The following is a 142,804-nucleotide window of genomic DNA, read 5'->3' on the forward strand; positions in this document are numbered from 1 at the left end:
GGAAAGTGCGCTGCTGCAGCAGGATCCAGGCGAGGTTAAAAACGTGTGGCAATGACTGACGGACTATGACTGAGGGCTGCTGGGTGGGGGGGTGGGGTGTGCGGGACAGGGGAGTGGTCAGCGCTGTTTTGGGGGGGGGGGGGGGGGGGGACTCATTCGGGCTTGTTGCTGGGCCCCTCCTCGGGGGCGGGCTCAGGCGGGAGGGGGGGGGGTCATTCGGGCTTGTTGCTGGGCCCCTCCTCGGGGGCGGGCTCAGGCGGGAGGGGGGGGGGGTCATTCGGGCTTGTTGCTGGGCCCCTCCTCGGGGGCGGGCTCAGGCGGGAGGGGGGGGGGGGGGTCTTTCGGGCTTGTTGCTGGGCCCCTCCTCGGGGGCGGGCTCGGGCGGGAGGGTGTCATCGGGAGGTGTTCCCGTGCTCTCGGAGCTGGTGTTGCTGTCGCTGGTCCCCTCCTCCATCACGCTGTCGCCGCCCTCCGGCACGCTCTCCTTGTCCTCGCCGCCGCCCGCTGCCTCCTCGCTCGCCCGCTGGCTCTCCGGCCGCGGCTCATCTGTGCGGGAGCCAATGAGAGCGCAGGGTTTAAACCGGGGCCCACCGACTCCGCCCACTAAACCAAACATCGTTTCTCTCCAACTTGCTGCTGCCGGTTAACCACAAGCAATCAGTCCTGGCAGCGGCAGTCCCTACAGATCTACCATCCTGCAGGTTTTCACTCCAACCCGAACAAACCACACCTCATTCAACAGCTAGAGATCTCCTTCAGCTGCTAATTAATAGTATCAGGTGTGCCAAATTAAGGTTGAAGTGAAAACCTACAGAACCGTAGATTTGCAGAAACAGATCTCCCAAAACCAACATGAAAGAATTCTGGGGATTCTGGAGAGGCATTTAGGTAGGTATCAATAAAACTAAATAAACAACCACGTATCACAATACTGAAATCTATTCCCTTAAAACCCTTAGAGATCTGTGCCGGGGTTTTTTTTCACTCATTAAACCGTAGCAGGAGTCTGAACACCATGGTCTGCAAAGCCTTTTCTGGAAGGGAATCAAATGTGCAGTTTGCATGTCTGCAAGCGCTCTGTGCCACAGAAGCCAAAGAGGACAGAAATGGAGATGAGGGCGCTGGTGGGTAACCTACAGTGAGAGTAAAAGCATCCTTCATCACATGAGGAAGAGTATGAGAGCCCTGCGTACCCACTGCCTGGAGCAGCCAATCACAGGGGAGACTTTCACAAAGAGTAATTTGTGTATGGAGCCTACCCATCTCCATGGCAGCGGGCTCCTCCTCTTCCTCCCCGTCCTTCCTCTTCTTCTTCTTGGGCCGGCCGTCGGCGGGCTCCTCGGCCGGCTTCTCGCTGGCGGCGGGCGGCTGCTCCTCCTCGGGGGCGGCGGCGGCCCTCTCCGCCTGCTCCGCCACCTCCCTCTCCCGCTCCTCGGCCCGCCGCCGGGCCGCCTCCTCCGCCGCCGCGATCTCCGCCGCGATCTTCTCCATGTCCACCTCCACCTTCAGCGCGCAGAGCTGGGGAAACGCGCGGGGTCAGGGGTCATCGCACAGGGGTCAGGGGTCAGTCGCGCTCGTGCTCCTGTGCACTAACAACACGCCTCACACTGTGTGGGAAACACGCCTCACACTGTGTGGGAAACACGCCTCCGATCCCCTCAGCCCTCACATCTCAGACTCAAACTGAACGCTTAACTGGCAGTTTTGACAGCAGGTTGTTATGCAGCTTGTCAAACCCACGGCCAAAGGGCTGCAGCAGCTCAGGGAACATCCTCGTCACGCGTGAATGCACCTGTCAGCTCTGGGGTTGCGTAACTTCTGCACTCGATCACCAGCCGCCGGGATGTGTGAGAAAACGACTCTCGGGAGAAACAGAAATGGGTTTGGCCCGTCTTGTTTTTCTATAAACTGAAAAAAAGCCCAGCAAGCTTCGGATGGTAACAGCCCATTATTTAAACATTTAATCATAAACCTTTTCACACTGCGATTCCCGAAACCTCTAAAGACTCGCAGCTTGTAGCTGCCGGTGGGCAGAGAGAACCGGTTTGAGCCGGTTGGGGCCGCCGGGAGGAGAGCCGGTTAGCCGCTGCACACGCACCCGTTTCAGCTCGTTGTTGAAGCATTCCGTGGCCTCCAGGAACTTCCTCTTCTTGTCCTGGTGGCGATCCTCAATCTGCAGGAGCTCCGCCTCCAGCTTCCTCTGCGGGTCAGAAGGAACCAATCACGTCTCACAGGGCTCTGCAGCGGAGACTGCCGGCCTCGGCGCGTGTGGGGGTGGGGGGGGGGTCTGCGGGGGGCAGATCGGGCCATGGTGTGGGGGTGGGCGGGGTGCCGTACCTGGTGGACCATGAGGGACTGCACCTGGCGCTTGAGCACCTGCATGCGGGCGGTGGTGACCACGGAGCGCACGTCCGGCACCACGTTCTCGCTCAGGATGTCGCTGATCAGCCGGTGGTTGCGCTGGAAACGGGCGGCGGCCGTGTGCTTCAGGGAGAAGCCGTCGTCGTAATCTGGGGGGGGGGACAGAGAGACATGACACACGTGACCCCCCCCTCGGCAGAAATAATCTTTTGGAGGTGACAGGGCGGGGTGGTAGAGAGCGGGGCAGAGCGGGGCGGGGCGGTGGGGCAGTGGGGGCGGGGCAGAGCGGGGCGGTGGGGGTGGGGCAGGGCGGGGCAATGGGGGCGGGGCAGAGCGGGGCGGTGGGGGTGGGGCAGGGCAGTGGGGGCGGTGGGGGAGGCAGGGCGGGGCGGTGGGGGCGGGGCAGGGCGGGGCGGTGGGGGCGGGACAGAGCGGGGCGGGACAGGGCAGTGGGGGCAGGGTGGGGCAGTGGGGGGGGCAGGGCGGGGCGGTGGGGTTAGGGGCAGGGTGGGGCAGTGGGGGCGGGGCAGAGCGGGGTGGTGGGCGGGGCGGTGGGGCAGTGGGGGCGGGGTGGGGGGCGCGGCCGTACCGTCGGGGTCCTCGGCGGGCTGGATGCTCATGTACGGCTCGCCCTTGTCGAGGCGAGACTGGCGCTGCCGGCTCTCCTCCTCCAGCGCGGCCTCCGCGCGGCTCTTGGCGTTGACGTAGGCCAGGTAGGCCGGCGAGTTGTGGTAGGCCTTCATGGACTCATTATACTCGATCTGCGGAGAAGGGCGAGGCGGGGCCGTCAGAAACCCCGCCCTTCACACGCTCACGGGGGCTGCAGCACCCCCAAACGACACGCATTCCAGCTCAGCTCAAGCCCAAAAACGTTTATATACGCATCACGCATATAAACATTCATGCTTCACACCATTTCTATTATTAGCGTATTTTATTGCTATGAAGCAATTCAAAGGACAAATAATTTGCATTTGAACAATTACAATCTTCCTGTTTTTTTACTCCCGATTCCCAGGCAACCCCAGGAGTTAACAGGCTGCCATAAGACAAGCCGGTAGTCTGTAGCAGTGATTAGCCTGCAGCCTCTCCACTGTCTCTCACTGGGCTGCAGGCAGCTGGAACAGGTGTTTTATAGAGGCCTGCACTGACGGCTCGATTGGCACCGCGGACCGCCTCTCACACCCCACCCCTCAGCCGACTGCAGGACGCCTGCTTCACCTGCTTCACCTGCATAATGGAGCAATACTGCTCTTACCTCTAACTCTTTAGCCCCTTTTTTTGTAACCACAAAAATATATATATACAAATAATTATTTTTAATTTTTATTAATGGTCTCCCAATTTGGGGTGTCCAGTTGAATTCACAGGCCGGTCTCCACGCCGACGGCCCAGTGATTCGCCCACGGTGCCACCGGCCGTCTCTCCCTCGCACTGCAGCCCACCGGCCACTAGGGGGCCACTGGGCGGTCAAGCTCAGCTGGGAGGCATCCAATCACCCACGGGATGACCCAGCCCACTGAAAACCCTCCCCCAATTGCTGAGTGACAACGGCCAATCACGCTTCCCGTTGGGGCTGCCAATCACAGTCACAGATTCGATAACAGAACGTGGGAGGAGTCACGACACTGAAAACCTGCTTTTGCCAAGACACGTCACTCAAAACTCCAGAAACTGTGTTCACAGACAGAACTGGAAGCCAACGTATGCGATGAATGGTGCTAACCATGCTGACAACTCATTTGACTGATTTACTTTTAATTTTTAACTATAAAAATGTAACTCTGGTGTATCGACCGTGATAGTCAGTTAATTTCCTACATTTCAGACCAGCCTGAAACGGAGGTGCTGCTGGTCTCTCACTTGGACAGATTCTTCAGCGTCATCTCGCACCACAACAGACGAGAGAAGGACTAAACTCGTCGAGTATGAGCTCTGAGCTCTGAGGCTGCACTCGCCACCTGAATTAAGAGCTTCTCTGCCCGTCTTTAACTTGAATTGTGGACCGCAGTCGAGGCGCAGGCCAATTCCAGCGTCACGTTTCACTGCTGCGCTGATCATAGTGCATTTCTCAGGCATTTAAGTTGTCAGTGGTCAGGGGCATCTGAACGATGACAAAATATGAACATGACAGAACATGAGAATAGCACAGGAGCAGGTAAACACACCCACAGGTACACAAGAACAGAGGACCACTAACAATACTGTGACCAGATCTGAAAGCCAGTATTGTGTACACAGTCTCAGGGATTGTAGGGAATTTAGTGCGTGGATCTCCAGAGTATTCCCAAAGATAGTTTTGCAGAGCCAGATGTGCCGCCTGCCCGTTCCTGAGCAGGCCTCGAGCCCGTGAAGCTCCAACGAAGCCAAAGCAAAGCCGAATTTCATCTGGGATGTCCCCCTTATGGCACCGTTGAGAGAGAGGGCGGGGGCGAGAAGTGGCGTTGGGACACTTCCGCACCCCGCCCCCGAGGTCCCCTCACACACCCCGCCCACCCCACACACCAGGTCAAACCAAAACAGCCACGCCCTGTAGACCAACCTTCTCTGCTTCGTATTCATTCAAGTAGTCCTGTTTCTCCTCATCAGTGAGGTCTCTCCACATGCCACCGATTATCTTCCCAATTTCCCATAGCTTCAGATCTGGATTGGAGGCCTTTACTTGGTCCCAAACCTGATGATGAGAACCAGACACGGGGAGGGTTGGGGGCAAGGAGGGGGGGGGGGGGGGTCAATACTGTAAACCTGAGCAGAGAGGTCACAGACCAGAGGAGGCCATATGGTTTAACCTTGCTCTTTACAAACTCCACAGCGAAACACACAGAACCCGCGAGGTCAAAGGTCAGAAGGCTGGCGAGGGGGCGGTCGCTGGCTGGAGCGCGGGCGGGGGGGGGGGGGGGGGGGGGGGGGGGCTTACCTTCCTGCTGTAGCGCATGTACGGCATCAAAGGCTTGTCTGGGGGCTTCGGTGGTTTTGGAATTGTGATCCCTGATGAATTCTGGGTGGAAAATAAAACGTACAAAACACACACCAATAAGTGCAGGGCCCGTGCCAACGCCTGGCACAGAGATGAAGAATGCCACCCTACAGCGCAACAGAAACACAAACCGACACACAGAACACGAGGTGATCATGGGATACGCAGCCGGGTGAAGAGAATCCGCATCTGCACTGGAAACTTCCACAAACGTTTCCGCGTTCAGCAGTCATTGCAGGAGAAGAAATAAAAAAAGCAATTTGGCTGAATACAAGGATGGATGTCTTTCAGAGCAGGAAGATGGCGCCTGCTTGAATCGGGGCAGTCAGTGAAACACACAGGACACGGAGCACCGTGATTGGGCGGCAGTTACGACAAGCAAACGCCACTGGAGCAAACGGGCAGCCTCCAGGCAGAAGCCATGCCAACGGGTGCCAGGCGCCATAGCAACACGACATCACAGTTCTCTGGGCTGTTGGCAGTTATGGGGCAGACGAATGAGGGCAGGCAGGTACACAGAGAGGGGCCAGCCGGGGGGGGGGAAGGGAGACTGGGGTATAGGCAGAGGCAGAGGTATAGGTGGCGGGCATTTTGGATTTGCCATGAAGTGACCGGAAAAGAAGACATGTCCATGAAATGATCGACCGCCATTAAGCGAAAGGACATCAATTTCAAGCTGCTGACTTTTGTTTTTGTGTGTATCTAATATATATACACATATATAAATATGTGTATATAAATATGTATACATATGTGTGTGTATATATGTATGTATGCAAAGAACCTGAAGTGTATTGCAAGTGTGTAGACTTTAAATGGAATGGAGAACAAAAGGCCTAGTGTGAGCTGGAATCCAGATCAGAGAGAGAGAGACAGAGAGAGAGAGAGAGAGAAGAGGGTAGGAACAAAAGAGAGAGAGAGAGAGAGAGAGAGAGAGACAGAGAGAAGAGGGTAGGAACAAAAGGGAGAGAGAGAGAGAGACAAAGAGAGAGAAGAGGGTAGGAACAAAAGGGAGAGAGAGAGAGAGAGAGGGAGGGGGGGAGAGGGAGAGAGAGAGAGAGACTGCTCATCCATTCAATACAGAAAACTTGTCACAGAGCTTCAGAGCAGAAGCTCTCGGCCCTTCCCTGTCTAGCCTGGCGTTCTGGTTTTTGGGGTTTTTGTTTGTTTTGTTTTTGCGATTCTGCTGCGGCCCATTGCGCCTCACCGCGGTCGGTTCTGAGACCCTGCTCCGCTCTGGATTGTAAATGTTCCTACCGTTACCCTGCTGTTGCTGCCTGGGTTTCCTCCGAGCCTGTAGTTGTTGTAGGCCAGATGGCTGTAAGGGTTGTATCCCACAAACCCTGGGGTGTTGGGCATTTGCTGATGGAAACAAATGAGACAAAAACACGAATGAGAAATGACACAAAGAAAGAGGGGAGGACAAAAAAAAGAAATAATGAATGGAAGGAGAAGACCCAAAGTCATGCAGAAGCAGTACCCCCCAAAGCGGGAATGAGCTTTCATTGGCATTACTGACACTCCCTGTGTGTAATGGCTATCAAATGAGGGGGGTGGGTTTGTTCTATTATTATAACCATATTCATGGTCATTTTATTTGGGGGGGGGGGGGGGTCCTAGGCCTTCCAACACCTTAACCCTTGGAGTCAGGTGAATACAGATAAATACATGCCTTTTCCAAATGAGCACAGCGGCATAATAATTAAAGGCCACTGTGCCCAACTCATTCTTTCATTCAGTGGCGCAAACATTCGTTGGGTATGGCAGAAACGGTACATACTCCATTATCTTTAGCAGATAATAGGCCCCTGTCTCGGTCTCTGGAATACTTACTGTAGTGGGGGCTGGGGTGGGGGGAGGGGCATAAGATGGCCTTTCTGCATGGGGGGAGAAAAGGGGAGAAATTCATGTCAGGTTTTCTTTTTTTTTGGTTTGTTTTCTTTTCTTTCTTTTTTTGTAATGAGAAACTTCACATTCAAATGATTTGGTGCCATATGGGTTAGGTTTTATTTCATGACCAGAGTCATGTTGTATGAATGAAATTAGTCATTACTAAGTGTTATAAGATTTAAAAAATTAAAATGGCTGGCTGAGATGGGCCAAGTTCCTACTTGCACAAGAGACATTTATATGGAGGGAGAGATGGAGTCATACTGCCATAAATTGCCACGAAGAACCACCTTACAGATTGGTTGTTGCTACCTTGATACCACATGAATTGAAATTTCCTTACTTGACATCTTGGCTGACGGATGGAAGATATCAAGCTATTCCGGTCATTGATTCTGTAATAAATACATCTTTTTTAGAATGGGGGGGAAAAGCAGCGTGGTGTGTTTCACAGACTTTATTTACACTTTATTTCATCTTCTCGATCTAGACAGATGCGCCAATGATGCCAAATTATGATCCCTTATGCAGCATACAAATATATATGTCAACACTTCAAATAACCAATCGAGTCTGCTTAACAGACAACACAAAAACGCATTTTTCACAGCCACAAAACACACAGACAGCCACGGTACAACTAGCAAGCGACGTCGGTCACAGGACTCGTAATCCAAAAGTCACATTTGCTAGCCAACTTGCTAATGTTGCTAATCACAAAAACAACAGATCGACTAGCGCTAGCCAGATAGCCATACAACCAATCAGGCCCAACTTACAATGAAACACTTAGCTAAAATGTTTTCTGCTCCACTCGGTCTGGTGTATAGCCGGTCTTATAGCCTATGTATTATTATGAATGGCAAGCCAAAGTTCGTTAGTTAGTTAACTATGCTTGCTTGGAAGCAAACAATTAGCGAACCTAGAAAGCTAACGTAGCTAACTTATCTTGCAGAGAAACGACAGCACGAACTATCGCCAGCTGGCTAAACATACGAGCACTATGGTTCTAGTGGTAATACTAAAATGATAAAAATAGAGGAAATACGTAGCCTGCTCGATGATTAAGTGTAGCCAACTATAGCAACATTAGCCAGGCAGCTAGCTAAATAATGACTGATGCACTGCAGCGAACATAGCAAGCTAGGTTAAAATAGCAAGCGAGGAAATGAATCAATGGCTGCAACATGTCGCTAGCTAATAAATGGCTAAGCTAGCAAGCTAGATAACGATGAAATTCAATTTACCGAAACAAAATCGGTGTTCATGAGTAGCGTAATAGCACAATTAAAGCACAAGTATTCTACCACTTATCTAAATTTATACATCGGTCATCAAACCGTTTAATCGAACAAAAAAAGACCGACTCACCCCCGCACCACAAGCGTCTCCTTTGTTCACTCAAAGCCGCTTCCCTTCCTTCTGTTTTTGCACTCAGTCCATTTCACTGATCAGATTCGCCACGGCGGAGTATAGAGGCACGACGAACCGTTTAAACATTAAAATAAATAGAAAAGCATTAAGCAATACAGTGATTATGTACATATGATATATGTTCAGATTATGATTGCTAATGCAGTTATTAATATTCCACAAGGAGATTGTTGGTCAGATGAATCTGCTGTTGTAAAAGAAGTCAATGGCACATCCGGATAGGGTCTAACCCATTTTTTACAGTCTCTGGTCTAACCGCCAGAGTTGGTTTTATTTTATTTTTCAGTAGAAGACTACAGCCGTAGCCTACTCCATAGTCTTAATGTAGTGTGCGTTTATGTTTTTATGTAGATAATAGAAAATAGCGAGCAGCGTTGTAAAAATAGCCTTCTCATAGCGAATGAATTCTAATGTATCTCACGTTTGGCACCATAATCCAGTACGATAGCGATTTAGGCTACGTAATGTTTTTATTTTAATGTAAAAAAAGTTCACTTTCATATGGTATAAGTAAAGTATATTGATCTTATGTTAATTAATACACATTCTGCCATTGTGTACTTTATTTTTGTATTTATTTGGTAACTTGTATTTATTTTTGTTTTGTCTTTTTGTTCACTCCCACTGCTTTTTAATTAGACCTTGTAAACATGTCTGCATAAGAAATTGTCCTATGTAAATGCATCAATGTATGATTGCGAAGTAGCATTAATACTGTGCTTAACAAAGGTAATTTATCCCTTCTGAACGGTAATGTACGCATAGTGCCAGACAGTAATCTGAAGTTACCAGAAAACACGTGAAGCCACAGATATCCATAACAGTGAATCAGATTTCCCTCATGACATGTGGTGATGATGTCATGGCATTAGCAGAAGGTATGTCCTGGGAAGTTTGGTGAATTCTGAACTCTGAAGTGAGGTTTGAATCAGTGATATGGCAGAGATTGAGCGAGGCATTTTAATGGGTTTTAGTTAATTTCATCCATCTTTGGACAGAATGAGGGAAATTAAGTTATGATAGCGATGAGATCACAGTATAGTGTGTTATGGCAGAGAATCAAAACCCTGGCTGGGGGTGGGAGTATTGGTATATAGGCAGAGACTCAGCTACCCTATGAATGGGGACTCTTCTTTGATTGGTCAATTTTAGATGCTGTGACCTCTCCCCTCCTTCTGTCAATGATGAGGCAGGTCAGCCATTCTCCCACACCTGAATCTTTCGCCAGGGCATCCTGTAGCATTTCTGTTTTCTTTCAGTGTTCTCTTTGGAGATTCTGCTCTCTTGAGCACCTCTTGGCTCCAAGTAGACTGGCTGCCATCTCAATGAAAACAAGTCTGCAGTTGGTCATAGAGGAAATTATTCACTCTGGTACTGCTGAAGTGGTAATGAGTAGATGTGGTTTCATCTCTGCAGTCCTTTCCTGTGATGAAATATGGGTCCTGTCACCCAATATGCACACAAGGAAAATAAAATGGGAATATAATGAATGATGCATTACCCAAAAAAGACAAATGCAAATATTGTTAGTTTAATTCTGGACCTCGGTATCAAGTTAGTTTGACTAAAATGTCTATCCTTTACAGTAGAAAATGGCTAGAATATGACCCAAACTTCAGTAAAGGTACAATACTTTGACCAGTGTTGAAAGGTAATGTCAACTGTGCAAAACAATGAAGCCACAGAATTGACATTAAATTTGTGTCATTAGGAGTCTGATACTCCCCATTGTACCAGTTTAAAATCTGATCACCTAAAACTCATAGGCTACCTGATAGTTAAGTTTGCAGTCCCCAGTGACAACATACTAACGAACGAGAACCTTAAATGACTGCTCTTTCAATCATTGGATTCAATTTTATTTTAATATTTATTTGAACCTGATCAAAATAGGTTGCATATACATACATTTCGGAGTCTTAAAATAATTCCACTATATATTTAACAGGTTTTATAAAGATCATCTTCTCATACATCTGCTGTTGAGACGTCCATAAAAAAATACTTCATAGTATCAACTGCAAGCAGGACTTCAGAAGACATGAGCACAGTGATAATAAAAATGTCAGAAGAACCCAGGTTTGCATATAGCATATAAAACTTAGAGCACATACACATTGACCATCCCCGAGGTAAACAGCAGGAAGACTTGTGCAAAGTTAAGACAACCTCTTTCCCAGGTAAAGAGGTGAAGATGGGAGGTTTCATATGTGCTCCAACACCAGTGTACCACGACAAAAACATCATTAAAGGCACCTATACGTCGCAAGTAAATACTAGAATTTATAGAAAGAACATAAAGCAGTCAACCTTCATTCGTCTGTTTAAACCTCCTCCCCAAACAACTGCCTTAAAATACAAAGAGTCAATCTCCTTAGAGCAACAACAAATAAACAAAAGTACATTAAACATGTTAAATAAATCACTATTCCGGTAACGGTTCCCTTCATAAAAATGTATAAATATACAAGCTTCTTTAAAATCTAGATTTGTATGCTACTGGGGATAGCAGCTGTGCTTTTTCCAGAGATGAACGAAGTGGCGTTGGCGTAAGCTCGCGGCTTTCGAGCCCGCGGGGTTCCGCCGCCGTCCGGATTGCCTGCTTTTCACGTGTTCATGGGTAGGGTTCCGTCCGGTGCTTAGGAGGACCGCAGAGGCCCCCAATGCGTCCCGTCAGCGCGATCCCTGCCCCTCCTCCAGGGGGAGCAGTTCCTCCACGCTCCCACCTCACACCCGTCTTGGAAAAGGAAAATGATGACACGTGTGATATAATAAAAAGCAATGTTTTTGGCTATGATACACAGGCATCCCAGTTCGAGTCCAGGTTCCGGGTTCCAGTCCCTGCCGGGGCCGCCTCAGCACCACAGGTCCAGATTTTCGGTGTTGGCGAATCCTGGCTGTTCCCGGATTTTCCAGTAGGTTCCGTTGGTGACCCAAACCTCTCTGCCACTCTCATCCAGCGTTTTCCTGACCGGGAGAAAAGGAGCGATGTATTATTATTAGTCACAGCAAGATCAAGCCTGGCCAGGAGACAGACTTATAAAGAATGCAGACGAGAGAGAAGTCTAAGTAACAATGAAAGTGTTGCAGAAAGGCCTTCCCTTGGCTTTCTGCACATTCAGCACTGCTCAGAAGCCCGGCATTAGGGTTAGGACCATGTGACCCCCGCACTCACGTGAAGAAACGAGGGATGTGCTTCTCTCCTCTCTTCTCCATGGCCCTCCGTCGCTCCCTCTGCTTCTCCTCCACCTCGTCCTTCTTTTTGTCCGCCTCGTTCACTTTTCCCTCCTCCAGGAGCCTGAAGAGCAGAGGGATTTGCACGCGCTCAGTTTGGCACTACACAGCCGCGAGGAGCAGCAGGAGCAACACTGCAGTCTGAACCCAACCCATCTGAAGGTGCCTGCTGGATCTGTTCTTACCCAGTAGGACTGCAAAGCTTAAACATAAAGTGGAGATTTGCAGCGAAGGTGAGGTAACTGCATTTATGTTGGCATCACGTCTGTCTGGAAATCCACAACTTCAGCCCTGTGTACAGGTGAGGACCGCCACCCCAGCAGCGAGCTCCTCCCTGAGCCTCTCTCTCTCTCTCTCTCTCTCTCTCTCTCTCTCTCTCTCTCTCTCTCTCTCTCTCTCTCTCTCTCTCTCTCTCTCTCTCTCTCTCTCTCTCTCTCTCTCTCTCTCTCTCTCTCTCTCTCTCTCTCTCTCTCTCTCTCTCTCTCTCTCTCTCTCTCTCTCTCTCTCTCTCTCTCTCTCTCTCTCTCTCTCTCTCTCTCTCTCTCTCTCTCTCTCTCTCTCTCTCTCTCTCTCTCTCTCTCTCTCTCTCTCTCTCTCTCTCTCTCTCTCTCTCTCTCTCTCTCTCTCTCTCTCTCTCTCTCTCTCTCTCTCTCTCTCTCTCTCTCTCTCTCTCTCTCTAGCGGAGGGACCTGGGGCTCATCCCTGAGCCTCTCTCTCTCTCTAGCGGAGGGACCTGGGGCTCATCCCTGAGCCTCTGCCTCCCTCTCTCTCTCTCTCTCTCTCTCTCTCTCTCTAGCGGAGGGACCTGGGGCTCATCCCTGAGCCTCTCTCTCTCTCTAGCGGAGGGACCTGGTGCTCATCCCTGAGCCTCTCTCTCTCTCTAGCGGAGGGACCTGGTGCTCATCCCTGAGCCTCTCTCTCTCTCTAGCGGAGGGACCTGGTGCTCATCCCTGAGCCTCTCTCTCTCTCTCTCTAGCGGAGGGACCTGGGGCTCATCTCTGAGCCTCTCTCTCTCTAGCGGAGGGACCTGGTGCTCATCCCTGAGCCTCTCTCTCTCTCTCTCTCTCTAGCGGAGGGACCTGGGGCTCATCCCTGAGCCTCTCTCTCTCTCTCTCTCTCCCTAGCGGAGGGACCTGGGGCTCATCCCTGAGCCTCTCTCTCTCTCTCTAGCGGAGGGACCCTGGGCTCACCTCTGGTCTGGACGCAGCCGCGTGTCGGTGGGGGGAAGCAGGGGCACCAGGTCGGGCAGCAGCTCGTTCATCTCCATAGCCATGCGCGAGAAGTTGAAGTAGAGGTAAGAGTTTTCTGGCTGAGGGTCTGCAGAAAGAAAAAATAAATAAATAAGCAAAACCCTTCAGTGAGGCGGAGAGCACTGTAGCACCTGCAGCACTCAATACCACATGCAGTGGGGATGGAAGGGCTGTCTGACTGTGGGACTACATTAAAGGCTTTGTGGTGTGAGGTCAATACATGGTTAGAATACTCTTAACTGAACATTGAAACACTGATGACGTAACAATCAATGCTGGTAACTGGAGTTCTAGAACACAAACTTTGTGTTGAAAAAAACATTCCAAAAAAAAAAAAGAAAACAAAAAACTGCCCTTCAAAGGGTTAAACTCAACCACCAAACACTGACCCAGGATCAGTTAAAGCCGTTCAGAGCTGCTGAATTAATGATAGCTGGTCCTGGATCAGTTGGGTACCTGACGTTTCTGTAACCTTGGGCTGCACTTGCAATAAAAGCAGGCCTGTGGTCATGTTCTTTTGGTTTTCAGGGGGCGATACACCACAGTGCTAATTATCTGATAACGATTAGCACCACCATGTGGTGTATTGCCTTAATTTTTCTCTTTAATCTTACCTGATGTGGTAGTATGCATTCAAACTTGAGACCTTCCACATTTTCAAAACCACATCACTTGATCACATGCTGTATGACCTTGCTGCTGATTGGCTGTCTTATCAACATCAAGCAAGTCACAACGGTAACATTTTTCCCTGGAAGCATTTCATGCGGCGTCTGATCTTTCCCACCACATCAGGTAGAATTAAAGAGAAGACGATGAGCGTTACCGCCCAGCCCTAAAGTGGGGAATTAAGAGTCACCAAAGGACCAGTCCCGAGATTCAGAAGTTTGGGCCGTGTTTTCTGATTGGCTGGACCGTTGCGGGCCCGTCCCATGGACCCGTCCCGCTGTGACCTGGGGGGCGGGGTACTCACTGGGCTTCCAGATGCACTGAGGCACGGGCAGCGTTTCGCAGAAGATGCCCTCGCTCCAGGACCCGCCGAATCTGTGGACCACCTCACCGGCCTCGTTCAGGACCTGGCCCTGCACCTCGTTCCTCGTGCCGTCTGAGCCCCAGTAGCGCGACTGCGGGGGGGGGGGGGGGGCAAACATACATCAGTTCACATGTAAGAGGCCTCTACAGTCCGCAAGCACAGGCCACAACCATCCAGTACAGTTGGCACTTGGCATCACGCAACTCAACGCCACTGTACCAGAAGAAAGAAGACAGACCACTGATGTATGACATACAATACTCACAATACGAATGGTTCTGGCTACTTAAATAAAAAATGTTTCTGGTACTACAAACACTGCAAGAACGTGGTCCCTTACACCGTTACTTTCCTGCCCAGCCTTGAGCTGGTGATGGGCGGGCTCACCTTGATGAAGGTCATCTTGCAGGTGCAGACCGAGCTGTTGAGGTTGCGGATGACCACCTCGCCGTAGTGCTCCAGCCAGCGCTGCTGGCTCAGGACGTTGTGGATGCAGGTCACCACCTTGTTCCACTCGTAATGGTCCCCGTACCTGCAGGGGAGGAGGCGCAGGTCAGAGATGGCGCAGGTGAACGGACTGTTAATCAACCGTCCAATGAAAACTTCCGTTTCTGCATTTGGACCAGGAGAACCAGTGCTCACCGTGGAAGGGTCACGTTGACCATGCCAGTGGAGATCACCTCTAAAGACTTTCCCCAAAACTTGTTCTTCCATCGCTGGTCTGTTGGGGAGAGCATACATTGTTAGAGTTCGCATTTTTCTACCCTAAATGAGGCATTCAATGCATATCCAAACACAGGCTGTACAGAGAACAGAAAGCCATGTAACTACAATAGGAGACAGGACTGCTATTGGCTGCTATATTAAAGTGCATCAGTTAGATGAGAGTTTAGGGGTTTTCAGTGTAAAGCATGCACACGGAGCCCTACCTTGCCAGAAGGCGAAGTTCTCCGACTCAGCGTGGCAGGCAGAGATGGGCGGATGGTGGCACACCTGGAGACCGAAATGAGTGCAAATGTGATGCTAACGCTAACTGCAGCATGTGATGCTAACGCTAACTGCAGCATGTGATGCTAACGCTAACTGCAGCATGTGATGCTAATGCTAACTGCAGCATGTGATGCTAATGCTAACGGCAGCATTACACCTCACTCAGAGCATGAACCTGCAACTGACCCAAAGAACTCCGGCTGAAAAGCCAGCATGTCCCGGAGCCTTCAGGACAGCGTTTGCCTAGTGCAGCTGTGACCCGCGGACGGCGGTCTTGCCTGCTCGCTGACGTAGCGGAAGCCTCGGTCTTCGCGGATGCACTCAAAGGTCTCTCCCAGGACCGGGTTGAAGGGCTTGTAGCGGCTGCGGTACTGAGCCCAGGCGTAACCGGAGATGGAAAAGGCGGCGATGTACACCTGCACAACGGGAAGGCCAGGAACCCAGTCATTATCTCAGTCATTATCCAGCACTTTAACCCCCTGAAGGACATGCAGTCAGTGTTCTAGAACTCCACTGCTTTCAGTTACCGGTAGTGATTGTGACATCATCAGCATTAGAATGTTCTGTTAAGGACATTCCAATCACACTGTGATCCCACACATCAAAGGGTTGAAAGGAACTACAGGTTTGAGTGTGCCATGCAATGACCGTGCCATTTTACTGGATCACTGGTTTCATTATCAGTCAGATATTCTCACACATTGAGATTCCCTCTCCAATCCCGCCCCAGTTTAAACAGCACTAAATGTCAATATTTAAATCTAGACTGCTTTCAGTCCATTTTTGTGAATCCACACACATGCAGATACACGCACACACACACACAGACACACACAACCATGAGATGGTAGGGGTTGTTGGTGCGTGCACACACACACGGTACCATGCGCTGGTAGGGGTCGTTGGTGCACACACACACGCACGCACGCGCGCACACACACACAGTACCATGCGCTGGTAGGGTTCGTTGGTGCACACACACATGCACACACACACGCACACACACACACACACACGCACGCGCACACACACACACACACGCGCACACGCACACACGCGCACACACACACGCACGCGCACACACGCACGCACGCGCACACACGCACGCACGCGCACACACACGCACGCACGCACACACACGCACACACGCGCGCACACACGCACGCACACACGCACGCACACACACACGCACGCACACACACACGCACGCACACGCACACACACGCACACACACGCACACACACGCACACACACGCACGCACACACACGCACACACACGCACACACACGCACACGCACACACACGCACACACACGCACACGCACACACACGCACACACACGCACACACACACGCACACACACGCACACGCACACACACACGCACAGTACCATGCGCTCGTAGGGGTCGTCGGTGCACACACACGCACGCACGCACGCGCACACACACACACACACACACGCACAGTACCATGCGCTCGTAGGGGTCGTCGGTGTGGTTGGCGGTGTCCAGCAGCTCGGGGTACTCCAGCTCCTCACACACGCGCTGCAGCAGGCTCACGGGCTCGTTGATTGCCGCGGGCATGGACACACGCGACAGGTCCTTCCCGATGTTGTTGTACAGGATGGTCATGAGGCCGATGTGGCTGTTGTCGGGGCAGTGGGCGGGCAGGGTGGTGCGCCGCCCCGTGTCCTTGGGCGCGAGCCTGGGCACATCCGAGGAGCTGGAGACGCTGGCGCGGTAGTTATGCGTGGATGCCACTGGGGGGACACGGGCAGCGTTTAGCAGGGGGCATCAAATATAGGAAAATGGGCACAAACAACACCGTCGACTGGCCATGTCAGTATTTTAGGGAAATTCACGACTTTGGCCACTTAAGCTATACTGCTGCCCTAGAGGTAGAAATAGCTTTGAGAAGAAAAGAGTCTAGGATACAGAAAACAACCGTAAAGACCCTTGTATTCGCCCCCTACGGGGTCCTTGCGGCACACCGAAAGTGGGGGCGGAGCTCACCTTGGCCTTCGTCGGGATCAGAGTTGCTGGTGGTGATGTCACTCATGCCAGACTCGTCCGAAACCTCCGTCTCTGTGGAGTTCTCCAAGCCGACGACATCGCTGGCGTCAAAGTACTCCGCCATGGATTCGGCCACGGACGACCTGCGAGGGTCGCGGCCATCCGTGGACAGCATAGACTGGAAGGAGGGATGAGGGCAGAGGAGCAGAATGGAGATGGAGAGAAAGAGGAGAGGGAAAGAGAAAACACAATTATGGACAGAACACTCTAATGCTGATGTCACAATCATTAATGGTAACTGAAAGAGTTCTAGAACACAGATTTAGAACTAAAAAAGAAAAAAAAGAAGCATTTCCAAAAAAAGCTGTACACTGTAAAAAGCTGGTCCAGACATTAAACTGTAGAAGAGAGAAGGAGGAAAGTCAGGGGGAATCTGTATGCCACAGATTTATCCAAGGAGTTCATTGAGAGGGCTACGCTAATGTTTCCTTCAGACCAGCTACAGCTTGCTCATGTGTCTGTCCAATGCTATTCCTCTGTAAATTAAACTATACTCTATTTACCCCTGGAGTCTAAATAATCATATTCATACATAAATTAATTTAATAGGGAGGTACCTTACCCATCAGCCCTTGTAAAGAGGTACGGTACAGGTGATGACTCACCTGATCCTGGTTGACCGTGCAGAAGGAGTCGTCGGTGGAGTCGGAGGACAGGGAGAGCGAGTGGACCTTGGTGAGACGGGATTGCATTTCCAGCTGTGGAAACGCACACACTGTTAGAGCTCTGCGCTGCTAACTAACGCCCAAGAACGTGAATCCAGCCACCATTTTAAACTGGGCCCTGAGGGAACAGCATGACCCCGTCTGTCAACCCACTGTTCTCCCCTCATTTCCACACTTTCCTCAAGGTCATCTGTACTTATGTGAGAATTATAAAAGAAAAACCTGCTCTTCGACTTTTACGGAACCCAGCAGTTTTTAAGGAGAATGACCACTAGAGGGAGCACACAAGTCAAATCAAACAGCGTCCGGCTTATTGCAATTACATGGTTATGTTTAAATGTATCCGATTTACTAAATATTGCTCATTATAACTGATGCTTAAGCTGGTGTAGATTTGGTGTGATGAGCTGAATAAAAGTGATGGGAAGACTTTATTTAGGTGAGAAGTCATGTAGATTCCAACAACGTGCACCATTCTATAAAACTATAGCATTTTCTCTCATCTATGGCATCAATTAATTATTATTATTTAAAATCCTATAACTTGTCAAAAACCACAATTCAGCTTGCTCTCTGGAACGTGCTCTGTGGTAATCCAATTTGCCAAGGACACGAGATGAAATTTAAATATGACTTGGTCGAGTCGGACGTTCTGGTGAATTCGTCCTTGGGCTGGGTCAGTGGTTCCGAACCTTTTCGGTTGGGCCAAACATTGCTTTCCTGTTACTTTGTTAAAAGCTGTGAACTCGGTCAATCCCCCCCAAACAGCCACCCCACCCCTCACGGGTTCCTGGGACCCCAGTTCAGCCGGCTTAACCTGTCCTACCTGAGTCTTCATGTCAAAGAACCAAAGGAAAACAAAATATCTGTACGTAAGAAATTCTTACTCTCACGCTACCCAGTGACGAGTGACACGAGGTTCAGTTATTCATGGACATCGAATCTTTCAGACCAATTCCCCCATTTAAAAAAAATAAGTAAAAGAAAACCGGTACTATTTTATGACAGATTTTCATACTGAATAAGTGATGCATTTCATATTCCAATAAATCCTAAGAAGTGTAGAAGCAGTAGTTTACAGTAGTATCTGAGCATTTATGAAATGCTACAGCAAAGCCCAATCTAAACGCCTACGCTTGTGTAGGCCTCTGAGGGGTGGGGAAGCGGAGGGTTTGACGGGCGGGGGGGGCTGAAGGGTCAGGGAGATTGATGGGGGGGTTGGTGTGAGGGGCGGGGTTCGCGGGTCTCACCTCAGACAGCTGTGTGCACAGGTTGGCCAGCTGGCGGGAGGTGCAGTGGCGGAGGTCAGGGGTCGCCCAGGCGTCTCGTAGCCGCTCCCGCTCCTGGGTCAGAGCCTCGTGCACGGACTTCAGAGACGCGTACACTGCGGAGAGAGAGAGCCGCCATCACAACCAGGCAGGGGCACTGACACGCTCCAAACGCTCAGGCATCGCACGCTGAACACGCTCCAAACGCTCAGGCATCGCACGCTGAACACGCTCCAAACGCTCAGGCATCGCACGGTGAACACGCTCCAAACGCTCAGGCATCGCACGGTGAACACGCTCCAAACGCTCAGGCATCGCACGGTGAACACGCTCCAAACGCTCAGGCATCGCACGGTGAACACGCTCCAAACGCTCAGGCATCGCACGGTGAACACGCTCCAAACGCTCAGGCATCACACAGTGAACACGCTCCAAGCGCTCAGGCATCGCACGGTGAACACGCTCCAAGCGCTCAGGCATCGCACGGTGAACACGCTCCAAACACTCCAAACGCTCAGGCATCGCGCGGTGAACACGCTCCAAACACTCCAAACGCTCAGGCATCGCGCGGTGAACACGCTCCAAACGCTCAGGCATTGCACGCTGAACACGCTCCAAACGCTCAGGCATCGCACGGTGAACACGCTCCAAACGCTCAGGCATCGCACGGTGAACACGCTCCAAACACTCCAAACGCTCAGGCATCGCGCGGTGAACACGCTCCAAACGCTCAGGCATTGCACGCTGAACACGCTCCAAACGCTCAGGCATCGCACGCTGAACACGCTCCAAACGCTCCAAACGCTCAGGCATCGCGCGGTGAACACGCTCCAAACGCTCAGGCATCGCACGCTGAACACGCTCCAAACGCTCAGGCATCGCACGCTGAACACGCTCCAAACGCTCAGGCATCGCACGCTGAACACGCTCCAAACGCTCCAAACGCTCAGGCATCGCACGCTGAACACGCTCCAAACGCTCAGGCATCGCACGCTGAACACGCTCCAAACGCTCAGGCATCGCACGCTGAACACGCTCCAAACGCTCAGGCATCGCACGCTGAACACGCTCCAAACGCTCAGGCATCGCACGCTGAACACGCTCCAAACGCTCAGGCATCGCACGGTGAACACGCTCCAAACGCTCAGGCATCGCACAGTGAACACGCTCCAAACGCTCAGGCATCGCACGCTGAACACGCTCCAAACGCTCCAAGCGCTCAGGCATCGCACAGTGAACACGCTCCAAACGCTCAGGCATCGCACGGTGAACACGCTCCAAACGCTCAGGCATCGCACAGTGAACACGCTCCAAACGCTCAGGCATCGCACGCTGAACACGCTCCAAACGCTCAGGCATCGCACGGTGAACACGCTCCAAACGCTCAGGCATCGCACGGTGACAACGCTCCAAACGCTCAGGCATCGCACGCTGAACACGCTCCAAACGCTCAGGCATCGCACGCTGAACACGCTCCAAACGCTCTGTACCGCTCTGGTTCCACCACCACAAAGAGCCCTGTACCAGGGCAGCTAACCCTAACCCTGTACCAGGGCAGCTAACCCGGACACTCACCCTTCTCAGACATGTAGCAGACGGCCTGCTGGACCTTCTTGCCCTCGGGGGACACGATGCCGGGCGTGGCCAGCTGGGAGTACACGTAGTCGGGGATGGACTGGACCGACGCCCCCAGGTGGGGCGAGGCACTCAGGTTGTTGCTATTCAACTGCAGACAGAGAGGGGGGGGTTAAAATGTCAAGGTTTCACAGAAGGGTTATTCACAGGTTTATTCTACACCTCAGGAAGAAGGCCAGCTACTCTGCCCTCGGCCGTGCAGCCAAACCGACTGGCATTCCTGTTCCAGTTCCAGCTCAGAGAACCTGCACCTGCTCCAGTAACCTCTGCCCCCCACCCTACCACTGGCCCCAGCAATATCAACAATGCAATGTGACCGACAGTCTCAAATTCAGCTGCTGCTCACATGCTCTACATGTCTATGGCTGACACGGTCACCTCCACGGCAACTTGAATGGAAGACTTAATAAATGTATCAAAAATTACTTTTTTAATATGCAGTTCATAATATCCATTAACTGTAGACCTTGAAAACCTTTAAATAATATTTATCAGTGATTTTACCATGAATAATTTTTATACTAACATTAGAAAGAAGAAACTAAATTGATCAAAGTCTCATTTGGACTGAAAGCGTATTTTCCAGGGTGTTCAGACGGGACTTTCTGATGGAAGTTTGGAGGTGTGTAAGAGGTGCCACTCACCATACCAAGAGCCTCCACTCGGGACAGGGTACGAGAATGGCCCCAGATCGACCTCCTCTTGGGCTTCTCGAGCGTGAGATTCTGAGAGAGAGAGAGAGAGCGAGAGGGAGAGGGAGAGAGAGAGAATAGGGCTTGCTAACTGTGCCACTCTGTAGTCGACAACTTAGCCTAAACGTGTGTGTTCCCAGCAGAGTACAAAAGAGGAGGACTGAGCATGTGCTCGGTAGTCTGTGAAGCGGCAGGCGGGTGTGTCCCAGGACAGCCCCCCCCCCCCCACCTGCATGCTGATCCGGTGCTCCAGGTCCCCGTTGGTCAAGGGCTGCCCGGTCTCCAGGAACTGCAGCCTCTGGATCAGCTGGTGCAGCTCAGCCAGCTCGCCCTGGCAACGAAGCAGCTCTGGGGGGGGGGGGGGGGGGGGGGGGGCGAGAGCCAGGCGAGGGGTGAGGGCCAGGCACAAGGCACTTTTTCAGGGGAGACCCTCCATGAACTACAGAAACACGGGCTTGAATACAATCAACACATATCCTTTCCCCCTCTCCCCCCCACCCTCCCGCTTAACAAACAGTGTGGAAAGTTACTTTGAGTCATTGCTGAAAAAGCAAAACACTTGCATTTAAGATTTAATTGCGAATCAGGTTTAGGATAGATCAGTGGTTCCCAAACCCCGCCTCAGGTACCCCAGCTGGTCCCAGGTATGCGATGTGTCCCACCTCAAGCACCGGATGCAGCTAATCCAGCGCTAGCGCAGGTGAGCCTGAGGCTGGGGGACATCCCTCACCTGGGCCAGTCATCTGGGCGGGGCTGGGGTACCTGAGCAGGGCCTAATGAACCCGGGCCCCCGCCTCGGCCATGCGAGGACGGTCCGTTCCCTCCCCCAGGAGGTCATGTGACCCGGCGCACCTTGGGAGCAGCCGTCGGAGTCCGGGGTCTGCTGCAGCCAGGCTGACACCTTGCTGTTCACGCCCGGGGCAGCGGCGGGAAGCTCGTCCTTCACATGCGCTGCCTCGCTCGGCCAGATGGAGGCGCTGCTCTGGTACTGCGGGTAGGACTGCAACAGAAACCCCAAAACTGCACTGTACCCCACCATCTCAATATCTCAGTTTTACATGACATCATGCGTCGCACCCAGTTTAACACAAGTGCACATATCCTACTGAAAGTCATGCTCACTGAACCGGAGAATAGTAGTGAGAAATAGGAGTGAGAATGAGAGGAGTGAGGGAAGTGGGGAGTGAGAGGAGTGAGGGGAGAGAGAGGAGTGAGAGAGGAGTGAGGGGATAGAGAGGAGTGAGAGAGGAGTGTGAGGGGAGGGGAGAGAGAGGAGCGAGAGGGGAGAGAGGAGAGTGAGGGGAGTGAGAGAGGAGTGAGGGGAGAGAGAGGAGTGAGAGGGGAGAGAGGAGAGAGAGGAGCGAGAGAGGAGAGAGAGGAGTGAGAGCGGAGAGAGGAGAGTGAGGGGAGTGAGAGAGGAGTGAGGGGAGAGAGAGGAGTGAGGGGAGTGAGAGAGGAGTGAGTGGAGTGAGAGAGGAGTGAGTGGAGTGAGAGAGGAGTGAGGGGAGAGAGGAGTGAGAGTTTTAGGAGAGAGAGGCGCTCACGCTGTAGGGCATTCCCTGGTTCCTCTGCGCCAGGCTGGCCATGGTGGGCAGGGTGCTGGCCCCGCCCGAGAGCGCCTGCAGGACGCCGTTGTGCACGTGCACCGCCTCGTTCTTCTTAAACACGCGGTGGGCCGACAGCTTGGTCACCCAGATGTAGAACAGCTCCTGGGTCTTCGCCTGCCAACGCGCAACACAAGCTCTCAACGCCTACCCAGGGTCCAGGGGGCAGAGTCCAGGGGGCAGAGGCCAGGGGGCAGAGTCCAGGGGGCATGAACTCTGCCAGCTGATCTCACTAATGAGCTCTACCTCCTGGCCGATATTTGGGACAAAAATAGTGGGGAGGACTTTTACTTTCGGAACCTGGATTTTCCACCTCTGTTCATAAACATACAAGTTTGGAACTCCTGCTTATTTTCTCCAGGCTAAGGATCAGGTCCCATTATGGGATTTTCACCTTTGCCGTGACACGTGGAATCTCAGATATGACAAAGTAATCACGGGGGACGGGGTAAGCCACTTCAGTGACCCAGTCATTTAACTCACATGCAACAAGGCTGAACTTCTGCTTCCCTTACACACCAAACACCAAGACCCACGCTGTCCCCGCAGTGACCCACGCTGTCCCCGCAGAGAGACCCACGCTGTCCCCGCAGAGACCCACGCTGTCCCCGCAGAGTGACCCACGCTGTCCCCGCAGTGACCCACGCTGTCCCCGCAGAGTGACCCACGCTGTCCCCACAGAGTGACCCACGCTGTCCCCACAGAGTGACCCACGCTGTCCCCGCAGAGACCCACGCTGTCCCCGCAGTGACCCACGCTGTCCCCACAGAGTGACCCACGCTGTCCCCACAGAGAGACCCACGCTGTCCCCGCAGTGACCCACGCTGTCCCCACAGAGAGACCCACGCTGTCCCCACAGTGACCCACGCTGTCCCCGCAGAGTGACCCATGCAGTGTGACCCACGCTGTCCCCGCAGAGTGACCCATGCAGAGTGACCCATGCAGTGACCCACGCTGTCCCCACAGAGAGACCCACGCTGTCAGCACAGTGACCCACGCTGTCCCCACAGAGTGACCCACGCTGTCCCCGCAGAGTGACCCACGCAGAGTGACCCATGCAGTGTGACCCACGCTGTCCCCGCAGTGACCCACGCTGTCCCCGCAGAGAGACCCACGCTGTCCCCACAGTGACCCACGCAGTCCCCGCAGAGAGACCCACGCTGTCCCCACAGAGAGACCCACGCTGTCCCCACAGAGAGACCCACGCTGTCCCCGCAGAGAGACCCACGCTGTCCCCGCAGAGAGACCCACGCAGAGTGACCCACGCTGTCCCCGCAGAGAGACCCACGCTGTCCCCGCAGTGACCCACGCAGAGTGACCCACGCAGAGTGACCCACGCTGTCCCCGCAGAGTGACCCACGCAGAGTGACCCACGCTGTCAGCGCAGAGTGACCCACGTGGTGACCGCAGAGTGACCCACGCAGTGTGACCCACGCTGTCCCCGCAGTGACCCACGCTGTCCCCGCAGAGAGACCCACGCTGTCCCCGCAGTGACCCACGCTGTCCCCGCAGAGAGACCCACGCTGTCCCCACAGAGAGACCCACGCTGTCCCCGCAGTGACCCACGCTGTCCCCGCAGAGTGACCCACGCTGTCCCCGCAGAGTGACCCACGCTGTCCCCGCAGTGACCCACGTGGTGACCGCAGAGTGACCCACGCAGAGTGACCCACGCAGAGTGACCCACGCTGTCCCCACAGTGACCCACGCTGTCCCTGCAGAGTGACCCACGCTGTCCCCACAGTGACCCACGCTGTCCCCACAGTGACCCACGCTGTCCCCACAGTGACCCACGCTGTCCCCACAGTGACCCACGCTGTCCCCACAGTGACCCACGTGGTGACCGCAGAGTGCCCCTGCACTTAAGCCGTACCAGTTTCGGTCAGCAAAGTGGTTCATTCATCAACTTGAACTTTAAGCCCCAGGCAGGTTACTCAAGTGTCCCCTAATGGGCAATCTGTCAGTCAGTCTCCACTGGCTCTCAACCAATAACATCACTGAAAGGTTAAAAAAATAAAAAGATCCCTAAACCGGTTCCTCCCGTCGCACGGGAATCCCGCCCATCAGGACTGCAGCTCTCGGTCCCTTTGTTTGCGTTATTTATACATCTTCAGATGAAACCTCATCAGGCACAGACTACATCTTCTATTCAGATGAAACCTTGTCAGGCACAGACTACATCTTCTCTTCAGATGAAACCTCGTCAAGCACAGACTGCATCTTCTCTTCAGATGAAACCTCGTCAAGCACAGACTGCATCTTCTCTTCAGATGAAACGTCATCAGGCACAGACTACATCTTCTATTCAGATGAAACCTCATCAGGCACAGACTACATCTTCTATTCAGATGAAACCTCGTCAGGCACACCTCTACGGTTTCTGGGACTAACGCTGTGCCAGTATTCTCATATTTGTGGTAAAAAGGCAGCATTGGATATAAAGGGAAAATCTTTGAAGCAAACTCATACTGTACACAGGACTCCTTAACAGATGAAATGACACATTTTACATATGAAATAATTTGGGAATGAAAAGGGGGTGGGGTGAAATTACCATAATGTGATAGAGATTGTCTCCAGCATCCAGATCAATGCGCTTGGACTTCCTGTTGATGGACATGACGGCCACACTGACGTCCAGATGGCCCAGCATCCTTCCCTTCTGGATCTGGGAGAGAATTTTGAGATGAGCCCTTTGCACGTCTCAGGTGTGCGTACAGGAGCGAGTGCATCCCAAACAGGAAACCAGCAGGAGATGCAAGGCGAGAACAGGAAGTACTTACATCCTGCTTGCTCTTGGAGTACTTGAGAATCCCCTGATCCAACACAAAGTACCTCTGAATAGGAAATAATGAAAACAATATTAATATATTTGAATATTAAACCTCTGCGTTTCCTTTCTCGTAAATGTTTACTGATTGGATAGTGTCACTCATTCTCCATGGCGATTAAAGTCTGTCAGCATGTGATGTTATTTAACGCAAATGTTCACAGAGATGGTTTCAACCAGAGCAGTTATTAAGGCTGAAAAGTTCACTACGGGTTGATGGACTCCATGGCGTGTATGCCAGCATGCACCTTACCTTGTGCCAGCCCTGAAGGGGCCATTTCTTCTTCTTCATCAGGTAGCCCTCACAGAGCCCAGGAATGGCCAGGTCCCGCCCAGCGTCCGCCCCCAGCGCCATCTCGCCCTGGAGGTCGTCCATCACCTCCCAGTGCCTGGAGTTCTATGGGGAAAAAGCAGGACAACAGTGTCCTGAGCGCCCCCTACAGGTACATCTCAAACGTGCTGAAACCCACCACCCCAGCTAACACAAAACATTCTCTGCTGCCATTTAGTGGCAATGTTATAAACATTGAAAAAACATTCCAGCAACATTGTGAAAACACTGAGTGTTAGCTGGGACTACTCCACGAATTACACGGACAACAGCAGCTAAATTTGTAAAATGAATAGATCCTTTCTTGTTCAGGGACACCAAAATCTTTTCTTCAATTTAAGCCACAAATGTTTTTGGGTTCAAGTCCAGAGACTGACATGGACTGTTCTTTTGAGGTCAGGTGATCGTTTCTTGGGATCACTGCCCGTGGATAGGTGGGGGGGGATGGATGAATGGATGGGTGGGGTAGGATGGATGGATGGACGGACGGGGCCAGGGGAGGTGGGGGGTGGATGGGGGGCGGGGGGGTGGGGGGTGGATGGGGGGGGCAAGGGGGTGGGGGGCTCGCTCACCTGGCGGGAGTGCCGGGACGAGCCGGTGCTGCCGCTCCGGTTGTGGGTCAGTTTGCGGCCCACCTGTGGGGACCTGTCCAGGCCACTCATCACCGACTGGCTGGTGGTCATCATCGACCCGTGGAAATCCAGCTTGCAGGTTTATTTTCCCCTCTAAAGAAATATATCTCCTGCCTATAGCCACTGTATCATCACACAGCGGTGAGATTTCAGATCTGAAAGAAGGGGGAAGCAACAAAGAAAGCATTACAGGAAGTGCAATCGTGGAATCAGGAAGACGACAGCGAATTAAATGACAGATTTCAGTGATAAAGCTCAATCAGTGGAGCAGGCCCCTGCTCACGTCACACGGACACAGCCATGACAACACACTGTGATGATCATCGATAAGCAAAGACAACTATTACAAACATTGAAACACTGAAATTGTATTTAAAAAACTGATAACACGAACACTGACTGGCGTCATGGTAACAGTGCAATGCGCTGAGACCCCGTAGTGCTGGTGTGCAGCCCGGCAGGAATGCAGAGAATTAGCCGTACCTTCTCTCTGCCTGCACCCCGAGATCTGCACTGCACCCCGAGATCTGCACTGCACCCCGAGATCTGCACTGCACCCCGAGATCTGAGCCACGAGCACAGTGGTCTGCTTCAGGGGGCTGTGCTGTCGTAATCACAGGCAGTCAGGTCACACAGGTCCTAAAAAACGGAAGGAAACGACGCACAAGGTTATAATGTCCAGATGTCCAGAGCTGATGACATGGATTACTCACTACCAGAAATGAAAACGCAGATGCGTAAATTGGAATTGAAGGGAACTGGGACACGCAGCTAGATTCTGAAGGGGAGACGTTCTCTTCCACCTTTGAACCGAGCAGCATGAATGCACCAGACACACATCCCAGAATGCATCAGACACACATCCCAGCATGCACAGCTGCCTCTGTTAGATGAGCCCTGTCATCAACCCGCAAGCGCCAAGTATCAGAACAACAAGCAAGGCCAAGGTAGTTTATTCATTTACTTACTAATCATTTGTCTTTGATGATCAGATTGGATAGCGGAAGCCTTGTACCCATTTAGACTGAACTAATATTACCTAATGTTACCATACTGGGACTGTGCTGCAGGAGGATCTAGTGGGAGGGTAGGAAGAAATGAGGAAAGTGTTCACCAATATATCTAATCCAAAAAATAAAATAAAATAAAACTGATCACAAAAAAACCCTTCAGCTGCAGGAAATGATGCACTCTTGACCTGTCTGCAGCTTTTGACACGGTCAACCATAAAATACTCCTCTCCACCTTGGCTGGGATGGGAATTGCCGGGACTGCCCTGTCTTGGTTCGCTTCCTATCTTGCAGATAGGACCTACCAGGTCACCTGGAAGGGGTCTGCCTCTGCTTCTCATCCACTTGTTACGGAGTGCAGGACATGACTCAATTCTATGTGCCTGCTCGACCACTCCGCTCTGCGGCAGCAGGGCGCCTTGTAACCCCTCCCACCCGCCCAAAGGGATCACAGAGCTTCTCCACCCTAGCTCCCCAGTGGTGGAACGAACTCCCCGTCCCTCTCCAAACCTCCCCCTCACTACCCATCTTCCGCCGTGGCCTGAAAACTCATCTCTTCAGACTATACCTAGACTAACCACCACCACACTGTATATTTCACTCTTTTATTAAAAAAAAAAAATTTAAAAAAAAAAAAAAAAAAAACCCTTTTCCTGTCACTTGTTACATGTTGCCCCATCCCAACACCTCTTGGTAATTTGTATTTGTCCTAATACTGTAGCTTATTCTTCTGCCTAGTTGGCTTTGCAGATGTTAGGCCAGAATAGTGTTCACTGTTCTCGGCTAGAAATAGCTGTACAAAATAAGTATTGTACCTTACTGAACCCGTGTTTAGCAGTTGTCTACGACCATGAAATGCACTTTTTTTGTACGTCGCTTTGGATAAAAGCGTCTGCCAAATGAATGTAATGTAATGCACGGAACGGGTCCCTCAGTACTGGCCACATTCAAACCCAGCAGCAGCTCAGTTCTGTACAGGGAGAGATTTCCACACAACGCCGCTGATTTCAGAATCTTCAGACAGCCAGGGACATTCGAGTCGGACTCCACATTGCTCCACAAAACTCACGGGCTGAGCGTGGACAGTTTTTTGACACGTCTAAAAAGTCAGGGATGGTTTAAAGTCTCCTGCAGGTAAAGCCTGCAATGGTTTAAAGTCTCCTGCAGGTAAAGCCTGCATCTGACAGCGTTCAAAAAAATGTATTTGCGCAAACCTGACGTCAGACCCAGTGGCTCACGCTCAGGGAAAGATCCACTGCAATACACAGCGTTCCACTGAGAAAACTCAGTACATTACAAAGGGCAGTTATCCAAATATTAGCATTTTAAAAAGATACAACACAAATTTCTACAAAAACAGTCAAATGCTGAATAAGTGCAGAAATGGGAGAGCTCATTTCCAAATGAAATCTAAGGCAAATGCAGAGGCGTTAAACACTGATACATACTCACAGGCGAAGTGTCAAAGACATTTCCATATGCCGTTACCAATAGCAACAACCAAGCAGTCTCTGATAACGAAAATGCAATGTCAGGAAAAGGAAATCTGATGCTCTTGAATTAAGTAATATCTGAAGTTAGGAGGCGTTCTCTATAGTTCGACTGCACAAGGAAAAGAAGCACCAAGAAGACAAAGCTGCTTTCAGGCACCTGTCCATATAACCGCCACCTAGCGCATGACTTAACCGCAGGGCAGCAGGCTGCATATTTAAGGCTTTAAGTGCATGGGAGGAACCTCAGAAGTGGGTCACCCCTGGAGCCAGGACACGCCCTCGTGCCACTCAGGCGCGGTGTCGCAACACACGACCCGCTGGATCACTTCTCCTTCCATCCCCAAACGGGACCAGATAAAAGGGTGCCCCTGCTCACAGGCTGCCATGGTGACCCCTGCTCACAGGCTGCGATGGCGTACGTGTATCTCAGCAGCAGAGTTACAGGTTTCGCTGAAACCCCCCCTCCTCCATGTTTTTACTATTTTAATTGTCAATGGGTAACTTTTTGTTCTTTTCTATTTCTATGTGAAACACTTTGGGCGGATTTATTTAAATAACATGCTATACAAATAAAGACTATAATAATAATGATGCTTGTCTTTGAAGGCTGGCTTTAAAGGCTCCTGATGGATCACAAAGGGTGGTGTGAAAGACAGATCACAATGGAGGCATTTAGCGAGCAGCTGACCAGGCACAATATGTACCCAATGCCCTCACTCTCCTGGCATGTACAGCCTGTACCCCCCACACAGCCATGCCAGCCATCTCGGGCACACAGCACCCCAGCCAGAGAGTGCCTGGCTCGGTCATCTCAAAGGTGACATCCCAAAATGGAGTGTGTGCTCCTGCACCAAGAGGACTGCACAGGTGAACAATGGGTCAAATGACAAAATGAAAAACAGCAGGAAACAACCTTTTCAGTGAAACAAAATGGTCTGACAGCCAAGCGGTTTCACATAATTCCACTTAATAGAGGGAAGTATTCATGCTGCTAAGGCATTACCGAACGCTATATCATAAAAAAATATTTTCCTGTCCATCATTTTCCTCATTTGCACACCTAGCCACACCCAGATGAGTGTGTAAACACAGTTACTCAGTCAGAAGCAATCTGAGGTATGCAATCAAAATATTTCTTTCGAAAGCCACCCAGCACAGAAGCAGCAAAGTATATATTTACCACATTACATTACATTCATTTGGCAGACGCTTTTATCCAAAGCGACGTACAAAAAAAGTGTAACAAAAAAACATTACAAGATATACATGCAAAGATATGCAAGATAAAGAAGCTCAGAAAAATTTTTTGCCTTTCTAAACAGACTTTAAAAACCCCAGTCAACTGCAAGACTTGTGTTCAGTCTCTCAACAAAAACTCCCGGAGGGTGAGAAGCGGGCACAAGCTCGGGTAGAGCCCGTCAGCATCGGGGATTTCCACAACAGGAAGACTACACTGCTCCTCCAAAAGAAATCCAATCAACTGCAATTTAGTAGCAGGAAGTGGAATATGGGGCCCAGTGTGCCGCTCCACATAAGCCATAAATAAACTGGGCTCAGGTCTGCAGACTCAGAAGGCCGTGACACGGAGAATGTTATCATCACGCTCCCCAGACCACGAGCTGGTTGCTCACAGTGCTGACAGGAGCTATTTCATCCTGGAAAACACCCCCCCCCCCCTCTCCAGGAAAAACTGCTTTAGGCCGTGGGGTGTCGATCGTCCGGTACCACTGAGTAATGGCTGCCATTGACCTTTTTAAGCATACAAGCGCACTCAAACCATGCTGGGATATTAAACACCACACCACGGAAACCACCAGAATCAGAATCACCTGAACATTAGGAGGACACAAGGCTATGACACGCATCTGAATTCAGTGTTAGTATTATTAGTTGAATTTTGTCATCATAAATATATAAAGATCAAACACAAGAAATGTGTGTATGTGCACCAATGCGCAACACCATTCCCATCCATTCATTGTTTATTAAATTGTACCTCTAGTACCATTTAAACCAAAATTATGTTAAGATTTACTCTAGTTCTTCTTTCTAACTCAGGACGAAGTTTGAGTGCACTGCAGTTACTGCTGATTCATACGCCCGCATTCTGAGGGCTGACTGATTCAGAGACTGAACATCTGCACTCCACGGGCCCAGCACTGTGACCTATAGTCCTGGTGTGCTTAACGTACTAGTCTCTGTCGTCACATCTGTACATCTCCACCTGTACATCGTGAACAACAAACTCCGCGAACTCCGTCCAAGTACGAGATGAAGTGATAAAACTGGTTTTCGGCTCGCTCTCAGGAATGCGACGGAGTGACATACTGCCATTCGCGGAGAGGGCTCGCGCTTTGTTCCTATTTCCTATAGACTTTCATTGATGCGGTATGATGGTATGGCTGTATCAGAATAAATAGAAACAAAAATGAATGCAAGTACTCCAGGGCGTGCATTTACCCTCAGGTTCTGATGCAAACAATTTCTCTAAGTTTCCTACAAAATTAACCTAAGATTTGGGTGACGTGTGTAAGCACAGTTTTGGCTTACCACATAAAAATACATTTAAAAAGTATTCCATTGCAAAGCTGAAAACTTCGTGGCAGCCAGCAGCGAGAATCACTACAGATTGAGCTGTGGCTCGCAATAACAGAATTGGGCAACAGTAGCCAATTGTAATGACGAAGGAATCGCATCTTTAGAAAGCTCATGTTAATACCAATCAATCGCAACTAAAACCGCAAAATCCTGAGCATTATGGGATTTCATTTTTAAAAAATGGCGTTGATTACGAATGAGGAAATGCGACTGACTTAAATTTAACGCTAATGGTTGCAATACAAATATTATTTTTGCATTGTGCTAAAATACACTTAGCCTAGTACTAAATAAACTGATTACTAGTTCACTAATAGTTTAGTAAAAGCGAAGATGACATTCTGTAAAGTACATGGTGACATCCGACAAGCAAATGTTTTTCTCCACTTTTCTCCAATTCTGAAACAATCTAAGCAACCCAAATCCAAATGTGAAGATAAAGAAACGACTTTTTAAAATCAATTTTAGGCTTCGTGTCTGTCACGAGGGACGTTACAGTCAACTTCAAACATATCTAAGAAACAGGCCTAAGCAGTGACTCTACTTTTGGAGGTAGGTGATTAATTGGTTAGTATAGCCTATGCAACCAAAAAGCAAATCCTTCCATTCCGATGCGAAATAACCATTTAGAAAACACCACAGGTACTTTTGTTGAATTTAACAGATTTTCTCGAGTTTGATAAATTATAGCGCATCTACAATCTGTGTTTACTATTAACATCACTGTAATCGTTTCTGATAACGCAAATAAACACCACGCCAACAGGCAAACATCCTTGCACTATTCCGCACATAGATTTTACATAATTCAATTAGTTTTATTCTCATTTGGACATAAAATAAATAGCCTACATGTGGCCAAAAGTGAATTAAATGATACCAGAAAGATAATCCTGATGTTTTAATTGCAGTATCTGAAATGCTCACCTGAATCAAGCGAAGGACGAGCTCAGCGCGTGGGATGACTGTGCGACTGTGCGTGCAGGTGTACCGGCTGATTCGCCGCCCTGTATCGTCTCCCATTTGACCAATGTTATCGCAACGTCACAGAATCCTCGAGAATTGGCCGTCCCAGATGACGAGGGGTGTGCCCTCAACTTGCCAAACCTGCTGAAGCGCGCGTCCTTCTTCCTCTATCATCAAGTTTTGCTTCGGCTACTTCTGATTCCACACGTACGTTTGGAGCTTCACCCGTGCAGCACGCGCAGGACTGATCTTCATCCAAGCAAAGAGAGTGTCTACAGTACACCTGTCTTTTCCACTAATGTCTCCAGGCAAAGTGTGCGCTAACTCTTGGTAATTGTTCATTTTGAATTGCATTTAATTATGCAATTGCATACGCTGTTTATTGAATTTTGTGAAAATGACTATACGTACTGAACTGTAGGATACAGTTGAAACAGCTATTGTACGCAATAAAAAATCTGTTGAGTGCATTTTCTTGTTTTGTGCAAATTTTCAGGTTACCTTTATCTTCACTAGAGGTTTATTTTGCAAGCCCAGAACAGATCAAAGCTTAAAGCACTAATGTGGATCTGTGAAACTTTTAATCTAGAATAAGAATGATGTTCCGGTACACATATAACACCAAATTCAAGTAACATTTGAACACAACCCATGTTATTTCAATATCATGGTCACCCATCTTTGTGGACTCCCAGTTGTGATTGGCTAAATGACGGGCCAATACTGGGGCTTAAACCTATGACTGCAGATGGTAGCCTGCTCACGATATTTTTTAAAAAGTCAAATATGATTGAAAAAATAACTTCAGATGCTCTTAAAACTTAAAATGCCTTTGAAGAGATGGCCAATAAAAAGATGGTTGCGCCTGATTTTGTTACTCTTCAAAGAAACATCAGCCTTTACATATGAAGCTTTTTGTGATATTTTAACCACTTTCTGTTACGGCACCGCGACACGCACATACGGCGAGAAATCCACAGACGGCGTTCGCTATCAGGCGGGAAATCAAATTCACTGTCAAGAATGAGCTCACCCTCCCGTCACCCCCGCATGCACTTGTAGTCATTGCCACTGGCAGGACCGTCGTGCCATGGCAAGGAATTATATCTCAGCTATTTGAAAAATGCCGGGTATTCTCTGTTTTGTCCGCTGATGACAACAGTAACTGGGTTTAATCCTCACAGTGTGCGCATACTAGCCTGGCAGGTTCTCCCGCTGAACGCGGTGAATGAAATTTAAACACGCCCCCACGAACACTGTAAGGCACCTGCCACAATAAAAAAACAATGGCATAACCCGTGTATCATCATATCACTTTAGGATTGTTATGACTATGAATATGAACTTTGATTATTACTCCTACAGCTGCTGCTAATAATTATATCTGCATAACTAGCCTCATTGCCATCATAACATTACCTGGACCTCTTTATTATTATTATTATTATTATTATTATTATTATTATAATTATTATTACTACTACTACTACTACTACTACTACTACTACTAATAATAATAATAATAATAATAATAATAATAATAATAAAGGGTGGCACAGTGGCGCAGTGGGTAACACTGTTCTCCCTGTGTCCGCATGGGTTTCCTCCAGGTACTCCAGTTTCCTCCCACAGTCCAAAGACATGCAGGTAGTCTAATTTGCCCCTAGGTATGAGTTTGGGAGTAAATGGTGTGTGCCCCCTGTGATGTACTGGCAAACTGTCCTGGGTATAATCCTGCCTCTCGCCAAATGCATGCTGGGATAGGCTCCAGCACCTCCTGTGACTCTGACCAGGGATAAGCGGGTATAGATAATGGATGGATAATAATAATAATAATAATAATAATAATAATAATAAATCATACTTAATACATTATACATAGTATGTTAAAGTTTGTAACTTGGATGTATTCACCAATATTGAGATTTTCATTTCCATTTCATTTCAGCATTGAAAATTTACTTGATTTTTTAAATAACATTCATCAGGATCTTCAGTAAATCATGACAGTAAACCATAGAGTGATTGTGGCCTCTCAGTCTGCCTCATAGTAAAGGAATCTGCCAGCTGATACTGTAGAGCAATTCAGAATGTTATAATAATAACGTAGGCTACAAATAGGCTTCCTGAAGCTAGCCACAGTAAGAAAATAATTTGGCAATATTAAAAGGTGCATGAATAAGAGTGCTGCTGCATCAGTCACAATTTAGCAAACGCTCTTATCCACAGGGACTAACAAAAATGCATACAAAGGGTCTAAGCAATGGTACACAGTTAGCTATAGGTGTCAGCAGTAGTAGCCCAATAGTTAGCCATTTACTGATCCAACCAACGGAGCATGACCTGAGGTTATGTGGCACCTAACGCACAGCAGTGACCCTTCAAACAGATCAGCCGCGATAACAGCTTCACCAACAACTGAGCTGGAGGCATCAGCTGCCTCCATGCAGTGATTAAAATTAATAACTTAGTTACCAATATTACAGATATTACAGAGCACCATTACTATTCTGTACTTACCTGATTGATACCAACAGCTCCTTTCCTTAGATGTGTGGGGCCCCAGGAGATGCTGTGTAGAGTTTCCTGCTGTGAGGTGTGGACTGCAGGGAACCTCACCTCCTTTAATTACCAGTGGTGCTCTGGGACTGCGTGTGTCTGTGTGCTGCGCAGGCCGACTGCACCACTGATAGGATCATTCAGGCTTCTGGGACTGCGTGTGTCCGTGTGCTGCGCAGGCAGACTGCACCACTGATAGGATCATTCAGGCTTCTGACGTTTCACATTGCTGTCAGTCACGCATCGCTCCCAGCAATCCGCGGAATCCGAGAGTCACCTGACTCGGCTAGGAGGGGGCGAGATTCCAAAGGAGAAGAACGAAACAGGTGAGACCTTTCTGTCAGCAGAGGAAAGCGAGGGGTCTGAGTTTGCCTGGGGGGGTCAGAGTCTGTCTGGGGGGGGGGGGGGGTGGCTCTTTCTTTTGGGGGCTCTGCCATCTGCTTCTGAATGAGCTGGTGACCCCCAGAAATTCCCTCTGACACCAGACACACAAACCCGGGCACAGAACAGCTGGAGGGGCACACAGAACAGCTGGAGGGGCAGCACACAGAACAGCTGGAGGGGCAGCACACAGAACAGCACAGAACGAATGGGTGAATGAGAGGGTGTGTGTGCAGTATTTGCTGGAAAATGCGTTACATAAATGCAGTCCATTTACCATATGTTAAAATATACTTTTCAATGAGTTACATTATATTTATTGCTATAGTGATGTCAATATATTTCTGTAATCTAGGACTGCTGGCAGGTGGGGTCTGGTCTTGGGCCTCAGACATTTGGGCAAGCAGCCCTATTTGACCAATGAACAGTGGCCATGCCCAGATGCTTGCTGGGTCATCTTCAGCTGTACAAAGCGATTAGAAGCGGATCTCAACAGGTAAAAAAAAAAACAACCCAGATAAGAAGTTCAGGCCCTGATCTTCTGGTACTGCTTTCGCAACTTCAGGTGACGTTCCAGCCCAAAACCGCCCCTTCTGCAAGAGTAAAATGACGGTGCAAAAACAAAGACACCTCTGTACAGTTACGTGGGACATGATCTTACGCAACAGAAATGGCTGAACGATCGGGAAACCGATCAATCAGAGAGCCCTGAGAGGGGGCGGAGTCAGGACTGCTGCTTCGCTCTCGGTTCACATTCCGCACGCGCTGTCCTGCCTGCTTTGCGTTACAGAACATCCTCAGTTTCGGTGGCTGCTACGCGCGTGTTAGGAAAGCTAGATTTTGTGCTACAACGCTGACCTCTGCTGGTCAACACCGGGAACTGTAGTTACATTTAAAAAAGCATTTTAGTAAGGAAAACTGATTCAGACAGGAGATCATTTGTTTATCCGTCTTATTGTGAAAATGTGCCTGTGAACACTAACGGAGGTGAAAGTTGGCTGGGTCTGGCCGAACTGGAATTGTATTTGTTTAACAGTTTCTGTGAATCTGTGGTCTCAGAAGTACAGAGAACCTGAGGAATTGGCCTTGCCTCTCCCCAGGTAATGGAGCGTGAATAAAATAAACAAAGAGGTATTTTTTTAATTACCCAGTACACTTCCCGGAAGCAAGTGCTGCTAGAAATGCATATGAAATATTTAATAAAAATACATCTGAAATATTTTGTATTACTGTGTGATTGGCATGACCACTTTCGTCATTTAAAATACTTATTCTGTTAATAAACGTCAACATATATTGATACTGAATTTGGGACAGTTATATGGCCTTTTTTAGCTCAGCTTGTCTCTTAGCTTTGAGTGTAGAGGCCCGTGTCTCAGGCCCCCGTTTGGTTTGAGCTGCGTGTTGCATTTTAGGGTTCGGTCACACGCCCATCCCGCCTGGGAGTCGCTGTTTGTGCTCAGCCACTGAACACCGGGGGCTAATGTTAATCAGAGCCATTCAAACGCATTAAACATCCACACCATTCACATCAACTGCCTGAAACAGCCATACTGACAGTATGTGGACAGTCTCACTATGCACAATGTTCCACATTCTGCTTGAAATTATCTTTTGGTCTTTAAGGCAGTGTGTGTGTGTGTGTGTGTGTGTGTGTCTGCCTGCATGTATAGACTGATCCACAGTATGGAGCCTGTAGGTAAGCTGACTTGCTTTGGATCTCAGTAGAAAAGTTGAATGTACAGGAATGATTACTGTAAGAATTTAAATGATAATAGTGCTTCACTATAATATAACTAGATTTTTTATCTCTCCCAGCTTCCATGACACCTGTCTATAACAATCCACAAGGTACAACTATCAACCAATCAAATTTATTTCCATGTACTATGCATCAAAGGTAAAATCCATAGTTAATGATCCGATTCTCTCGGTGGCCAGCAGAGGGCAGTGAGGTGCCAGTGCATACTGGTTCAGCTGGATTTGCATGCAGTTTCTGTTTTGGACTGCAACTGTCACACCTGCAACACTGCCAGCTGGAGCTTCCAGCCAATGAGGCCACCCTGCTCTCAGGCGCGGCTGTGAAGGTCTGTGCTGCTGATGGTCTGTGCTGCTGACGGTCTGTGCTGCTGAAGGTCTGTGCTGCTGACGGTCTGTGGTGCTGAAGGTCTGTGCTGCTGACGGTCTGTGGTGCTGAAGGTCTGTGCTGCTGAAGGTCTGTGGTGCTGAAGGTCTGTGCTGCTGAAGGTCTGTGCTGCTGACGGTCTGTGCTGCTGAAGGTCTGTGCTGCTGTAACGGACAGCAGACACGCTTTGTGAGAGAAGCCAAAAGATGAAGGGAAATAGAAAAGGAAAATGTTGAAACGGTAACTTGGGGTTTTGAAGTTCAATACTGCACGTTTTTTTCCTTCTCTTTTTCTCCAAACAGATTCGAAATTTACCTTCTCCTTCTGCTCACCTCCTGGGAGAAAGGGAATAATGAGGACAGAGAGAGAGAGAGAGAGATAGAGGGAGGGAGAGAGGGAGAGATGCAGGAAACAGGGGGTGAGCGGGGGAGAGTGAGCGGGCCAGGTGAGGGAGAGCGAGCAAGCGAGGGAGGGAGGGAGAGTGAGCAGGGCGAGCGAGGGAGGGAGGGTGAGGGAGGGAGGGAGCGGGGAGAGGGAGGGAGCGGGGCGAAAGAGGGAGGGAGTGTGAGGTAGAGGGAGGGAGAGTGAGGGAAGGAGCGTGGGAGAGGGAGGGAGCAGGGCGAGCGAGGGAGTGTGAGGTAGAGATGGAAGAGTGGGAGGGAGAGTGAGGGAGGGAGGGAGGGAGAGAGAGGCAGCGGGGCGAGCGAGGGAGGGAGGGTGGGAGTGAGAGAGAGAGGCAGCGGGGCGAGCGAGGGAGGGTGGGAAGGAGAGAGAGAGGCAGCGGGGAGAAGGAGGGAGGGACCGGGGGAGTGTGAGGTAGAGGGAGGGAGAGTGAGGGAGAGAGAGAGAGGGGGGGGAGAGAGAGAGGCAACGGGGCGAGCAAGGGAGGGAGGGTGAGGGAGGGAGCGGGGGAGTGTGAGGTAGAGAGCGGGAGAGAGAGAGAGGGGGAGGGAGAGAGAGAGGCAGCGGGGAGAAGGAGGGAGGGATCGGGGGAGTGTGAGGTAGAGGGCGGGAGAGAGAGAGAGGGGGGGGAGAGAGAGAGAGGGGGAGGGAGAGAGAGGGAGGGGGAGGGAGAGAGAGGGAGAGGGAGGGAAGGAGGGAGGGAAAGAGAGAGAGAGGCAGCGGCCCGCTCTGATTTTAATTTCATAGCAGAGCGCTCTTGATTCATGGTGCTGTGGCCCCGCTGCTGACTCCTGTAATGACTCTCCATCAGGATGAAGAGCGGAGTGACACCTCTCATTATTCCCGCTGCTCGTTATTGGGCGGGGGGAGGGGGGGGCCGAGCTGCTTCTGAGAACATTAGGACATTGAGTGATAGCGGCTATTAATCACCCCCCCCCCCCGAGCCCCCGTCTGGGTAAAGAGGGCAGTCCCACCTTTAAAACACATGAAGGTTTGTAAAGTAGTAACAGTTTCCAGGGCTTCTGTCAGTCAGCAGCGTGTCTGAGCTGAGCTGGGTTTCCCTCAGAAAGGGGTCGAGGGTCGGAGTTAGGGGGTTGATTCCCATCCCACAAAGCAGTGTGTTAGACGAGGACAGAGGAATCGAGGCAGAGTGTTAGACGAGGACAGAGGAATCGAGGCAGCGTGTTAGACGAGGACAGAGGAATCGAGGCAGAGTGTTAGATGAGGAAGGAGGAATCGGGCATGTCACAGCATGACCCCAGGGTCCGCTCTCGCTCTCCCGCCTCACCTCAACTACCTGGTCCTTCAGGGCCCAGTGCATCCCGCACTTCCCACTAATCCTGCTCATCCCAGCCAGTTTTCTCAGAAATTCCCTTCTCCATCCCGCCACTTAAGCTGGGTGCTCCCTCTGGCCTCCGCTCTCCTCTGGCACAGCTTTCCAGCGCTGCCCCAGCAGCAAGTGCTCCGCCTTCGACCACGCCCCCTCATGAATATTCATAAGCAGCCAGCAAATCAGAACGCTTCTGCTTTCAACAATGGTGGAGGCACAGAAAAAGGCAGAGGTAAAGGTGGAGGTGGAGACAGAGGTAGAGGTAGCAGTGGATGTGGAGGTGGGGTTTTCAGTGTTAGGCACACAGAGCTGAGCACGTGCGCTGTACTCAGTATATGTGCACGGTGACGGCTCTGTGTGTTATTCTCCCACCAACAGGATCTCCCACAGAGGACTGAAGGAGGAGCAGAACACTGGGAGGAGGTGCTGCACTGCTGAGCTGTTTACCTGCTGCACTGAAGTTCCTCTTTTTAATGTCTGTGTGTGAGCCTGACTTGCAGAGACTCAGGGTGTCTGCAGTAAGGATGAAGAGTCCATGCAGGAAGCAGGAAGCAGGGGTGTGAACACACCACAGAAACGCTACGTAGCTTCTGAGTGTGTGTGAGTGTCTATGAGTGAGTGTGTGTGTGTGTGAGTGTCTCCCTCGCACCCTCTCTCCCTCCCTCTCCCTTTCCCTCACTCGCCATCTCCTTCTCCCACTCTCTCTCCCTCACACCCTCTCTCTCGCTCTCTCTCCCTCGCACCCTCTCTCCCTCGCCCTCCCCCCCACCCTCTCTCTCTCTCTCCCACTCCCTCTCCCCATCATATTTCTCCATTATGACTGCAGTCAGATACCGCTGCTACTTCTGCTTTAGAAAGTTCTGCGCTATTTACCACGTCAGCTATCAATTACCGCCAGCGTCCTGAGAGCACTGCCGCAGAAATTAATTAGTCAAACGCGGCTGGGGGCCGCGCTCCACTGCTCCCGAAAAGGACAAACTGTCTCCATGGCGATGAGGATGAGTAAAGGTTCTATGCAAATTGGTGTCTAATTTGCAGCAAAACAAAGCAGGCCACAGAGCAGCATCCATCCCTCCTTTTAGGAGTGATTAACTGCAGGCTTTGGACCGGCATTATCTGCGTGCCAAGCGCTGCACGTGCGTGTGCCAGGTACAAGACACACAGCCCCCCCCCCCCAACCCCCCTTTCTACTTATCATTACCCTTTAAGGCGTGAGATCACAAATATGTGCTTAGAATGTTCTTAACTGAACATTCCAGTGCTGATGTCACAATCACTGCTGGTAATTGAATGCAATGGAGTTCTAGAACACCAATGTAGAATTTTTTAAAACAAACATTCCTAGTCTTCAAAGGTTTAAAGGCCATGAAGCAGATTCTGCTCTTTTCTTCACACCTTAATATTCAGTAAAGCATTCGGTCTGATATTTACAACAGTTGGTTTGGCAAAAAAAAAAAAGTATACAAGCCTCCAATAACAGTGAATTTGTGAACATGAGCGTCTCTTCAGATGTGATCTCAGTAGATGTGTGTTCACGCTAGCTGTACGCTTGTATAACATCAGTAAAAGTCTGGTTTCTAAACTCAATGTGTCCTTTCATAGGACAGAGGTGCATGCTGCTGAATCTCTGAGTCGGGTTCAGGAAAAGCCATGATCAAAACAGCTTCAGTTCCTCCCACAGAGTGCCCAGCGCTCAGGCTAACAGGACTACACACACACCAGTTTCATGATGGAAAGTAAGAGGTGCGATGAATAACCGTGATGATGCAGTGATAATGTGTTTCACAGTGTGTGATACAGTATACACACACAGGCCCTGGACAGACTCCACTGACCCTTAACAAATCAAACACGAGCAGAACTAATGAGACGGGTTCCCCTGAGCTCATGGTCATGTTTAATTCATCATTTCCTGAATTAAGCTTATTTCAGAATGTAGGCTACATATATTATTTATCACTGCACTGCTGGTACTACAGCAGCCTGGGGACTTCCTTCGGAAACAGGCCTTGCCGTTTTACTGCAGTTCATCAAGAAATTTCTCCACATTAAAACTGATTCATATCTGCAAAATACACAAATATATGTATTTTTTTATCATGCATTTTTCAGCATTTGTTTATCCAGAACGGTCTACTGATAACTCTTCTTTTCAGAAATAAGTTATTTTTTAAAATTGACAACTAGGGGGACGAAGGCGGGGAGGGAACGTGAGGGACTGCGCAGCCAGGCAACAGCACGGGGGATGATTAAGTCGCCAGATGCAGAGAGGCATTCTGGGAGTTAAAGCGGGGCGCGGGAGAGCCGTAACCAGCGGAGCGGCCCGCGCGGCTGCACCGGGGCCCCTCCGCGCTGATGAGGTCGGCCCTCCGCCGCGCGCGTTTCTCAGGCCGCCCCGGTCGCTCGGCAACCCCTCGCCAATCAGCGCCCGCCTCCCTGCTGCGATAATTAAAGCGCGAAATGAGCGGAGCGCAAACGACTCCGCCAGGAACAGAGGATCTCACTTCACACCTGAGCTCGCGATCGCACTTTATCACTTAAAGGGAAACGCCATCGAAAAATGCACCGTCCATATGATACCACAGGCTATACACCCCCGGCCAAAAGTGTTATAAATGTGTTTATACATAAGGTTTGAATCACAATAGGCCATATTCTGTCAGAGTGGAATATGCTTTTGTGAGCCGTGATCAGAGTTGCATCATTCGAATAACCTCACCTAACTGAATAATTCTTTCTTAGCCCTTCAAGGTGTAAGATCACAAGTCTGTGATTGGAATGTTCTTAACTGCACATTCTAATGCTGATGTCACAATCACTACTGGTGACTGAGGGCAGTGGAGTTCTAGAACACTGGCTCAGAATTTTGAAAAAAAAAATCCAAAAAACCTACTCTCAAAAAGGTAAAATGTACAAAATGTAAAATTGTGACCCAACTGTGGATGACATTCAGATGAAGTATGATCAGTTACTCTATTCAGATGAAGTATGATCAGTTACTCTATTCAGATGAAGTATGATCAGTTACTCTATTCAGATGAAGTATGATCAGTTACTCTATGATCAGAGGAACAGAGGAAATTGGGCTCGATCAATCAAAGCCTCCCGCCCTTGTGCTCCAGGCAGGCTGGGAAAATGCACTGAAATGTCGGCGTGTGGCTAAACGAGCGCATCTCTCAAACCTCCGGGAGAGGCAGCGACACGCCGAACAACTCAGCAGCTTTCATTCTGCATTTCGATGGTATTTTATTGCTCCTGGCCACTCCACTATGGAGACTGGGGGGGGTTTGGGGAGGAGAGGGGAGGGGCTCCACAATGGGTGGAGTGAACATGTTCAGTCACCAACCCAAGCGTAGTGTTTTTTTTGCAGGAAAGAAAAGATTTAATTGGTTCTTCAAGTCAGTGATCGACAGCATATGATTGCTCCTATCGTGACAGAGCTCATAAAGATTCACTCTCTCGTCACAGGATGGGCGCATCCAGCACGGGGGACTAACATACTACCTCAGTAAAGCATTAGTATATTCTTATCATTCATTCTGAATGTTTGCTTAATTTCATGATCCCAGTATTTTATGGCTCTTGTGTGTGATATTTTCCCCTGAAATGACCCTAAAAATCACTCTTTTATGCACTTGCACTTCATATTATATGGCAAAAGTGTACTTTTATGAATGCAACACATTGCTACAAATCTTTTGCTATGAGACTACCTTTGTACAATGACAATAAAGTTGAACTGAACTGAATTTGTCATCTCATTGCAAAAGATATGAAGCAATATGGTGGGGAAATTATTTTTAAAAATATATTTCTGTAGCTGTGCGGAGCACTACCCTGCTCTTGCAATCAGCTTGAGATGGGAGCACAAAAAAAATTGTAGTTCAAAGCAGTTCAGCGGAAATATTTCTGCATTCATTTGCAAGCAATACAGCCTCAGGTCTTTGGAGTGCACTTCAGAGAATACTTCAGAGGAAAGGAGGACAAGGAGCAGAAGAGCTGAGCGCTCACTGCCAGTGACACAGTGGAGACCAAAGCATCTGAAGTGTGTTAAGTACTGCGCTCCATCGGAAAGAGAACTGCTGCTGCTTCATTTCCAGCAAACAAACACACCAATGAACACAAACAAGTACACCAATGAACACAAACAAATACACCAATGAACACAAACAAATACACCAATGAACACAAACAAGTACACCAATGAACACAAACACACCAATGAACACAAACAAGTACACCAGTGAACACAAACAAATACACCAGTGAACACAAACACACCAATGAACACAAACAAGTACACCAATGAACACAAACAAATACACCAATGAACACAAACAAGTACACCAATGAACACAAACAAATACACCAATGAACACAAACAAGTACACCAATGAACACAAACACACCAATGAACACAAACAAGTACACCAGTGAACACAAACAAATACACCAGTGAACACAAACACACCAATGAACACAAACAAGTACACCAATGAACACAAACAAGTACACCAGTGAACACAAACAAATACACCAGTGAACACAAACACACCAATGAACACAAACAAGTACACCAATGAACACAAACAAATACACCAATGAACACAAACAAGTACACCAATGAACACAAACAAATACACCAATGAACACAAACAAATACACCAATGAACACAAACAAATACACCAATGAACACAAACAAACATTTCACTAACGAGCATTCATAACTGCCTCCACATTCATAGTGATACACATCCATGCATATGCTTATTAATAGGAACAACACAGATGACCTTGTTCACTTATTAACAGTTAATCTTTGTAGAAAAAATATGCTAGGCATGCTATGCCCTGCCCCCCACCAGCACGATATGCCCCGCCCCCCGCCATGCCCCGCCCCCCGCCAGCACGCTATGCCCCCACCCCCCGCCATCGTCCGATTCCAAATGTGACACCCCCCACTCACCACTGCCATCCCCTCAAACAACACTTAACCTCGCAATCAATCATTTTTACTCTGACCTTTGCAGAGGCGATATCGACAGCTTGCTGATCATTACGCATCGTTCTGGAGCGCTCAGCAAACATTCTCTGATCATCCAAACTGTTCTTCTGTTTAGTGCTTTTCTTACTGCTTTTCTTCTGTCATCTTTAATGCAGTAACAGGTAGTGCTCTGTTACCTGGGTAAATTACCACAGGAATTGAGGGCCCAGGTATCCTAAACGCATGGCCTGAATTTCCATACTTCAGCGCTGGAGCACATACTTTCCATACTTCAGCACTGGAGCACATACTTTCCATACTTCAGCGCTGGAGCACATACTTTCCATACTTCAGCGCTGGAGCACATACTTTCCATACTTCAGCGCTGGAGCACATACTTTCCATACTTCAGCGCTGGAGCACATACTTTCCATACTTCAGCGCTGGAGCACATACTTTCCAGGTCATCCCACCTGAGTGACGGCATCAATTAAAACGCTTCTGTCCCAAGCAGCCACACGGCAGCTTTAAGAGATGCCCTCACTGCCCAAGCAGCCACACGGCAGCTTTAAGAGATGCCCTCACTGCCCAAGCAGCCACAGCGCAGCTTTAAGAGATGCCCTCACTGCCCAAGCAGCCACAGCGCAGCTTTAAGAGATGCCCTCACTGCCCAAGCAGCCACACGGCAGCTTTAAGAGATGCCCTCACTGCCCAAGCAGCCACAGCGCAGCTTTAAGAGATGCCCTCACTGCCCAAGCAGCCACACGGCAGCTTTAAGAGATGCCCTCACTGCCCAAGCAGCCACAGCGCAGCTTTAAGAGATGCCCTCACTGCCCAAGCAGCCACAGCGCAGCTTTAAGAGATGCCCTCACTGCCCAAGCAGCCACACGGCAGCTGTAAGAGATGCCCTCACTGCCCAAGCAGCCACACGGCAGCTTTAAGAGATGCCCTCACTGCCCAAGCAGCCACACGGCAGCTTTAAGAGATGCCCTCACTGCCCAAGCAGCCACACGGCAGCTGTAAGAGATGCCCTCACTGCCCAAGCAGCCACACGGCAGCTGTAAGAGATGCCCTCACTGCCCAAGCAGCCACAGCGCAGCTGTAAGAGATGCCCTCACTGCCCAAGCAGCCACAGCGCAGCTGTAAGAGATGTCCTCACTGCTGGAGTATCTCATTCAGCTTACAGAGCAGAAATCGTTTTCCTGCATCGTTCCTTACTGAGATGACATTAATCACTATGAATCAAATCCAACACACAGGCAGCATCTATATTATCAGTAGTTGAGGTAGTTCATTGGTCACTTCAGAAGGTGGCCAATCTGCACACTGTCAGCTGAAACTCACTTGTGAATCTTGCTTTACAAAAAATAAATAATTTTTTAAAAAATCTGAAGGTACACAGAACATAATATACATCTCTGCAGTTTTAAAAATTAAACCACTATGATGCCTTATTTTGTACATATCCAGATATATTTTATTGTGCTGCCCTCTTTTTCTGATCTTTTGAGATGTTACTGAGGTAGCTGGGCACTATAATATAACAGGAATGCTAAGGCAAGGGACATAATCTTTTGTTTTTGGGTTAGGCTTTTAGGTCATATTTAAATTACTTAAATTTTGTATATCATGTGTTTACCATGAAATGCCAGACATGCAGTGATATGGTTTGAACAATGATGGGTTCATACAGAAATGCTACTTAAAGCCACACACAGAAACATGCCTTATGAGAGGCCTCACTGGTCACTGATACACTGCTGTAAATCACTGCTCCAGCCAGGGAGTGAGCGCCAGGCCAGGCGCTGTATACAGGGCTCTGCATGGCCTTCCCAGCATGCCTCCCCATCCTGCTCTCTCTCTCTCTACCTCTCTCTCTGCCTCCCTCTCTCTCTCTCTCTCCTTCAGTCATTTTCTCCGTTTGTTTCAGCTTGCAGGCGCTCAGCCTGGACATCGTCAGTTTGGACTTACAGGGCGAAAAAAGCAAGACCCTCTGTGTGAGAGAACGGCAAGAAAGGAGGGAAGAAAGGGGGAGATAAAGGAGAGAGTGTTGCGGGGTGCAGCTGGAGACGTCCAGCTGTATTTGGGTCCCACAGGGTTGCCCTCAGGATGAAGGGGGGGGGGTGCTGACCCCCATCAATCTCACTCAGGGCCCGCTTAATTACACCACGGGGGGGCACCGACCATTCTGGGCCCCCCCGAGGACCCCCCGAGGAGGGAAGAAAAGCGCCTTTGTGCCCGAGGAGGAGGGGGCTGGGGCAGGAGCACACTCCTCCGGCCTGCCGCACTGACCCTGTCCCGCCCCAGCAGGGGTATCGGGGGCAGGAGGGCACCTCGCCTGGGGCTACTGTTGGGCAATTATGAGAGAGAGAGGGAGAGAGAGTGGGGAGAGAGAGAGAGAGGGAGAGGGAGAGAGACGGAGAGGGAGAGAGACTGAGGGAGGGACAGAGAGTGGGGAGAGAGAGAGAGAGGGAGAGAGACTGAGGGAGGGACAGAGAGTGGGGAGAGAGAGAGAGGGAGAGAGACTGAGGGAGGGACAGAGAGAGAGAGAGGGAGAGAGGGAGAGAGACTGAGGGAGGGACAGAGAGTGGGGAGAGAGAGAGAGAGAGAGGGAGAGAGACTGAGGGAGGGACAGAGAGTGGGGAGAGAGAGAGAGAGAGGGAGAGAGACTGAGGGAGGGACAGAGAGTGGGGAGAGAGAGAGAGAGGGAGAGAGACGGAGAGGGAGGGACAGAGAGTGGGGAGAGAGAGAGAGACTGAGGGAGGGACAGAGTGGGGAGAGAGAGAGGGGGAGGAAGGGAGGGAGAGAGACAGAGAAAGGGGGGATGGAGGGACCAAGAGAGATTGAGGGTTAGTAGGAGAGATAGAAGGGTGGGAGGAAGAGAGAGAAGGGGGGAGAGGGACACAGAAATACAGACACCATTCTTAGTATAAATGGTTATATGTTTAATATATTGCATACATTGTATGATATATTGTTTAATTGTGTAATATTGTATTGTGCTTTTGTTTTTCTGTACAGCATGTGGCAACACAAATGTATGTTTGCCATGCTAATAAAGCTCACTGAAACTGAACTGAAGAGGACAAAGAGTGAGTGAGTGAGAGAGAGAGAGAGAGAGCAATATATATATATAGAGAGAATTCTTGCTTTGTCTTGATATGCTGGCCTGACTTTGTATAATGGAAAACAGGAGAGCTAAAAATACAGAAAATTTATATGATGATCATATTTATCATTTACACGAGATGTCTATTTCACATATGCCATTTATTATTCAGACTACTTGTTACCCAGTTCTGCTGCGGCATTATTTGGCTCCACACTAGCCGTGGTCCTGCTTTGTCACGCTGCCGTGCATGTTGCTGCTAGCGCATCGTGCTAATGAAACGCTGTTCATGCATGTAGCTGCTAGCGCATCGTGCTAATGAAACGCTGTATAGGAAGCGCTGTTCATGCATGTAGCTGCTAGCGCATCGTGCTAATAAAACGCTGTATATGAAGCGCTGTGCATGCATGTAGCTGCTAGCGCATCGTGCTAATGAAACGCTGTATATGAAGCGCTGTGCATGCATGTAGCTGCTAGCGCATCGTGCTAATGAAACGCTGTATATGAAGCGCTGTTCATGCATGTAGCTGCTAGCACATCGTGCTAATGAAACGCTGTATATGAAGCGCTGTTTATGCATGTAGCTGCTAGCACATCGTGCTAATGAAACGCTGTATATGAAGCGCTGTTTATGCATGTTGCTGCTAGCGCATCGTGCTAATGAAACGCTGGTATTGTGAAATTGCGTTTGCATTTCTATTACGAGAATGGAGTCAGGGGTGGTTGAAGAGAAAGAGAGAGAGGAGGGAGGGAGGGGAGAGAGAGAGAGAAAGCTGAGATGATGGTGGCCAAAGAAATCAATTTTTCACCCAAAATAGACAACGCTGAGGCCCTTATAGTCTGGTAATAGCGGCCCCTCCCCTTGTAAATTTGATTTGCGGAGCATAACCGATTCAATTTGCTGATACATTTGCCCCGCTGAGCGAGGAAGCAGGGGGCGGGGGCGGGGCTGAGGGGATGGGGGGGGGGGGGGGGTGCAGTACCAAAATCAACAGCCCCCCCACTTCATCTGTGCTCTCACCCCAAACTGAGTAATGTAATAGAAGCCACTGTACTCCTTAACCTCCCCAGACTGCTCTCCTGTGCCTCTGTGTCCGTACAGTCACACCGTGTAACCCCGGTAACTGTGTAAAAGGCGGCTCATGCAGCACCACACGTGTGCAGGGCTGGAATGGGTGCACTCGTCCTTTAATGCAAACTGGATTTTCCTCTTTCTCTCTCTCTCTGTCCCTCCCTCTCTCTCTCTCTGTCCCTCCCTCTCTCTCTCTCTCTCTGTGTCCCTCTCTCTCTCTCTGTCCCTCTCTCTCTCTCTCTCTCTGTCCCTCCCTCTCTCTCTCTCTCTCTCTGTCTCTCATCATCTGTCAGATAATGTTTGCGATAGGCAGAGAATCTGTCCAATCACTGTCTGAGCTATCGATCAGAGCTGACAGGCGGGGGCTAAATGAAAAGCAGCCGGAGGATCTCCCATTGAAGGCCCCCCCCCCCCCCCCCCCGCGCTTTGTCTCCCTGTCCGACCACAAAAACAGACTGACAAGCTGGGGGTCTGAAACGAATCAGATCACCCCGTGGAACAGCCTCTTCCTCCTGATAATGAATAAATTCCCGTCCCCTCATTGGGCAGCTGGTCCAATATGCCCCCCCCCCCTCCTGTCCCTGCTCAATTTTAAAAGGCCCTCATCTGCTCAGCCTGGGCTCCCCACGGGGCCACGTTGGGCAGGTGTTTGGCTGCACGAGCCCAACGCAGCTCAGGCTGCAGGGGCCTGGGCGTTGCCAAGGCAACCGGACCTGAGCCCCTGCTGTCAGAGCGCGGCTGTCAGTCATCTCCGTTAGCAACACCGCCAGCATACGGGCAGGGTTACCAGGGTTACCAGGGTTACATCACCCTCACCGGCTGCCCCTAGAGAGGGCTATATCCCCTACACTAACACACACAAACACACACACACTCAGAGACACACACACACTCACACATACACACACACACACACTCAGAGACACACACACAAACACACACACACTCAGAGACACACACAAACACACACACACTCAGAGACACACACACTAACACACACACACACACACTCACACACTCACGGACTCACACACACTCAGAGACACACACACACTCACACAGACACACACACACACACGGACTCACAGATACACATACACTCACACACACACAGATACACACTCTCTCACACACAGACACACACTAGGAGACACACACACACACACACACACACACAAACACACACGCGCCCTAACACACACACACACACACACATAAATAAAAGCTTTGCCTCAGTGTTTGCTTTCCTCTCCTATTACAGGTCGACCTCTAATCAGGGCAGAAAAATGACTGCTGACCAAACATGGCCGCCGTTTCCCTGCCGGCCCTTTAAGTGCTCGCCTCGCTCTCGTGTGGAGTCTGACTGCGCCGCTGCACCCGAATGATGAACCGCCGTCATCCCCAGCAGCTGCTGCCCCACGCTGGGGGACAAACTGCTGCCGCTCACACAATACAACACACAGCAGGTCACCACGACAACAGCCCCCCACTACTGCGGGTCTATTAATGAACTGAGAGCCTGTACCCTGTGCACTGAGAGCCTGCGCACTGAGAGCCTGTACCCTGCGCACTGAGAGCCTGTACCCTGCGCACTGAGAGCCTGTACCCTGCACACTGAGAGCCTGCGCACTGAGAGCCTGTACCCTGCGCACTGAGAGCCTGTACCCTGCGCACTGAGAGCCTGTACCCTGCGCACTGAGAGCCTGTACCCTGCGCACTGAGAGCCTGTACCCTGAGCACTAAGAGCCTGTACCCTGCGCACTGAGAGCCTGTACCCTGCGCACTGAGAGCCTGTACCCTGCGCACTGAGAGCCTGTACCCTGCGCACTGAGAGCGTGTACCCTGCGCACTGACAGCCTGTACCCTGCGCACTGAGAGCCTGTACCCTGTGCACTGAGAGCGTGTACCCTGTGCACTGAGAGCGTGTACCCTGCGCACTGAGAGCCTGTACCCTGCGCACTGAGAGCCTGTACCCTGCGCACTGACAGCCTGTACCCTGCGCACTGAGAGCCTGTACCCTGTGCACTGAGAGCGTGTACCCTGTGCACTGAGAGCCTGCGCACTGACAGCCTGTACCCTGCGCACTGAGAGCCTGTACCCTGCGCACTGACAGCCTGTACCCTGCGCACTGAGAGCCTGTACCCTGCGCACTGAGAGCCTGTACCCTGCGCACTGAGAGCCTGTACCCTGCGCACTGAGAGCCTGTACCCTGAGCACTGAGAGCGTGTACCCTGTGCACTGAGGTACAGACGCTCAGCAGAGACAGAAGAGTAAAACAAGGTCCTGCACTCCAGAGTTACACGTATGAGTGCTACAGGGCCGATATCCCAGCATGCTCTCTGTCACATGGTCATGGTGAGGAGCTTATTGCGAAATGTCTACTTTTTATTAATAAATCTGCGGGTTGCTCGCTGTATTACCAAGTTATATCGCTTCTATCCAATAAGCCGATATTAAATCCGTAAGAAATTAAATTATATTTCACTACTGGGAAGAAATGGACAGGATTGCAGCGCATGATATGGCCTTGCGAGAGCGGTCCCATCCCTGTCTCCAGGCCTCTCCTGGGTCTCTCTGTGTGGAGCACAGACACTGTTCTGGATGAAAGAATCTGGTGCAGGGGGGTCCAGTCTTATCCAAAAAGGGTCGGTGTGAGTTCAGGTTTCTGTTTTCGCCCAGCACGCCTGATTCAACTAATAAACCAATCACTGTCTCCAAACAAGACCTTGATCATTAGAATGGGGTAAAACAAAAACCAGATTTTACGAGTAAATCCCTCTTTCTGAAGAGCCCCAGTACATGGATTGGGTTTCAGCAGTAGTATCTGTTCAGTAGTGTATGTTTTTTGTAGTATATAATTACATACATATAATCAGTACATACTTTTGGAGGATGAGTGAGAGACCAGCCTGTGAGCTGCTGCTTGGCGGGGATTTCACTGACGCTTTTCTGGTCACTGATTGGTTTCAAACTGATTGGTTGTGCACTGATTGGTTGTGCACAGTCAGGTTGTGTTGAGATGGTGAGGTGCTCTTGCAGTGAGGTCTGTGAGGGGCTGGTCCAGTGCACTCCCTCTGCTTTCTATCAGTGTGTGAACTTCAGTGTATTTCATGTGTATTGAAATTGCACAGCAAACCATTTCAGGCAGTTGATGAGAGCTTCTGAAGAATCGTTATAAAGACGCACGGACTCCCAGAACCTGCGCTTTTAGAAGGCGAGCTGTGCGCGTCGCACGTGACAGCCCACACCGTTTACAAACGACCGCCATTACTCCTTCACCAAAGCGAGGGACGGACGCTTCACGAGTCACACACAACTGAAATAATGTAACAAAAAATGAAATGTAATTAGCTTCGTTCCGGGCGGCTGCCCTCCGGAGGCAGAGGGGAATTGTGGGAGCAATTAAGTTGAGATGTGAGAATTACCGCTGAAATTCCAGCAGGGTCAAAGGTCAGGGGGAGGGGGGGTAAGGGGGCGGAGTCACTGTCCTCATGCTCAGTTTGAGCCGTGGCATGCGGAGGAAAGAGGGGTGTAAACAAAGGGCCGGGCGCAGAGTCGGGGAGGGGGGGGGGGGCTCCCTGAAACAGCCACCCCCGCCCCCCCCCCCACACAGTCACAGGCTCCTAGTGAGCTCTGGGACAGGAGCACAGACCCACGGCGTCGGAGACGGTCTCAGCACACGCAGACCTCAGCCCAGACCGAACTCCGCCAAGCCCGCCGTCAGATCCACCGCATCCAGACACGCCCGTCCTGCCACTCAAACAGCCAGCCCCTCCAGACACGCCCGTCCTCCATTCAAACCTGCCACTCAAACAGCCAGCCCCTCCAGACACGCCCGTCCTGCCACTCAAACAGTCAGGCCCTCCAGACACGCCCGTCCTCCATTCAAACCTGCCACTCAAACAGCCAGCCCCTCCAGACACGCCCGTCCTGCCACTCAAACAGCCAGCCCCTCCAGACACGCCCGTCCTGCCACTCAAACAGCCAGCCCCTCCAGACACGCCCGTCCTCCATTCAAACCTGCCACTCAAACAGCCAGCCCCTCCAGACACGCCCGTCCTCCATTCAAACCTGCCACTCAAACAGCCAGCCCCTCCAGACACGCCCGTCCTGCCGCTCAAACAGCCAGCCCTGCGGCTGTGGGATCTGGGGGTTCTTTGGCACCAGAGTGCACATCAGTCCACAGCGAGCGGAGGCAGGACACTCACTCTGTGAATGAGATGATGAGGCGTTTGCTGAAATATTCGGTGGAGTTGTAAAGGGGTGCAGGGACGCAGTGCGGGGGGGGGGGGGTTCTGCTGACTCAGGTGTGAGAACGAGGCGGATTGCTGCAGGGGGAACCCCAAGGAGAAGTAAAACATAAAGAAGTCATCCCTCAAGAGCGAAGATCAGAGAAACTCTTTTTACTTTCAACGGCTAAGAGCAATCTCAGTGCCACGGAAGGATGAGAAAGAAAGGACGTGCTGGGCTGGGCAGCGGAAAACTGCACTTGTGAAAACCAAACCACCATTTTAATTAGTCAGAACATGATTCAGTACAAAAAAGGAACGAAAGCTAGTTTAGTTCATGAGGACCACGAGGGCATAAGAACTAATGAGCTACACTGAAAACAGCTTAACCACCAGCCCCATCACTGCGCTACTAACACACATCATCTCTCACACACACCCTTTCCTCTGGTTTCACACGAAATAGACAAGTTCACTCCTCACTCAAAGACAACCCTTCAAATAAGCAGGGCAGGGTTACGGGTTGGGGACGGGATGTTATCGTCTACATTAGACTGAGCAGAAACTTGGCCCCGACAAAACTCCACCTGTCCGGTTTCTGAAACACGTCCGTTTCCCGCGGCGACGCACCTGGAATTCACGTTTGCACGGTTTCTCCAGGACGGTCCGCACAGCGTGGGCGTGGCGGGTCGCGGCCGCCGCCCTGCCGCTGCCAAAGGTCTGCGCCGGTTGTCGTGGCGATGCTCCGCCCCTGTGCGTGACTGCGTCCGCCCCCTCGGGCGCCGCGCCCTCCTCCGTGTTCACCAGGGGGTGTGGCCTCTTCCTCAGCCGCTTTGCCTCGTTCTGCAGCTTCTGCCGGATGTAGCCCTTAATCTCCGCGTCCGTCTTCCCGGGGAAGTAATGCTGCACTGCTCCTGCAGAGCCAATCAGAGGAGATAATGCTGCTGCGCTGCTCCTGCAGAGCCAATCAGAGGAGATAATGCTGCTGCACTGCTCCTGCAGAGCGAATCAGAGGAGATAATGCTGCTGCGCTGCTCCTGTAGAGCCAATCAGAGGCGATAATGCTGCTGCGCTGCTCCTGCAGAGCCAATCAGAGGAGATAATGCTGCTGCACTGCTCCTGCAGAGCCAATCACAGGAGATAATGCTGCTGCGCTGCTCCTGTAGAGCCAATCAGAGGAGATAATGCTGCGCTACAGAGGAAAACTGCGTTAGTTTTATGGAAAGAGGCAGCTTTAGGGTTAAAAATAGGGGCATCATAACTGTGTAAGTGAGGAAGACTGCTAATGTTAGAATGGCACTGTTAGTGTTAAACAGGACGGCAGTGTTAGTTTCATAGGGGCGATCAGTGCTTGTGTTCAGAGACAGAGCCAGTATTAACGTAAATAAGCGAGGCAGTGTCGGTATTGGACGGGGAGGGGATGTTCGAGTGAAATGGCGTTCACGACAGAGAGAGGGAAACTGTAAGTGACAGAGACTGAAACGGCTTCAGCGTCAGAGTTAGCGAGACAACAGGGACGCGTTGGCGGCTGCGGGTTCGGCTGCGTTGAGCAGAAACGCGTGAGGAGGCGCAGGCGGGAGGAGGAGTGGCGCATGAGGAGGCGCGGGTGGGAGCGGCGTGTGAGGAGGCGCGGCGCGTGAGGAGGCGTGGCGGTCGAGGAGGCGCGTACTCAGGATGGCCTGCACCTCCTCGGTGGGCAGGGCGGGTTTGGGCCGCCCCCGCCTGCTGTACACGGCGCCGGAGATGGAAATAATAATAAAGAAATAAATAATAAATAAAAAAGAGGTTCAGAGGACTACGATTCGCCTTGTTTTTGAGAATGCGGCATCAAACGCATCACCTCTGGCACACGCATGTTGCATCCTATTGGCCCAGAACAGCCATAACCGTAACAGCCATAATAACCTAATAACCTAGTTTATTTTTACACAATACTGATAAGTTCATTTGTAGCAATTATTGGCCAATACTGTTATGACTGTGATAATGTGTAGCTCTACAGGTTTTATTATAGAGCTCAAAATTCATGCACACGCATCAGAAACACAAAGGCTCTTTGGGACTGCCTGCCTGATGTTTCTGCTCTCTGAAACACGGGAATCGAACCCTGGCCTCTGAAAGGGCGCTGTCCAGATGGTTGTGTTCAATAAAAGCACTTAATCATCACGTAACTCCAGGCTTTGTCTCCACTGAGCCTGTCAAACCTAATTACACTCATTGTGACAATTCAACTGCAGAAGTGGGTTACAGCAGATGAATTCTGATTGATTAATTGATTTACTGATCGCCGTTGGAGCCCCTGCTCTCCGGCTGGACGCTGAGAGTCCCTATCGGTGCTCTCCATGCCTACAGTCTGGCCTCACCTCTTACCTCCTGGAAGCCAGGATGCCCGTTCCTCTGGGGGGGTTTGTGGAGCTCTGGCGGGCTGTTTGGGGCGGGGCCATCCTGTTCCACCCACTGCCCATTCAGCACCACTGGTGCCAGATCGTGGCCTCCGACTGGCACGACGGGCATTCTGGGAGATGGAGTCCTGTCGGCTCCATCTGACCACAGCTGGGTCCTCTCTACCAGGGCCTCCAGGGTCTGGGCCAGTTTCCCACAAGCTGCGATCAAAGCGGGCACGTGAGCGTCCCCCGAAACGCGAGCTCGCGGTTTTCGGTCCGGAATCCCCCGTTAGGCGATAACTCCCTAACAGATTTTGGCTTATGTTAAGAAATCAAGAATGAGCTCTATTAGTTTTTTTTAACTGCTGGTAAATGAGCAGGCCCAAGACATAAAGCTTTATGAATACACCCATCTCACAGAATATGAGCCATGTGACCTGGAAGGGCCCTGGCTGGGAAGTGACTGTAGGAAACGGCCGCACCCCAAAACCAAACCCCGCCGCACCCCCAAACCAAACCCCGCCGCACCCCCAAACCAAACCCCGCCGCACCCCCAAACCCAACCCCGCCGCACCCCCAAACCCATCCCCGCCGCACCCCCAAACCCAACCCCACCACATGACTCTCGTGAGTCACTCCGTCATGGTAACAAGCGCAGAACAGCTCACTTTCAGCGACTCATTTAGCCGTTTCGGTCATCGTCTGAATGAATCGGGTAAAGTGATATCCTCATCATCACGTTATCCATTTCGGTGCTTTGAGGGTTAATATTTGCATCTGTGCGAGCCTTAAATCTGGCTGCGCTAGAATAATCACACGTATAACTATGTTATATTCTTAACCGTGTAACTGTTGCTCTTGCATTACTAGATTCTGGACCCTGAAATCGATTTGCAAAGGTCAGGTCAGTGTGTGCTGTTCCCATTGGGAGCAACAGAAGCCGAACAGACAGATGTCCAACATATAAAGATGTAGGGGATGGGGGTGGGGGTGGGTTGGGGTGGGGCGGTCAAAGTAAAAAGATATGTTATCAGTTATAGATAATGTTACATGTGCCCGTCATGCTACACCTTTGAAGTGAAATCGAAACCACGTCCTCCAGTCTGTAATGACTGGAAAACAATGATTTGTACAACTGAGGCAACCTCTTTTCATGTTGGAGATCAACAGAAAACAGGTCCATAAAAAATTGGTCTAAGAACCTGAGTGAGTTTTAATTGACAGGAAGGGGCTGACAGGGTTGACCTTTGCCCCATGACCTCAGAGAAAGCTGTAACTGATTTCTGTAGTAATGAACCCATGAGGTCAGCAATGGGGTACACAGAATGCATGCTTACGGGAGCTGTAGCCAATCTATTGCACTGCTGTGTGTGTGTGTGTGTGCGTGCGTGTGTGTCTGTGTGCACGCATGTGTGTGTTTATAGGAAGATTGTTCTCTTGAAGCATCTTGTTGCCAAAAGAATATCATGCAGGTAGCATGTTTTAAATCAGGTTTTTTATTCTTTACATTTTTTTTGTAATCATCAGCTTCAGTGCGCGTGTGTGCGTGTGTGCGTGCGTGCGTGCGCGTGCGTGCGTGTGCGTGCGTGCGTGTGTGCATGTGTGTGTGTGTGTACTCCTATTGCGTTCAGGAGAAGAGTGTGTTGCCACACACGGTGAGACTCATGGGTACATCACAACATTGGCTGACAGACCGAAGGCTAATATTTCAGGAGAACTGCGGTCTGTCTCTGAAATCCACAGCCTACCCCTGTGATTTATTCTTTTTTTTTTGGTTTTGCCTGGCCTTATGAATTTACAATAGTACACGCACTGCATTGTGGGCTGCATATTTTCTTCATAACGAAGAACATAACTCATCCTGATGCGCGCTGTTCCCTGTCCCAGGGTGACGGGCTGCTTCGTGCAAATCGATACTTCATATGGCCGTCCTCATTTCACATAGTTTTAATTGCTTTATCTTTGAAATTATATTTAGTCCTTTTCTCATTCTCCGAATGACAACGTATTACTGATTTACTGTTTAGCTAATAACTGTATAAGCTATTTGCTGTAATGCAGCCCATTGGAACTGTAGAAAGCCAAACGGCAGTGCAGCCATTGTGTGTCACTGGGAACAGCACAGGTAACCCACCTGCACATTGGCATGGTGAACTCTGCATTGGGAATTCTTTCAGTACAGTATATACCTCAGTTTCCTCTATTTATTCAGTTAAAACATTAGTTCTTTATGGTTTACTGTTATTGTTTTTTTAAGCTAATTGTGTTCATGTTCAATGATCATTTGTTTGCTTGGCTGATTATGACTATTTGGGTTAGTTAATTTGAGAATGGTACCTGACACACCCTGCCGCCTTAGTGTGTTAGCCTTAGTGTGTCAGCAGGCATTTGTATTAGTCTTAGAGTGACATGCCATACTAACAAAGGCTTTTAACCCTTAAACAATCAGAAGAGTGCCTTGGATTTAGGTTTTTATTCTCCATTGGGATATTTGTGTCCAGATGATGCCGGTTCGTTTTACCGTTGCTTCGCTCAATGGCTTGCGCACAAGTCTTAGCTAACCTCTGTTAGCCTGGCATTTAGCCTAATGTTTAGCCTGGCATTTAGCCTAGCGTTTAGCCTGGCGTTTATCCTAGCGTTTAGCCTGGCGTTTAGCCTAGCGTTTAGCCTGGCGTTTAGCCTGGCGTTTATCCTAGCGTTTAGCCTGGCGTTTAGCCTAGCGTTTAGCCTGGCGTTTAGCCTGGTGTTTAGCCTAGCGTTTAGCCTAGCGTTTAGCCTGGCGTTTATCCTGGCGTTTATCCTGGCGTTTATCCTGGCATTTAGCCTGGCGTTTAGCCTAGCGTTTAGCCTAGCGTTTAGCCTAGCAGCAGCTTTCTTGTTTGGACACTAACCGAGTCATATACAGCCCGGCGGTGTGTAGCGTGTGTGTGTTTCTCCCTCTCCTCCGACCCTGCCGAAGGTCGTTAGGTGTGTAAGTGTGTAAGGCGGGACGGGTTCCTGCGCGATGCAGTAATGATGTCAGCCATGATGGCCCAAGCAAGGCCCCCGACAGTGACGAATGGGGCAGTGGAAGTTGCCGGCGGCCATGACCCGCCAACCAATCAGAGAGAAGCCCACGGGAGGCCTTGAGCACGGGGTTAAGCGCAGGACAGGCCCGGACCGCTCCGGGGTCTCCCAGGCGGAGGAAATGACCCAGCGCAGCGCCCGACCGCCATCGCGGGCCGCGCACGCTGAGGGGGCGCTCCTGAGAACGTTTTCCCAAAAAAGAGTCCGCCATCGCAGCTGCCCTCGGCCTCAGCGCTGCGGTCTGTGAGCTGTGCCTCAGTGCAGCGGTGTTGCGTATCCCCCTTTCATAACGTTTGTTTTCTCTCTTTTATGGCTTCTAGCAGCCAAAGCCTCTTTATATGCATCTGTGATGCCCTTCCCTGCCCCTGACTGCAAGAAAAAAATCTAAAATATAAAAAAGGAAGGAGGGACTCTCTGGATTTCATGCTCCTGTTCTTAATTGTGTAATTAGCACAGTCACAGTGTTTTTTTGGCTGTATTTCTTGATAAGTTCCCGAATGACATCTGAAGACTGTTCCTGTGTCCCAACATGAAACATCTTATTTGGGTCTCATCTGAGGTTTAGCCAGCGTAAGCGTGCTCAGCTAATAGGCTAATTTGGCCAGTGTAAGAACGTACATACACACCAGCCCTGCACGAATGGAACTGCCCACCCCTGCTTTAGAATAATATGAGCAAATCCAGATATTATATGTCTATGTCTTGTAAGGGAATAACAGCCTTTTTGGACTGCAGCTCGTACAACTGCAGTAATCTCTAGTTAATAATCTGTTGTCGGGGCAACTGCTTGAGCATTTGTAGGGAAATCGAATCTTAAATACAAGGTTCAGAAACCACGTGGAATAACCCCACTGTAACGCTGTCCGTGACCTCGCCACTTACCACTCAAGACTTACTTAAAATCAGTCAATCGTGTCACGCGCTCAGTTTTTACACGATTGGAACGGCTTCATCCCTCAGGTATTTCGCGCATAAAACGTTTGAGTGAGGCGTCAGATTATAGATCTGCAGTGTCGTTACCGCAGCAAGTGGCGGATAGTCATCAGAAAGCGGCTTGTTCTCGCACTTCCCGCGCTTAATATTGATCCTGTACTGATAGCTTTTCTGTGTTAATCACCATTATAGGCCTGCCATTTATGAAAACTGCAATAAAGCACCACTTGTCAAATGTGAAAGGGGCTAAATTAATTGAATCTTTAAAATAAAGTTTGTGGGAACAAAAGGTGAACTGCCAATCTCATTATCTGGGGCTGCTGATAAGCCATAATTCAGCAGCGAAGACCGACAGACTCCAGTGTAGCCAATTTTGAGTATAGCCTCAAAATTGATTTACTGTACTTGCCCCAACATATAGATTTCCTCCTCATTAAAGACTGTAGCACGAAATTGCCTCGGCTATTAACTCACAGCCTCTTTCCCTTCTAAATCAAACTGGACCGTGGATATCAGCAGTCTTCTGTTCTGTTTGTCCTGTGATGTCTGCGTTCGTCTGCTTCTGGCAAAGTGGCTTCTTGTTGGCCAGTTTTAGTATCTCGACTTTCTCCTTTATCATTTCTGCGTCAGAATGAGCAGCCAGTGAGCGCTTCCTGCTCTCTTCAGTGCCGGGTAGTAGCGTGTTGATGAGCGAACATCATGATGAGCGTGTTTGTGGGCTGCAGGCAACTGCGCTCTGAACGGGTGGACACGAGCGGTTAAGTTTTTTTAATTTGCTAAGCGTTCGGTGAATAAAACCGAATCTCTGCGAGAGGAGAAGCAGCAGCAGTATTGTAGAGCGAGTCTCTTCATCGACTAACCCGCCTTTGTATTTTGTATTTTGCAGTTTAAAAAAAACAAACAAACAAAAAAAACTGGTCAGTGCCCTGGCGTGCCTTGGTGTGAAGTGCACACACATAAAATCAAAAAATGTAACTGGCAGTGTCCCCGCTGTGTACTCGCAGGTTGCCCGATATGCACGCTGCGTTCCTTAAGTGATGCTTTCCGCCAAGTTGGAAAAGGTCAGTTAAACGCAAACGATCTGACATAATGCTGAAGAGAACAAAGAGCCTTCTGAGTAAAACACAAACATCCATCTGCTCCAGGAATCTGACCTGAGAAAAATACAATCACACTTCAGTATCCTTGTTTGCCTACTTCCAGGAAGCCAAGGCAACACTATTGCATGAGACCATGTTATTAGAGAACCAGGAAAGGTCATGCGTGCATAATACAATTTCATCTTGTTTATGACCATCATGCCTGTATATTAATTAACGGAATACATTCTTGTTTCTATTCCTACAGATGTGTTTCAGAACTTTACTAGTTTATAAGGGCAGATAGTTAAACTTGCGGAATGGTCCCTGTGGGTAATTTTGCGGTAAATGTGCCCTGAATTACGTTGCGGTCATATCAGGTCACCTTGTTTCAAGGAAAAAATGTTCTTTTTTTAGATCCACCCGCCCTAATGTGTTCTGGTGTCACAGGTATACCAGCCACACCTGCGTGAATCCCCGCCCCCAGACTGCAGCTGAAACTCACGCTCTCCTCAGAGACGCTGACTGACAGGCCAGTGGGCACAGGGAACACAGAAGGGTGGTAAGTATCGAACTGCGGAGTATCGCAATGGAACTTTCCAGCATTTCTCCATGCTAACTCTACCTACTTGAATGATGCACTCTGGTACCATCTAGTGGCACACTTGAAGTAGTGCATCTACACTTGATCAAACCGACAGTATTTTTCTGTCGACAAAACAAAAAGATCCATTTTATGTGATTGTACAATTACTGTGTAGATGCTCCTGCTGTTTTCTTCCACTAAGGCTTTGCATACCTCTATAATTAGTTCAGCAGAACACATCATATCACATGACGTGCATTGTCAGGAAAATGTGGTGGGAAAATCAAATGTGCAAAAAATCTGTATTTCACTACATTCTGTTTGTTTGAGTTGACTGTATTTACATTTAGTCACGTATTTGTCAGAGTATTTATCTGGAAAAAGTGCAAATAGGAGTCAAATATGAGTGGTTCTCTCTCCGTCTCTCTCTCACACGTACACACACATACAACAGAAATGTTTGGGGCTGTTTGAGAGGCCACGGAAAGTCTCGTGAAATATATGCCTGCACACACAGGAAGTCCCACAATCCTTCTTTTTTTCGAGCAAACCCTGGCAGCCCTCTGTGTTTATTTATTTATGTGCTCACATTTCTCTGTAGCTTCGCTTTTGCTTGATTGGCTTCCTCATTACCGCATCCGTCTTTCCGCTTTCTGGAGCCCTCGCCATTTCTTTGAAACCTTTCCATCTTAGTTTTCTGTCCTGGTGTGTTTATTCGTCTGAAACATCGTTTCAAATCAACGTAATTTTGTCCCCCCCCCGCGCCTCCCCCTTTTGAACGGGAACGGCTCTGTGTATTAGAGCGAGAAGCTCACGCCGGTGTTTATTTGATTAAGAACCGGCGCCATTTATTTGCGCGGGCATGTTTAGACAGGGAAAACGTCGGGCGATCCGAGTGGCATGCGTGTTTATTTGAATTAGCCGTGCGCTCGCCGCGCCGTGAAAGAGGCCCCCGAGAGTCACGTGTTCCTCCGGAGTGCCCGAGCGCCGCGAACAGCGGGAAACCCTGTGCAAGTTCGACGAAGTGAAGCACCGTCTCTGTGCCCCAGACACACACGCGCTCACGGTTCAGCTTAGAGCCAGAGTGAGTTATTGAGCGTCCTGTGATTATTTTAGGCTAACTGGCCCCTCTCTGGAGTTTTGAGGGCTTAGATTAAGGATGTTGACAGGAAAAGAAAGGCTTCAATGTTCGAAGCTAACATTTTCGAGAATGGGGGAAAAACTATTCCGAGCCGGGTCACACTCAAAATTGCATTCCCATTTAAAGCATTTAAAATTTCACTTATAGGTTCAAAGTTATATGCGAGAATTTATTTTCAATTTTTGATGATATAAGTGTTTATTGATGTTTCTGTAATGGAAAGTACAAAATCAGAGTTACTGAAATTCAAAAGACATCATGCATATTTCTTCATTTTTATATTACATTTATTTAGCAGATGCTTTTATTCAAAGCGACGTACAAAAGCGCTTTTGTTCTTGTACATGTGCTGGGGAACACTTGAGAATATATCGTCAGTATGTTGTAAAATGCTGCCGTTGCCGACCAGTAAGCTGTTCTTTAAAACAACCGTTTTTTGTCCCAGCTTTTTTGTGTGATTGACAGACCCCCCCAACCCCCCTCAAACACAGCAGGAACAATGTAGGGTCCACCCATTATGACATCGTTTTTGGATCAGCCAATCCTTAAAAAGACCATCCATCAATGTCGTACCATTGACCAATAATATGGGGTCAGGGGAAAGCGTTTGAGCCAATGGCAATCAGCTGCCATTTGCCAATGACATATAAACCAGGCCAGGGGAACCCCTGTCTGCCAGTAGTCCTTGTCAGAAAACACAGAGCAGTTTGACAGCCATCATGAGAGTTGATGCGTTATTTTGAGACAATATCAGCTGGAGACCCAAGCATGAACACAGTTTTTAAAAGCACATTTTTGAGCAGCAAGGTCCAGAAGCCCTGCACCCTTAGTCTGCAAAGCTGAATGGACTCAGACTGTGGACCTCCTGAGACATGGTGTTGGTGGGTCGGTGTGGAGAACCTTATCTCTGGATAAAATATTAAAAATGTAAAAATTTAAAGGCTCTGTGTGATGAAGCAGGCGCTGTGCTGTGCAGAGGGCCTTGTCCTCTGGACGAGACGTCAGACCCAGGTCCCGAGTCTCTGCTCTTTAAGGATCCTTTGAGTCTCTGAGTCTCTGCTCTTTAAGGATGCTTTGGCCCTTTTCTAAAGAGCAGGGCTGCTCACCCCAGTGTTCTGGTCGAACTCCCATGAAAAAATAGTCTCTCTACATCTGGCCACTAAATCAGTGCCTAGCATTCCCTCCCACTTAGATTCCCCAGTATATCACTGCAAATGACAGCTGAGCTGCTAGTTTACCTACCAGCTAGAGTAGAGATATGTAATAATATTGTGTATATTGTGTTTTTAAAGATACCGTTTTATACTTTAAAACAAATATTCTTTTCATTTTTAAAAAAAACTTAAATGGAATTGAGCAAATAGCTGTGAAAAGGAAAATCTGAGGAAATATATATGTTTTGAAACAGATGTTGACAGATGAAGATGAAGAAAATCTGTTGACTAATCTATTATTAGTGAAACGGTTTGTTTCATCTAAGCCAATATACAGCAAAATTTAGGCTTTGGCAGTTTAAATATAATTGACTACTCACTAAATACTCTTTAGCTTCAAAGTTTAGGCTCGTTCAGAAACGTATAATTATAACATTTTTTGAAAAAGGTACTGTGCTGAAATTCTTTAGCAGTTTGAAATAAAAATTCCGGCACATTCTGCGTTACGTTTCTATTGCAGTTAGGCCAAAATCTCAATCAATAAGGATCAAAGCTAGATTTTGTCACATGGACGGACAACCCAGTACCCCTGCATGGCCACCAGATGGCAGTAAAAGCTCACGATTGAAGCTAAAGCAGGACGGGTTAAGCAGTCACATTACACCCATAGACTGTATAAATATGGATTACACCCTGGCTTTGAATTGTTACGAGCCTCCCTCTGTTTAGCAACATTGATCTATTTAAGTACAAAACTCATCATCATGACCAGATATAACCCGAATAAGAGCGTTGTGTAATGGTGATACATAATGTAAATGATGCCATTCAAGAAGACATTTCCAAAATAATTGATAATGCAGTTGCAGGATTTTGAACTCTAAAAAAACACATTCAGAGGTTTCATGACATTTCAAACAAGCAAATGATTCACAGTGACGCGAGAAAGTCACTGCCTCATAGTCACTGTCTCTGAAAAACAAATGTACTTAAAGACCTGTGTAAGAAAAGCACACAAAAGGCGATAATGGCAGTGCAGTGTTATAGTTATGGATACATTGTGTGTGTGTGTGTGTGGGGGGGGGGATCTTCTAAATGCCTTATGACTTACTCAGTCCCACCCCCGACCCCCCCCCCCCCACATCCTCCTGCATTATATAAATTCATGATGAAATGAAAGTTCAAATTGACAGAAGGCCCCCTGAAGAAGACAGTCTGCATTGTTTGTTTTACATTGCAATGCGCACCACAGCCCCCAGGGGGCACACGGGTGCAGAATCAGGCCTGTTGACGGGGATGGAGGAGGAAAAAAAAAAGGTTGACCAGCGTCATCAACCCAACCCTAAGAAGTGAATGGGTGTGCTTATAAAAAAGAACAATAATAAATATGAGAGCTTTATTCAGGCATCCAGGCACAGGCGGAGGAGGTTTAGCATTGTTGCCGGTGTTTAAACACTTCAGACTAAAGGCAGATTATAGGGGGGGGGGGGGGGGGGGCGCTCGGTGGGCAACAAGAACCATGTCTGTTTCTGGTTTCCATGCCAACTCCTGGCCTTAATTACTTAATTAGCCCTAACATTTGCTCCACCTGACGTTTTCGCTACATTTCATGATAAACGCATTAACAACTGTTATTGTGTACCTATCTACACAAAATGTCCTCCTGTGATCTAATATACAGATAGACCAGTGTGGGTCTATACAGCCAGTTAGCTCATTTAGCCGGGGTGATTGGTGGAAACAAAATCTTGCATAAAACACCAGCCCTCCAGGACTGGAATTGCCCTCCCCTGATATAGAACAAATTTGTATTATTTCATCTTCTGTACGTTCTGTAAGTTCTTCAACACTGCTTTGCAAACTTCACAGTTTGACAAGGCTTTTTGGGAACTGCAAAGGATGCCTAAAATGTAGTTTGCTTATTATCTTATGTAGTTTAAGTTGGATTATGTACACTAAATATCCTGAGGTTCCTGTTTAAATGTTTACAGATTACAGTTTGTAGTAGAAATAAGACCTTTTCAAAACAGACACAACTGTAAAGACATTATTTATTCTTTTTTCATTACAAAAGGAAGTGCAACTACTGCAAAATATGAGCAACGGTATTGAGACAGAGCTTTGAGTTATTTCCATTTGGAGCAAAAGACAAAAACACAAATGAAGACACGAAGATTAGTCTATTTCAAAAAGCATTGTTGTTCAGGAAAACATTTTCTCATGCTTGGCCAACAAGAGAAGGATAAAAAGCAATATTCACACACCTTTAATCAGTACAATAAAATAGGATAAACATACAGTAAAATTTGCATCAGTTGCTTTTGTATTGCTTTGATATTGTAACAGCAAAAATATGGTTATGCAAAAATGGAACAATATTATTACAATAATATTCCTGTTAAACAAATTCTCCTGTTGACATTTGACAGTTTTATCAATTCTACTTGGGGTTGGTATTTGTTATTTGTTCTTGTCGCTCATTTGATAAATTTTTAATATATATTTCCCTATAATCCACATACAATACATATTTAACGTATATTCCATATTTTGCTCTGACAAATAAATAAACAATAATACATAATTTTAGAATCTTTCTTTTCAAATAAGCACACATAAAATGACATTGCTTCTCATAGGTGTGTTAGAGAGAGAAAATGTAGTGTTAGCCTTCTTTTGTGATCTTTGGTAACAGAGCCATTTGCGCAACGTATTTGTTAATTCCTGAATAATCATCACAGGCAACATTGTGAGTTTTACACTGGGGAAAAATGTAATGAAATTTAGTGTGTTCATTGAAAACAGCGTAAAATATTACTATTTACAGCCGTGCAATTTCGTGTCGCTCACAAATTAAAATTAATAATTTTGTGCCTGTGGCAGCAGCAGTTAACAATCACAGCTGCCTGAAACAGCGTCAGCTCGCAGCTTAAAGCCACTAGTCTGGTGGAAAAAGCCTCATTCAGTGCAACGTATCCAGTCCGGTTAGCTTAGCTTTCCACATAAAACTGTCACGCACATGGGTTGAGTTTCAGCTATATCCGCTCCCTCGTGCGATGACACAATTTTCATTTATTAAGGCTACTTGATGGTCTAAGGGCAGGGACTCAACCCATAACAAACAAAGAATACAATAAGTGTTTTTGACCAACAAAAATCTAAAATTCAGTACATTCTTAGAAATTTCTTTAAACAATGAGGGGAAATGTTTCAAACGTTTGCAAGTTCATAAAAACAACGTGTTCTAGTACGACTTATACGACTGCAATAGAAGAGGGGAAAAGAATGCATAAATATTACCTGCCATATTTGTTACCCTGTTATAGGAAATAAAATACACTGGTACTCCACAAAATCTTCCTCTGTAAAACGTTCTGGAGACTACTCTGATTATATTTCAATACATACAAATATAAACTATTGTACCTTCATAGCAGAAAGCTTACACACTTCTAACAGCTTTCTTACTAGCTTTTAAAGTTGAACTGTAACAAGACTTGTCCCTTACATGTACACACTGTTCCACATATTTAAATATTCACACTGCAATCCACTAGATCTGGGTTCGGCCGTTTCTCCTGTGCCAGACCTCATTATTTCATTATCGACCATTTGATCTGTTCCTTTGCAGACTGCAGAACCTGGAGGAAACACAAACAATATAATCAGCATCTTTGTAAAATATCTGACTGAACTACTTTGCCAAGTCAAAATTAAAGTCAATTATTATATATCATATATCATATATCATATTAGCCATCTTCTGGTCTTATTATTTGGTCAGATGATGATGTATAATATTGCTAGAGACTACAGCTGCTGCTACTACTGTTACTAATAATAATAATAAAAATAATAACAACAGCCATAATAAATAAATAACTGTAATTATTCTACAATAATTTATTTCCTTTCAACTGAATGGACAAACTCTACAGCAAACAGCCAACAGGTGTATCAAAGCACTGTTCACCACATCACTATCGTAAGGCTGAAGGTTAGGACCAGGTGATAGAGATAATTAACGTTAATACCACTGACATTGCTGGTCTGGTCATGGTCTATGGAGGCTACTAACGAGATTAATGCTGGCTAAATTATGATTATTATAAGAAACAAAAGTGAAGAATGGGGATGGGGTGGTTACCGGAGCTGTCTTACACTAATTGGCCACTAGATGGCACCTGGAACAAGACAACTGGAGAGAAAAGTCGTCCGTCCTAGAAGCAGTGTTTCTAATACAGAACGAGCTCGATGTTAAAGATCCTATTGGCTCACATGCGACTCACTATACATACAAATTATAGCGATGATTTGGGGTTAATAATTTCACCATTTCTTTTGACTGGATAATTACAATGATTAAATTAGTGATATGTGATGCACAATTTCACAATTTTTGATTGGGTGTAATTGTCTCCTGTTATAAATACAATACCAACGATGATAAGGAAAGCAACAGATTATTCTCATACGGTTATAAAATGTTTCGGAACACCTTCTTATGCCCCATGGCATCAACATCACACCCCGGCCTTTAGGTTTAAGTTTAATTTAAGTCATTAAAGTCAAATTTGAAATTGGTAAATGAATTGGAAAAAGACCCTGAGATTTTTTAAACTCAAAGCTCAGGCCAGATCTTCAGGTGGCACTAGACATTACGCGGTCTCCCCACAGGAAGTGCATCCTGAGCAGGTGTGTGATGTGAGGAGGGGAGCTCCTTACCTGAGCCACAGTCTGCTCAGAGAGCGGGCCCTCGTCCATCTGCAAGGCAAGAGGAGAGATCAGAGGCCTTAGTCTGAGGCGGACAGCAGACAGGCAGACAGACAGACAGGCAGACAGACAGACAGGCAGCAGACAGGCAGGCAGACAGACAGGCAGACAGACAGACTGACGGGCAGACAGACTGACAGACAGACAGGCGGGCGGACGGACGGACAGGTGGGCAGACAGGCAGACAGACTGACAGACAGCAGACAGACAGACAGAGAGGTCCATGTGGGGTGGTGGACACGTGTGCACCCAGGATGTCATGCAGAACCCACAACACCGTGCACACGCCCATGACACGAAGGAAAGCGTGTTCACTGGCCCTGATGAATTTCAGTTAGTGGGCAAAGTGTTTTCCTGTAGGTTGGTGACCTTAACCGCACGCCACAAAGGGAAGCTGCCTAATTCTATGAAAACAGAGGACGTTTGCACTGGAAAAGCTCCCGTTAGTGCTGCAAATGCAAACTTGATTTATTTCCTTCCCGTCAGCCAATCACATTTTAGAATGATGAAATCGTGACAGATGTGCACGTCGATACAGTCCCAGCCAACCGCAGAGCCCTCGCTTCAGTCCCAGCGGTTGGATCTCACAGGGTGAGGAAGTTTGCTTCCTGTGTTGCATGTTCACAAACGGTGTACCGTCAGAGAGCGGAGACACAGCACTGCTGCACGCACCAGCTCAACAAGCCCAGGTCTGGGGCTGCTGCACGCACCAGCTCAACTAGCCCAGGTCTGGGGCTGCTGCACGCACCAGCTCAACTAGCCCAGGTCTGGGGCTGCTGCACGCACCAGCTCAACTAGCCCAGGTCTGGGGCTGCTGTCTGCATACGAACTGTTAGGAGAAACTGCACGACTGTATGACTGCATGGCTGCACGTCTGCATGACTGGTGCATGCAACCCAGCACACCTGTAGTGAACCAGCATGCGAGTTCATGCATGCACCATGCAACGGCCCATGCATCACTCACACACATGCACATACGCACACGCAGGCATACATATATACACACACACACACACCCTCACAATTTCACCAAGTCTCATTCCAAAACCCGCAGGCTAACACTCAGAACACTGCACACTTTGCACTGCATTCCAAACCGGTCTGATGACTCCTGCTGGTCTGAGATCACTGGTTATCAGGGGTGCTGAGCACCCATAAGGGCCCAGTACTGATCTGGGATCAGAGGGAATTCCGGTCATGGGGTCCAAATGGGGGAAACTGAAGGCAGCCCAGGAGCATTAAGCCGAGCTTCACCAACTGTAAGCGTTACAGAAGCAGCAGCAGCACAGGCTAACGTGCTAACGTGCACAGCGACACACACACACACACCACACACACACACACGTTCCCTCCATGCAGTTACCTGGCCCCGGCCTCTCTCTCTCCCTCACCCTCTCCCTCTCTCCCTCCGTTCTCCGGCTAAGAACCCTGGCTCCTGTCCCCCTGTCCCTCAACATTACCAGTGATGTAATCAAAGAGGACGAAGCCGTAAGCCTGCTCTGAAGCATTCTGGGAGGCAGGGGGGTGGGAATATGGGAATCGAAGAGGAGGGAGAAAAAACAGGCAAGAAAGAAGGGAGGACGGGGAGGGAGGGAGGAAGAAGGACATCATTCAGAAAACCCTCCTGAGCTCTACCAGCCTGCAGCACTGATACTCTCACGGATACTCTCACTGCAGCACTGATACTCTCACTGATACTCTCACTGCACCACTGATACTCACACCGCAGCACTGATACTCTCACTGCACCACTGATACTCTCACTGCACCACTGATACTCACACTGCAGCACTGATACTCTCACTGATACTCTCATTGCACCACTGATACTCTCACTGATACTCACACTGCAGCACTGATACTCTCACTGCAGCACTGACACTCTCACTGACACTCTCACTGACACTGAGTTCCCTCTCATTCTCAGCAGGTTAAATAAAGGAAACCCTCACAGTTTACAGCAGTAAGCAGCACTGGCACAAACCCGGCTGTGGCCCCTAATCACACTAATGAAACACTCTACAGGAACTGCATGTTGGAGCCTCAGAGAAAGAGCCCAGGGTAGTCTTCATTGCGCCACATTAGGATGTGGAATAAAGCCTGGAAGCGTTCATTCTGCACCACTTCCCCCCCGTTCCCCCGCGCTGGTGTCTGATTGGTCGATCGCTAAACCATTACTCAGCGTGAACATGCGGCCACTCGCTGCACACAGATCGAGGTCGGGTGTGCGAGACTGTGATGACCACTGTGATGACTGCATCCTCAGACTGATGTGTCGGGTGTGAGAGACTGTGATGACCACTGTGATGACTGCATCCTCAGACTGATGTGTCGGGTGTGAGAGACTGTGATGACTGCATCCTCAGACTGTGATGACTGCATCCTCAGACTGATGTGTCGGGTGTGAGAGACTGTGATGACTGCATCCTCAGACTGTGATGACTGCATCCTCAGACTGTGATGACTGCATCCTCAGATTGATGTGTCGGGGGTGAGAGACTGTGATGACTGCATCCTCAGACTGATGTGTCGGGTGAGAGACTGTGATGACTGCATCCTCAGACTGATGTGTCAGGTGAGAGACTGTGATGACTGCATCCTCAGACTGATGTGTCGGGTGAGAGACTGTGATGACTGCATCCTCAGACTGATGTGTCGGGTGTGAGAGACTGTGATGACTGCATCCTCAGACTGACATGTCGGGTGTGAGAGACTGTGATGACTGCATCCTCAGACTGATGTGGGATGAGACTGCACTCAGCCAGACACAGAAATGAAGCGAAGAGCAAGTGAGCTTCTTATTCAGCTTAGGCCTCAACTAGACGCTTCATTAATGCATGGAGACAAAATATTACTCAACCTGCTGTCAAATAGTCCAAATATGAAATTACTGAGAATTAATTTGGAACTTATTTTTAATGGATATTACGCTGTAAAGATTGAATTGTCAATAGTGAACCAAACCCTCCCCCAACATTCAGTGATTCAGAGGGAGAGTAGGGAGCATACGTGTGCTTCCTTTAGGAAGGCTCATCCCACAGGTGCTCAAACGCACATTCCAGCTCACTCACCCGATAGTTCACCTTTTGGATGACTTGTTGGGGGTCACTCTCCAAGATCACTCTGAAAGAACAGCACTGTGTATTAGAAAGGGTCTGAGGCAAAGACAAGATAAAGAGCATAACCACATTCACTCACGCTCCAGTGTTCTTCAATCAGTGCATTTATTTCCTGATCTGACAGTTAAAAAATATTTTTGAATTCTAACTCCAGAATACCGCTACATGAAAAAAACAAAACAATGCTGGGTGTTTTAGTTTAAATACAGTGAGCTGAATTAAAAGGCGACTCAAACTGAATTAAGCATGAGTTACTAGTGGAGCTGTAAACCATTCAAAACTAGCTGTACAACACAGGGTGCGATCGGGCGTTAAAACACAGGACACCACGGCCATAAAAGATAAAGACCTGCACTCCCTCCCTCAGTCCCTCAGCGCCAGCCAACCTCAGAGAGCCCCCCCCCCCCCACACACACCCAACCCCTCCATTCAGACTGCTACAGGACAGGATTCCCTCTCTGTCAGAAAAACACAAAGGCAAGTGTGGAATTTGAGCAAGTGTGTGATTAAAAAAAACTAGAAATATTCCTGACTCCTAGGAGATGGTTTTGATACACAGAAGAAGAGCACATGAATCACAGAACACAAGCACACAGGAGAAAGAAAGGCCAGCACTTTTAGGAGTGATTGGCCAACCAGAGTTGTGTACGGACCGTACACTATCCAATCATTCTTCCCGCTCCCTCTTCCTGCCTGTGCGTCAACCTTACCCTCCGTCAATGATCTCGTCCACGACCAAGAAGACCCCGTCCATGTTGTCCAGCAGACACCTCTTCTCCACGTTCTTCCTGGGAGCACGGGGGGGGGGGGGGGGGGGGGGTCGGATCAGTGTTTCATACGGGGGAGGGGTCTGTACCATATAATATAGAGGCCATTACCACAGACAAAACAAGGAGGAAACTGCTCCAAGACCCACAAATCACAAACACACATCTCCAGGGCTGAAGAAGAGGAAAATTACACAAACAGCTTCGATTCTCAATGAATGCACAGAGTGTGTATGTCACTGCTGGCTACCGTATAAGCCATGTAGCGTAATTTGCATAAAAATGCAAGCATACTTTTTGGGGAAAAAAAAGAACATAATCGTACTAACAGAGATACAGAGCTGCAAAAAATACAATACTACTTCTCCCCATCCACCCTTTCTCTGCATCACTGCTGCATTGGTTTCTATGGAAACAGCGAAAGCACCACGAGCCCAGCTTGTCCCTTGCAGGGAGCCCCGAGCCAGCGGACCTCCCTCCCCCCAACTCCTAACGAGCCCTAATGACCCCTAACGAGCCGCTGAGCATGTACCCATCTCCCACACTCTGGGCTGTAATCCCACACCCAGGGCCTTAATCTCACACGCTGGGCTTTAATCCTACACTCTGGGCTTTAATCCCACACTCTGGGCTTTAATCCCACACCCATGGCCTTAATCTCACACGCTGGGCTTTAATCCCACACCCAGGGCCTTAATCTCACACGCTGGGCTTTAATCTCACACCCAGGGATTTAATCCCACACTCTGGGCTTTAATCCCACACCTCAGGGTTTAATCCCACACTCTGGGCTTTAATCCCACACTCTGGGCTTTAATCCCACACTCTGGGCTTTAATCCCACACTCTGGGCTTTAATCCCACTCCCAGGGCTTTAACCCACACTCTGGGCTTTAATCCTACACTCTGGGCTTTAATCCTACACTCTGGGCTTTAATCCCACACTCTGGGCTTTAATCCCACTCCCAGGGCTTTAACCCACACTCTGGGCTTTAATCCTACACTCTGGGCTTTAATCCCACACTCTGGGCTTTAATCCCACACCTCGGGCTTTAATCCCACATCCAGGGCCTTAATCTCACACGCTGGGCTTTAATCCTACACTCTGGGCTTTAATCCCACACCTCGGCCTTTAATCCCACACCTCAGGGTTTAATCCCACACCTCGGCCTTTAATCCCACACACTGGGCTTTAATCCCACACACTGGGCTTTAATCCCACACCTCGGGGTGGCTTTCTGTGCGTACTCAGAGCTGCATTCAATGCTCTGCCACACACGGCCTTTAATGATGTGGTAAATCAGGAAGTGTCAGGTAGAATACACCCTCATTTATGTCACACTACGCATCCATTACAAATATTTATATCATAAATAGCAAATACAGCTGTGGTCATATGTAGTGTTTGGTGACAAATACTGCATGCTTATTATTGTTTGTAGAGTGTATTGTGGTTTTACAAAAATCTAATTTAAACCACAGATTTGCCTGTAATTCATAGTCATTTTATCCTTAGAAATAAAAAGCCAGAAATCACCAGTCGACAAATCATCCTGTTAAAGTATTACAGAGGCTTCAGTAGAACTGCCTTTATTGTCTGTAAATACAGATACATGCCAACAGCACCACTCCATGAATTAACATGCAACTGTGTGTAATTAGCCCTCATTAAATTACTAATTGAGATGACTCAGGTACTGCAGTGCGGTGAATGTTAATGATTATGTTTGACAGGAGGTTTCATGAAGAGGCTAAAGATTCTTGCCTCTGAAGACGCAGGGCACTTGTACTGCCCAAACTGTTCCTACCACAGCACCCCTACTTTAACGTCCTTGCATTGGCCTCCAGTCTATTTTAGAATCCATTTCTAGGTTTTACTTTTTGTTTTTGAAGCTCTTAGTGGGCTGCTCTCTCTCATATCACCGACCTACTCCGCCCTTACAGCACTTCACGGTCACTGTGCTCGTCCGACCGGTAGACTCTGGCTGTTCTGCGGTCGCAGCTCAGACTGGAGCGACCGAGCCTTCTCTCAGCATCAGGTCCGGCCGTCCATCTCTGCTATTACACCTGGACTCACTGCTGCTTGCCTCGGCATCCCCATGTTCTAATGTTTTTTTTTTCTGAGATTTTTTTGTCTGGTGGGTGTTCACTAATTCTATGTATGTGTATTTATTTTGTACAGCACTTCATAAATAAAATGTACACACACTGGAGACCCCAAGCTTGAAATACATGCAGCTTGCCATAAAAACTCACTTCTTATATATTACTGTGTGACTAACTAGCACGCCAATAATTCATCATCAGCAGTCGATTCTCTGTTGAGCAACTGAATCTAATCTATTGGTTTGGCTAACCTTAAATTAAAAAATTAAAGTAGTAACTACAACAAATCTGTTGCAGTTACAACAAAGTTTTAATTAAACTTGTATTTGTGTAAAGTTATTGATGCCTGATCTCGCACTCTGATTGGCTGACAATCATCAAACAGAGCCAATCGGCTTAATGACATTGAGGTTCACAGCAGCGCAAGGTTGTGAAGGAGCACTTACCTCAGAATCTGGCTGAGAGACTCGAACAGACAGTTCAGCACCGCCATCAGCATGAGCTACCAGAGCACACAGGAAGAGGAAATCAGCCTTTTAAAAGTGAAGACTCCAGACGACCAGTCTGCATGGAATCCCTCGCTGTTTTTAACAAACGCTGTTTTTAATAAACTCCACGGATGTGCGGACGTACCTCGTTCTCCTGTGCGCTTCCCACCACATAGAAGAAGACATCGATGCTGCTCTTGTAAACAATAGTCAAGCCTTCCAAAAACGCAATTTCATCTAAACACAGAGATAGACAGAGGAGAGAAAAGTGAATGGTTGATTGTACTGCATTGTGCTGTAGTGCATTGTCAAAAAAAGTATTGAGTAGCTTTAGCGCATTTTAAAGGCCCAAAAGGAGGCCGCAGTTTGCAGAACAGGCTTCCTCTCTTTCATCTGCTGTAATGCTAGCCCAAGCGCTAAAGAGCGGTGAGAACCTGAGCAGGGCTTGACTGGCGGGGCCACATTCTTACTGACACAGAGACAGGTGTGAAAAAGGGCCCACAGCGACAGAACGGAGCACTACCCAGCATGCCTTTGGGCCTTCCAGCAATCCGTGTCATTCATGTCCCCTTCTCTGTCTGTAAAATTTCCGGAATATTCTCTCCGTAACCAAAGCCACGAATACTCATGAATTCATCATTACTTCACTGTGAGCAGTGAGGAGGTCCTTTGGGTAGTGATGAAAAGTTGCCCAGAAACGGGAGTTACTGAAGTGGACTGCCACAAGACACTCGAGAGGTGACCCAAAAAAACACATCTGACACCTCTAATGCAAACACTCCGGCTCCAGATCTCTGGAGGTAAGATGTGCAGAGAAGCTGTTCTCTCGCACATGGAGGAAGGCTTCTGAAAAAAACAGTTTTTTATTTTATATATATGCCTTTCTCCCCCTTTCTCTCTCGATGTCACCATGACGATGTCTCAGGTCAGGCTCGCACAGACATGAGCTGAAGGAAGACACTTGATTTGCAACATGACTGCCAAAAATGATCCTCTATACCAGAGACCGCCACCCAGGCTGAAAGGCATCCAGGGGACCCCCATCAAAAGTATTATGTAAATAAATAAATAAAACAGGTTTATGTTTTGTATAAATGTTCCCAAATCTATGTACTGTATGCTGAAAACCCAGGCTCTATACCATAGAGGTCTGACTAGCCTCATGGCAGGAACAGGGAGCCAGTGTGTACACAGGCCCATGCCAAAGGACAAAAATACTTACTGTCAGCTTTGTACGTTTTGTTGAACACCTTCTTTTCAAAATTCTTCTGTTCCTTCATGGAGGAATATAGCTCTGTGTCATAATACTGAAAGAACAGAAGAAAGATTTAATAAACTGTATGCAAGAAATATATATATGTGTGTGTGTGTGTGTGTGTGTGTGCGCACAGATGGCAAACACTGATACAGACTATGCGCTGCACTGTTATCAAGAGAAAATAAAATCTTGAAGCACTGGAAATAATTCAACACCAAATACAGCAGATTTACTTTGTGTTCATTGTTTTGGGGGTACAGCAGTGAAATTCACAAAGCAAACACTTGAAATGGTGTCCACTACCTTTGACACAAGCCTGTTTCCATCATTGTCCAGAATGAAAACGGCTTTCACTGTGTACAGCGATGGTTCCTGGGAGACAAGTCAAAGAAAATGGGATTAAAGATAAAAAATGATTAATGAAAATAAAAGCACAAACATTCTCAGAAAAAAACAGACAGATTACAAAGTAGGGACAGTGAAGATGATTACCCAAAGTGAATGAATAACCACGTTATTGACATTTATCAGATGCCCTTATACAGGGCAGCTTACACAAATTCACATGTATTTATTATTTTACACAGTATCCACTTATACATCTTAAGTGTCCAAAAAGGGCTGGTGTCTCTGCAGGTTTTTGGTTTAGCCCACCTTATTCACTAATTAGCTAATAATAGGCTTCGATAGGCTGGGGTAAAACAACCTGCACCCACACCGGCCCTTTTCGGATGAGATTGGACACCCCTGTAATAAGTGCCCCACTTGGCAGTCAAACCTGTAAGCTTTGATTACAAGCCCAGTTCTCTGCCCATTATACTACTCTACCAGCCCTCAGCCCAAAAACCAGGGTGACTCTTATTGTTATCAGAATCATTGTTGTTGCGGTTGCAGTTTTATACACAGTGTAAATTCAGTTATTCCAGTGTTAATTTAACTCCAACAGGGACCGCATGTACTACGTAGGATTTCATTTATAACTGGACATTTTACTGTGTAACGATGGCTAAAAAATAGATACGGTTGTTCAGACTGTTCCGGGTGAGCTCTGCTCCTCTCTCTCTCTCGGCGGCAGTTGTGTCGCCCCGAGCCAAAGTTCTGTTATGCACTGACTGCCACAGTCTGAGAGCCGGAGTGTATCACAGAACTTGGGCCCGGAACACGGGAAAGCACGGCCTGCGGCGGCACCAGCTGGTCCGGCCGGGACCGCATGCAGCCACTGCAGAAGGTTGGGAGGGTTACTGTGGAGGCTGAACCATCATCCATCTTTCGAATTCCTTTTTCGGTTCGGCCTATGTCCCTGCATCCCAGGAATATTCTCATCATTATAAAGAAAAATCATAATCTTATATCCCATAGAGCACTTTACGACAGAGGTGTTTCCTCAGACGACTGCAGGACACAGGCGTGTCTGAGCACAGTAAGGTAAGACAGCGCTTTTGGACTTGAATAGACAGTGTCAATCATTACTAGTCTCTCCCGACGAAACACGAGCATTTGTTAAAAATGTCACCGTGATTATTACTGTAATATATTTTTTAGTTAGTAGTGGAAGTTTAAAGGAGTTTTGATTTTTGGCTCCTGAATCTCACCAGGAGTTTTGACATTTAATGTCGCGACACAGCGATATGTGCAATATGCGATTTTGTAACACCTACACATTTTGACTGCAAACCAAGCCGCCACCAACTCATTTTAAGGCAGAGAAATTATTTCATTCTACCTTGTTTTACATAAACTGTGCCTTATAGGTAGCCTATAGTTTATCGATAAGGAATGTCATAAAAGAAATGACTGAGAACCAATATTAAACCTTTGGAAAATCATGTTAAAGTGACAGTGAGTCTTGTTGAATTAGCCAAGTATTCTGTGGCTAGCTACTATGGTGCATAAAACACATCTAAGGTTAGTTCAGACAAGACAGCGAAACGACGTGGCAGAGCAATTCACCACTCGGTCGTAATTACCTATCCACGTGATTTTGACACATTTAAAGTTGACACAGTTGTTGTCACAGTGATAACTCAGTAATCGATGATTTTCGTAATAAGAGGCATGATTGTTTCTACTTTTATTGAAGGTCCAACTATTCAAGGCTTATACCCCAAACCAGTTCAACGTATAAGCTGACAGACTTTGTTTGGCACCCAGCTGGATTGCAATAATGAGTGCTGAATATCGGGTTTACCGAGGCATTTTAATTAAAAAATGAAGGCAATAGTATATCTGCGAGTAAAGATTGTAGAAACAGCTGCGCCCTATTACTACAGTAACTGTACGGTCATTTGCACTGATGTTGCTAGCAAGCTAACTACTTAGCTAGCTGGTAACAGCTTCCTACCATATATTACATCTCTCAGTAATATAAACCCTGAAAATGATTCAATGAACGCGGTATTGCTATTTCACCGCAAAGGCGAGGCCCGTCGTTAAGTTTGCAACGAATCTGATTGAAAACAAAAAAACGAAAGAATAAAGCGTTAAATATCTTCAAAGGTTTTCCTACCAAAGCCACAGAGTCCATGGTGGTGTTCAGTGTTGACGTGGACAGTCTGAGCTGTCATTTTAATAGACTTCGCAGATCCCTTTGCCTCACAGGTAGGCGGGTCCTCTGAGCAGTGTGTCAGCTTTCACGAAACTACGAGTAGCGAATCTGCCATGTTGGCTCTGAATGGACAGCTTTAGCTCGCCTTCCTGTGTAAGAGCCAAAATGGTTTCAGATGCTTGTCAACCACTCTGGTTGTATGCGAAAGCATAAGATAGTTTCCTGTCCTAATGATGCCTCATAATACTGTGTCACAGTCTGTGACTTAAGTGGGGATGAGTAACACTGATATCTAAGCGCTTATGCTGACCGTATTTGTTTGCAAGAATTGTCTTTGATTCTGTGACATGGCCACTTCCCTCAGATAGTCTGGGATATCTTCAGCTTAAAATAGCTAAAAATACATCGATACTAGTATCGATCGGAAGCACTTCATGGTACTGGAAGACAGTTTTATGCCGTATCCCAGGCGAAGGAAACTGCGAGCAATGGTTTACTAGGAACGTTCAGGCTGCTGGTGGTTGTGAATGCACATATTGGATATCCAGACCAGACGTGTTGAATTTGTGTAAAGTGGAAGCATTATCCTAACAAAATACTCACTTTCGTACATCCATGATGGAACAGATGAACAGGTGCACGACAAACGTATGTTTTGCGTGACTGAGCCTTAACACTCTTTGTGTTTCAATAAAAATTAATCTGCAGTCAGACCAGCATTGGTTGAGGCAAGCATTCCTACAATGTATCCTTCAAACATATTTAATGTTAAAATTCCAACGGCTGAAAGGGGTAAGGCAACGTAAAAATGCACGTTATCTCGATGAAAATGCGGACATGCAATCTCTGCGCTGTGCCGTCTAAAAGCTTCGCAAAGCCTTTAACAGCAAGCGCATGTCATTCTGTTTTCTGAACAATTCAATTGAAAATTAGTACGCTCACTCTATGCAGTTATTCTTATATTAGTTGTTAGAAATGTTTTAGTGATATCTGCGAAAACAGGGATTTGTGTCAAACTACTAACAACAAAGTATGGATAGAGTTTTTTTTACACTGCCCCACAATTTAATTTGGGATCTGTTTAAATTTGTGATTGGTTTGACTCGATCTCACGTGACATATGTGTTGGAAAAATGTGCACATGCGCTGTGCTAAAATGTGTGCGGCTGTTCAAAGGAGTAGAGAGCATCTGACGTTTGGAAATTTTGCAAGTCATTGTCGGCCATTCATAATACGAAGAACAGTAATAGTTATTTACATAGCTTCACTGTCTGGATACAGTGGACGAGGACATGAAGCCAATTCATAACTGTTAATAAAATAGCTATTTTTCAGTCAATTGGCTCGTTAGTATAATATCTCGCTAGCAAGATAGCTTTGAGAATTGACCGCTACTTCTCCATCATTCTATGTTAACGCTTTCTAGCGGTACTTTTTACTAACAGTCATCCGTAGTTTTGAAGTCTAAAGCTCGACAAACTAGTTATACGTGTTTCACAAAAACTTGTTCAAAAAGACTGAAGCACAGAGACCACGTGTGAATAAATTGTTTGTAATATCAAGTAAACTGCTAAACCTCAGTTAGCTGTTTTCCGCCCCTGCCCCACATAATATAATAGCTGTAGGAATGAACTTCCCCTCTCGTTTTTAATAGGCTGAAACGTGTGAGAGGCCCCCAATCGCTCAGTATTCTCCAATCTTGATTTGCTGGCGTGTCTGTCCGTCACCGTGGTGCCACTTGTTGCTATCGCCTGGTTGCGGGGTATCAAACAATATCGGAAGTCTACCGGTCCAGCTCTTCCTGGTTTTGGCAAGTGGTGGATTGTGGACAGACAAAGGTAGAAACGTGTCTCGCTAACAAGTAAAATGTGTTTAAAATAGGAAGTAGGAAATGATGGGAGGGTCAGGACAATATTCGGATGTCAGGTTCCTCCGACGGATGTTGTGATGTGCGAGAGGCTGCAGGGGAACGTCATTAGCTACAGTTAGCCACAGAAATAGGATAACGTCACTTTGGGAGGGGATCCGCTAAAGCTACCGGGTTTATAAATACTCACTATTTGTAGTTCACCTTCATAACAACCTCAACATCAAAACATTTCCTGATAGCTGGGTAGGTAAATGCAACAACTGACCACTGCTATAGGTACAATTTGCAAAGTTAGTCTACTGTCAGTTAACCTACTTGATAAGTGGGTAGCTAGGGTTAGCTAGCTGAGAGTAGATTACTAGACGTTACACTGCGTTAGTACCTGTATCAGAGCAATACCGGTAGACGTTTCAATCGCGATTTACTTTAGCTGACGTTAGTAATGCTGCTCGTAGTTAGTCTAAGTATTGTTAGTTCCAGCTGTCGGCCAGAATGACAGGAGATGTATGAAATAACAACAACAAATAATTCCTTTCGTAAGAACGAAATAGAACTGGGAATCTACCGTAGACGGATGTTTTGTTTTCGCCATGTGATGTTTTTGTCCGAAAACGGGTATATCTAGTTGAGTGGGAAGCTCACAGCGAGCTCTCGATAGCTGTTTATCTGAAATGGACACTATTTAGTTCAGCGTAACGTTACATTTTGTGCCAGTTCGTCGTGTATGGGCTTTCGAATAATGAAAATGTATTAATTTCTGGCATATTTATGAAGTTGTATACGTACTCATTTGTAAAGACTCAAAGCAAAGCGAATTGGAGTGATTGTTGATTAAAGTACACATATATAAAGTAATGTTATTAAATATAGTTTGCGTTCATAGCTCAACGATTTAAGTAAAGAAAACAGCAACAAGATGTTATGAAAGTCTGGCTAGTTTCTCACTAATTTACGCTAATAGGTTTGCTAAGTGTGAGCAGTTGCCGCACAGTTAAAGCGGACTGTTTCCTATCCGTTATGCAATGGCAGTAGCTTACTCGGTGGTAAAAGAACGGGATATGGTCATATTTCATCATCCAGACCAACCAAAGACAATATTGAAAAAGCCTTTAATGACGAGCTTATTAAAAGTTGGTCGAATGTATGTTTGATGGGAACCCCCATAGACACATGTATAGTTAGAGAGGTTAGTGTATATTAATGTAGAATACTGTGGCTAAAGTATTTTTATTCACGCAAGCATATGCCACAGTTGTATATCTGAGCCAGCATCTGTAGAAACCTGCCATTTCACTTAAATGCTTTTCGAGGTCTAATTTTGATTGATTTATTTGGATACCCACGCAATGTAATCCTTGCATTGCCCACCAGAACAAAGTCAAGTTCCTCAAGTATGTCTGTAGCATTGTGTGAGCTATATATTTCAGTACAGTGACTGTTCTACGTGAGGGGAAACTTTTGACCTTTGACATGTTATGCACGTTTGTCTTTCATTTGGAACAGGACTGGAATAAATGACCTGAGAGGAACACTGCCACTGGGACTGCAGGCAGTTTTTGTTTTCCTGTTAAAGAGGGAAGCCACTGCCTCTCATTGCGTAAGAGGAGAACAAAGAAGCCACCATGCATGCTCCTGTTCTGTGACAAATTTAAAATAAGCTGAGAGAAAAAGAACCTTTTTCTATATTTTTTAAAATACTTTTACTTTATGAGTAAAATAGTTTGTTTTTAGTTTTAGTTTAAACATTTATTTTATTTTTTCAGTTTCCCCCCCCCTTAATTTTGGTTCTTTTGTAAAGAAATGCTTTACCTGAAAAAGTACCTGACAGAGGGCCTGATTCAGTTCACCATCCTGCTGAGTCTGATCGGGGTGCAGGTGGATGTGGACAGCTACCTGAGCTCTGAGCTGGCGCCGCTGCGTGAGATCATCCTGGGCCCCAGCTCCGCGTACACGCAGACGCAGTTCCACCAGCTGCGCGGCACGCTGGACGGCTATGGCGTGCACCGCAAGAGCGCCGACCTGGACGGCTTCTTCACCCGGCGCCGGCTGCTGAGCCGCGTGCGCTCGCTGGACCGTCTGAGTGTGCCCAGCACCCAGCTGGACGCCTGGCTGGTGCACCACGACGCCGACGCCGCGGTGTCCGCCGGGGGCCAGCCGGGCCCCGCCGTCGCCCTGGAGAATGGGGGGGGGCGGGCCGGAGGACGCGGGGAACCCCGAGAGCTCGGCCATGAGGGGCGGGGGAGGCGGAGCCACGCTCGAACCCGACTACGCCGCCGCCAGCGAGGACAGCCTGGCCGCCGTGGCCCCCCAGGACGAGCAGGAGCAGGGCGGCAGCGCCGAGCACGACCGCGACCACGACCTCACCAAAGAGGTACAGAGCGACCGGGCAGCGGGGGGGTATATAATCATATATAAGCCGTGTGCCGTGGGGGGGTATATAAGCCGTGTGCTATAATCATAATAATAATTACAATAACAACTATAATACATTTCTGCTGACTATAAATGCTCAATTCATTTACAAAGCTTGAAGCAGTGTTAGAGTTGTGAGAATATTTTAATTTAGTGTTTAAATTCTATGTAGGATGAAGCTGGTGTTTTATGTGGTTGCTTGGTATATGCCTTTCTCAAGTCAAATGAACGGACTGAGACTTTCAGTCTTAAGTAGACAATTCTGTTGCAGGCAGATGTAGCATCTTTTGTGTGGGGGTAACTGTACATGAGCTGTCAAAAATTGTGTCTGCAAAAAAGACCCCGTAAGGGTTCTTTATTACTGGAGCGGTTATTCTCACCTGTTTTCTCGGTTTACTGTGTGTCTGCGATGTGAGAATACCTGGAAGGAAAAAAGGTGAAGAGACAAACACTGTTTTTATTAAAGGTAGCTGCTAGCTAATATATGGCTCACTCCTGGAAAAGTAAAGCAAGCAGAGGAAGTAGCCTACTTCTAGCACTGTACGAAAGCAAAGAAATTCTAATCCACAACAGTGCATGTAATTTAATCTTGGAATCTTGGTAGCATTTAATAAAAGACGGATTTTCACTGTCACTTTTGTTTACTGATGAGCTTGTGTTTTGCTGAATGTCATGTAAATGGGAATGTACTCAGCAGTGCACCCCTGCTCACCATTCTGCCCGTAGTGTGGCTTTTTAAAGAGATCAGGGCTGCATCATGGCTGGTGGACAGTGGTCAGAATGTAAGCTCAGTGTGGGTGAGGCTGACCTAATAAATGGGGGGGGGGGTTTACCTGAGCCAGGCTACAGGTGACCACAGACCGACTGAGCCAGGCTACAGGTGACCACAGACCGACTGAGCCAGGCTACAGGTGACCACAGACCGACTGAGCCAAGCTACAGGTGACCACAGACTACCTGAGCCAGGCTACAGGTGGCCACAGACTGACTGCAGTGGAGTGCTTGAAGAGGATGCTGAACTACTGGCTGGAAAAGATGTGCGATTGTCTGTTGGGCTGTTGGGCTGTCGGGCTGTTGGGCTGTTTAGTTTTGTGTCAGCAGCAGCTGGGTCATGAGCGTCATTTGGATGTGTGTTTTTGTTGTGACACCAGAAATAGTTCCCTCAGAACCTGTTGGAATTTGGCTAACATCAGGAAATCTGTACTCTGTCTTTGGGAGATGGTTCAGAAGTCTGATTCCAGGAGTGTGGTATTCAGTGGTTTGGGTTATTTCCTTGGAAAATATCAAAAAATATATGTTTCACCATTTGAGGAACTGTGTCAGTTAGAAGTTCAGGCAGGTTGCTAAGTTGTTGTCTCCAGGCAGACCAGGTCCAATCCAGAAGGGCAGTCTTCAGGACCACACCTCGCCCCTCCCAGCATATGACACTAGTCAGTGTTTTTTCCTTAACTATGTCACATGGTTATTTTCTGGCTGTAAATATGACTCAAACACACAGCTCCTACTGGCTTCTCCTATTGGTCACACGCTGTATTGATCAGCAGGGGTATCGGGTGGCAGTGGCCCGGGCATGTCCGAGCATGCCCCCTCCGCTCATTCCCCTGCTGATGGCCGGCAGCTGTTGACACGTCCCGCTGCTCGGACGGTCACTGGGGTGGGGTGCTGTCAGAGTGCCCCGATTCAGCACCAACGCTAACGTGCCTCCCGCTAGCCTGGTCTCTACTCACCACCCGGCCCACAGAGACAGAGGGAGTCCGTGAGCCCCAGAGCCCCCCAAAACAAACGAGGGGCAGAGCAACCCAGCTGCTGCTCTTGAGACGCATGCGAGCGATCAGACTCGTGCGAGCGGTCAGATGCATGCGAGCGGTCAGACGCGTGCGAGTGGTCAGACGCGTGCGAGCGGTCAGACGCGTGTGAGCGGTTAGACTCGTGCGAGCGGTCAGACTCGTGTGAGCAGTTAGACGCGTGTGAGCGGTCAGACTCGTGCGAGCGGTTAGACTTGTGCGAGCGGTCAGACTCGTGCGAGCGGTTAGACTTGTGCGAGCGGTCAGACGCGTGCGAGCGGTCAGACACGTGTGAGCGGTTAGACTCGTGCGAGCAGTCAGACTCGTGTGAGCGGTCAGACACGTGCGAGCGGTTAGACTTGTGCGAGCGGTTAGACGCGTGCGAGCGGTTAGACTCGTGCGAGCGGTTAGACTCGTGCGAGCGGTCAGACGCGTGTGAGCGGTCAGACTCGTGTGAGCGGTCAGACGCGTGTGAGCGGTCAGACGCGTGCGAGCGGTTAGACTCGTGTGAGCGGTCAGACTCGTGCGAGCGGTCAGACTCGTGTGAGCGGTCAGACTCGTGCGAGCGGTCAGACTCGTGCGAGCGGTTAGACTCGTGCGAGCGGTCAGACTCGTGCGAGCGGTCAGACTCGTGCGAGCGGTCAGACGCGTGCGAGCGGTCAGACTCGTGTGAGCGGGTGAACGCTCTGCTTTGTTGGATTTTGACACTCCAGAGACCAGCCCCTTCTCGTGCAGGACTGCAGAGTGAGTGAGACATGGGAACAGTTTCCTGGGTTGTGGTGCCTGTTGTGTGTCTCTGACCCTTTAGCCCCGCTGGAGGTGCACACCCACATAGGCCAGAGAGGACCCTCTACCAGCACAGCTGAACCTCATGCCCTCAGACCCTCTACCAGCACAGCTGAACCTCATGCCCTCAGACCCTCTACCAGCACAGCTGAACCTCATGCCCTCAGACCCTCTACCAACACAGCTGAACCTCATGCCCTCAGACCCTCTACCAGCACAGCTGAACCTCATGCCCTCAGACCCTCTACCAGCACAGCTGAACCTCATGCCCTCAGACCCTCTACCAGCACAGCTGAACCTCATGCTCTCAGACCCTCTACCAACACAGCTGAACCTCATGCCCTCAGACCCTCTACCAGCACAGCTGAACCTCATGCCCTCAGACCCTCTACCAGCACAGCTGAACCTCATGCCCTCAGACCCTCTACCAGCACAGCTGAACCTCATGCCCTCAGACCCTCTACCAGCACAGCTGAACCTCATGCTCTCAGACCCTCTACCAACACAGCTGAACCTCATGCCCTCAGACCCTCTACCAGCACAGCTGAACCTCATGCCCTCAGACCCTCTACCAGCACAGCTGAACCTCATGCCCTCAGACCCTCTACCAGCACAGCTGAACCTCATGCCCTCAGACCCTCTACCAGCACAGCTGAACCTCATGCCCTCAGACCCTCTACCAGCACAGCTGAACCTCATGCCCTCAGACCCTCTACCAGCACAGCTGAACCTCATGCCCTCTCCTCTAATCCGTAGGGGTATATAGAGGGGGGAGAGGCTAATTTTGGCTCCGGTGTAGGCACACGACAGCCCTCTGTTTCACTGACCCTAGACTGGTGTAAAAGGTCATGTCTATTTTTTACTGTTGTGCGGTTCTATAAATATGACCAATCGGAATAGGACGGTAACAATGCAGGCTTTAATAACTGCTGATGCTGAGAATCGATATGCCCTTGTGCCCCCCTGCATGCCTTTGAGTCTTCTCTTTTAACCTGGAGAACGGGCCCCTGTCAAATCTGAAACTGGACCCATTGGTGGTTTGTGTTTCAGAGCTGCAAACTAGACAGCTGCAAACTGGACAGCGATCATCCTCTGGGTGTTTACATCAATAAGAGGAGATGTGCTTTAGTGGTTGAGTGCACTAAAGCATATTAATCATATTAATATGTAACAGCTGATTGGTGTAATATCATATTAATATGTAATGGTTGATTCGTCTGATTGGAGTTTCTGTAGCAGTGGCTGATGGGTATTCGATCATTTCCCCTCCCCTGATGACAGTAGTGACCCCGCCTCCGCTCATTTTGATTGGCAGGACATGGATCTGATTGACATCCTGTGGCGTCAGGACATGGACCTGGGCGCGGGGCGCGAGGTGTTCGATTACAGCGGCCGACCGAAAGAGAGCGAGACCGAGGAGCGCCCCCCCGCGGAAACGCAGCAGGAGGAGGGGGGGGGCAGAGAGGGAAGAGAGCTGGAGGAACGGCCTCAACCTGCGAGAGGGGCAGGCCTGCACCCAGGTGGACGGAGAGACTGGGGAGGACGTACCTGAGCAGGTGAGAGACTGGGGTTAGTGTACCTGAGCAGGTGAGAGACTGGGGTTAGTGAACCTGAGCAGGTGAGAGACTGGGGTTAGTGTACCTGAGCAGGTGAGAGACTGGGGTTAGTGTACCTGAGCAGGTGAGAGACTGGGGTTAGTGAACCTGAGCAGGTGAGAGACTGGGGTTAGCGTACCTGAGCAGGTGAGAGACTGGGGTTAGTGTACCTGAGCAGGTGAGAGACGGGGGGTAATGTACCTGAGCAGGTGAGAGACTGGGGTTAGTGTACCTCAGCAGGTGAGAGACTGGGGTTAGTGTACCTGAGCAGGTGAGAGACTGGGGTTAGTGAACCTGAGCAGGTGAGAGACTGGGGTTAGTGTACCTGAGCAGGTGAGAGACTGGGGTTAGTGTACCTGAGCAGGTGAGAGACTGGATGAACAGAAAACCACTAGGCCTGTGTTTTCGGGTGCAGGGCTGGGGACCCCTTCTGCATACCTTCACTGTGAGCTAAACACGGCGCTTTAAACACATAAGCTATCACAGGCTAGCGACAGACAAGCCTGTTTAAACACATAAGCTATCACAGGCTAGCGACAGACAAGCCTGTTTAAACACATAAGCTATCACAGGTTAGCGACAGACTAGCTTGTTTAAACACATAAGCTATCACAGGTTAGCGATAAAACGAGCCTGTTTAAACACATAAACTATCACAGGTTAGCGACAGACGAGCCTGTTTAAACACATAAGCTATCACAGGCTAGCGATAGACAAGCCTGTTTTAACACATAAGCTATCACAGGTTAGCGATAAACGAGCCTGTTTGAACACGTAAGCTATCACAGGTTAGCGATAAACGAGCCTGTTTGAACACGTAAGCTATCACAGGTTAGCGATAAACGAGCCTGTTTGAACACGTAAGCTATCACAGGCTAGCGATAGACAAGCCTGTTTAAATATATAAGCTATCACAGGCTAGCGATAGACAAGCCTGTTTAAACGCATAAGCTATTACAGGCTAGCGATAAACGAGCCTGTTTAACACGTAAGCTATGACAGGCTAGCGATAGACAAGCCTGTTTAAACACATAAGCTATCACAGGTTAGCGATAACAATGTCCACCTCTTTGTCAGAAAAATAATCCTCAGTAATGCAGAATCCAATAATCCCGATTGGAAGTAGAAATCCCCATAATGCCCTGGGGCACTAAGGCGCCTGCAGTTCTGGAAGGTGGCTGATCATGTGGAGGAATGAGCTGCATTACTTGGGGGGCTGAGTTTGTTTAAGATGATGCTGCTGTACTGGATGCTCCTGGACCAGGGGGATGCCAGGGGGCTTTGGTTTTCTCCACGGGCAGCAGGGGGCGCTCTGCTCTCTGTTACAAATCGCACACCAAGGAACCGTTAAAACAGGAATTCTGTGTCAAGTGTTTCATCGGGGGATTTACCAGAAAAATACTAGTGGTATTAGTGGTTCTGTCAGTGGAGAGGCACCAAGCAGCTGTTCAGTTTTTAGGTTTAGCATCTCAACTGAAGGATGCAGGCAACTTCACAGGCTTCCCAACGCGACACCTTCCAGGAACGCAGACGAAAAGCTGTCTGACGTGTCGCGTTGTGAAAGCATGTCACATTAGGGCTGTGTTAGCACAGTGTTAGCGCAGGATATACACCAGTAACTAGACCAGCTTTCCACCTTATTGGCGTTTTTATTCTGTATAGAGCATTCCCATCAAGTCATGTGACCTTGCGTGGTTGGTGCCATGCAAAGTTTGAAGGTCACCAAGAGGAGGGTGTGGCCAGAATGTTCCTAACTTAAGACCAGTCCTAACATTTGTGCCAAATGTCATTCCTGCTTAATACTGAACTGCATGACACCAGACCCTCAGTGATAAAATGCACTGTTGATGACCTGACCTCCAAATTTATCATTATTTAGTCTGGAAAGAAATTGAAACTGTGCTCATTGTGTTCATAGACTGAGAGGATATTATGTGTTTATTCTCTGATGCATTATAAAGAGCAAACGCAGTCCTACCATAATGCTTGGGTTCATTCCTCCTGCCACCAGGGGGCAGTAATCAGCAATGACATCCAGTACTGTGGAGGATGTTGGGTGACCTCTTGTGTGTTTTCCTCTCCCCCAGCTGGCCAGTCTGGAAGCCCAGACCTCAGTGTCGCTCCAGGAGTGCTTACGGCTTCTAGAGGCCACCTTCCCGTTCGGAGAGGAGCCCGAGGTAACGCCCCCTACTGGGCAGAGCCGGGAGGTTCAGTGGTTCAGGGCCTAGTGGGAATGGAGTTCATCCCTCACAGTTAAACTCGCTGCATCTCATTTTACCAGTTTAACCCATCGGAATGAGGTGACAATTCTGTGGTTTGCATCCCGTGTCTTTTGGCTGGTATTGGAAGTGGCAGAATGTGTAGAATGACAGCCTGGAGTAAGAGCCCAATTCAGTACTCGATTTCCCAAGTAAACAGAGGGGAATGTCCTCTAGAGGGCGGTGCTGAGCAGGGTATTCCAGCAGTACTCTCTGGGGTGTGGGGTAGGTGTTTAAGCGCCGTGTCGTTTCCTTGGCAGTTCTCCGGCACGGTGACCCCGGAGTTGGGTGAATCTGGAGGAGAAGGCCCCTCCACCTCACGGGGGTTCATGCCGTCCCCCCTGCTGCCCCGGAGTGACCCCCCCCTGGACCTGGAGCAGCAGTGGCTGGACATCATGGCCATCATGGAGCTGCAGGTCTGTCCCAGACACGCCCTGTTCGCTGTACGTCTCGCTGGTCTCTCTGTGGCCGGTCGTCTCATGCAGCCTGTCTCCCGCTCTTTCTGTTTTGCGCTCGATTGAAGGACATGGAGGTGAACAGCGACGGCGACGGCTCCTTCCTGGAGGGTAACTCTGACGGCGACTCTGGCAGCAGCCGCAGTGGAGTGGAGGCGGAGCCTCTGGTGACCTTCGGCCTGTCCGGCTCCACCACACCCGTCAACCGGAACGTGAGCCTCCACCAGGCGTCCATGCCCAGCTGCAGCCAGGACCTCCGACCCTTCCTCAGCCCCGGCTTGGAGAGCTGCGTTTCCATGGAGATGCCCGAGCCCCACCCGCCGACCCTGCTCGGCCTGTCCTCCAGCAACTCCTCCAACTTCAGCTCCACCTTCAGCTCCACCAACCTGACGGGGCTGTTCCTGCCGCCGCTGCTCAACGGCAGCGGGAACGGCACGGCGATGGCGGCGCTGGCCGACCCGCTCAGCGCCCTGCTGGAGGAGGCCATGCTGGACGAGATCAGCCTGCTGGACCTGGCCCTGCAGGAGGGCTTCAGCCACACCCAGGCCTCCCGCCTGGGGGAGCAGCTGGACTCCGACTCCGGCCTCTCCCTGGACTCCGGCCACAGCCCCGTCTCCCCCAGCAGCTCCGAGACCTCCTGCTCCTCCGGCTCCTCCTCCTGCTCCTCCTCCTCCGCCTCCTTCTCGGAGGAGGGCGCCATGGGCCACAGCACCGACTCGGAGGCGGTGGGGGATGCGGAGGAGGGGGCCGTGGGGGGCTACCGGCCGGAGCACAGCAAGTTCTGCCGTCTGAGCTACCGCGACCCGTCCCGGTTCCACGGCCTCCCTCGGCTGGAGCACGTGGGGCACAACCACACCTACAACCTGCCCCTGTCCCCCTCGGGGGGCCCGGAGGAGGAGCCCCAGCCCCCCAGGGCCAGGAGGCAGGACCCCCAGTTCCGGCCGCGGGACGTCCTGGACAAGCAGGCCAGCCGCGACGAGCGCCGCGCCCGCTCCATGAAGATCCCCTTCAGCACCGACAAGATAGTCAACCTGCCGGTGGAGGAGTTCAACCAGCTGCTGGCCAAACACGGGCTGAGCGAGGCGCAGCTGGCGCTGGTGCGCGACATCCGCCGCCGCGGCAAGAACAAGATGGCGGCGCAGAACTGCCGGCGGCGCAAGCTGGACACCATGGTGGGCCTGGAGCGGGGCGTGGAGGAGCTGCGGCGGGACAAGGCCCGGCTGCTGCGGGACCGGGCCGAGTTCGGGCGCTCGCTGCGCCAGATGAAGCACCGGCTGCAGGGCCTGTCCAGCCACGTCTTCGCCCGGCTGCGGGACCCGGCCGGCCGCCCCTACGCCCCCGCGGACTACGCGCTGCAGATCGGCACCGACGGCAGCGTCCTGGTGGTCCCGCGCCGGCCCGCCGGCGGGCAGGGCCGCAAGCCGCAGAGCAAACAGAAGGACAAGAAGAAGTGAGAGAATGGTGGCTCTCTTTCCTTCTGTTTGCAGATAAAAAGAAAAAAGATGTTTTACCTGAAGAGAGCGGAGCGTGTTTATTTTGGTTGGGAAAAACAAAAGGGCGACTGAACTTCAACTTTTGCAGGTTTAGTTTCTTTTCTTCCTTTTCTCGGACGTTTTTCTTTACAGGAAACAACTGCGAAGCACAAATGCGTTGCTTTAGTAGAAACATTTTTTTTTTGTATTTTTGAAGAAAAAGGCTGAACTGAGAAACTGAAGGGGGGAAAAAAATCAGTAAAAATAAAATGACGGAAATGAGTTTTCCCATCTCTGTGGGACGTGAGGAGCAGGAGGAGCAGGGTCACCGTGTCACAGGGTCCAGAGGAGGGACCCCTGCCCCAGCAGCATGATCCAAACGCACAACACAAAAGTCAACATTGTTTGGATCAGAAGGGCTGGCCTTGAGCAGGGTGGGCGGAGTCTAATTCAGTATTATGGGATGGTCGAGGTATTACTTGTGTTCTGCAGGGCCCTGGACTGCACTTTGAGCAAGGACATCCCCTCCCCCTCTGCTGGTGTGTACGGTTGAGAACGTGGTGTGAGAACGTGGCGTCCGAGGCCGGACTCTCAGGTGGCCCTGGCTGTGGGGCGCTCTGGCTGTGGGCTGCTCTGGTTGTGGGGCGCTCTGGCTGTGGGGCGCTCTGACTGTGGGGCGCCCTGGCTGTGGGCCGCTCTGACTGTGGGGCGCTCTGGCTGTGGGGCGCTCTGGTGTCTCAGAAGGTGAAACAGTGATGTGGAGAATATCGAAGAAGCGCCTTTCTGCTGCAGCTGTGCCGGCCCTCGCTGAGAGCTTCTTTGACCCAGGAGAACCCGGGAGGTTTTGAGCTTCTTTAACCCAGGAGAGCCCGGGAGGTTTTGAGCTCTGGGCTCTGTGTTGGTGCTGGGAGAGCGAGTCTGGAGCAGGTGTGTGGGCGGGGCTGCATCCTGGGACTCAGAACTGGGCGTTCCCAACATTCCCAGCGTTCCGATGAGGACAGGTGCTCCAAGTAGCCGGAATGGCGGAGGGGCTCGACTGAGCGCGTGCGGAAGCTGCCGGAGGTCTGGAAGACCTGGCCTGGCCTGCAGGAACGGGGGACCCATGCTGGGTGTGGGAGGAGAGAACGCACTCCACGTGACCAACGACCACTCGATATCTGTACATACCGTAATAGCTACAGCTGTCTGAGTAGGCCTTGGCTGTAAAGTATCAGTCTCTCCCTGTCTTTCTCTCTCTCTCTATTTCTCTCCATCTCTCACCTCTTTTCATCTCTATCCTGTGTTTGTCTTGTCTGTCTGTATGTCGTGTCTGTCTGTCTGTCTGTCATGTCTGTATGTCTATAGAGGAACAGTAGTTTGTTGTCCTGTCCCTTTAGCTTATTGTAGTGACAGCTGTGTCCTGTTCACCTCACGTCAGCTTCGTGAGCTTAATGATGTCATCGCACCCCCAGCCGGCGTGTAGAGCTGGGCTCACATCTCTGACTGACTCTATGTTCAGGCTGTTAGCACCCGATGCCTGTAGCTTTTCTGAATGCTAGTCGGTTTAGAGTGCTGAACAAACATGACTTCATGTTCACTTTTTCATGGCAATGTTGCTAAACTAACTCATTTAAATCTTTTAGAGGATGCATCTCCCAAAAAAGGCAGCGAGATCTGAGATTACAAAAGTGCTTTGTAAAAATGAGAAAATAACACATCTTAAACACAACTTACTGCCGCCACATCACTATGCAGCTAAATGTGTTTGGCCGTTACTGAAATATTGTGGCTAATTTTAAGCAGACAGAAATATCAGAACTGAGGTAAATTACTGTAGGCTCTTTGGCTGTGTAGCTAGAAGGCAATATCCACAAACATAAAAGAAGAAACTTTCATTTATTTTCCAATAAATCAAAACCGTTTCAAAGCTGGCTTTGCTTCTTCATTTTCTCTAGGCACCAAACATGTGATTTCACAGCTAAAATTATTAGTCATAAATCTGGTCATCTGATGCTAGTCAAACAAGCGAAAACCAAGGCCCTAAAATCAGTTGCCATTAAAAAAATAGTGCCAAATGCAATTGAGGCATATAAACATTTTGATTAGAATAGAATAAAGCATTTTAGAATAAAACGTTTAGAATAAAAAGCATTTTAGAGGTTGATATCAGCTAGCGTCCCTCGTAGTGCGTCTCCCACGCTGGATCCCTGTGCCTTATTCCAGCCCTGCTCCACACCCCTTATTCCAGCCCTGCTCCCACACCCCTTATTCCAGCCCTGCTCCACACCCCTTATTCCAGCCCTGCTCCCCACCCCTTATTCCAGCCCTGCTCCCCACCCCTTATTCCAGCCCTACTCCACACCCCTTATTCCAGCTCTGCTCCCCACCCCTTATTCCAGCCCTGCTCCCCACCCCTTATTCCAGCCCTGCTCCACACCCCTTATTCCAGCCCTGCTCCACACCCCTTATTCCAGCCCTGCTCCCCACCCCTTATTCCAGCCCTGCTCCACACCCCTTATTCCAGCCCTGCTCCCCACCCCTTATTCCAGCCCTGCTCCCCACCCCTTATTCCAGCCCTGCTCCCCACCCCTTATTCCAGCTCTGCTCCCCACCCCTTATTCCAGCTCTGCTCCCAGCCCTGCTCCACACCCCTTATTCCAGCTCTGCTCCCCACCCCTTATTCCAGCTCTGCTCCCCACCCCTTATTCCAGCCCTGCTCCACACCCCTTATTCCAGCCCTGCTCCACACCCCTTATTCCAGCCCTGCTCCACACCCCTTATTCCAGCTCTGCTCCACACCCCTTATTCCAGCCCTGCTCCCCACCCCTTATTCCAGCCCTGCTCCACACCCCTTATTCCAGCCCTGCTCCACACCCCTTATTCCAGCCCTGCTCCACACCCCTTATTCCAGCCCTGCTCCCCACCCCTTATTCCAGCCCTACTCCCCACCCCTTATTCCAGCCCTGCTCCCACACCCCTTATTCTAGCTCTGCTCCCCAACCCTTATTCCAGCTCTGCTCCCAGCCCTGCTCCCCACCCCTTATTCCAGCTCTGCTCCCCACCCCTTATTCCAGCCCTGCTCCCCACCCCTTATTCCAGCCCTGCTCCACACCCCTTATTCCAGCCCTGCTCCACACCCCTTATTCCAGCTCTGCTCCCAGCCCTGCTCCACACCCCTTATTCCAGCCCTGCTCCCCACCTCTTATTCCAGCTCTGAGCTTTGCTCACCTGGGTCCTGATTGGCTGGGGAAAATAAGGGGTGCAGGGATTGCAAGCAACATTAATCCCGCCCTATTAGGACTGGCCTGTGCGTTTGAATCTCAGCGTGGCTATCTCCAGACATACCGAGCTAGCTGAACAGATTACATGTTCTGGAGTGTGGTCTTTATTTCAGCATAATGCCATTACTGGTATGCACTTAAATATTGACTTGAAGACAGATTTAAGCTTGGGAGGAGACTCAATCTATCCGGATGTAATAAAGCAAAATGGCAATCTGAGTTCCTCTTTACCGCATTCTTATCTGCAGTTTTATATTGTGACAAAATCACACAACAGATTTATAAAACATTAAACATAATTGAAGGCTTAAAATGCCCACAGTGAAGTCCGAAGTCATTGATAGTATGATCACATTATGTTCACCTCTTAAATGAATCGTGGCAGAATGCAAGATCCACCCCTCTCGTGTGAACCAGTCAGGAAGATTAAGAGATGTACAGTCCTAAACTTTAGTCTCTTCATGCAGAAATAAATTTAACCAGTGAGTAGACATCTTGCTGCATATGTACCCTAAACTGAGATGGGGTTTTGTTTTGGTTTATTTCAAGATTTACATCTTGCCGATCGTGTTTTGATCCTGTCTGCCGTTTTCTTAAAAAGTTTAATTTATATGGCTCATTGAGCTGGCACATTTTTTTTTATTTGCATGACCCTGTGATAATTTTTGGGAATAGTATATTTGGATGCCTGTGTGCTACATGGTGCCTGAGAATTCCAGATGCTTCCCAGCCAGACGCAGTCTGTTCGGTCTCTGCGCTGCTCTGATAGAAGCTGAATTTGGCGCACAGGTAAGATGAGGGGCCTTGTGCTACGGTTGACTGGGGAGGGGGGGAATAGAGTAGGCCTCTGTTCCCTTTCACATCCCATCGGGGGACATGGGGTCCTTTTGAGCATTTCCCTCCAATTTTCTGTGCGTAAGACTGGCCAGGACTAGCCATAGCAGCCCAGTGAGTTTATGACCAGCTCCAAAAAAAAAAAAAAAAAAAACACTTCATTGGCTGCATTAATTCTTATTGTATAGAATGGCCTGATTTGATTTGTCCAGCTCATGGTCATTAGCATTATTGTTCTCCCTGTTACCCTGGACTAGTCGAATGACTGGTTTAAGGGCACCAATCTGATGCGAATGTACATGCTGTGCAAGCAATCAAATTGCATATGATGTCAGTTATCATGATCAATGTTTGAGGAAGTAAAAATATATAAATAAATCAAATTTAAAAATCACCTAATATAAGTGCAACTTGGTGTGTGTGCAAAAAATAAAGAGCTCCAGAAAAAATTCTAGCCTTTATTTTTGACTTCTAAAAAATACTGTAATTACAAGTTAACACTTCTACTATTGCTTCTTGGGTAATTTTATTAATCCTGTGTTCTGTACATATTTGTATGTCCTGATGAGAATTTTTCTCATCTGTGTATTTGATTTTCTTTCAAATATTTGCTGGCAATCTGGAATTGTTCTTTTAATTAATAAAACACTTTTATTTTAGTTTCGCACTTAAAATTTCTTTTTAAAAAGATGCACGAACAGACTTTATCCTTTCAAAGTGGAGTTTGCTCCGTTTCTTTGTGCTGGAACCCGATGTTGTAGTAGGCTAGTGAAGTCGAGTCCGACTCTAGTCACAATTTTTAAGACTCGTGACTTGGATTGATGATTTTGACTCAGACTTGTTGGACTTGTACTTATCAGACTTCATTATACATGCGTCTAAAACTGCTCATTGTACAAACTCACATATGATTAAAATGAGTTAAAATCTAAATTATATCATCGCACTGAATCATTTTCAGTCGCATCTTGCCTGATCAATCTTCTGCGCATCAGCGTAAGTGACGTATGACGTCTGCTCAGTGCCACTGGTCGCGAGAAATGTTTGTGTTAAGAGAGACGCCACAATTAGCATTTTCAAATTAATAACTGCCGTCCACGATGGAGACTAAACTCGGCGCTATCTACCATCTGCAAGCGGAAAATTGGGGGGTAACGTGAAACGACTTTCAATTATGTGAGGTAAGTCAGGTTATATTTAACTAATGTGATTAAACCAGGCAAGTTTACCAAACCAGCTAACGTTACTGCAGCAACCTGAAAATTTGTTTTAACGGTCAGTTTTGGTTTATTCGTTTTCGCAGGTTGCTACGCTTTGACCCGCTCGTTAACAATCGTTTCAACTGTAATATACTCGGCATTCTAACGTTTCCTTTCTGCCAGTCAATACAGATGCTGTGATTTAAATAGTAGCTAACCTACTGTGAACGTATTGTGGTCTACAATTGTCCTGAAGTGGAGGTTTAAAACGAACATCCTTTACTTAGTGTCCAATTATGTAGGCCTAGCCTTAATTGATTTCTGAAAAGTTAACTGGCTCTTCTTGTACGAGTTTTTGGCTGTTGCAGGAGATTTATACATTGATATACAGTGGTCCTAACCGCATGCTGTGGTCTGGCCTGTTGACCTTTTTCTATATCATTTTTTTTGTTGTAAATTTCCACAATGGTGAGGTATTATTAAAGTTCCCGCTGGCCATTCATTATATGTAGTTATAATTAATGTTTCTTACAGACCTTTGAAAACTAAAACCACTTGTGATTTGTTGCGTACACATACACTGCAGTCCAGAAGTACTCGGACATTGACTATTTTTGTTTAGGGTCTGCACATTGGATAAGAAATGAAAGGGTGAATGTAAGGACTGTCAAATTTAATCTCAGGGTAGGGTATCTGCATCCATACTGGGTGAGCCTTGTAGTAATTGGGCTGCTCAGCTTTTTTTTTTTTTTTTTTCATTCAGTTTCTTAATTCAAACATGAAAGCACCTCAAAGTCGACCTGGACTCTGGGTCATGTGACCAGGATTCACTAAAATGTACCATTGTGGCAGTTTCCTTTCATGGGGAAACTCACTGAACCCTGAACATTGGTGAAAGTTTGCCCACCATCACATTACGTTAATGGTCATTACGTTTAAGTGTTTGTGCCCCTTCTGCAGGTCATTATTAGTTACCCTGTGGTATCTACCAATGCAAAGTCATTTCTGTACAACTCGTCACTATAAACTAGTGCTAAATTCTTAAATGTAATGCAATGACAGGTAAGAAACGCATCTTAACATTTTAACTCGTCCAACTGATTCAGTGTAGCATCGTTTTTCCGTTTCTGTTGAATGGGCTTTCCAGAACCTTCTGGAGAGTTTAAAGGACTCTGCTACTTGCAGCACCACCTTCAGGACATGGCTGGTCTCATTCTGAGGCTGCAAGCCAAACATTACCCAGGAGAGCAGAGAGAAGCCCTGCTCTTATCGAAAGGAGTCATAATCCAGCTAGCACAATGCGCGCTCTGCGTTTGTGCTCATTCTTTTCACTATACTTATTTTCCCATCACCATTTATACCGCTGGCTGACACTGGGTGGGAAGGATCTTATTTTATTATCCGAAACTGAGGATCTCAAATTCATTCTCACTCGTGTCTCTTCCCAGTGTATGAACAGAACACAACATAAAACTTCACTCTGTACTAAAATAATATTCAGTGAACATACCACATATAGAATTACAGTAAAAGAAACATCCAACAGCAGCAAGGGCTCTCCTGCTGAATTAATAGTGCACTAAATGGATTCTTTCCAGTGCAAAACAAAATAAATGAAGTGAGACATGACAAAAAAGTGTTTATTCTCCAAAAACACAGACAAGTTACCCCAGACACACGTAAAGCAACAAACTAACATGCAACAAAATGAATATTGTTCTATCGTATAATTTGTTTCTACTGTAAAAGAGAATAACAAAAATAAAATGTAACGGAGCCACTTATCAACTGACCCTGTGAGCAGGCACCAGAGCGTCCAGGTGTGCGCTGCAGGGGGCTGTGGACCTGTGAGCAGGCACCAGAGCGTCCAGGTGTGCGCTGCAGGGGGCTGTGGACCTGTGAGCAGGCACCAGAGCGTCCAGGTGTGCGCTGCAGGGGGCTGTGGACCTGTGAGCAGGCACCAGAGCGTCCAGGTGTGCGCTGCAGGGGGCTGTGGACCTGTGAGCAGGCACCAGAGCGTCCAGGTGTGCGCTGCAGGGGGCTGTGGACCTGTGAGCAGGCACCAGAGCGTCCAGGTGTGCGCTGCAGGGGGCTGTGGACCTGTGAGCAGGCACCAGAGCGTCCAGGTGTGCACTGCAGGGGGCTGTGGCGAGTTCCCTTCAGGAAGAAGCCTAATCTGCCGCTGTGTGTGCATGTGGCTCAGTAAGACTCAGGAGACTGAACCTTACATTTCAGTCTGCATTGCAAATTATTTTTCTTTCACAGATATCGTTTCTCAGGGAGGGGGAGGGGTCTGGCTGCTCATTTTAAAGATCATGTGAGCGTGTATTAAATACCGCGATGGCCATTTTGCTCCCGCTAAAATCCAGCGGAAATTTTCCCGTAGACGGCCCCGCCCATTTCATCTTTAACGGTACAGAAGCGTCGGTTGTGGACCGGCTGACGATGTCCAGCTGAGGCCGTTGCTGTTTTTGCAGTCCTGGAGGTTAAACGGAACAGATTTACATTTGCGACACACCGTATAACGCCCCCCACATTATGAAATATTGTACTTGGTGTTTTTTTTTTTTAGCTGCTGATTTGGAACAGGGCGTTTCCCCTCCTCCCACCTCCTCCTTGATCGTAAACTCCTGCAAACCGAGTGCAGAGCCCCCCACGCCTGAGAACTGCGCTCAGGCTCCACCCCACGCCTGAGTACTGCGCTCAGGCTCCACCCCACGCCTGAGTACTGCCCTCAGGCTCCACCCCGCGCCTGAGTACTGCCCTCAGGCTCCACCCCACGCCTGAGTACTGCCCTCAGGCTCCACCCCACGCCTGAGTACTGCCCTCAGGCTCCACCCCACACCTGAGTACTGCTCTCAGGCTCCACCCCACGCCTGAGTATTGCCCTCAGGGTCCACCCCGCGCCTGAGTACTGCCCTCAGGGTCCACCCCACGCCTGAGTACTGCCCTCAGGCTCCACCCCACACCTGAGTATTGCCCTCAGGGTCCACACTGCAGATAAAGAAGGAACTGAGGTATGAGTACAGGAAATGAAATGGAGTCGACAACACTGTTTCACATCTCTGCTATCTGCCAGATACTCTGATCTCTCTCCAGCACTGGTTACAGAGTACCTTTGGGGAGGGGGGGGGGCTCCTGGACTGATCAGCCAATGGCGTAACAGATTCTAGAACAGGGGCGGGTAATTCCAGTCCTAGAGGGCGGGCGTGTGTGCAGGCGTTTCGTTTCCACCGGTCACCCTGGGCATATGCGCTGATTGGCTGAACACGCCAGCACTGGTTCACTCACACATTAGATCACAGTAGGTTTCATGCTAGGACACAAGGAGCAGCATTCAGCTGCAGCCAGAACGTCCTCTGCTGAGAGTGCCAGGGCCAGAAGCCTGAAAACCAGAGAGACACGGCCCTCATTGTCCACCTCCGTTTCAAACGGATCGACGTACCAGAGCCAGAAGGACACCAAAAACTCGCTCTTCGATTGCATCACGGCTGCAAAATCAAGCGCCTCAGTCTCAGCACTGTCCTCTTACTGATCTAGGGAGGGACTGCCATAGATGACCAAACATTAAATCAGCAAGAAAATGAAGGGGAATCTGGTCGCACCTAGCCTTGCGGCAGGTACCGCCAGACCTCAGTCACACAACCACTGATAAGAAACGGCCGCACTACACCCACAGTTCTCTCATAGAACACTGCTCTGCAAGTTCTACAGCTCTGCAACGCACATCTTGGCTTGCACCTAATTGAACAGTTCATTTCCAATCTGCTCACCCCCCACCAGGGTGGGGACTGACAGGCCGTTAAATGCACCTGCGTTTGGGCCCTTCTTCATCAACTGCAGCAGAAGTCAAAAAGCCGAAGTGAGAAGTTCTAGAAGAATCTTTGTCCAAGAATTTGACCTCCACTGAGCCATTCCTTGGCCTTCTCCCTCTTTTTAAAAACCTATTTTCCTTAAGAAATAAAAGAAATAATATTTACACATTATATGATAATGGCATGATAAGAAAGGCCAACAGCTGACATATGTTCCAATAAAAACAGCCTGAGGGACAGAAATAGCTCAGCGGGGGGTGGGGGGTGGCAGTGGCAGAGGATGCAGACAGGAGAGGAGAAACTGAGCTGGAGAAATGGTACTTAAAGCCCGAAAACCCTGCGGATGTCTGAGGGCTTGGGTCCAGCTGTCCTGGGATGGCGGTGGTTACCCTGTCCCTGTCCCCCCCCCCGTCCCCCCCCCCCCCACCGCAGGACTATGTCACCTCAGCCAAACAAGCAGCCGGTCCGACTACCATATGCACAGATGCACAGCCCACCAGAGGTCATCGGTGAATAGACTGAATGGCATAGAAAAGGGGAACTACATTTCCCACGATGCCCCTCCCCCTGCCCACCCAAAAGTACTGTCTGTGTGTGGAATGAAAGGCCACTTAAACAGTCCGGGTTGGTAAAAAGCAAGGTGGTTAAGAAAATACTGCACCCCTCCCCCCCTCCCCAAAAACCCCCCACCCTCACCCTGGTCAGCTTTTTAACCCCCTTCCCCTCTCCCTCCCCCACGTCTCTTTCTTGGCTAGTTCTTGTCGTCCTTCTTCTCCTCCTCCTCGGTGGGGTAGGAGTGCCACGTCAGCCGCTCCTCGTAAAAGGAGATCACCACCTGGGGGCACTTCACGTTGGCCTCTTTGGCTGGAACCAGGTCTGCCTCGTCCGAGTTCTTCCTGCGGGAGAGAGGAACAGCCCAGAGGCACGGGCGGGTCACTCCAGCACCGCCCAGTGCACCGTCCAATCATTACTGCCCAATTATCACTACAGCCCAGTGCACCGTCCAATCATTACTGCCCAATTATCACTACAGCAGAGTGCACCGTCCAATCATTACAGCCCAATTATCACTACAGCCCAGTGCACCGTCCAGTCATTACAGCCCAATTATCACTACAGCCCAGTGCACCGTCCAATCATTACAGCCCAATGCACCGTCCAGTCATTACTGCCCAATTATCACTACAGCAGAGTGCACCGTCCAATCATTACAGCCCAATTATCACTACAGCCCAGTGCACCGTCCAGTCATTACAGCCCAATTATCACTACAGCCCAGTGCACCGTCCAATCATTACAGCCCAATTATCACTACAGCCCAGTGCACCGTCCAATCATTACAGCCCAATGCACCGTCCAGTCATTACAGCCCAATTATCACTACAGCAGAGTGCACCGTCCAATCATTACAGCCCAATTATCACTACAGCCCAGTGCACCGTCCAATCATTACTGCCCAATTATCACTACAGCAGAGTGCACCGTCCAATCATTACAGCCCAATTATCACTACAGCCCAGTGCACCGTCCAGTCATTACAGCCCAATTATCACTACAGCAGAGTGCACCGTCCAATCACTACAGCCCAATTATCACTACAGCAGAGTGCACCGTCCAATCACTACAGCCCAATTATCACTACAGCCCAGTGCACCGTCCAATCATTACTGCCCAATTATCACTACAGCAGAATCCAAAGTCCAATCATTACTGCAGAGTTATTATTGCTTGTGTTTCTCTCCTGGGTGCTGCACATTTTGAAAGGGATAGTTCACTTTCTGGAGTTTTTAAAAAGTGGGGGCAGGGGCACACGCACCATTTCATGAGGAACATGAGCTCTCCGCTGGAGTCTGTGGCTCCAATGATGCGCTCTGGGTCCAGCCCTCGAGCGAAACCCCGGGGCTTCTCCGGCTGGGGGGGGGAATTGAGAGAGGGAAGGGGGGAGAAAGAGGGAGGGAGAGATGCACTCCACATTAGAGGGCAGTGAAAGACAAATTTCTCATTGATTCAGAAATAAACACAAATTTATTTGCTCTAGTCTCTGCGGTTCTGTCCCAGTCTCTGAGCTGAACTCTAGTCTGCGGTTCTGTCCCAGTCTCTGAGCAGAACTCTAGTCTGCGGTTCTGTCCCAGTCTCGGAGCAGAACTCTAGTCTGTGGTTCTGTCCCAGTCTCTGAGCAGAACTCTAGTCTGCGGTTCTGTCCCAGTCTCGGAGCAGAACTCTAGTCTGTGGTTCTCTCCCAGTCTCACCTCGTCTTTCCTCTTCTTGGGCCGGCTCTCCTCCCCGGCGGGCTCCGTGTCGGACTCCGTGGGCTTGCGTTTGGCTCCCGCCTCCTTCTTCTCCACCTCGTGGGCGGTCTTCTGCGACTGCAGGAACTCGGCGATCAGGTCCGGGCAGTCCAGGTTATCCTCCGGCTCCCAGGTGTTGTCTTCACTGAGGTGCGCACACGCACACACACACGCGCGCGCACACACACAGGCACGCACAAGAGAAACACTACAGTTAGTCAGTCAGCCAGAACACACCAGCAGCATCATCAGCAGTACAGTCCTAGTGCTTGGATACTAAACTGCATGCTTAGTCTCCATACTTAAACCTGCACACTGTCCTTGCACCCGCAAATACAGCCAGGGCTATACTGGGCTCCCTTTCAGGAGCACTTGCTCCTGAAAACTGATGTGCTCCTAAATAAAATTTCCAGTTGGCACACATCTACCTGGGCTGCAAGATGTTAGATGCGAGTGTGGAGGCCTGAAAGCTTATTCCAGCAGGAGTTACTCTGCCCAGAGGTAACAGCAAAGCAGAAAAAGCACACAGCGTAACTCCCACACAGCAAACACCCCACCGCATTCATCTTACTAGCGGGAGAGAAAACCCGTAATGACACAGGAGTCCGCTAAACCCCCCACCCCCACTCCCCCCCCCTCACTCAGAGAAGCCCCCCCCTCCCCACTCACTCAGAGAAGCCCCCCCCCTCCCCACTCACTCAGAGAAGCCCCCCCCTCCCCACTCACTCACTCAGAGAAGCCCCCCCCTCCCCACTCACTCAGAGAAGCCCCCCCTCCCCACTCACTCACTCAGAGAAGCCCCCCCCCTCCCCACTCACTCACTCAGAGAAGCCCTCCCCCCTCCCCTCCCCTCCCCACTCACTCAGAGAAGCCCCCCCCACTCACTCCCCCCCACTCACTCAGAGAAGCCCACCCCCCCCCACACTCACTCACTCAGAGAAGCCCCCCCCCTCCCCACTCACTCACTCAGAGAAGCCCTCCCCCCTCCCCTCCCCACTCACTCAGAGAAGCCCCCCCCACTCACTCAGAGAAGCCCACCCCCCCCCACACTCACTCAGAGAAGCCCTTCCATTTCAGCAGGTACTCCACCCGGCCCTTCACCACCCGCCGATCCAGCACTTTCTCCACCACATACTCCTCCTCCTCTTCCTCCACCACCTCCTCCACCTTCTTCTTGGTCTGCTTCTTCCCTGTAGTGGGCGCCAGCTTGACCTCTGCCGGGGGGGCTTCTGTAGAAGGGGGGGCACAGGGGTGCGGGACAGTCTGTTACCAGTCCTGGCAGGCAGCCTCACCTCCTGAAGGGTACCTCACCGCCGGGGGCAGAAATGTGACAAACGGGACGGGGGGGGGGGGGGGTCTAACGTGTTTAGCCGTGACGGCAGCGTTTATCTTCTGTGGCGAGCGAGGGCAGCTGGTGATCACCGCTCCGTCCGAGTCGCTGTCTACAGAGAGCCAGGCAACCCCCCCGCCACCGCCCCCACCCTACCCCACCCAAATCTTCCCCCGACACATCCGGCCCCTGACAGTGACTCTTAAGACAGAAGAGAAACTAATATAAAGGCGCCCCGCTGCGCTTGCCATAGGGCCGAAATGTAAAACTATAGAGCAGCACGGTCTCTGCTGTAAAAACTAAGCATTATGGGCACTGAAGCAAAACTAATGTTGTCACTTTCTAAAAAGGGGGAGGGGGGATGACCAGGGGCATCCTGTACATTATCATCACATTATTCCCACTGCCTGCAGGTCCACCAATCAGAAGAGAATGCAGATCGTAGATCCTGCAAGACCTCAACTGTGATTTCATTAGAGTACAAGCAAGGCTACACGCGCACACAAGCTCGCGCTACGCGTTACACGCGGTACACAAGTGGGAGGTGGAATTATGGGAGACGGACAGGGGCACGCTTCAGGACAGAAGCAGCATAAGGGGGCGTATCGCTGCATCCTCCAGCTGACCTCCGTCACAGTAACAGTGGCGCTCCAGCTGTGGCCCAATCCAAATCCAGTTTGTGTGCCTTCAGAAGCTGTCCTGTTGCTATGCTGGTAATGCTAACCCACACACTCAACCACCCTTAGGGTGATTTAAAAGAAAAAGATTTAAAAGTCCTTGTTAAGAACTTCAAATATGTGCATTCTGCATAAATTTAAATGCTTGGACAGTCCACCAAGATCTTCACAATGACTGCATTGATTTCCAAAACTTGGCACCGGCCTATTGGACGAGGTTACAGGCCAGCTTTAACCTGAAGCACTGTTCACACGAACCTCAACAGGGCTGCTTCTGCTTCCCACAATCCCACTCAATTCATCATCTTTCTGGTTCCTTGTGTCGTTACATCATATTGATAAGAAACGGTGACATGACACGCCGGGGGGGGGGGGGTCTGGCAGGCAGGAGGCCACAGTTGACCCACCCTTCCAGTCCTGCCACAGTTCTGAGCCCCGAGCAGCCAGAATGTCACACAGGCGCAAAGTGATCACAGCCCTCCTTCCAGCGCCTTCCACACACGCTGCAGTCAAACGCTTTGCATTGAACAGCCAGTACCCCTCTGACCAACGCTGCTGATGCTTCCCCACTGCCCTGCCCCCCAGCCCCCCTCCCACAACATTAACCCTTTAAGGTGTGAGGTCACAAATGCGTCATTACAATGTTCTAAATTGCTGATGTCACAATCACTGCCGGCGACTGATAGCAGTGGAGTTCTAGAACACTGACTTAAGAATTTTGATGGGGAAAACAAAAAAACTAAATTTGAAAAAGCCCTGCGCTTCTAAAGGGACGTTCATAAGACAGGAAACAGTGTTTGCAGTAGAAGAAAGTGTCGGAGACCTGTGGGAGGAGCACCGTTAGGGGGTTCTGTTGGCTCGCTCATACTTGCTGGGAAGGGGGGGGTCAGTGGAACCAGCTGGTTCCTTGTCAACTTCAACAGAGCTAAACAGGGTGAAAAAGTGGAGGGGGGGGGAAGGGAGGGGGGGGTCACATCAGTCAAGGTAACAGCGGGGGGGGGGGGGGGGGGGGGGGGACATAGGGAATGGAGAGAATGGCATTGATAAGAACATTGTGATACAGTCTGTGTGTACTCCTAGTGCTTAACCACCCCAACATCACACAGTCAACCAATGTGCAAAGCAGAATTAACACATTCACTGTAATACTCATGGTTAATTACAATATTACAGAGTTACTGTTTATTACAAGCATGGTACAGTTACACAGACCAACACACAAAAAGCACACTTCGTCTCTAAAGGCCTTGGGGGTAGACGTGAAATCTCTGAAAAGTACAGACCGCGCTCATTTTTTACCATTTCAATTATTTTTTATTTATTTAGAATACATAGAAAAAAAATACCCCATTTATTTAACCAGCTAAGGCCTCACAAGTTACCCCAGGGCAATGACAGGTCGTACTGCAGCTAAACCCATGCACACAAACTCGCTGGTGGGCACTCTGCAGGCTGCAGCCCACGGGATACTACAGGAGAACTGACGCCGGTCCAAGACGCCCTCGACCCCGCCCCTCCCCCCCCCCCGCCCCCAAAGGGGTGAACTGAGCATGTGCACCTTGCGCCCACGGGACGAGGCTGACATCGCTCCACCATTCGCTACACACTCCCGTTCGCTACACACTCCCGTGCGCTACACACTCCCGTTCGCTACACACTCCCGCTCGCTACACACTCCCGTTCGCTACACACTCCCGGTCGCTACACACTCCCGGTCGCAGGCCACTAACGACAAACCAAGACTGCGGGGACCAGCTTCTGCCAGCGGAGCCACTCAGGAGCTCCAGAGCGAGTTTTAAGATCCCTAAAGCTCATCTGCTGAGAAAAACACATATTTCTGTAGTACTGTATCCTTTCCCCTCCACATTAGCATGCAGTCCTTAAATTCCCCAGACAAAAAATAAATAAATAAATAAAAGACCAGGGCAGGCCGCAGCATCAGTCGCTGGATTAACACAGATCGTGGCATTCTGAGTGTGTGAAATCCCCCAATGGTGATGGTGCTATCCCCAGCACAGACTGACTTTGCCTCCGCCTCACATATGCAAAACCCTGAGCTTTGAATACAGTCCCTACGCCCCCAGCTCCAGCATCAGTACAGGGAGTCTGTGCATCTGAACACTGTGTACAGTGAGCACAACAGAAATGCATTATGAAGCAAATCAGCATTTTAAGTCCAAAAACAAGTACGTTCACGTGAAGAGAATTTGGTCAGGGGAAATATCAACTCATGAAATCTGCTGGAGCGTCTCATCTCCTCACTCTGTCCACTTCAGAGAAAGTCCCTCACTCCCTTCTGCATATGGGCGTGAGTACAGGGATTACATTACAGCTTATTATATGGAAACATTCCAGCTCATATTTACAGATACTAGAAGGAAGCAATCATATCATGATGAAGCCAGAAACAAAAACACAATGACTGTATAAACTTTTAAAATAAGCATGAAGTCAGGAGACTGATGTCTGATGTATTGCTTCATTGTAGCATAAATAGGGAGCTAAGATAAGTTTGCAAGAGTTTTGTGACCTGTTGTTTGGATATGTTTGGCTACAGGCTGTGCAAATTTGCTTCACGGAAATTGACAGTGCGGTACTTAAAATGCAAGATCTAAAACACAAAACCATTCGCAAATAAACAACGTATCGACTATGTTCACGGCGGTCGAAATGGTTCCATTGTAACTGATGTCCAAACGATCATATTTACACATTGAACGAAATAATTCAAGTGCATCAACTTCCTGGTCTAATTAAAGAGACCATTGGGCAGCAAAGGCTTGCACGGCTTTCAACACGGCTTTTCGCATTTAAGAATTTGATGCTGAACGCAAGGTATTGAGGCATCAGGAAGCGCTGTGCTGCCTTTACAGCGCGAGGATTATATCGAGGACAAGCAGCTGCACCGCACTTGCATCCGTTTACCAGTTACAATTAGTTCCGCATTTCATAATCTTAATAATTCCAAACAGTTCCAATCTCCCCTCCAGGTCGCATACAAACTTGCTGCAAGTTTATCGGACAAACAACCAATTCTGGGTCAGGCAAACTCTCTCACACGATAAAGCTGTTCGCACTAACATTAGGCAGTTCAGTGAATAGTTAGCATGAGAAGGTCCACCAAACGAACGGCTATAGCTACAGTTAAATGTCAGTAGAACCCAAAGTATAACTTTCGGGCGTGACGAACCGGTTAGCTAGCAGTCTGATTGTGGGGTTCTTGAAACGGATTCGTGTGCTGCTCGTGCAATGTTACCTAGTCAGCTAACCGTAGCATAAATTGGTATGCACGGAACAACTGTCAGATTTGTTCTTCAATGCAATGGTCGCTAACTTGACTAATCTAGAGATCAATGTGCAGCGGGGGACTGAGATGCTCCACCACGAAGGTCTGCAGGGTGCTGAACACGAGCACAGGGCGAGTGACATGGCTAGGTGGCTACGGTTAGAAAATTATTCCAGCCGATATGCATCAAGCTAACTTTGTACCTCTCCTGAAAAATGCCCAATTCCGAATTTTATGTCAACAGGTCATCGGCAATCACGGTAAATAAAAAAGAAAATGTTCTGTTGTGATAGCGCTATGAAAACATTACATTTGAGGCAGCCCATCCCCCTCTTGCCCAAGTGATGGCAACTGCATACTATCCGTTTGGGCTAGTTAGCCAATGCTAATGATATGCACGGCGATCCAGAGAAAACACCTCGTAAATCCAACGTGTTGAAAGCCGCACATGTTAATCTGATCACCTCTGATTTGTTCTGTTTGCGGACTGATTGGGCTAACGAGATGATTACGGCGAGCCACGCGCATTTCTGCCATTTCTCGTGCTCTCGCAGCCTACCCGCCTCCTTACCGTCTCCTCCATGTTGACCTGGATCAGACACAGCGCTACTCAAACGATAACACTCAACATAAGGTTGCGTGGAAAAATGAAAACAAACTCCCTGCGGTTCATAGCAACGCAGCAGCTCCTAAACAATACTAATAGCTGAATATTACACGTATCTTAAATCATGCACATCGCATGGCTTTACGGATGCGACATAATTTTCTCGGGACACACCACCACAATAGCGAGGGCTAGCTGGCTTGCTATCTCGAAAGCAGCGCTAACTAGCTCTCAAGCTACAACAGTAGTCCAACACAACTTACCTTTAGGAAAAAATAGGTTCGAACGAAACCGAGAATATACTGTACGTTCTGAGTTTTAAATGTACGGCGATTTACAGTTAGGTCAGGAGGAAAAGCTCTTTATTTTTACGTCCGCCTCTTTCTATCTCTCGTTTTCGGCTCTCGAGACAAAAGGCATCCAATGCCTCAGCGACCCGCCAACTCTTAGTGCGCAAGCGCCATGACGATTCTGAAATAATCTTGGGAAATGAAGTTCACCGTGCATGTGAGCATATAATAATTCCCTCTCTCTCTCTCTCTTGCTCACATAAACAAGGTTTCTTTTACCACACCTATACTCGCACACATACTCACTGTGTATCTTTCATACACAAAGGTTTACTAATATACTTCATAAGATCAGTCATTTAAAAAATATATATTTTTATTATAGATTTTCTAAAAATACATTTTGGCACACAACACAAGGCTGCAAGGTAGGCTCATTCAATTCGCTTATTTTAACTCTTTGCTTCCTTTCCTAGCTTCACCCATTCTTTGAATCGAGGAAACGTATAAGGCAAAACGTCCTTGCTTTTAAGTGTCATTTTGAATGACATATGTAGCAGATGGGGAGAGGCTGATCCACAGGTTCCACAGGATCATTATATGACATATGTTCCGAAAAAATATTTCCACAAAGGATGCGCATAAATTCTTCAAGAGCCTCCTAGCTTCTTGTAGGAGCATTTAATGGGTTGGAATGTCCTCAAAGATGGCGCACCTTGATTGATTTCCAGGTCAGTCAAGGACCTCAGATACAAAGGACAAATAAAATAAACAGTTTGGAATGCACCCACATTGACAGCATGTGATTCAAGATGTCAATTTCACATATTTTTGACCCGGTTGGCCCCCCGTACCAGGAAACGAGGCATGGGGGTGAAAAAATTAGCAGTTGGAACGCACCCCAGGGCTGTGTCCGAATAGTCTTTTTTGCTTAGGAAGGTTCCTAACTGAGTGAAATGACCCGGAAGTATCTAAGTGGCAGCCATGATAAGAGCTGGTCGAATACTCTAAATGCTAAGGAAAGGTGCTTCAATGCTTCCTATCTTATCTCCTTTAGCATAGGGCACACTGGACCGTCCTTTACGAAATGAAAGGAGATAATGCTGTCCCACAATTCCTTACTGCAGCAACATTTAAAACGAAGCACCATTCGGCCGTTCACGAAAACAAACGATCAACATGACTGAGTTGTGTGGTGGTTCTTAAGCTATTATATGCATAGGCTTATATTCAGATCATAATCAGCACATTAACCATAACACAGAAGTCTGTCTTTCAAGAAAATGGGATATGACACGTTTTTAGCCAGATTATGTTCAACTCAACATGTTTGAAACTTATGAATGATGATATGTATAGTAGTAAATTCGTAGGCCTAACCTATGCCTATCTTGCATTAAATTTAATGAATTATTTTCATACAATCATACTAATTGGGATTCACATTGATAAAAATGAGTGGACAGGAGGGTGAGCGTGAGCAACCATTCTCAATGTGACAACCATTTTGTTTCAATTTGTGACTGGTAGCCTATATTCCTTTTTTATTTCAATTCCAACCTTGGTAATGAAGTAATATTTTTTACCACGTTGTCCACGTTTATATAGCCCGCATGAAACAACACGGTAAGAACGCACGGGGTGAAGCATCTAAGATGTGCTTTTAGTAGTCCATCTTCGGAACATTGTAGTTTTACCACGGCAGACTCACGTCAATAACATCCGCCGTCGCATAATTACGTAGCCTAGTGTAAGTGCAGTCGGATTCTCTTAGCACCGCGGTTGTCTTTTCCTAAGTCCTTTTGAATTCTCCTTCACATCTTTCCTTAACCTCATGACGTTTTCCATCGAGGTCAAGGAAAAGTGGTTAGGAAAAGACATAGAATATCATTTTTTTGACTATTTGGATGCAGCCCAGGTCCTGCAGGTGTTTACCTCTCTGGTCCTCATTAGTGAAATCTGGTGGTGTACTGCATGTCTGGAGCAAACACCTGCTTACACCTGCAGACTCCAGGCCTGGAGGTGAGTGGCGCTGGTGTAGAGTACGGGATGACACAGAGACAAACAATCTTCTGTTCTTCCGGCTCTGGAGAGATCTTCACCGGCCAATATCTTACAGAAATGTTGATAGACTTTCAGCTCAGAAACAATAACTAAATTGAATTGACTGAGGACATTGCACATCAAATAGGGTGAAACATAAAAAATAAAACACCATTTTAAGTTGATCTAAACAAATCTGCTGTTTGCTGAATAATCAATAGGTTCCTACGTTTAAATGACTTAATTATTTTTGGTTGTATCAATAAGTTACAATTAATTTATCAATACAAGACCTTTAGCATATGCAAAACCTTTTAGCACTTGCAAAATTAATAACACAACCAATGATTGGTGCAAAACAAATGCCATGTCCAATCACTGGTCACGTTATTGGTTTTATGTGAGCTTAAAGGTTTTGCTTGTGCTAAAGGTCTCAGTAAACCAGGTCCTTTTGAGTATTAAGAATAGTGTAGGAGCAGGATGTATCATTTTCAAAATAAATACTTCAGACAAAAGACTCAAGGAACTCACATTGAAGGGAGGTCACAAAACCAGTGAGCATTGTTTTTTATTTGTATCCCAGAGAGCGACCTTGCAGTGCCCCTCTTGCAGTTAACCTTTCTCCCTGTTTGAGTTAACCCTTTTCCCTGTGTGATCAGAAATCAGTTACAGTATTGATATATTGTAACATATGATCAGCTTACACACACGCACACACACAAGTTTATTCCTTGCACTCCAGTGGGCCTTTGAACCATTTTTGTGAGGTCATCGTTCAGGGTTGGGTTGTCTGCAGGGTGTGAAATTGTCTGTGTCACACACACACGCATGCACACACACACACACACACACACACACACTCACTGGTACAGTCAGTCCCCCTCAGATCATTATTTACAGAGAAGCAGAGTAGTGTTTCACAGTACAGTTCAGGGAGACCCTGCTTCTTTCATCTGATCTACAGAAATGAGATATGCCCTGCAGTACCACCAGCGCACACACACTCTTCTGTCGTGGTCATTAAAGGGCGACTGAAATCACGTGCTCTGCTCAGCGGCGTGATCTGTGGAGCATGGAACCCAGTAATACCCTGTAGGCTACAAACCCCTGCATTGTTCCGAAACGGGTTCCATTCTTTCATTTCTTTGATTTGACACCGTCTTTGGTGTTTATTACCGCCCCCCTCCCTTATATCCAGTGGTTTTTCCCTCGATCCACCTGACATACCAGGTCAGAGGTTAAGAAATGCAGTGGCGCTAAATTTTTAAAAGAAAAAGACAAACTCGAGAGAAGCGCGTTCGGGAGCTGAAGTTATTGCCAGCAATTACCAAATGGCTTTGATTTCTGTCTGGTTACGGGAAGGCCGGTGACAATGGTTCGCTGTTTTATTTTTACCGTCTTTTTTCGGAATCTCACTCGCCATTCATCCCGTTTGTTTGTTTGTTCGTCCACAGCATATTATCTTTTATATATTAAGACACAAAACACGTTATAAACATTAAAATAAAATCCAAATAAACAAACAAATGTCTGAACAAAAAAGAAGCTCATCGAAACGGCACGCCAGCCGAGGCCGCAGCTTTTCCCACCAGGAACGTCATCTTGCTGCAGCTGAGTCGAGTCGCCATCCACCGGTGAGTTCTTTTTTCCCTCGGGGGTTCTGGGGAGTTAAACGAGCCCCGGGATGGAGGAAGCTTGTATTAATTGGATGGTGGGGCCCGGGACTGAATTCGTTTCCCTGACGTTACGTTTCTAGTTGTTGCAAGATTGAGTACCTATTATTTCCCGTGCTCGTTGTAGCGGAAAATGATATTGTGGGCTGTGATTTTGTCTCATTGACCATGTAGTTGCACGATTGTCTGGTGTGGAGGTGTCTGTTTGTTCTTGGTGTGTTAGAGCTGGGTTGGTTGTCTGTGACGCACTGCGCCTATATCGGCCAGTATAGGCTATCAGTGCTGGCACGCGCGACTGCTCTTGCCGTTTTTACAATATGCAAGTCATGAGTTAAAGCCTGAAATGTTCCTGGGAAGGGTACCGCAGGTTAGGGATTGGGCGGAGGAAGATCAAATTTGGACGATCTCAAAATCGACGCTTTGAATCGGGGGTGCGCGTCTCCGGTCCTGATGGAATGGCCGGTGTGGTGCTTTTGTTCCGACAACTTATTGTACCCTAGATTTACTTTTCTGTCAGCTCTAGAAACTTTGCGGGTTCACTCCTGTACTTGAGCTCAGTAAAATCTTTAGGACACTAAGTCCGCGGCTGTAGCTGGTGCTTATACAAACGTCAGATCAAGATATTGAGCTAATAATTAAGAGCAGACGTTGGCACACATTCTTGAAACGGATCATTACATTACAGGCATTTAGCAGACGCTCTTTTTTTTATCCAGAGCGACTTACACAACTTTTTATATTGCATTTACACTGTATCCAAATATACAGCTGGATATGTACTGAAGCAATGCATATTAAATACCTTGCTTAAGGGTGCAATGGCTTTGTCCTACCGGAGAATCGATCCTGCAACCTTTAGGTTACAAGACCTAGACAAGGCGATACCTCTGGAGCAGAATGCTAAATCCTAACACAGGTGGGCTGAGTGTAAGAAATCGCAGTGTAAAATCAGTGAGCCGCGTAACTGGTGGTCTGGTGCCCATTTGAATGTGGATTGTGACAAAATCCTTGCGTTCTATTGCAGTTTTATTTTGGGGAATGTTGTGTGAGTGTCTGTAACGGTTTGACACCAGTGGTGTAGAGAGACCTGTTGTTATTTAGTGGGGCACTGGAGCTGTAGGGTCAATTGCAGTGTGTTTCGCGAGTTTAAACCTCTAGACCACAGAGCTGCAGAACAACTGGAACATCTCTCTGAATCTGTGAAATAAAGGCTTTTTGTTCCTGTTGTAATGCAGTTCTGTGGTCTAGGGCTTTGAATCAGCAGTTTAAACCCCCAACTAAGCACACTGGGATCGACCCATACAGTTTCAGTGCTGCATCTCCTGCTGAGCTCGGTGAAGACCTCCATTTTGGCTCTGGGGATTGGGAGTAGTGTTGTGTCTGCTGCTCCACCCGTTCCACCCGTTCCACCTGCGGTGCGGTGCGCTGAACGCACAGGTAACTGGCTCAGCAGCGCCTCTCCCGGGAGCTGCATGTGTTTCCAGTGATGTCCTGGCAGGATTCTCCATTCTGTAGTCTGTCTCACTCGGTTGGTCAAACTGTGGGGAAAAATGGTGCAATCCTGACACCTAGTGGTCGGTAAGCACATACTCAAGAATACTTGGTTGTACATCACAGAAAATGTAACAAAACGTATCTTTAAAAAAAAAAGAGAAGAGTATTCACTCATTAAGTAATAAAATCAGAATATGTCTACATGTTATGTTAAATACACAGGAAAATTGGGATTATTTATCATTGCTGTCGCAGTTTTCATAAAAATGCTGTTTTTGTCCAATACTTCTGTGTAATTTTATCATACATTTTATGTCAATGTGAAATATTGAAAATGTGGATCCCATTCCAATGGAAATAATGATTGCACATGTCATGGCCATGTAGACAAAGACTTATTCTCATTCTTCTTTGTCTCATTCTTTCGTTTTTTTCCTTCCCCTTTTCTCCTTTGTCTCTTCAGCTTTAATTTTCTCTGAGGCTATTAAACCAGTATAAACCTGTATGAACGCAGCATTTCATTTCATTACATTATTATTCATTACTGGCATTTAGCTGATGCTCTTACCCAGAGAGGCTTTTTATGCAGCATTTACACTGCATCCATTTATACAGCTGGATATATGCTGAAGCAATGCAGGTTAAGTACCTCGATCAAGGGTACAAGCGCAGTGTCCTGTGACCTTTAGGTTACAAGACCAGCTCCTTACCCATTATACTACACTGCTGCCCCACCTTGATGTAATGCTATATGGTAAATATGTGGTAAGAATAAAAAATGGGTAAAAAAAAAAAAGGTAAATACTAAGAAACTGAAATGATTAGAAACACCTCCTCTATTACCTGTCAGTGACTATCTTGTGGTTAACAAAGGTTTAGCTTTGTTATAGCCTGAGTGTAATTGTGTACTTCCTAGGAAATTCTACAATAACTAGCCTACTTCCTAACAGAAGTGTTTCCAAGAAAGTATTATCTAAATTCTTCGGAACTAAAAAGTTACATTCAGGCTATAACCTAAACCTTCGATAACTACAAGGCAGTCACTAATTGATCGGTAATAGAAGCCCTGTTTGTATGCATTACAGTTTTAGTTTCTTAGTATTTACTTTTGTATTCTTTTTTGTGCCAGTGGTAATTACCCACTATATTTCTCGTATTGACCTGATAAATACCTGGTACTTGGGGGGCTGTAACTGGAAGCATTAACTGCTTTTGTCATTACACAGCAACATGCTGGTTCAGGGTCAGAATCTGAGACTCAAATGCAGCATCTGGATTGGACTACGGTGCCATGCTGTCCTGCCCTGTGATTGGCTGCTTTGCCACACTGCCACCACAGGTAAAGTGTGGGAGAGAATACTGAAGCTTCTGAAGTGCACAGTGACCTTCAGGTAGAGGTGGAAAATCCAGGTTCAGAAAGTAAATGTCCTCCCTGGTATTTTGTTCCGATCACCTGGATTTGATAATTAGCACTACTCTTCAGCCAGGTTGTCAGGATGTAGAACTCATTAGTGAAATCAGCTGGCTGAGTTCATGAGTGGAAGAAACACACGGCAGGACTTTTACTTTCTGACCCCTGGACTTTGCACCCCTGCCTTCAGGCCCGTGTCCAGCTCAAAGCTGTGGTGATTCTCGCGCATTGTGGCGTTCTAAAAGCTAAAAGCGGTTGCGCGTATCGTGTGCCGGGACAGCACTGCGGCCGTGTCCTTGAACACGCCTGACTTTGTTTCTCACGACTGTAATTTTGAGCGTAGCTGCTGAGTGATTGCATTCGGGACCCTTCGCTATGGAGCCGGCGAAAATCGATACGCCTCTGCTGTAGACCGAGCACCAGCGCTGTTGCTATCTGTGACAGAGTAGTTTCCTGTGATCAGAATTAATGTGCATTTGAGAGCTGGGACTTCCTGTGCCGTTTTTATTGGCTGTCGCAGTTTTCTGCGGCGTGCATGGTTTGAGTGCAGTTCTTATTTCTGCCACCAGATGGCAAACGTGCCTGCCAGAGGTGGCAAAACCCCCAAATTCTTGACTTATCCTCAGAAAGGGTCTTTTACTATATTTTACTATATATAGATATTTACTATTTTATTATTCCAATTAAGTGAATATAAAGCAAGCATTCTGGCATACGCTTTGCACGTGCTAATTTAGTTTGTTCAAAATATCAAATGAGTTTATCAATCTGTGGTTGTTTATCTGATTAGCAGAAGATGTATTTTGAAATATCAAATATCATGACATAATCAATATATCTTCATTTTTATTTTGGAATGAAAATGACTTCCATTAAAAATGTCACTTTAAAACTGAATGCCTGTATGCAGGCAAACTATTAACTAACTGGCCTCTCTGTCTTTGAAGCACAAATGCATCATTTATGTCACTTAAGTCAAACCCTGCTACTGACTTGGCTGGTATTCCAGTAAATTGTAATTCTGCATTGCATGATTTTATTATACATTTGTATACCGGAAGATATTTATGATTAGTTTGTAAGTCATATACTTTAAAAATTTTATTTATAACTCTCAACTGGCACTTTTAAAAAAACTAACACATTTATACTTTACAAAAAATGTTGTAGTAATTTGTAAGCATTGAGAGATACTCCTGAAGCAAGACGACACGAGGTGGCAATAAATAGGCAAGCGCTGAACTCGTACTGTGTGCAGATGTGTGCAGATCTTACTGTGTGCAGATGTGTGCAGATCTTACTGTGTGCAGATGTGCGCAGATCGTACTGTGTGCAGATGTGCGCAGATCTTACTGTGTGCAGATGTGCGCAGATCTTACTGTGTGCAGATGTGCGCAGATCTTACTGTGTGCAGATGTGCGCAGATCATACTGTGTGCAGATCATACTGTGTGCAGATCGTACTGTGTGCAGATGTGTGCAGATCGTACTGTGTGCAGATGTGTGCGGATCGTACTGTGTGCAGATGTGCGCAGATCGTACTGTGTGCAGATGTGCGCAGATCTTACTGTGTGCAGATGTGTGCAGATGTGCGCAGATCTTACTGTGTGCAGATGTGCGCAGATCTTACTGTGTGCAGATGTGTGCAGATCATACTGTGTGCAGATGTGTGCAGATCGTACTCTGTGCAGATGTGCGCAGATCTTACTGTGTGCAGATGTGTGCAGGTGTGTTACGGGCGCCGGTTACACCGAGAAGCGTTTCCCAACCAGTGTGCCATCGGGTGAGGTCAGGTGTGCCGTGTGAAAAATCTGTTTTAAAAAAAAAAAAAAAAAAAAAGTCATCTGACACCAGCCAGATGTACACAGCGTCTGATCTGCTTCATGGGAATTTTTCCCTTATCTCTTCTAATCCCTTTAAGGTATGAGATGACAAATATGGTTAGAATGTTCTTAACTGAACATTCTAATGCCGATGTCACAGTCACTGCTAGTAACTGACAGCAATTAAGTTCTAGAACACTGGCTTAGAATTTTAAACATTCCAAAAACCTGTTCTTCAAAGGGTTAAAGCCCTTGAAGAGATTTCTAGGCCTGTGCTTGTGTAGAGGACTCTTATTTGTCAGAAGAGATTGGGCTTGCATCCAGTTCATTTGTTCTGCGGTGGACGCAACCACAAGCTTTTACGTTTTACTGAGCAGACTCCATTATCCCAAGAAAGCTGTGCCTTTTGGGTTCTGAAATGAATATGCTCTGTCTCTTCTGGTCTTCCACACAGTCACTGTTGTTTGTACAGCTTGGGAAAATGCCGTTTTCTGTTTACAAAATAAAATAAAAACTTGCCTTAACTGAACATTCTAATGGTGATGTAACAATTACTACTGGTAATTGAAAGTAGTTGAGTTCTAGAATATTGACTCTTGAATTTTTAAAATACATTCCAAATAACCTGCTCTTCACAGGGTTAATGTAATGATAGAGGGGGGTTTGGGGGTTCTGTAGAACCCTTGTCGCACTGAAGCTGAAGGCTAACGAGGGTCTCCTTTTCATCCGCCCCAAAAGGCGAACCCCGATCCGTGGCCCTCGTAAAAGTGTCACTCTCCCCTCGCCTCGGTAAGCCGTGTAAGACCACAGGAAGCCCCATAATGCAGTATTTATCTCTGTCCTGGAGCCCCAGGAGGGTGCAGGTGTGGGTAATAGCACTGGGAAGTGGAAAGGGCCGATTATGTGCTCTGCCCTGATTGGTCGGGAATCAGGTGGTGGCCGTGCTCGCCCAAACTCGCTAATGACAAACCCCCCCCCCCCCCCCTCCCCCCCCCGGGCCGCGTTTGCGACGGCTGCTCTGCAGGGCCCCAGCTGAGCCACTAGGGGGCAGGGTATCCAGCCTTGGACTCAACCCTTGCTCTCCACAACGTGCTGCTGTCCAGGGGCCTGGATCACAGAGCAGGATTACTGAGTTAGCTGGGTAACTGCGCTGAGTAAAACCCTGTATCACAGAGCAGGATTACTGAGTTAGCCGGATAACTGCGCTGAGTAAAACCCTGTATCACAGAGCAGGATTACTGAGTTAGCTGGGTAACTGCGCTGAGTAAAACCCTGTGTCACAGAGCAGGATTACTGAGTTAGCTGGGTAACTGCGCTGAGTAAAACCCTGTATTACAGAGCAGGATTACTGAGTTAGCCGGGTAACTGCACTGAGTAAAACCCTGTGTCACAGAGCAGGATTACTGAGTTAGCTGGGTAACTGCACTGAGTAAAACCCTGTATCACAGAGCAGGATTACTGAGTTAGCCGGATAACTGCACTGAGTAAAACCCTGTATCACAGAGCAGGATTACTGAGTTAGCCGGATAACTGCACTGAGTAAAACCCGGAGCAGCTCTTTTCACTTCGGTCCATGCTCCAGATTTGGGAGGGTTCTGGGTTTTACTCAGTGCAGTTATCCAGTTAACTCTGTATATTGAAACGGGGCCCTGGACTATGTGACCCCATGTGTTGTCAAAGTTATGAGTTGAATGGTTGATTGAAATGCATGCACACAGACACACACTGACACACACACGCACACACACACAAGCTAATGCGCGCACGCCCACAAACAGAAACACAGATGATTAAACAGAATCAATACGGAATGATGGCATTAAAGGGCAATGATGGGGCTGGAACTGGAGCCCGATGGCTGTGCTAGGGGGGCATTACAGTGTTTTTCCGGTAAACGGGCAGAGGAGCCAGTCTGGGCGATGTGAATGTGGCACCAGGCTGGGGAAATGCATTCTGGGAGGAGACCTGCCCATTCAGCGCCACCGATCGATTGATGAGCGCAGGCCACATCGGGACTGCTGCGAGCCTTTCCACAAGTCATACCGCCAAAACGCAGAGGACTGTTAGCGGGAAAGGAGAGAAATGGCTTTGTTTACCCCTTTTCTCTCTCTATCTCTCACCTCTCTGTTCTCTCTCCTGCTCTCTCTCTCTATATTTAATGTGTTTATGTTTATTTGTGTATTTATTTAATATAGTGTGTGTGTGTGCGCTTGTGTGTGTGTTTTTTCCCCTACACAATCGGGAAGACTGATTTTAATCTCCTTTGCCCGTCTGGGGAGAGCGGGTTCTTAAATTCTCCCAGATGAAAGGCTTTTTGATGATCAGGTAGCGCCGTCTAAATCACCGCGGCAACAAACGCTGAGTGTGACTCCGCAGCGGGCGGGGCTCCCAGATGCTCCTTTTTTCACGGGAAAATGACAGAGTTCAACCAGAGTACACACGCAAAAGAAAATGGCCGCCTTCGCAACTGATGAACTCCAGCGACGACTGTGCCCTCCCCTCCCTCTCTCCCTCTCCCTCTCTCTTCTCCTTTAGATTTTTTTCTGTCTTTTTTTTTTTTTTTTTGTCTCCCTGGGCGAGGCGTGATGCTTGGCTACAGTCATATGTCGGCCTGGCCTTATTACCCATCTTTTCTGGGCAATTGAACAAGCAGCTCAATCAATAATTTTGATTGGAAAGCTCCCACGCGCAGGGCCGTCAACACGGCCATAATGGCCTTTAATGGGCCATAATTTTGCCCGGGAAACGGAAAATTATTTAGGAAATGGCCGCTCGTGAAGCGCGAGCAAAAGCAAGCGTGAGCCGTGAGCGGAGCGAGCCTCACACAGGAAGTGCGCGTCTGTGAAACGCCACCGCGCGCGTCTTTAAACCAACACAGGGGGACGGACGTAACGATTGGGCCACAGGGTGCTGTGATAACCGGGATGTCCTGGTCGTATATCTGAAGTGTGCTGGTGAAGGGGGGGGGCGCTGACCTCACGGCTGTATTGTTATTGAACCGCAGGGGGTTGGGAGGGGAGGAAAGTGATGTAACATTAGCCTTGGAGGGATGAGATGCTGCTCTCTCTCTCTCTCTCTCAGAGAACTGAACTTTGACCCCGTAACCCCGCCGAGGCACTTTCCCTCTGGTGCGCGTCGGAAGTGTCCCCACGGTGACCGGAGTCCGGCAGCCGGTGGTTTCGGTTGGCGTCTCTTTACAACAGTTTACAACTGGTTCTGACCCGCCTGGTTCTGACCCGCCTGGTCCATTAGAACGTTCCGGGCTGGCGGGCTTGCGTGCGCGGCAGGCTGGTCCGCTCAGCGCACGGCGGTAAGCAGCCTGCTCTGAATGGCGGCTGTAAATCTGCAGCGCTCCTCGGGCGTTCCGCCATGCGCGGGTTTTGGGGAGGGCGAGGGTTTGTGGAAGGCAAACAGGGCGAGGAGGAGAGATGGAAAACAAATGAAGCGATGGAGGAAGGGTAGAGCGGGAGCGGGAGCGGGAGGGGGGGACGGCGGTTTGGTGGGGGGGGGGGGGAGGCACGCTCGGCAGCATGTGGGGAGTGTGGCAGAGCTTCATTTTTCCTCCTGACCTCCCCGTGACTCCACAGCTGATGGGGTGAAAAGCAGGTGGATCGAGCTGGAAGAGAGAGCGAGAGCGAGAGAGAGAGAGAGAGAGAGAGAGAGAGAGAGGGGAGGGAGAGACCCCCAAGGGGTATCCAGGAAATTGAAAGGCGGGCATGCTCACCATGGCAACACCTGCAGTGTGCCAGTGATGTCATTTGTTTACCGCTCTGGCTGGTGCCGGAAGGTTCCGCGCCCCCTGCTGCTGACGGGGTGGGGGGTGGGGGGTCGGGGGTCAGGGGCACAGCTGGGTGCACTGGAGGCCAGTGACCATGGGGAGCTTTACCCCCACCCTAATCTCTACTGTCCCCTAATTTTGTCAGCATCCTCTGCACATACTCAACCCCTCTCTCTGTGTCACTCTTCCTCTCTCTTTTTCATTCTCTCTCTTTGTCCCTTTTTTCTCTCTTTCTCTTTGTCTGGCTTTCTTTCTCTTTCTCACCGCTTTCCTGTTTTTATGTTTCCTCTGTCTCTGCTTTCATCTTTATCACCCCCCGCCCCCCCGGTGCTGGTCTCCCTGCAAACAGACGGACAGCAGCAGGGTTCCCATGGCGACACGCTAGCCCCGCCCCCCAAGCTGACTGGGGCAGGCCTGTGCTGTGATGTCGCAGAGTTAGGAAAGTCAGCCAGTGCCTCTCCACCCCTCCACCCTCCGCCCCGCCACCCCCCACCCCGCCAGGTATGTGCTCAGGTAGAGGTGCGGTTGGTAGATAGTGAGCTGGTATGTGCTCAGGTAGAGGTGCGGTTGGTGGATAGTGAGCTGGTATGTGCTCAGGTAGAGGTGCGGTTGGTGGATAGTGAGCTGGTATGTGCTCAGGTAGAGGTGCGGTTGGTGGATAGTGAGCTGGTATGTGCTCAGGTAGAGGTGCGGTTGGTGGATAGTGAGCTGGTATGTGCTCAGGTAGAGGTGCGGTTGGTGGATAGTGAGCTGGTATGTGCTCAGGTAGAGGTGCGGTTGGTGGATAGTGAGCTGGTATGTGCTCAGGTAGAGGTGCGGTTGGTGGATAGTGAGCTGGTATGTGCTCAGGTAGAGGTGCGGTTGGTGGATAGTGAGCTGGTATGTGCTCAGGTAGAGGTGCGGTTGGTGGATAGTGAGCTGGTATGTGCTCAGGTAGAGGTGCGGTTGGTGGATAGTGAGCTGGTATGTGCTCAGGTAGAGGTACGGTTGGTGGATAGTGAGCTGGTATGTGCTCAGGTAGAGGTGCGGTTGGTAGGTAGTGAGCTGATATGTGCTCAGGTAGAGGTGTGGTACAGAGTCTGCTTCAGGGAAAGTGTCCCGTCTTAACTAGGTAAGGGGGTCCCCCTGACTTTGTGGGATTAAATAAATCCAGACTGTCCCACAAGTTCTAATTTGAAACTATGAGCCCCAAGCAGATTTGTGGTGGGGTGTAGGGTGTGGGGTGTGGGGCGGAGGAGAGCAGGCATGATGAGATCCTCGAGCCGTGTGTTCGCTTTGACAGCAGGACACAGCAGCGATGCACGCCCTGGTGTAAACACGGAAACTGACAGCGAGAAGATGACAACGAGGTGGGGGAGTGGGGGGGGGGCAGACCCCCTTTTCTCTGCTAAGCATGGGGCCGGGGTTATTGATGGCTCCTTAGCGTAACAGCCAGTTAAAGTGGATTTGTGTCCCGGGCTGAGGGTCTGTAATGCTGGCTGTTTACGTGCATTCTCGTTTGTAATGATTAGGGAGGATGGATGGGACTGCCGACACTCTGTTCGGGGTTATTGACCAATCGGGAGGGAGGGAGGCGGGGGGGTGGGGTGGAGGGGGGTGGGGGCCGCTGGGGCTGAATAATGGCCTACTGTAGTTGACCAGCGGATGACCGCTGCCTTCGGTTTGACCCCCGACCTCAGACTCACCCCTCCGGCCCCCGCCCGGACACCGTCCCCGACCTCCGAAAGAATGCCTGAGGAGTCTGAGAGCACAAAGCAGCGGGGGGGGGGGGGGGTGCAGGGTGCTAAAGGTCACACTCTATGTGTCTATGTCCACTTCTCCTTTTCCTCCGGGGGGGGGGGGGCTTCAGGGTCTCATTCGGCTGGGTCACCGGTGGTTCCCCAGGCCAGAGGCAGACGGGGAGGGGGGTCAGGAGGGGCTCTGCGTGACTCAGACAAGCCCTGCGTGAGCCAGCAGCACAGAGAGCCCTCCCCAATGACTGCACGCTGCTGCCGCTAATTACAGAATTTTAAAAATATGAGTAAAAAAAGTTTAAAAAACAAAGTGGTTTTTGCATTGCATTCAGCCGTGCCTGAAGTTAGGAATGCAGGGACCTGAGACCTTTTCATTGGACTGACGAATTGTTGCCAGAACGACCACTAGGTGTCAGCAGTGTCTGCTGGCTAAGTGGAGGGTGCTGTTCGCGCCTTGCTCTCCCTACCCAGCAACTCCCCGGCTGACACGCGCGCGCGTGTGCGTGTGTGTGTGTGTGTGTGTGTGGCAGGCGCCTTCCCAGTTTCCCACCTGTGAACTTCTCAGCCAATGCATTAAAATGAAATGATGAAACTAATTAACTCAACAAAATATGTACTCATTATGAACTTAAATGCCTCTGTACTACATATGCCCTTGAATTTAACAAATGCTTTCATATACTAGGTTGGGGGGGGGGGGGGGGTCCAAAATACACACCTATATCAAGATCAGACACTTATTGGCTTAGTTCTTGTAACATAAGCAAGAGATCATTACGGTTATGACAGGAAATGCCAATACAACACAGATTAAAGAGGCTTGAGCACGTGCATGGCGTACTAGTGAAACAGTTTTTTCACTGGCCGGTTGGATGGAGTGCTTTGTAACGGAAATAACCGCAGGTGTGGTCTGACCCCGGGTGCGGTATGACCCCGGGTGCGGTGTGACCCCGGGTGCGGTGTGACCCCGGGTGCGGTGTGACCCCGGGTGCGGTATGACCCCAGGTGTGGCTGTATTGCTGTTGGCTAAGTATTGGCTGCGTAGTTACCGCACAGATTGTAGCCTGTCTGATCTTGTCTGACACTTCACTGCTATTAAATGAAATGAGATTAAATTATACATTTGCTTGGAATACGGCCATACCCAGGGCAACCTGCCCGTCTTAAACCCATTTCTGTCACAGATCCAGTTATGCAGCTGGGTGTTTTGCTGGAGAGATTGGGGTCCAGTTATGCAGCTGGGTGTTTTTGGGGGAAAGCTTGTTTGAGGGGGGAACGGCGACAGCGTCCGGGCGATCACTGAGGTACACACGCGCCCCCCTTTACTCGCACCCCAAAAGCCCCCTCACCCCAAAAGCCCCCCCCCACCGCGATGGCTGGCTACTGATGTCCCGCAGCGGGGGCTCCCTGTAATCTCCTCTTTATTAAAAATGTAGAGGCTGTTAAAGTGGCTTCTGTGGACAGATTTCCTGGCACAGGCTAGTGAAGGAGCTGCTCTAATGAGCTCGTGTGTGTGTGCGGGGTGGGTGGGTGGGGGGGGGGTCGGCCTCCACACAGATGGGGGGGCGGGGTTAACCGCCTGCACCAGGATTTATAGCCGAGAGTGTGAGGAGAAATGAACCCTGCATCTCTAAGCTCCGCCCTCCCGTGGCCCCCTCCCGGCCCCGCCCATCACCAGGGCCGTCCAATGGCAGCGATGCTCCCAGTCTCCCTCGGTCGCTAACGTCAGCGTTCACCCCATACCCCTCACACGGCGTATCCCTCTCTCTGTGTGTTTCCCTAAATACTTCTGCTGTGAATAGTGAGACTCATCCGTGTTGCTGCCAGTGAGATTCCAAACGGAGGCAGAGAGCGCAGTGCGGTGACGATGCAGCCGCCCCCTGATATTTTGAACCGGCTCTCTGTGTTCCCTCACTGTGAAAACTTTCAGCTGAGTGTAACGGGCCCTTCGGCCTCCTGTACGCAGTATGGCCGGCTTGTGCAGCATAGTTAGCGTGCTAGTTAGCGTGCTAGTTAGCATGATTGATAGTGTGCTAGTTAGCGTGCTAGTTAGCGTGCTAGTTAGCATGATTGATAGTGTGCTAGTTAGCGTGCTAGTTAGCGCCTGTTTGTAGTTACAGCGGGAAATGACCCCCAATAACCTGCTCTGTGAACGTGAGGGGGGAGATAGAGGGGGGGGGGTGTAGAGATATTGGGGGGGGGGGCGTGAGCATGTGTAGAGGTAACACCCACTTGCATAACACACATGCTTACACAGGTGCATACACATACACACACACGTAACACACACACATGCACGTACGCACACACGCTTCCACACATACACCCACCTACTCTCACACTCACACACACTAGACACAGACATGCCATAAACTGCATCTCCTGCTGTAACACTGCTACTGCAGCCTTAATACTCATACAGTACAACAGGGCATCCTTCAATATTTCAACTATATGAATCAGATGAAAACTCAAGTTGTTAAAAATTAATATTTTAATATCACAGTTGCACCGTAGTGCACTCCACATTATCATAGCTGTGCATACCCCACTCTACTGTAAACTAAGCAGCAACACGGCCATGTCGTAAGTCGTAACTATAGCGACGTATTTCAAACATTGCAGAAGGGTGCAAAAGCCCTCAAACCAGGGCGGAGTTTTATTTATGACTCAGGGCTGCCAGTCGAGTGTGTGAGCTCGTAAAGCACCCAAGACCTTCGGCTCAGAGTTTAGTGGAAGGATTGAAATGCCCTAAATGTCACCACAAAAAACTACGATTCGTGTAAATATGGACTCGGGATGGTGAGGTATTTGCAGGTTATCCAAAAGGCAGTAATGCTTGATTGATTGATTGAAGCTTCGCGTGGGTTTCCTGTTCTGTACGGCGCCCCAGTTCCCTCCCGGCCTCTGAGCTGCTGCTGCTCTCTCTCTGAGCTGCTGCTGCTCTCTCTCTGAGCTGCTGCTGCTCTCTTTCTGAGCTGCTGTTGTCTCTCTGAGCTGCTGCTGCTCTCTCTCTGAGCTGCTGTTGTCTCTGAGCTGCTGCTGCTGTCTCTGAGCTGCTGCTGTCTCTCTGAGCTGCTGCTGCTGTCTCTCTGAGGGTGGGGGTGGGGGCGGGGGCCAGTGTGGCTGTTGTCTGTTTGCGTTAGCTGAGGGGTGGGGGCTGTAGCTGTCGTTATTGACGCGGTTGAGAAGACTTGAGCCTGGGGGGTTTGAGTGATGCTGGTTTGGTCAGACAGGCCTTGTTTTCGGAGCAGAGGCGATGGGGGAGGAATGGGGGGGGATGTGGGGGTGTTTCTTGAGAGATCCTGTTGAGAGACTGACACCTAACAAAACAGAAGGGAAGCAGAAGTTCCTCCCCCCACTTTAGGGCTCTCATCCTGAAAAGGCCGTCTGACGGTGAGCAGTTTGCGCCCTACAGGGCTGTCGAACGTTTCTGGGTCGTTGCGCCCTGCTGAAACCCAGACCAGCGCTGGGCACAAACGCATCAGTGCTAATTACGTTCCTTAAGCTGATCTGAACACATTTGGGCGCGATTTGTACTATATTAGATGTAATATGTTAGGACCTGATTTGGAAACGAGTTGTAATGTCAGTAATAACATGTTGACCGTAGCTCTGTGTGATTAGGAGGGATCTGACGGCGGGCGTTTCCTGTAACCTGCCTGCTGGCTTCCTGTTTAACCGAAGGGGAGCTGGGCGGCTGCGTAAAAGCGCCCAGTTTACCGCTCCTCTGCATTCCTCACTGCTGCACAGACACCATCTGAAGAGCCAGAGATTTATGGAGCGCCTTTTGTCTCTTATTCAGGCTGCTTCATGAGCCTCTTCCCCCCCCCGCCGCCCCCCCCCCCGCCACACACACACGGACGGGCACGCACACAAACACATACACACAACCACACATACAATGTTTGGTTGACTCCCTGGAAGGATGTGTGCTGATGTTCTCTCCGGTTAGAGGGTTAGTGTTTGAGGGTCAGTGTTACTGGGTCAGTGTTAGACGGAGCAGGGCTGTGTAGTGATGAAGTCTCCTTAGTGGGATAGAGGGAAAACCACAGCATTATAAACCTCTCTGGAATTCCCTGGCAAAGCACTCAGCAGGACTTCCCCTGGTTTCCCATGATCCTCTCTGGCAGCTGAGGGCTGCAGGATGGTGCTGGGGTGTTGATGTCGTTGGCTCCCGCTGCTTGTCCCGGCCCTCTCTGTCACTCCGACTCCCCCCCCCCCCCCCCCCCCCCCCCCCCCACATTTCCTCCCTGGAAGACGGAAGTGTCTGTTTCCCCCCTGATTGGAGAGCAGTGTTTCCTCTCTCCACCCACCCCACCCCCCCATGCTGAAAGCCCCCACTGCTCAGTGTGCTGGGTCCTCCTGATTTTGTGAAATCTGAGTGACTGGGTCGGCAGTGTAGTTTAATGGGTAAGGAGTTGGATTTGTAATCTAAAGTCACAGGTTCAATTCCCCGGTAAGACACTGCCATTGTACCCTTGAGCAAGGTTCTTATATACCTTCAGTATATATCCAGCTGTATAATTGGATACAAAAAAAAAGTTGTGTGAGTCTGCTGAATGCCTGTAATGTAATGGCTAGCGATCGCAACGCATTAAAAAAAAAGAAGCTGTGCTGGTGGTCTAGAGTCACAGCAGGACTCTCAGCAGATGGGGAAGGAGGCGCCGAGGAGGCGCCGAGGAGGTGCTGAGGGGGCTCTGCGGAGGTGCTGAGGGGGCTCTGCGGAGGCGCTGAGGGGGCGCTGAGGGGGCGCTGAGGAGGCGCTGAGGGGGCGCTGAGGAGGCGCTGAGGGGGCGCTGAGGAGGCGGAGTTGACCGTGATTGACGGTTTACAGGGAAGTGTTCTCTGGGAGCAAGTGCTTGCTGGAAGGAGCCGCTCCGTCTCTCCCAGGTTGAGCGTCGGCTGGTCTGCGGACTCTTCATCACGCGTAAAGCGATCAGCCCTGTTACTCAGGAAACGGCCTGTAAGCACGCATAATCCCTCTCAAAACTCCACAGCTCCTACAGATTTTCTTATATTCACAAAATCTTATATTCATAAAGTGCCTCAGAGTAACTGCGTATTATTCATCGTGCTAACTACAGGACTACTTCTGCGTGTAGATGCTTCTCTCTCTTCAGATGCTGTGTACAGAGTTTTGATTTGATTCATAGCCACCCAGTGTTTAGCAATCAATTCAAACTGCTGCTTTGCCCCAGTGGATATGCTGAGGTACTCAGTAAAATGTCTAGTGTTAAAATGACTCTGATAGGGTACATTCGATCTCTCCTGGGCTCGTATCAACTCTGTTAGACTTAAATTCACACTAAAAAATCTAAAATGGTCACTCAACTGATGAGGAATCAACTGTAGGTTCTTATAAAGCATTATTAACTGTAGCTGCTTATGAAGCATTATTGCCTATAGGTACTTATGTAGCATTATTACCTGTAGGTGCTTTTGTAGTGTTATTACCTGTAGCTGCTTATGTAGCATTATTACCTGTAGGTGCTTATGTAGCATTATTACCTGTAGGTGTTTATGAAGCGTTAGTACCTGTAGCTGGTTATGTAGCATTATAACCTGTAGGTGCTTATGTGGCATTATTACCTGTAGGTGCTTATGTGGCATTATTACCTGTAGGTGCTTTTGTAGTGTTATTACCTGTAGCTGCTTATGTAGCATTATTACCTGTCGGTGCTTATGTAGCATTATTACCTGTAGGTGCTTATGTGGCATTATTACCTGTAGCTGGTTATGTAGCATTATAACCTGTAGGTGCTTATGTGGCATTATTACCTGTAGGTGCTTATGTAGCATTATTACCTGTAGATGCGTATGTAGCTTATTATCTGTATGTAGCGTTAGTACCAGCAGGCTTTATTTTGGGAGGACCTGCTGCAGCTCAGGTAGGAGGGATGCTGTCCGTGGTGCTGAAACGCCTCCCGCTGCATCTGTAGCAGAAGCCCATAGAAGCGCCTGCTCTGGTGTCGACTTACTCCGCCTCTCAGGTTATTCCTAATGAAGCAGGATTTGTGTGACACTGACCCAGCTGAGAGCTGAGGTCCAGGGTGCAAACTGCCTGCCAAGGCCCCTGCAAGATGAGAATTAGTGTTTACAATAAAACCATGACCATGTTTGAGTTTATACCTCTAAAGGATTGACAATTTTTCAACGCATGAAATCGAACATAGGAGCCCTAATAAGCAGGATATGAAGCAAAGGTCAACGATGATGTCATCTTTTGTAAATAGGCCAAGCCTGAGAGAGAGTCTGGAATGAGTGATCAAATGATATATGGAAAATGAGGCTATTAATTAATTACAAAGTATTCTTTGTCACTTAATCATTTATAGAAGTTTGATACTGACACATGGTCGCTGAGTACAAGACCAGATCCCGGTGTGTCTGCTTGTAACCGATCGTCAGATGGGATGGGGCGAGAGTGCAGCTCATTCTGCTGATGTAACGTCAGGTGAGCTTCTGGAGCCTTTTTGTGTCTGCTGCATTGTGGGATGCAGGAATTGGCCTTGGGGCTTCTGTGACTTACCTGGTGATATCAGCGTACTGTTGCTTAGAGACGCATGGAATATTCCAGAACGATGACTAAAACTGACAGTAGGAGAGGACTACACAACGGAAGCGGCTAAGCTTAGCGTTACGACCTCCGAGCAAATTCTGAGGTGAATGTATGACTTCGCCGTTTCATTTTCCCAAACATGCCAGTGATCTTAAACTTTTTGACGGTTGTAAGAATCCTTGTGTGATTGTGATTTCCTCAAAGTAAGGGGGGAAAAAAAGCCGTTGTTGACGTGAACAAAAGAGAAGTTAATCATGAAAGAAAGGCTGTGTAAGAAATGGAGGGGGGGACTTTGTTGTTAGGTTGAGTACGGCGCTTAATTTCTCCAGCAGAGCTGGGCATTAATTGGAGTGGACGCTGATTCAAACAAAGTTGACAAACCAGACTGAAATGAGGACGGATCTGAGGGGAGGAGAGGAATGGCCTTCAGAGGCCGCCATCTTCACCCTGAACTGGAATTCGTCTTTCTTATTCAATTTCCCTGATACATTTCTTCTACATATTAACTTAAGAGCAATTTCACAAGCTGTTAGGTTTATTACCTCGCCCATCACTGCAGGGAAGCAGGATGGATTATAGGTGAGCAGGTCAGGGAGGAAACGGATGGAGGGAGAGAGAGGGAGAGAGAATGAGAGGAAGCGATTGAGAGAAGAAAGAAAGTGTTCAACTGAATACCTCCTGGTACGTACAGATGGCACTCATTGTTATTTGAAGGGTCTTCCATGAAGTGCTTTTGATTTAATTTGCTCCAGCAGAATTCTTACACACGCAGACAACCCAATAAGGCAGACTCATAAAGCCTTCTGCTCATTTAAGATTCAGTCTCTCCTATTACTTTTCAAACTATGCAGGAAATGAGTGGACATTCAGCTATTTTACATTGAAGAAATAAATGTGTTTCTGTAAATATGATAATGCGGTTCAGAAGGGTAACTCAGGGTTCGTTAGAGCCGGCTGTTGGGTTCAGGGGAGGGTTCACACACACACACACACACACATTCACGCGCACACACACATACATGCACACACACACGCACATGCACACACACACACACACACATACACACAGACACACACACACACACATACACACACACACACACACACACACACACATTCACACGCGCACACACACACACACACACACACATACACACAGACACACACACACACACATACACACACACACACACACACACACACACATTCACACGCACACACACACACACACACACATACGCACACGCACACACACATACGCACACACACACACATGCGCACACGCACATACACGCACACACACACACACACACAAACGCATACCCACACATGCACACACATTCACACACACACACACACACACACACACACATGCACACACATACACACACACACACATACACACATACACGCACATACACACATGCACGGACCTTATTGTCATGTGCAGTGACCTCCCGAATTATTGGCACTCTTGATGAAAATAAGCAACATGGGTAATGAGCTATATTGTATGACCCAACATGGGGTTCTTCTGTTCACTTGCACTAATACAGTAGCTGGAAAAAAGTTCTCTGGGCAAGTAATTTTATTTCACAAGAATATGGCTGTAAAAATGATTGACACCCTGGTTTTCAGTACGTTGCGAACCTTCCTTTTCAAAGATAAAATGTCTAAGTCATCATCTAGTGTTTTATGAGATGGGGAGGGGGAATTATTTGGGAGGGGGGAATCTTTGACCATTCCTCCACTCGGAATCGTTCAGGATATATCAAGGCCAGGACGTACATCACATGTTTTGATGGCGGGCATCAGTCAGCACTTAGCCACCGCGAGACCAAATGACTTTTCCACGGCTCGTTTCTCACACAGGTGATGCGTCTGGCCCGAGCCGGGCAGTTAGATCCCTGCCAGCCAGCCGGGTCTGTGTGCAGGCTGGCAGGAAGCGGGCAAAGCTGGGTCTGTACAGGCTGGCAGGAAGCGGGCAAAGCTGGGTCTGTACAGGCTGGCAGGAAGCGGGCAAAGCTGGGTCTGTACAGGCTGGCAGGAAGCGGGCAAAGCTGGGTCTGTACAGGCTGGCAGGAAGCGGGCAAAGCTGGGTCTGTACAGGAAGCGGGCAAAGCTGGGTCTGTACAGGAAGCGGGCACGGCTGAGTCTGTACAGGAAGCGGGCAAAGCTGGGTCTGTACAGGAAGCGGGCACGGCTGAGTCTGTACAGGAAGCGGGCTTAGCTGGGTCTGTACAGGCTGGCAGGAAGCGGGCAGGTATTGGGGCGTCAGCGCTGTGCTGAATGGCTCTGTAACGGCACTCTCTGCTGTGAGGCTGGGGGGGGCTCTGGGGGGGGGGGGGGGGGTGCTCTGGGGGGGGCGGCTCTCGGGTCAAATAAGGGCGACAAGCGAAGGTTTCCTGTTCTCTTCGCAGTTATTCTAATCATTCAGCACTCAGTGCAGGAGAGCGCCATCCGAACAACAGCCCAGCGTCCGCGAGGCAGTGATTATAAAGGCCGTTAAAGTGTACAGATGGCATTCTGGGAACCCTAATCTGCGCACACACAAGCCACTTCTGAGCGCCGTGCCAGTCGGCTTTAGGGCCGCTGCATGTGTGATCGCCATGGAGACATTATTGATATCAATGAAGACTGTGGCTCTTTAATGTTGCCTGAATGAATACAGAATATTGTTTAAAAGGTGATGTCCCCCAGCCCACCTCCACCACCCCCCCTCCCCCAGCCCCCCTCTACCCCGCCTCTCCCCCCCCCCCCCCCCCTCACACGGCTTCCTGGAGTCACAAGAAACAGCTCAATATCCAGGAAACCACAACACACGCCTTCGTCCACATGGACTACATATTTGTGCGCACACACACGCTCTCTCACACACACAGATCTCTCAAACACACGCTCTCTCACACACACAGATCTCTCACTCTTCTTTCCCTCAGTATCCCTGTCTTCTGTTTCTTCTTTTTCTGGCACGCTCCCGACGCAAAGTTTCAAAGTCATTTCAAACGCGGGCGGCTTTAATGGAGATTTATCGCCCTGCCACCTCTGCTGTCTCCCCGACGTCCCCGCGTAACGAGAAGAGCGCGCGAGCCGCTCGGACCGCCGCGTGCGCCGGCGGCATCTCATTTAGCACCGCGCCGAGCGAAAACGATCACCTCAGAGGACGAACCCGAGAAAGAGAGAGACTCTGAAAACTAGCGCAGAAAAAGCTGCCTGACCTCGCCGTGCCTTTCCCCCGCGGCCGCACATAAAGTAAAACTCCCCACGAAGAGCAAAAGATACTTATTACCCGAATAATAATAGCGGTTGTGGCGCGCGACATTTTAAAGTTGTAGGTTACAGTATTACCGCTAGTGGCTGCAGCAGCATTAACACCGTTGTCTGCTAGATTCCACCCCAGAAACTGGTGTTCCGCAGATCACGATTTTGAAACCAACTCCAAAGATATTATTCAAGGTGTGATTCTTTTTATTATTTTCATTAGTTGGAACACCCAAAAATTGTAAATTAAGTCATTGCATGTTGTCAATGGATTTCAGGTTGAAATGTACATGCATACGTACATTGTGATGTCAGATAGGATATCTTGAGACCCAGCAATTCATTTGTGTTCCTTTAGGGGACTTCAGTCTCTGGTCTTAAGCTCTAGAGCAATTTATTATACTATGCCGAAACTTACACTACAAGGGACTTTACAAAAAAATATTTCATATTTTTGAAAATATTTTTCACTGCAACATGTCTTTGCTGTCCAAGATGCTTGTATTACGTCATTAGAATAATTATAACCTTTTTCGTGCTGGATCTCAGGAGGTTATTCCCACTGCCATGTTAAGGGGCTTGGTGAGGTAAACCCAGAAATGTGTGCATGCTGTCACGCCCAAAGCAGTGTGTTTGAAGAGCGACAGCAAGATTTTCCTCAGCCAAAAAAGGCGGGAAAGCGATGGAGTCGCTGAAATGAGTGAAGCTTTAATCGCGAAGCTTCGTCACACTGCCAGCGGGAAACAGCTTCAGCCCAAAGCTTCGTCACACTGCCAGCGGGAAACAGCTTCAGCGCGAAGCTTCGTCACACTGCCAGCGGGAAACAGCTTCAGCGCGAAGCTTCGTCACACTGCCAGCGGGAAACAGCTTCAGCGCGAAGCTTCGTCACACTGCCAGCGGGAAACGGCTTCAGCGCGAAGCTTCGTCACACTGCCAGCGGGAAACAGCTTCAGCGCGAAGCTTCGTCACACTGCCAGCGGGAAACAGCTTCAGCGCGAAGCTTCGTCACACTGCCAGCGGGAAACGGCTTCAGCGCGAAGCTTCGTCACACTGCCAGCGGGAAACGGCTTCAGCGCGAAGCTTCGTCACACTGCCAGCGGGAAACAGCTTCAGCGCGAAGCTTCGTCACACTGCCAGCGGGAAACAGCTTCAGCGCGAAGCTTCGTCACACTGCCAGCGGGAAACAGCTTCAGCGCGAAGCTTCGTCACACTGCCAGCGGGAAACAGCTTCAGCGCGAAGCTTCGTCACACTGCCAGCGGGAAACAGCTTCAGCGCGAAGCTTCGTCACACTGCCAGCGGGAAACAGCTTCAGCGCGAAGCTTCGTCACACTGCCAGCGGGAAACAGCTTCAGTGCAGCGGGGCGGAGCCTCAGTGCAGACGTGTAAATTCTGGCGGCACGCTGGCTGCTTCCAGGTGGTACAGGCGGCGGGCGAATGTATCAGGCAAACGGGGACTCTGCCTGGGGGGCCAAATCCAAGTGCTGGGGAGGGCAGGGAGAGGGGGGAGCACAGCTGAATTGTTTCAATAAAGCAATTTGATTCAATTTTCCACTCAATAAAATAGCCCATCAGGACTGGTGGCGCTTGACATGCAGTCTCCCTCATATCCAGATTCCACTCTTAATTGAACAAGTTTATGTACTTGTCTTGCAGAAATTGGAAAAATTTATCACCTGGAAAATGTTATTTTTTCCCCAGGCTGTGTGGGGTTTTTAAAACTTCATCAATCTGCTGAGCAACTATGAGATGAATTTGTCCACATTTGCATCGAAGAAAAGGCATCCGTTCGGCGAGGGAGATGAGTTATGGCTGACGCTCTCATTCGAGCGCTTCTCAGGGAAAAGGGTTTTTATTTTTTTACTCCTTTTATTTTTCTTTTCAACTTCCTGTTCCAACATGTTAATGTGAATTTGGATCAGACTAAACTTTTTCCTGTACCACTGAATAAACTACGGTCTGTTTATAAAAGAATGAAAAATGCCTTTTTGATTTACAGGATAGGCCAGCATTTCCCAGCCCACCCATTCTTCTTAATGGTAAATTACTCTAATGAGTATTAAGAGGATTAAATGTACTCTGTGTGTGCTAACATTTTATCATGTTGTCATTAATACTCTATTAAGCTTTTATAATCTGCCTAGACTGTAACGTTACTACTTTTTCTTAGTTCTCTGTATTTTACTTTCCCACAGATGTTAAAATCAAACGTTGTCTCCGGAGAGTAGGGAGTCCATGGAATGTTCATTCCTAAATAACGAGCATGCGTACCATCTGGAGCAAACAATGCTATGTGGCACTCAGCTTGCTGCATAACCTTGTTTCCTCCTGCCTAACAGTTATTGCACTGAACGCACAGTAAGCGCACAGTGAACGCACACTAAGCGCAGAGTAAACGCACACTAAGCGCAGAGTAAACGCACACTAAGCGCACAGTGAACGCACAGTAAATGCACACCAAGCGCACAGTGAACGCACAGTAAATGCACACCAAGCGCACAGTGAACGCACAGTAAATGCACACCAAGCGCACAGTGAACGCACAGTGAATGCACACCAAGCGCACAGTGAACGCACAGTAAGCGCACACCAAGCGCACAGTAAACGCACACTAAGCGCACAGTGAACGCACAGTAAATGCACACCAAGCGCACAGTAAGCGCACAGTGAACGCACACTAAGCGCAGAGTAAACGCACACTAAGCGCAGAGTAAACGCACACTAAGCGCACAGTGAATGCACACTAAGCGCATGGTGAACGCACAGTAAGCGCACAGTGAACGCACAGTAAATGCACACCAAGCGCACAGTGAACGCACAGTAAATGCACACCAAGCGCACAGTGAACGCACAGTGAATGCACACCAAGCGCACAGTGAACGCACAGTAAATGCACACCAAGCGCACAGTGAACGCACAGTAAATGCACACCAAGCGCACAGTGAACGCACAGTAAATGCACACCAAGCGCACAGTGAACGCACAGTGAATGCACACCAAGCGCACAGTGAACGCACAGTAAGCGCACAGTAAACGCAGACTAAGCGCACAGTAAACGCAGACTAAGCGCACAGTAAACGCAGACTAAGCGCACAGTAAGCGCACAGTAAACGCAGACTAAGCACACAGTAAACGCACACTAAGCGCACAGTAAGCGCACACTAAGCGCACAGTGAACGCACACTAAGCACACAGTAAACGCAGACTAAGCGCACAGTAAGCACACAGTAAACGCAGACTAAGCGCACAGTAAGCGCACAGTAAACGCACACTAAGCGCACAGTAAGCGCACACTAAGCGCACAGTAAACGCAGACTAAGCGCACAGTAAACGCAGACTAAGCGCACAGTAAACGCAGACTAAGCGCACAGTAAACGCAGACTAAGCGCACAGTAAACGCACACTAAGCGCACAGTAAGCGCACACTAAGCGCACAGTGAACGCACACTAAGCACACAGTAAACGCAGACTAAGCGCACAGTAAACGCAGACTAAGCGCACAGTAAGCGCACAGTAAGCGCACAGTAAGCGCACAGTGAACGCACACTAAGCACACAGTAAACGCACACTAAGCACACAGTAAACGCAGACTAAGCGCACAGTAAACGCAGACTAAGCGCACAGTAAGCGCACAGTAAGCGCACAGTAAGCGCACAGTGAACGCACACTAAGCACACAGTAAACGCAGACTAAGCGCACAGTAAGCGCACAGTAAGCGCACAGTAAGCGCACAGTAAGCGCACAGTAAGCGCACAGTAAGCGCACAGTAAGCGCACACTAGGCGCACAGTGAACGCACACTAAGCGCACAGTGAATGCACAGTAAGCGCACAGTAAGCGCACAGTGAACGCACAGTAAGCGCACAGTAAGCGCACAGTAAGCGCACAGTAAGCGCACAGTAAACGCACACTAAGCGCACAGTAAGCGCACAGTAAACGCAGACTAAGCGCACAGTAAACGCAGACTAAGCGCACAGTAAACGCAGACTAAGCGCACAGTAAGCGCACAGTAAGCGCACAGTAAGCGCACAGTAAGCGCACACTAAGCGCATGGTGAACGCACAGTAAGCGCACAGTGAACGCACACAGTGAACGCACAGTAAACGCACACAGTGAAAGCACAGTGAACGCATTGAACGCACAGTAAGCGCGCACTGAACGCACAGTGAACGCACAGTAAGCGCACAGTAAGCGCACAGTAAGCGCACACTAAGCACACAGTGAACGCACAGTAAGCGCACACTAAGCACACAGTAAACGCAGACTAAGCGCACAGTGAACGCACAGTAAGCGCACACTAAGCGCATGGTGAACGCACATAGTGAGCGCACAGTAAGCGCACAGTGAACGCACAGTGAACGCACAGTGAACGCACAGTAAGCGCACATAGTGAGCGCACAGTAAGTGCACAGTGAACGCACAGTAAGCGCACAGTGCTGTTAAGTCTGCGTTCAGTCTTCCGGCACGCGTTTGTTTGCTCACGTCAGGGAACATCTTTAACGCCTCTGCAACAGATGGAATATTTATGCTACGCTAACAGTGGGGAGTGTTCTTACTGTGGGTTCTTTCAGAAGATGCAGTGCTTGTTTGTTAGTGACTTTACCACAGGCAGAGATGTTTTATATGCCTTGTGTTGTGATAAGAGGAACTGACAGAGGCTGTTTCTCAAAAAGAACAGACTGTTCAGGTCTGACCAGCACGGTTGCATGAAAGAGTTTAGTAATGCTGGAATAATGTCAGTTTTAATAGGCCACCACCAGGAAAGCCATGATGTCATCGATCTTCTGCCTTCTTGAAAGACAACGTTTATCCTCGAGGCTTTCCCGCCAAAAACAGAGGCTCAAAAATGGCTTGTGGAAGCGAAGGACGGGGCCGGGGGACGTTAGCACGTTAGCACACATGCCTCTGAACTCTAGAAGATTCTTTCTGTTGGGCCGAAGCCCCTGCGCGTAGCGTATTTTCGCCTATTGGTGAAAACAAAAATATTGACACTGCCCCAGAAGGTTTGTCCTGTCCTGTCCTGTCCTGCTCTGTTCTGTTTTGTACTCTACTGCACCTCTCCCATTTAAATTCCTTGAATCTGAGTTTTGGAATTCTCTTTTGATTGGTTAACATTTTTTGGCAACTTTTCTCTAAGACTACTTTCTATTAGAAAAGATAAGTCTCTTGTGAATTGAACTAATTTTCTAACAAGTACTCACTGCTGGCCTGTCACAGAGAGGGTGTTTTGACCTAACTGAGTGGAACGCAGTGTAAGCAAAGCGGCTAAATCTGAAGGCTCAGTAAGCTTGAACCAATTAACTTTGAAAAGAAAGCGGTTTGAAAAACAGGCCTTGGCACCCGGACCGAACACTTTGAATTTCTCTTGATTTATCGACCGGCTCGTTTGTCACACGAGAAGACGTTGCTAACTCAGAGTGGCGGCTCACAAAGCAAAAGCGCTCTTAATCCAATCAGCAGGGTGTGCTATTTAACTAAGAGGCAGTCTTACCTAATGTTTGTTAAACTGGATTCCTGCCTACATCTAAGGCCAGTCGCAAACTGAACTGAACGAACAGCCTTATCTCCTTTGGCGAAAGGAATATCAACACAAAAGTTCGAGAGAGGGTACGTGTTTAAACGGCTTTAATTATTGAGCAGTGTTGTGCTAAGAATTAGCGGCACTGGAGAACTCTTATTTGCCTTTAAATATTTGAACACTGAATTCCAGCAATAGCAGCCAGAGCGGGGGTCACAGAAAAAACCTTTGCCTTATCAATGAAGAAGCAAGTGTTCACATCCAACCTCGATCATCTGGGACAAACACTCTTTCAACCGTAGTTTAGCGCCTATGCAGCTTTGCTTACGGTAGAGATAACGTCGTGTTGTGAAATTCCCTCAGTGTTCTCGGCCCTCATTCGTAGTTGGAAATTAGCTTTGCTACACTATGAAAAACGTGTGAAACATGTTATGAAGTTTATGAAGCCGAGTGTCCCTTTTTTCTGGAATGCGATATAGGGAACAGACTCCAGCCCTTTCAGAAAAGGGACATGTTCGTGCTAAGAAATTGCCCAGAAAAGAATAGGCTACGTATGTTTATCTACTTGATTAGCTTTCCATTTTTCTTGATATGCAATAGATTTTCACCCGGATGTTGTATTAGGTTTCTTATTGTGTAAACTGTTCATTTCAGTGCCCCAGCGTCAAACGCTTATTCAAGCCTTTTAAAACAAACATAGAACTCGCTCGCAAATCGCCTGCAGTGTAGCAGGAATTCGTCATCTGCATATTGTGTGCTCTTCTTGGTATGAAATTATTGGGCTGGTAAATTGTGCACCAGGGGTCTCTGGGCTAGGTAATAAAAACATGAGCAAAAAAACAAACAAGCAAAAAAAAATAATTTCAAATTAGTATTTACAAACAAAGCATAACTTTGGGAAAGCGTTATTAATGAGCCCGCTTTAGGTGCCCAGGTGAAATACCTGAGCGGTCAGGAGCGCTTCTCCGCACTTTTCCGACCCGCACTGTACTCCCCGCTTTCTGCTTCCCCCTAATCGCAAGTCGCGAAACGGGAGTCGCGAATGTGGGCGTCTTTAACGCGAACCCCTTCCCTCCGTCTCTCCCCGCATGAATATTGCATTAGCAGCCTGCTGTTGGGAAGGGGAGAGGCGTTCCGCATGGCGTTTTATTGAGACCCTGCGCTGCTGAAACTCGCCGGGGCGCCTGAGGAGCAGAGCGCGGGCCTTTATCAGCATGCGCGCGGCAGCGAAGTTTAGAGTTTACAGCATTCGCCAGCTGACTGGCTCTGTTCCAGTCATTTCAGAAAAAAACATTTGCTTTGGGGGATGGAGAGAGGGGGAGAGAAAGATAGAAGGAGAGACAGAGGGGGGAGAGGAAGAGGGAGACTGGCAGATGAAGAGAGATAGACAGAGGAAGAGATGGAGAGAGTATGAGACAGGGAGAGGGACTGACTATTATAAGTAGACGTTCCTAACTGGAGGAGAAAGGAGAATGAGGGACATTTTGCTTCAAGTTCAATTATATATAAAGCTGTGGACACGAGGCGAGTGGGAGCAAAGCTCCCAGCATGCATCAGGCGGTGTTTAGACTGAAGGGAAGATGGGATAAAGCGAGCAGCAGCAGGCGCGTATGTCACTGTCATCCCGCCCGCCTTCGTTTCCATGGCGGCAGCATCCTGGAGGGAAGAGATAAGTCGGGCCTCCTCTTTACAATGTTAAATGATGCCCTAATAATCGCGTCTCGAGCAGGAAGTTCTTAATGAGTGGTGCAGGAGGAGGAGACGTTTTAAGAGATTCAGGATTTAATTAATATTTAATTTTTCCTCCCCTTCCTCCTCAGGTTTGCACTGAGCCTCCCCTTGTTACTGTATACTAATGTGGAAAGAGTGAAAAAGCTCTTATCTGTGCTGGGGCTTCTGGTCTGTGAAACGGTGTCTTTTCAGGAGCATCTGTTGCTTCTCTTGCCGCATTTTCATTGGCTCTGCTAAGGTGGGCATGGCCCAATAGCGTGTTGGGCCAGGGCTAGTCAAAATGGCCGACTCCATCATCGGTTGTTCATGCTGTCCATAAATGGCAGTCCCCTATTGCGTACATGCCTGTTACACAGAACCCTGGAGCGTTTTGTGCCAACATGTTACTTCTACGTGTATGACTGGGAGCGAAATTGAAACTAACGATGTGATGGAGACAGAGGGGAACAAAGTTATGAAGCCGCTACTTTTGGGTGGGAGGATTTTGCTCTCATCAGGCTGATCAGGAGTGACTCCAGTCGGATCAGGCTGATCACTGTACTCCTGCTCTGTGCCACAGAGTCGCTCTCCTTGTCAGACGCCCTCACAGTGCACAAGCTCACACCAGCTCACTACATGAATTCCCAGGCCACGCGGAATGAATGGGTTATCAGGGTGACACGCATGCATGCACACGCACACACACACACACACACACACAAGCGGAGACTGTCAGGCTGTGGAATACTCAAGCTGGCAACCCCTCTGTCCGATGCTCCGCTGTAATTGGCTCCTCCCAGGCCATATTTCTGCGGTGGCTCAGTCATTTCACTTTTTTTTTTTTTTTGTGGAATTTCGATTTCGCAGACGCCTGTAAAAAGATGAATCAGCGTAATGCCCCCATGATTCAGAGTAATGTGCCGCCATCTTCAGTGTCACCCTACTTACACTGTGCGCTCCATACTGCGCGAAGGGGGGGGGGGGGGCGGGGCGGGGCGGGGTGGGGTGGGGTGGGGCGGGGCGGGGCGGGGGCGGGGGCGGGGGCCACGCGGGTCTGTTTCCGTCTCTCCAGCGCCACCCCGCTATGCGCTGCTCGCCGGTGGGATCTGTACAGCCGAATCGAGGGGCTCAGTGTCTCCCCTATTATGGAATATGGATGGGCCCGATGCCCTGCTCCAACACTAACATGGTCTGGGGCCATAAAAGCTCTGATTAAAGGCTTGCTGGGCTCTGCTTGGGTGGAGGGTGCTTTTAAATAAACTGGCTGCTAGCTTGTACGCAGCCTCGCTCATTAATTGGCTGAAATCAGTCTCAGGCTCCTGCGGTACTGTGCCTGCTGGCTGAGGCTCACACAGTCCTCCAACAAATAAACCTCAGTACCGTATTATATTATTATATACCAATGATCTACAAACCTGTTATTAGCTATTTATTAACAAAGAAATATCAGGCTTAAACTGCAAGACTGATGCCATCAGTAACAGACATGAACGCATTTGTATGCGCGCACACACACAGGCACAGACACGTGGTTTCAAAGAAAGTTTCAGTGTGAGCAAGAGCGAGTGTGAGCGTGAGCGTGAACGTGAGGGGGGCAAGCGGGGGGCTGGGGGCGGCTGGAGACGTGCGGGGGGGCTGGGCGCAGCTGGGGACGTGCGGGGGGGCTGGGGGCAGCTGGGGACGTGCGGAGGGTGCGGGGGGGCTGGGGGCAGCTGGAGGGGCCACCTCTGGTCAGGCTGCATATCATACGCAGCGAACGCAGAAGTGCTCAATCTCAATTCACATCCATCTCTGCAGCGGCGCACAGAACACTGCTGATACTGGAGATTAATGTAGGCCTGTGTGTGTGTGTGTGAGAGAGAGAGAGTGTGTGTGTGTGTGTGTGTGTGAGAGAGTGGGTGTGTGTGTGTCTGTGTGTGTGTGAGAGAGAGAATGTGTGTGTGTGTGTGGCTCACGGTCTTGCCTCCTAGTTTGACTTAACATTTCTCTCTGGCCTAGCCTATGCTTACTGTGTGAACTGGACTTATTATGGACTGGTTATGGATAACTGTTACATAATAATGATTGTACCTTATCGGACCTGTGTTTGTAGTTGTTCCAATGACCTTTGGTGTGCACTTATTTTACGTTGCTTTGGATAAAAAACATCTGTGAAATTAATGTATGTACAGTATAGTGTCAAATTTGACCAAAGTTTCCTAGAATGGAGAACAGAATTGGATAGAAATGTATGTGTATATTTGCTATGTTTGTGTTGGTGTGGTGTGGAGAATAAGGGGATGTGTGCGTACGAGAGGTGCAGGAAGCTGTCAGACTGCTGGAGGGCTGTGTGATTGATGTTCTGGACGCTGTCAGATTTGAGCAGAATCCCCGCCTCCTGACCATATGGTGCCAATCACTCACGGAGCCAGAGCCTGTCTGAAGTGGGGGGGGGGGGGCGTTCTGATGAATGTTTTAATGCCGCTTTAATGCGGCGCGTGCACAGGGAAATAAATAAAAAGCCTGCGCTATAAAAATGTTAAACTGTGGTTGAAGGGTTGATGGAGTCTGACTAGCCAAGATGGCGGGTTTTTTTCCCTACTTAACTTTTTTCCTTTTTTTTCTCGCTGAAGAAAATGAGAAAATAAATGCTGCTTTTTCGGGAAGATGCCGGGGTGTGTAGACCGTGATCTGATGCTGATACGTGTTCCTTCCTGGAGCTCGATGGTTTGTTACCACATCTCCACAATCCCCGAAGGCAGGAGCGGCCTTACAGCCGAGCAGAGATCACCCCCTTCTGCTTTCAGGTTTTGGGGTCTCAGGCAGTGTTTCTCTAATGGTGCTGCACTAATGCATTTAACCCCAAACCCTGATGGGCACTTCTGCATTAGGGATTTATCTTGTGTAAATTTTCACCTGTAAGACACTACCTGGGCCTCCGGTACTAGGGGCGGCCATCTTGCTTATCCACAGTGACGGGGGGGGGGGGGCGGGGGGGGCACTTACTGCATGTTAAGCCAGCAGGTGCCCTTAGTGTGGACATACAATGCAG

The 142,804-nt window shown here is 48.9% G+C and overlaps 5 protein-coding genes and 1 pseudogene across 11 annotated transcripts; 2 read left to right on the forward strand and 4 right to left on the reverse strand.

Annotated features, from left to right (window-relative positions):
• Nucleotides 1–313: 313 nt before the first annotated feature.
• Nucleotides 314–8,770, reverse strand: smarce1 (SWI/SNF related, matrix associated, actin dependent regulator of chromatin, subfamily e, member 1). The gene is made up of 11 exons (XM_035397455.1): nt 8,600–8,770; nt 7,572–7,623; nt 7,172–7,215; nt 6,602–6,700; nt 5,279–5,359; nt 4,904–5,035; nt 2,951–3,122; nt 2,338–2,510; nt 2,099–2,200; nt 1,260–1,518; nt 314–546 (listed from the first exon to the last, which is right to left on the reverse strand). Exons 2-11 carry the CDS (start codon nt 7,576–7,578, stop codon nt 314–316), a joined length of 1,302 nt encoding a protein of 433 aa, XP_035253346.1. The 5' UTR covers nt 7,579–7,623; nt 8,600–8,770.
• Nucleotides 8,771–10,513: 1,743 nt separating this feature from the next.
• On the reverse strand, nt 10,514–35,563 carry LOC118217405 (oxysterol-binding protein-related protein 7-like). 3 transcript variants are annotated; one of them, XM_035399374.1, is made up of 23 exons: nt 35,482–35,563; nt 27,378–27,533; nt 26,835–27,049; nt 26,185–26,328; nt 25,885–25,938; nt 25,656–25,769; nt 23,045–23,221; nt 22,353–22,500; nt 21,730–21,848; nt 21,453–21,533; nt 20,749–20,899; nt 19,156–19,289; nt 17,846–17,938; nt 17,181–17,358; nt 16,638–16,927; nt 15,448–15,585; nt 15,109–15,172; nt 14,822–14,900; nt 14,567–14,711; nt 14,120–14,270; nt 13,087–13,213; nt 11,838–11,960; nt 10,514–11,629 (listed from the first exon to the last, which is right to left on the reverse strand). In XM_035399374.1, the coding sequence occupies exons 3-23, from the start codon at nt 26,946–26,948 to the stop codon at nt 11,518–11,520; spliced, it is 2,736 nt and encodes a 911-aa protein (XP_035255265.1). In that variant the 5' UTR covers nt 26,949–27,049; nt 27,378–27,533; nt 35,482–35,563; the 3' UTR covers nt 10,514–11,517. The 3 variants fall into 3 exon arrangements, with proteins under 3 accessions (XP_035255265.1, XP_035255264.1, XP_035255266.1); XM_035399373.1 differs by lacking the exon at nt 35,482–35,563 and adding an exon at nt 32,923–33,392; XM_035399375.1 differs by lacking the exon at nt 35,482–35,563 and adding an exon at nt 29,357–29,463.
• Nucleotides 35,564–65,529: 29,966 nt separating this feature from the next.
• LOC118216795 (coatomer subunit zeta-1-like) lies at nt 65,530–78,670 on the reverse strand. 3 transcript variants are annotated; one of them, XR_004763073.1, is made up of 10 exons: nt 78,515–78,670; nt 76,312–76,380; nt 75,973–76,057; nt 74,896–74,987; nt 74,709–74,764; nt 72,101–72,178; nt 71,343–71,394; nt 69,663–69,780; nt 68,222–68,260; nt 65,530–67,137 (listed from the first exon to the last, which is right to left on the reverse strand). XR_004763073.1 is itself a non-coding variant. In XM_035398289.1 (9 exons), exons 1-9 carry the CDS (start codon nt 78,530–78,532, stop codon nt 67,090–67,092), a joined length of 537 nt encoding a protein of 178 aa, XP_035254180.1. In that variant the 5' UTR covers nt 78,533–78,670; the 3' UTR covers nt 65,530–67,089. The 3 variants fall into 3 exon arrangements, 1 of the variants encoding a protein (XP_035254180.1); XR_004763072.1 differs by having other exon boundaries at nt 69,635–69,780; XM_035398289.1 differs by lacking the exon at nt 69,663–69,780.
• Nucleotides 78,671–79,462: 792 nt separating this feature from the next.
• Nucleotides 79,463–93,095, forward strand: LOC118216793 (annotated as a pseudogene).
• LOC118216367 (vegetative cell wall protein gp1-like) lies at nt 92,177–95,938 on the forward strand. Its single transcript, XM_035397456.1, has 3 exons — nt 92,177–92,344; nt 93,351–94,063; nt 94,202–95,938. The coding sequence occupies exons 1-3, from the start codon at nt 92,177–92,179 to the stop codon at nt 94,401–94,403; spliced, it is 1,083 nt and encodes a 360-aa protein (XP_035253347.1). The 3' UTR covers nt 94,404–95,938.
• A 2,159-nt stretch (nt 95,939–98,097) lies between these two features.
• On the reverse strand, nt 98,098–108,928 carry LOC118216794 (chromobox protein homolog 1). Of its 3 annotated transcripts, none has more exons than XR_004763070.1 (7): nt 108,745–108,928; nt 105,412–105,513; nt 103,636–103,810; nt 102,543–102,726; nt 102,110–102,204; nt 99,448–101,189; nt 98,098–99,385 (listed from the first exon to the last, which is right to left on the reverse strand). XR_004763070.1 is itself a non-coding variant. In XM_035398287.1 (6 exons), the coding sequence occupies exons 2-6, from the start codon at nt 105,452–105,454 to the stop codon at nt 101,045–101,047; spliced, it is 642 nt and encodes a 213-aa protein (XP_035254178.1). In that variant the 5' UTR covers nt 105,455–105,513; nt 108,745–108,928; the 3' UTR covers nt 98,098–101,044. The 3 variants fall into 3 exon arrangements, 1 of the variants encoding a protein (XP_035254178.1); XR_004763071.1 differs by having other exon boundaries at nt 98,098–98,272; nt 98,324–101,189; XM_035398287.1 differs by having other exon boundaries at nt 98,098–101,189.
• Nucleotides 108,929–142,804: the final 33,876 nt, after the last annotated feature.

This window comes from Anguilla anguilla, chromosome 17 (genome assembly GCF_013347855.1).
Source record: "Anguilla anguilla isolate fAngAng1 chromosome 17, fAngAng1.pri, whole genome shotgun sequence".
Lineage (NCBI taxonomy): Eukaryota > Metazoa > Chordata > Actinopteri > Anguilliformes > Anguillidae > Anguilla > Anguilla anguilla.

Excerpts from the sequence above, each read along its gene's own strand:
- smarce1 (XM_035397455.1), bottom strand. Across the intron at positions 6,701-7,171 it reads CCACCCCAGCCCCCACTACA|CAAATGCCCAACACCCCAGG; the intron begins GTAAGTATTCCA and ends TGTTTCCATCAG. Across the intron at positions 5,036-5,278 it reads ACATGCGCTACAGCAGGAAG|GTTTGGGACCAAGTAAAGGC; the intron begins GTAAGCCCCCCC and ends TCTCATCATCAG.
- LOC118217405 (XM_035399374.1), bottom strand. The coding sequence starts at position 26,948 with ATGATGACCACCAGCCAGTCGGTGATGAGTGGCCTGGACAGGTCCCCA. Across the intron at positions 22,501-23,044 it reads ACCAGGGAATGCCCTACAGC|TCCTACCCGCAGTACCAGAG; the intron begins GTGAGCGCCTCT and ends TTTCTGTTGCAG. Across the intron at positions 16,928-17,180 it reads TGATCCCGACGAAGGCCAAG|TGGCATCCACGCATAACTAC; the intron begins GTGAGCTCCGCC and ends GTGTCCCCCCAG.
- LOC118216795 (XM_035398289.1), bottom strand. Across the intron at positions 74,988-75,972 it reads CAAAACGTACAAAGCTGACA|ATGAAATTGCGTTTTTGGAA; the intron begins GTAAGTATTTTT and ends CTCTGTGTTTAG. Across the intron at positions 71,395-72,100 it reads GACGAGATCATTGACGGAGG|AGTGATCTTGGAGAGTGACC; the intron begins GTAAGGTTGACG and ends CTGTTCTTTCAG.
- LOC118216367 (XM_035397456.1), top strand. The coding sequence starts at position 92,177 with ATGAGGACAGGTGCTCCAAGTAGCCGGAATGGCGGAGGGGCTCGACTG. Across the intron at positions 92,345-93,350 it reads CCAACGACCACTCGATATCT|TGCGTCTCCCACGCTGGATC; the intron begins GTACATACCGTA and ends CGTCCCTCGTAG. Across the intron at positions 94,064-94,201 it reads ATTCCAGCCCTGCTCCACAC|CCCTTATTCCAGCTCTGCTC; the intron begins CCCTTATTCCAG and ends CCTGCTCCCCAC.
- LOC118216794 (XM_035398287.1), bottom strand. The coding sequence starts at position 105,454 with ATGAGCGAGCCAACAGAACCCCCTAACGGTGCTCCTCCCACAG. Across the intron at positions 103,811-105,411 it reads TAACGGTGCTCCTCCCACAG|AAGCCCCCCCGGCAGAGGTC; the intron begins GTCTCCGACACT and ends CCCCTTCTACAG. Across the intron at positions 102,727-103,635 it reads AAATGGAAGGGCTTCTCTGA|TGAAGACAACACCTGGGAGC; the intron begins GTGAGTGTGGGG and ends TGCGCACCTCAG.